Here is a 144,179-nt window from a genome sequence, read left to right as displayed (position 1 = left end):
TGCCACAATAAGGGTCACCCAAGTTCTGGCTGCCTCCACATTAAAAGATAGAAGGGCCTGGAACCTGATATTCCGTAAGGCAAAAGATCAAGGACTGCAACCACGAATGAAATACCCAGCTAAGTTTAGCATCTTTTTCCATGGAAGAAGATGGTCATTCAATGAAATAGAGGAATTCTATATGTTTCTAAGAAAAAAACCAGACTTAAACAAAAAATTTGATCTACATCCACAAGACTGAAGAGAAACAGAAAAAGGTACACAGAACCCTTGAGAACTGTAACTCTGTTGTGGGTATATAAAAAGTACTCAAGGATAATTTGATTTTACTGATATAAAAGAAAAAAAGGGGGGTGTAGTAAAGGGAAGGAGGTCGGTTCAGAAAAAGGGGAAGGAATGATAAAAAGAGGGAAACTACATCCCAGGAAGAGGCATAGAAAATACACCATATCTGAGGGAACTTAGTGAGGGGGAGAATCATTGTGTGAATCTTACTCTCATCAGGAGAGGCTCAAAGAGTAAATAATTAACATATTTGTTTTTTAGAGAATTTTCTCTCACCTCATTAAAAGGGGGGAGAGGAAAAGGGAAAAGGAAAAGGAGAATAAGTGAAGGGACTTGGAGGGAGGGGGGAGGGATCCTAAAAAAAAAAAAAAAGAGGGAGGGTTGCGCGTCACAAGGGGGGTCTGTAAATTAAATATAGGGGAGGGGGATCAGGGGGGTCAAGGGAAAAAGCATAATCTGGGGAATAATACGATGGCAGGAAATAGAGAATTAGTAATTTTAACTGTAAATGTAAATGGGATGAACGATCCCATCAAACAGAGACGGATAGCAGATTGGATCAAAAAGCAAAACCCTACAATATGTTGTCTACAGGAAACACACTTAAAGCAGGGAGATACATACAGAGTAAAGGTAAAAGGTTGGAACAGAGCCTATTATGCTTCAGGTAAAGCCAAAAAAGCAGGGGTAGCTATCCTTATCTCAGATCAAGCAAAAGCAGAAGTAGATCTCCTTAAAAAAGATAAGGAAGGCAACTATATCCTGCTGAAAGGTAGCATAAATAATGAAGCCATATCAATACTAAACATATATGCACCAAGTGGTATAGCATCTAACTTTCTAAAGGAAAAGTTAAGAGAACTGCAAGAAGAAATAGACAGTAAAACTATAATAGTGGGAGATCTCAACCTTGCACTCTCAGATTTAGACAAATCAAACCACAAAACAAACAAGAAAGAAATTAAAAAAGTAAATAGAACATTAGAAAAACTAGGTATGATAGACCTTTGGAGAAAACTGAATGGCAATAGAAAGGAATATACTTTCTTCTCAGCAGTTCATGGATCCTATACAAAAATAGACCATATATTAGGACATAAAGATCTCAAAATTAAATGTAGGAAGGCAGAAATAATAAATGCCTTCTTCTCAGATCACAATGCAATAAAAGCTACATTCAGTAAAAAGTTAGGGGTAAATAGACCAAAAAGTAATTGGAAACTGAATAATCTCATCTTAAAGAATGACTGGGTGAAAGAGCAAATTATAGAAACAATTAACAATTTCACCCAAGATAATGACAATGATGAGACATCATATCAAAATCTTTGGGATACAGCTAAAGCAGTAATAAGGGGAAATTTTATATCTTTAGAGGCTTATCTGAAGAAAATAGAGAAAGAGAAGATTAACGAATTGGGCTTACAACTTAAAAGGCTAGAAAAAGACCAAATTATAAACCCCCAACCAAAAATTAAACTTGAAATACAAAAATTAAAAGGAGAAATCAATAATATTGAAAGTAAAAAAAAAAACAATTGAATTAATAAATAAAACCAAGAGTTGGTTTTATGAAAAAGCCAATAAAAGAGATAAACCTTTGGTAAATTTGATCAAAAAAAAGAAAGAGGAAAATCAAATTGATAGTCTTACAAATGAAAAGGGGGATCTTTCCACCAATGAAGAGGAAATTAGAGAAATAATAAGGAGTTACTTTGCCCAACTTTATGCCAATAAATTTGATAACTTAAGTGAAATGGATGACTTCCTCCAAAAATATAGGCTCCCTAGATTAACAGAGAAGGAGATAAATTGCTTAAATAGTCCCATTTCAGAAAAAGAAATAGAACAAGCTATTAATCAACTCCCCAGGAAAAAATCCCCAGGGCCAGATGGATTCACATGTGAATTCTACCAAACATTTAAAGAACAATTAGTCCCAATGTTATATAAATTATTTGAAAAAATAGGGGATGAAGGAGTCCTACCAAACTCCTTTTATGACACAGACATGGTACTGATACCTAAACCAGGTAGATCGAAAACTGAGAAAGAAAATTATAGACCAATCTCCTTAATGAATATTTCTGCTAAAATCTTAAATAAGATATTAGCAAAAAGACTTCAGAAAATCATCTCCAGGATAATACACTATGATCAAGTAGGATTTATTCCAGGAATGCAGGGCTGGTTTAATATTAGGAAAACTATTAATATAATTGACCATATTAATAATCAAATTAATAAGAACCATATGATCATCTCAATAGATGCAGAAAAAGCATTTGACAAAATCCAACATCCATTCCTACTAAAAACTCTTGAGAGTATAGGAATAAATGGACTATTCCTTAGAATAATCAGGAGCATATATTTAAGACCTTCAGTAAGCATAATATGCAATAGAAATAAACTGCAACCTTTCCCAGTAAGATCAGAAGTGAAACAAGGTTGCCCACTATCACCTTTACTGTTCAATACAGTACTAGAAATGCTAGCCTCGGCAATAAGAGCCGAGAAAGAGATTCAAGGAATTAGAGTAGGAAATGAGGAAATTAAACTGTCACTTTTTGCAGATGACATGATGGTATACTTAGAGAACCCCAAAGACTCTGCTAAAAAGCTACTAGAAATAATTCAAAATTTCAGCAAAGTGGCAGGATACAAAATAAATCCACATAAATCCTTGGCATTTTTATATATCACTAACAAAATGCAACAGCAAGAGATACAAAGAGAAATTCCATTCCAAACAAATGTTGAGAGTATAAAGTATTTGGGAATCCATCTACCAAAGAAAAGTCAGGAATTATATGAGAAAAATTACAAAACACTTGCCACAAAAATAAAATCAGATTTAAATAATTGGAAAGACATTCAGTGCTCTTGGATAGGCCGAGTGAATATAATAAAGATGACAATACTACCCAAACTAATCTATTTATTTAGTGCTATACCAATCAGACTCCCAAGAAACTATTACAATGACCTAGAAAAAATAACAACAAAATTCATATGGAAGAATAAAAGGTCGAGAATTGGAAGGGAACTAATGAAAAAAAACTCAGAGGAAGGTGGTCTAAGTGTACCTGATCTAAAGCTATATTATATAGCAGCAGTCACCAAAACCATTTGGTATTGTCTAAGAAATAGACCGGTAGATCAGTGGAACAGATTAGATACAAAGGACAAAAAAGGATACATATATAGCAACCTAATCTTTGACAAACCCAAAGATACCAACATTAGGGATAAAAATTCATTATTTGGAAAAAACTGTTGGGAAAACTGGAAATTAGTATGGCAGAAATTAGATATGGATCCACACTTAACACCATATACCAAGATAAGATCAAAATGGGTCCATGATTTAGGCATAAAGAGGGAGATAATAAATAGATTAGAGGAACAGAGGATAATCTACCTCTCAGACTTGTGGAGAAGGAAGGAATTTATGACCAGAGGAGAACTAGAGATCATTATTGATCACAAAATAGAAGATTTTGATTACATCAAACTAAAAAGTTTCTGTACAAACAATACTAATGCAAACAAGATTAGAAGGGAAGTAACAAATTGGGAAAATATTTTTAAAAACAAAGGTTCTGACAAAGGTCTCATTTCCAAAATATATAGAGAACTGACCCTAATTTATAAGATACCGAACCATTCTCCAATTGATAAATGGTCAAAGCATATGAACAGACAATTCTCAGATGAAGAAATTGAAACTATATTCATTCACATGAAAGAGTGTTCCAAATCACTACTGATCAGAGAAATGCAAATTAAGACCACTCTGAGATACCACTACACACCTGTCAGATTGGCTAAGATGACAGGAACAAATAATGATGAATGTTGGAGGGGATGTGGGGAAACTGGGACACTAATACATTGCTGGTGGAGTTGCGAAAGAATCCAGCCATTCTGGAGAGCAATCTGGAATTATGCCCAAAAAGTTATCAAACTGTGCATACCCTTTGACCCAGCAGCGCTACTACTGGGATTATATCCCAAAGAAATACTAAAGAGCGGAAAGAGACATATATGTGCCAAAATGTTTGTGGCAGCTCTTTTTGTTGTGGCTAGAAACTGGAAGATGAATGGATGTCCATCGGTTGGAGAATGGTTGGGTAAATTGTGGTATATGAAGGTTATGGAATATTATTGCTCTGTAAGAAATGACCAGCAGGAGGAATACAGAGAGGCTTGGAGAGACTTAAATCAACTGATGCTGAGTGAAATGAGCAGAACCAGAAGATCACTGTACACTTCAACAACAATACTGTATGAGGATGTATTCTGATGGAAGTGGAAATCTTCAACATAAAGAAGATCCAACTAACTTCCAGTTGATCAATGATGGACAGAGGTAGCTACACCCAGAGAAGAAACACTGGGAAGTGAATGTAAATTGTTAGCACTAATATCTGTCTGCCCAGGTTACATGTACCTTCGGATTCTAATGTTTATTGTGCAACAAGAAAATGATATTCACACACATGTATTGTACCTAGACTATATTGTAACACATGTAAAATGTATGGGATTGCCTGTCATCGGGGGGAGGGAATAGAGGGAGGGGGGGATAATTTGGAAAAATGAATACAAGGGATAATATTATAAAAATATATATATAATAAACTTTTGATTAAGGAAGAAATAGCTATCATTCATTGCAGTAATGACAATAATTTGCTTCAAAATAGAAATATGTAATTTCTACATAGAAATTTTAACCAGCTATGGCAAAATAGATTGAAGCTATCATACTTTAATTTCTAAAAAAAAATTCTTTCTTTTTTAGTTTTTTAAAATTATATGTTATTTTATTTTTCCTAACTACTTGTCAAGATAATTGTTGGCAATCGTTTTTGCAAGATTTTGAGTTCCCAATTTTTCATCACTCTCTCCCTCTTATGAAAATGGCAGACAATTTCATACAGATCATATATGTCCTATCATGTAAAATATATTTTCAAATTAGTAACAATTATGAAGGAAGAAGTAGATAAAAATGGAAAAACTATGAAAAAGAATAATGTGAAAAAATATACTTTCATCTTCATTCAGAGTCCTCAATTCTTTATCTAGATGTGGATAATTTTCCATCATGATTCTTCTGTCCTTATCCTCTATTAGTATATTGCTGAGAAAAAAGAATCACTCAAGATGATCATCACACAATATTGCTGATATTGTGTACGATGTTTTTTTTTTCTGATTCTGTTCATTTCATTTTGCATCAGATTGTGCAAATCTTTCCAGGTTTTTATGAAATCTGCCTATTCATTATTTCCTATTGCATGATAATATTCCATTACATTCATACACCACAGCTTGTTCAGTCATTCCCTAATTGATGAGCATTCCCTCAATTTCCAATTTATTTTACCACCACAAAAAAGACTGTTATAACTGTTTTTGCAAATGTACTTTTAAGCATTTGCTTTTCCAAGCTATTCATTCTTTTTTCATAATTCTCTGGCATCACTCTCATATAGAAAGCTTTAATACTATATGTATATGTATAAACATATACATGTACATATAGTATTAAAGCTTCTTATTTTCAAAATATATACATAGATAATTTTCACCCTTGCAAAACCTTGTGTTTCAAAAATTTTCCCCTCCTTTTCCTCCACCTCTTCCTCTAGACAAAGCGCAATTCTTCTATACATATTTCCACAATTATCATGCTGCACGAGAAAAATCAAATCAAAAAGGAAAAAAAATGAGAAAACAAACAAAATGCAAGCAAAGAACAAAAAAGTGAAAATACTATGTTGTGATCTGTAATATTCACTCTAAAATGTAATGTTCTTTGTTGAGGTTTTCTTAGGTCTCTGAGGCAGCCTTCTTTTCAGTTCAGTAATCACCAAAAGTGCAGCCAGGTGTTAAAGTCCAAATCTTTTATTATATCTTTCAAAGACCTATGTCCTTCACTTGGGGCTGGGTTAGTTTTCTGGAGGCTTTCTGGAGTCTTGGTTTCAGTGGAGAAGCAAAGGAGGAGAGCCTGTTACCAAGGCGGTGCAAGATGGGATGAATCTGTTTGAGTCCAAGGATTTGTGCTCCAGTCTTCTGTCTGCTTGTCTCTCTGAATCTCCTTGGCTGAGGCTTCTAGCTTATAAGTTCCACACTTAGTACAAACTAATCATTATATCACTAGGAAACCATTATTTGTTGTAGGATTAAATCAATTCTAAACTAGATTTAACCATTGTTTCCTCAATTCTACTTAGTGCCTTGTTTCAAAAGCTCTGGCCCATAACATCTCCTTTATAGGATTAAATCAGTCATACTGAACCATGCTAAATTAGATAACTATTGCCTCTATCAATTCCACTGACTTAGTACCTTGTATGAATCCTTTGTTTCAAATTCAGAGTTCTGGCCCATAACAATGATTCACATTCACTCCCTACCAGTTCTCTCTCTGAATACAGATGGGTCTCTTCATCACAAGACCATTGCAACTGGCCTGAATCACCCACAGTTGAAAAGAGCCACAACCATCAGAATAATGGTATAATCCTATAATCTCACTGTTGCTGTGTACAGTGTTCTCCTGGTTCTAATCACTTTGCTTAGCATCAGTTCATGTAAGTCTCTCCAGGCCTTTCTAAAATCATCCAGCTGATCATTTCTTATGGAACAATAATATTCCATAATATCCACATACCAAAATTTATTCAGCCATTCTCCAACTGATAGGCATCAACTCAGCTTCCACCTCCTTGTTATTACAGAAAGGACTATTATAAACAATTTTTGCATACATAAGTAATTTCCCCTTTTTTATGATCTCTTTGGGATACAGTCCAGCAGAGGCACTGCTGGATCAAAGACTATGCTCAGTTTGATAGCCCTTTGAGCATAATTCAAAATTACTCTCCAAAATGACTGGGGTCAGTTTATAACTTCATTAATAATGGATTAGTGTTCCAATTTTCCCACATCTCTTCCAACATTCATCACTATTTTTTTCCTGTCATTTTAGCAGATCTGAGAGGTATACAGTAGTACCTCAGAGTTGTCTTAATTTGCATTCCTCTAATCAATGGTAATTTAGGGCTTTTTATCATGTGACTATAAAAGGTTTTAATTTCATCATCTGAAAATTGTTTATATCCTTTGACCAGTTATCAATTGGAGAATGTTTTCAATTTTTATAAATATGTGTCAATTCTCTATATAGGTAAGAAATGAGGCCTTTCTCTGAACCGTTGGGTATAAATTTTTTCCCCAGTTTATTGCTTCCCTTCTAATCTTGTCTGCATTTGTTTGTACAAAAACTTTTTAACTTAATACAATCAAAATTATACATTTTGCATTCCATAATGTACTCTAGTTTTTGTTTTTGTTTTTTTTAATGGCCACAAAATCTTTCCTTCTTCACAGATATGAAACATAAACTATCCTTTGTTTTTCTTATTTGCTTATAGTATTACTCTTTATGTTTAAATCATGAATCCATTTCAACCTTTCTTTGATATATAGTGTTAAGTATGGATCAGTGCCTAGTTAATGCCATATTAATTTCCAATTTTCTCAATAATTTTTTGTCAAATAGTGAGTTCTTATCCCTGAAGCTGGGGTCTTCAAGTTTATCATACACTAGATTACTATAGTCATTGACTATTGTATTTTGTGAACCTAACCTACTGCACTGATCTACTACTCTATTTCTTAGCCTCAAATGGTTTTGATGACCACTACTTTATAATATAGTTTAGGTCTGATATAGATAGGTCACATTCATTTTCATTTTTTTCATTTATTACTTTGAAATTCTTGAGTTTTGGACTTATAAATGAACATTGTTAGTATTTTTTCTAGTTCTGTAAAATAATTTTTTGAGAGTTTGATTGGTATGGCACTGAATAAGTAAATTAATTTATGTAGTATTATCTTTTTTATTATATTAGTTCTACCTATATATATTTTTCCAAATGATCAGATCTGATTTTGTTTGTGTGAAAAGTGTTTTGTCATTGTGTTCATATAGTTCCTGACATTGCCTTGGCAGATAGACTTCCAATTATTTTATATTATCTACAGTTATTTTAAATGGAATTTCTCTTTGTGTCAGTTCTTGCTGGACTTTGTTGGTAACATATAAAGATGCAGATGATTTGTAAGGATTTATTTTGTATCGTGCAACTTTGCAAAAGTTTTAAACTATTTCTAGTTTTTTTTTTTTTTTTTTTTTTAGTTAATTCTCTAGGATTCTCTAAGTATACCATAATATCTGCAAAGAGTAATAATTTGCTTTCCTCATTACCTACTTGAAATCCTTTAATTTCTTTTTCTTATCATTTTGCTAAAGCTAACATATCTAATAGTATATTGATTAGTAATGATGATAGTGGGCAACCTTGTTTCAACCCTGATCTTATTGGGAATGGTTCTAGTTTATTCCTATTACATATGATGCTTGCTTATGGTTTTAAAAAGATGCCATTGATCATTTTAAAGATACTCCCTAGTGTTTTTAATAGGAAGGGATGTTGGATTTTGTCAAATGTGTTTTCTATACCTATTGAGATAATCACATGATTTTTGTTAATTTATTTATTGATATAATCAATTATGTTAATACCTTTCCTGATATTGAACCATCCCTGCATTCCTGATACAAATCCTACTTTGTCATGGTGTATTATCCTGGGGATAACTTGCTGTAATCTCTGCTAATATTTTATTTAAGATTTTTGCATCAATATTCATTAAGGAAAGTGGTATATGATGTTCTTTCTCTGTTTTGACCCTACCTGGTTTAGGTATCAGCAGCATATCTGTGTCATAATAGAAATTTGGTAGGACTCCAAATTTCCCTATTTCTCCAAATTGTTCGAATAGTATTGGAATCAATTGTTCTTTAAATGATTGGTAGAATTCACTTGTAAATCCATCTGGCTCTGGAAATTTTTTCTTAAGGAGTTGATTAATAACTTTTTCATTTTCCCCCTAAAATTGAACATTTAAGTAATTTATTTGCTCCTTTGTTAATCTGAGCAATCTATATTGTTGTAAGAATTCCTCCATTTTGCTTAGATTATCAGATTTATGAGCATATAATTAGGCAAAATAGCTCCTAATTATTACTCTAATTTTCACTTCATTGGTGGAAAGTTCACCCTTTTCATTTTCTATATTAACAATTTTATTTTCTTGTTTCCTTTTTCTAATCAAGTTAATTAAGTGTTTAACTATTTTGTTGTGGTTTTTACCCCCATAAAATGAACTCAGTTTTATTTATTAGTTTAATTTCTTTTAATTTCTTTGTTTCAATTTTAGTTATTTTCCTTTGAATTTTCACAATTTCAAATTTTGTATTTAATTGGGGTTTTTTCATTTGTTCTTTTTTCTGGCATTTTTAGTTGCACACTCAACTCATTTATTTTCTCTTTCTTTATTTTATGGAAGTAAACATCTAGACATATAAATCTTCCCCTAAGAATTGCTTTAGCTGCAACCCATACATTTTGAAATGTTGTTTCATTATTGCCATTCTCTTGGATGAAATTATTGATTGTGTCTATGATTTCTTATTTCACTCATTCATTCTTTAGGATTAGATTGTTTAGTTTCCAAATAGCTTTTGGTTTATTTTTCCTAACCCTTTATTACATGCAATTTTAATTGAATCATGATCTAGAAAGGATGTGTTTTCTATTTCTGTCTTTCTGCATTTGATTTTGAGGTCTTTATGTCCTAATACATGGTCAATTTTTATATAGGTTCCATATACCACTGAGAAAAAAATATATTCCTTTCTGTCTCCATTCAATTTTCTCCAAATATCTATCATGCCAAACTTCTCTAAAATTATATTTATCTTCTTAATTTCTTTCTTATCTGTTTTGCAGTTTGACTTATCTAGTTCTGTGAGAGCAAGGTTAAGATTTCCCATTAGTATAGTTTTGTTGTTCATTCTCCTTGCACCTCTTTTAAATTCTCCTTTAGGAATTTGGATGCTATACCTATATCTATATCTATTTTTGCTTCTGCTTGATCTGAGATCAGGATTGCTACTTCTTTTTTTTTTTTTTACTTCAACTGAAGCATAATAGATTCTTCTCTAGCATTTTATCTTTCATCTGTTTGTATCATTCCATTTTAAATGTATTTGTTGTAAACAACATAGTCAACATAAGAAACTACAAATGTATTTGTTGTAAACAAAATAGTCAACATAAGAAACTACAAATGTATTTGTTGTAAACAACATAAAGAAACATAAGAAACTATGTTGTAAACAACATAACCAATATGTAAAGTGCTGTTGTCTCCAGAAGCTGGGAGGATCTCTGGGAGGAGATCTGCTGTGTAAACTCAAATCTCTCGGACAGATTCTTCTTCCTGTAGAGAGCTGACCTCCCTTCCTACAGAGAGCAGCCTCAAGTCTCATCCAGACAAAACTTAGGGCTTTGGGCTTTGAATCCAGTCTGCTATGTGATTCTGTTTAATAGGAAAGTTCATCAAATTCACATTCACAGTTAAAATGACTAATTCTGTATTTCCTGCCATCTTATTTTCTCCAAGTTATACTTCTCCCCCTTCCACTTTTCCCCAGTTTTTAGCTTTTCACTATTCTCAAAAAGCCCTCTCCTTTTACAGTCCCTCCTCCTTTTTTGTTCTTTCCCTTTATACTTCTGTTCTTCCTTCTATTAGCTCACCCTTTCCTCTCCTTCTTCCTGATAGAATGAGACAATTTTCTCTGTGTGCTAAATATGTCTAATGTTCTCTCTTTGAGTCAAATCCAATAAGAGTAAGGTTCATACTGTGCTCATCCTCCTCCTTTCTTTATCTCAATTTTAATTTAATGCCTCTTAATGCTGTATGTTTTATCTTGTTTTACCTCCTCTTTCCTCTTCTTTCATACAATCATACTCCTCCTCTAGTTTCTTTTTTATATCATCACAATAAAATAAAATTATACCTGTACCATCTAAATATACCCATATCAGAGATATAGTTCTCAGGAGTAAAACAATTATCTTCCTATATAGGGATATAAATGTTTTAACTTTTTTTAAAAAAAGTTATTTTTTCCTTTCCTTTTTATTTTTTTATGCTTTTTGAGTATTGTATTTGAAGATTAATTTTCTGTTCAGCTCTGGTCTTTGCATCAGAAATAAATAAAATTCACTTATTTCATTAAATGTGCATCTTTTTCCCTGAAAGATAATGCATACTTTGGCTAGATAGTTGATTCTTGTCTGCAATCCAAGTTCTTTTGCCCTTTGGAATATCATTCTAGTTTCTTTGATCCTTTAAAGTAGAAACTGCTAGGTCCTGGTTAATGGTTTCTTTCTTTCTTTCTTTCCTTCTTTCTTTTTTTCTTTTTTTCTTCTTCTTTTTTTTTTTTTTTTTTGTTGAGACTGGGGTTAAGTGACTTGCCCAGGGTCACACAGCTAGGAAGTGTTAAGTGTCTGAGACCAGATTTGAACTCGGGTTCTCCTGAATTCAGGGCTGGTGCTCTATTCACTGTGCCACCTTGCTGCCCCAGTCCTGGTTAATGTTGATTGTGCATCCTTGATATTGGAATTGTTCCTTTCTGGCTCCTTTCAATATTTTCTCTGTAGTCATAATCATGAAATTTAACTATGTTATTCCTTGGAGTTTTCATTTTGGTTTCTCTTTCAGGAGGTGATAGGTGAATTATTTCAATGGCTATTTTACCCTCTAAAACTAGGACATGAGGACAGTTTTCCTTGATGATTTCCTGAAAAATATTTTTTTAGTTTCTTTTTCATTGTAATTTTCATGTAGTCCAATAATTCTTAGATTGTCTCTCCAAGATCTATTTTCCAGGTCAGTTGTTTTTCTAATGAGATAATTTTTTTCTATTTTTTTTTTTTCAGTTTTGGGCTTTTTTTTGAATCATTCTTGTTGTCTTATGGAGTCATTCATTTCAATTTGTTCACTTCTAATTTTTAGTGAAGTATTTTCTTCAGCTAGCTTTTTAATCTCCTTTTGCATTTGTCCAACTGAACTTTTAAATGACTTGTTTTGTTTCTTTTTTTTTTTCCATTTCACAAATTCTGTTTTTCAGTGAGTTGGTTTCTTTTTCCATTTTGTCATGTCTATTATGTAAGAAGTTATATGCTTTTTCCATGTCACTAAATCTCTTTTAAAAGGAGTTTTCTTCAGATAATTTCCAAACACTCCTGCACAGTTCTCATTTCCTTTCCTTTCCCCATTTATCTTCTAACTCTCTTTTAAGATCTCTCTTTTTTTTTTTTCTTTTTTTCCCTGAGGCTGGGGTTAAGTGACTTGCCCAGGGTCACACAGCTAGGAAGTGTTAAGTGTCTGAGATCAGATTTGAACTCAGGTCCTCCTGAATTCAAGGCTGGTGCTCTATCCACTGTGTCACCTCACTGCCCCCAAGATCTCTTTTGAATTCTTCCAACAGAGCCTTGTAAGAATGGAAACCAACTCATATCACTCTTTGGAGCTTCATCTGAAAATGATTTGGCTTTAGTATCCTCAGGATTTGAGATCTATTCTTCTGTCTCCAAAAAAAGTTTGAGATCTGCTCTTAGGGCAAAGTGGAGATTGTCCCAAGCTTCCTCTACAGGTAACAGGGGCTTTAAACTTCCTTGGGACCAGTGCTGTTGTCTTCCTTCTTGTGCTGGGTGGGTATAGTCAAGTCCTGTGTTATCTTGGGATTCAGGGTCTCATTATTTGTCTTTTATAGTTACATTGGATATCTTACAGTTAGTCTCATGATCCACTGGTGTCTGAACCAGGACAGAGGAGCCAACACTGCTGAATTTTGTCTAAGATCCTCCTGGTAGATTCCCCCAGTGCTTGCCCTGGATCCCTGTGCGGCCTTCACTCAGCCACCTCTTTCACCCCCAATCTCATCCCCCTCCTCCAATGCCTGATTGAAAGAGACATTTTCTGAAGTTCTTCCAAAATATCCAAAATTTGTTACACTCCAAATACTTGTGTGTTTTTTTCCACTCTAAAACCAATTCAGAAATTTGATCTGGTGTTCATCTGAGGGAAACTAGGAAGAGCTCAAACAAAAACCTGTCTAATCTGCACCATCTTGCTCCCACCTCTAATCCTCACTCTCATTTCTTTTCTCAATTTTACCTGGTGCTGCACTGACGTTGCCCTGAGGCCCATAGGGGGCTGAGGGAGTGAGCTGGGGGATGGCTGGTACTGCTGGAGGCTGTAGAGGTTTGGAAATTTCCCTGGTGCTGAAAGGATATCCTAGTGGTAGTGTCTTTCCTGTGCTAAGGCTATTAGGTGTTTCTGTGTTTCCCCAGGATTATACTGGCGGTCTGGCTTCTGGATGACGTGTGCTTGCCTGAAATTTCTGGTACACATGAAGTTCTGGCCACTGGCAGATATCTGTTTGTTTGGGGCTATGCTGGAGCATTTGGCGATTGGTAACCATGGAGTCTATAAGCCACCCTCGGTTTTCCAAGGCACATGGAGGGTCCTGGTATTATGTGACTATTCCACCATAATGGGGTTCAAGATCTCCTGCTGATTTGCTGAGGTGAAGCTTGCTACCAGCTCGTGGAGAGCTTCCTGTTTTGGACTGTAATCCCCCATTACCTAAGTGAGACAGATTCTTCTTGCTGATCCTCCAAGTCTCCTGGGTGAAAAGACTGTTTCACCTTGTCTTTTTGCTAGTTCCTCTGCTTCAGGGTCTGTCATGCTATTTTATAGTTGTGTGGAGGTTACAGTGTTTCACTACTTAGTGTGCCATCTTGGCTCCCAATTCCTCCTCCATTCCTCTTTTGCTTGAGTGAGAGACTTTTCTTGCTGATTTTCCAGGTTTCTTGGACTAAAAGATTGTTTTATCTAATACTTTTTGCTAGATTTATTGTTCCAGGATTGAATTATTTTATGATTATTTGGAGGTGAATAAGGGAGGGTTATGGTGATTTACTGCTTACTCTGCTAACTTAACTCCCTGTAAAGGGAAGTTATGTCTTTCAATGCAGGACAAAATCACTTTAATGTTTTTGGGGTATTTGCCAGATTAGAATGTGGCAGTTTTTGCTTTGCTTTGTTTTGTTTTGTAACAAGCTATCTAACCATGGATTATCCCTCATAAGGTGGGTTCTTTTCTTTTCTTTTTTTAAACTTTTGTGAAAGGTGTTATCTAGGTTCCCCCTGAATTTGATCTGCTTGGATTCAGCTCAGTATTGTATGTTGTCAAAAATCTTTCTGGATCATTACTATTATCCAGTGTATTAGCTATTACTCCTTGTTTTGAGCAATCTTTAAATTTGACAAGTGTACCTGCCATCTGGGGAGGGGTTGGGGGGAAGGAGGGAAAAGTTGGAACAGAAGGTTTGGCAAGGGTCAATGTTGAAAAATTACCCATGCATATGTTTTTTAAATAAAAAGTTAAAATAAAAAATAATAAATAAATAAATTTGATGAGTAAGTCATCACATTTTCTGATGATAATAAAACAACTTATAAAGAAAGTTGATATATATGATGACAAAGTCAGGGTTCAAAAAGATCTCAAAACACTAGAATATTACATTGCATCTAAGAAAATAAAATTCAAAACAAATTAGAAAATAAATAAAAGTATTTTAAAAAAGTCAGATGTTGTGTTCTACCTGCTTATTTTATGGAAAACTTGAACTTATATTCAGAACTTTCCACCACTTTTTATGAAACAAAATTCTAAGAAGTATGTATTTAGGGTTCTAACATGAATAGAATTTTTTCTAGAGGTATATGTTTTTTAACTCTTTACCTGCATGATCCTTTGCACCAGAGATGATAATCAATGTTCCTGAAGGCTCCTTGTTGACTATAAGCTATCTTGGAAAACTCAGATAGTCTGTCACCACACCTATCATAATCACTTCTGGTATCCCACTGCTTCAGGATACTTACTCTTGTTTTGTAACTTCACCATGAGATTGTATACTGGTTCACTGCTAGGGGAGTATGACTCTCATATCCTATCCAATGGCTCATTACCCTTCATTTTTCTCCAGTATTTTTAGATCTAGTCTATGAATTATCCAAAAAGAGTAACAGTAAAGGAGATGCTCAATGTATAACCATAAAATCTAGTATAAGGAAAGTGATTTATTCCTTTCCAAATAAAACATCAAAAGTAAAAGAGCTTCATAGCTCACATTACAATATGATTTCAACAGAAATGTCATTTAGTTCACATTTCAATGTTGAATTGATAAATTAGTGGCTTAGTAAGAATAGTTGACAAACTCTAACAATAAGTGAGTTAGTATTAATGAGTGAGCTACTGAATTCTGTTGAAATCATATTGTAATGTGAACTATGAAGTTCTTTTGCTTTTGATTGTTCAAAAGAGGTTAGAAGGGAAAGAAGAAGAATATTATGAAAAAATAGAGGACATTTGTTTTCATTCTGTATATCATTATCTGGACTTTTAATACTCCAATTAGCTTCAGTATACATGTATTCCAATGATTCAATAAAATCTTAATATTCATAACTTCTTATAGCACAATTTGATTATCCATTCCTCTTCAAAGGACTTTTATTTTTTTTCAGTCCTTTGTATCTCAAACTTATATAACAAATAAAGAAGTTTTAAAATTTTTATTAATATCTTTTGTTTTTATAGCACATTGATTACTAAATCTGTCCTTCTTAAGAGACATTTCCCAAATAACAAAAATAAAATGAAATAAAATAAAAGGATATGAATAAACAGTTTTCAGAGAAATCCAAGGAACTTGAAATGGAGGAATAAGGTATAATATATAAATATAATGAGAAACAATGAAGGCGATGGTATTTTACCATATAACTTGGGAAGACTTATCTGACAAGTAAAGTGGAATGGGCAAAAGAAGAATAATGTATGCAATAACAATAGTGATATAAATACAAACAACTTTGTATTTATTTATGTATAGTGTCAGAAACTATAATCAATACAATGATCAACTATAATTCCAGAGAACTAAAAGTAAAACATTCTATCTACATCCTAAAAGAAAAGTCATAAACTCAAAATGTATATTGACACTTTTTAAAGATATGACCCAATATAAGACTTTGTTTTGCCTGAATATATATATATATATATATATATATATATATATATATATATATATATATATACATATACATATATATATATTTGTAATAGGTATTGTTTCTATTGGCTTCTGAATGTGGATGGAAAAGGAGAGATAAGGAATGAAAACCCAAAAGTAATATAAAATTTAATCTAATTTAAAAAAAAAAACTTACTTATTTTCTTTCCCAGTAAGCTTTATTTTGTAACAAAGATTTTAAGATAAATCAAAAAATTAATTAAAAATCAACCAATATTTTAAATATATCTGACTGTATATACAAAAATGCACATCTATAATTTCCTCTTCCCCATACTCTCCCCAATATAAGGTGGTAAATTTTGTCTTCTCTTATAATTTATAATTAGAGAACTTATTTTTTAAAACTTTACTTTGTATTCTGCATATTATTATTTATATTTTGGTTTAGTTCAATTTGCTTTAATTTATATGTCTTCCAGTGCTTCAATATCATGTTCATAGTTGTCCTTTCTTATACACAGTGATAGCCCATTATATTCATCTATTTATACAGTCTTCAATCAATGGACTTCTACTTTATTTCTAGTTCTTCTGTTAGTAGAAAAAATTATGATATTAAATATTTTTGTGTGTATCACACCTTTCTATATTTTATTTACTTGGGAGCATATGAAAATCAATGTATGATATCTTGGTCACATTTTAGACATTTTAGTCACCTATAATTACATGTTTCTTATATAATAATTGAACCAGATATAGAACTTTATCAACACTATATTATTGTGTCTTTTGATAACCCCTCCAATATTAATTATTTCTATCTTTTATCCTGTTTGTCTATTGGCTGGGTAAAAGGGAAAATCCTAGTTACTTTCACTTGGTATTCTCTTATCAATGACTTAGAGTAAACATTCATGTAATTCTTAATATTTTTAAATTCTATATTTATAGACTATTTTTACTTCCCAATTAAGAAATAGTTCTTGGTTTAATTAATCTATTTTTGTTAATTTTATAATTATAATTTTTTGACAGTGCATATGTATGAGTAGTTTTTTTTTTTTTACAACATTATCCCTTGTATTCACTTTTACAAATTTTTCCCTCCCTCCCTCTACTCCCTCCCCTAGATGACAGGCTATCCCATACATATTAAATGTATTACAGTATATCCTTAGTACAATATATGTGTGTAAAATCAAATTTCTTGTTGCCTGGTAGAATTGGATTCCAAAGGTATAAGTAACCTGTGTAGAAATACAATAGTGCAAACATTTTACACTCAATTCCCAGTGTTCCTTCTCTGGGGGTAGTTATTTCTGTCCATCATTGATCAACTGTAACTTAACTGGATCTTCTTTATGTTGAAGATATCCACTTCAATCAGAATATGTCTTCATACAGTATCGTTGTTGAGGTGTATAGTGATCTCCTGGTTCTGCTCATTTCACTTAGCATCAGTTCATGTAAGTCTCTCCAAACCTCTCTGTATTCATCCCGCTGGTCATTTCTTACAGAGCAATAATATTCCATAACTTTCATATACCATAATTTACCCAACCATTCTCCAATTGATGGGCATCCATTCATTTTCCAATTTCTAGCCACTACAAAAAGAGCTGCCACAAACATTTTGGCACATTCAGGTCCCTTTCCCTTCTTTAGTATTTCTTTGGGATATAAGCCCAGTAGTAGCACTGCTGGATCAAGGGGCATGCACAGTTTGATAACTTTTTGGGCATAATTCCAAATTGCTCTCCAGAATGGCTGGATCCTTTCACAACTCCACTAACAATGCATCAGTGTCCCAGTTTTCCCACATCCTCCCCAACATTCATCATTATAATTAATCTATTTTTAGAACAAATCTGTAATATCATAGGTATAGGAAACTCTCATCAACACTGAGCCTGGAATCAGGAAGACTTGAGTTCAAATTTGTTCTTAGACAATTAGTAGCTATGGGAACTTGGACTTAATCCTGTTTGCCAAAATATCCTTATTTGTAAAATAAAGATAGTAATACCATCTACTTTGCATGTATATTGCAACAATCAAAAGAGATAAAAATAGTAAAGTGTTTATCACAATACCTAGTTCACATTGCTATTATCATGTATAATTATGTTATTTATATAATTAAATATTATGTATAAATTGTATGTTATATATATGTTAATTTTTATTATTTTGTTACAATCAAAGCAGATTAGCATCTTTTCTACAATTATAGTCTTACTTCAGTACTCAGGGGCAAATAAAAGTGTTTATTGATTCTCCCAGGATTATGACTAGCATATGTCAAAGGCAATGTTTGAGCAGAGATTTACCTAACTCTGGGGTCAACTATCTATATACTTTGCCACATTCTCTAACATGTTTATGCAAATTCCCTATATACCCTAGATATCAGACATTATTGAAGACATTCAAAGCAAAAAAAAAAAAAAAAAAAAGACAATTTTCTTAAATGGCAATTAATTTCCCTTGTTATTCCCTAGAATTTAATGTAGCTGAAATTGTCTGTTTTCTCTATTACAATCTTTTTTTTATCTCTTGCCTGGGTATGAATAGTTTAAAAAGATACTTTGAAAAAAAATTCTTCCCTCTCCATTTTTTTTAATGTTACATGTGATCTTTTATAAAAGTTTGAATGTCCATTTGGGCCATTTTGTGGTATATGGTAAAAAATATTGTTTTAAATATATTTTTGGTCACATTGGTTTCCAATTTCTTTAGCAGTTCTTGTCAAATAGTAAGTTCACCCATAAATAATTTATTTGGGGAAGTTATTGAAATCCATGTTATTGAGTTGGTTTATTCATGATTCTTTTTTATCTAGTCTCATCTACTGATCTGTCTCTCTTTTAAATTTTTTTATGATTATTGTTTTATACTGTAAATTGAAGTCTAAAAGTGTTCTTCCTTATTCATTGTTACTTCTCCCCTCCAACACTCCCATAATTGACCCCGATATTTTAGATCTTTATTATTTTTTTATTGTTTTTCCTTCCAAATAAATTATATTTTTCTCTAATTTTATGAAGTAGCCCCTTGGTATTTTGATTGACACAGAACTACTTTAATTTGAAACTGTTAGCATTTTCTTATTTCATTATTAATCTCTATATGTCCCTGTGGAAATCATGAGAGTAGCTTTTCATTCACTTCCTTTGTGGAAAGTATGGGAGTGAAAATTCTAGCTAACCTTTTCAATATCCACATAGAAGATTAGCTTGGGGTAGGACTTTCTTATTTAGTTTCCCTTCCCCTCCTTCTTGGATCAGGGAGAAAGAGAGAACAACCTATAGTGTCATGTGGAGATTTTTGCTTTTGGCTACACCCAGAGTCAAGAAATAATGTGAATAGAGGTATTTTAGTTATCAGGGAAGAAAACTGTTGAGATTCAAATGGGATCCTCTCTCTTGGCAAATTAGAGAACCTGAAGGGTAATAAAGTTACAATAAAATTAGTTCACGATACCACTAGGTGGCCTCTTTGACCATTACACCAAGATGTAGAGTCCTAGCTAGTAAATTACCTGAAATATAATATCCTTTTAAAAAACTGCATTCTCACTTCTCACATTCTGATAATGGGCATGATACATTTGTGCAATAATAGGGAACAGCTTTATTTAAAGAAATCATTTTTTCCACACTGAGGAAGTAGCACAAACAGGGAAATTGGATTCTGTTGGTATAAAAACTTCATCTGAAGGAATTTGGGGATTGAGGTGGAGAAAGCAGAAAAAGTAAACCCGAAAGAGATCATTCAATCTCTACACTATTTCACAACTGGAGTTTATTTCTTGGTCCAAAACACTGCTACTAAGTGTGGTGAGGATTAATGATGGTTCCGGCCATATCATCATGTTGTCCTTGCCTCAGCTCCATCTCAGTCACTTGTGTGCCTCTCTCGGTGGGTATTGTTTTGTTTGTTTGTTTTCCCAATTTAACTCAGAGACCTTCAGAAAATTACACAGTCTGTAAGATTGCCTACCAACAAGTTCCAAACCCTGCCCAATGGCAGGGCTTATGGAATCCGTGGAAGTTTACCTAAGAAAATTGGTGTGGCACAAATATGTTGAATGAATATCATTTTTAATTATTTAATTCATTCTTTATTTCTCTTAACTGCTTGGTAATTGTATTTATGTCATAAAATATATTTTTGTATATTGAGCCCCAGATATTTTTATGTGTTTCATAGCTTTTTTGAATTTGATTTCCCTTTATTATTTCTCTTCTAGATTTCATTATTGTTATATAGAAATACTGATTGCAACACTTCAAGTTTATAAAGGACTTTACATTCATTATCTTATTTACTCTGAGCAACAACCTTTTGAGGTAGATAATGAAAACATTATTCTTCATTTTACAGATAAGGAAAGGTTTAGAGAATTTAAGTGACTTGTCCAAAGCCTCATAGCTAGGATGTTCCTCACCTAGAAAACATCTAGATCTGATTTTAAGGGTTTTAATGTATTTGACTCCATTGCTCTTTCTAGTTGTCTTTTGATAAACATTTTTTCGTAGTATAGTCACACAAAATAATTCTGGATCTTTGCCACTTTTTAGCCAGTAGCCTCAAGTCAGAATTTAGCACAGTGGTTGGCATGCAGTAGGTTTATACTAAGTTCTTGCTGACTTACATTTAGATAGATTTGAGAGCATTGACAGGAGAACATTATTTTGGTTTGTTTGATGTCAAGGCTGATCATTATAAGGGAAAATGATCGGGAGTCAGAAGGAAAGACTAGATAAGTAAGACAACTTAACTGTAACTGTATTGGCTATCTATAATTACTACTCACATTGTGGCATTGTTTGAAGGAGAGTTAAAAGGAAGTAGAACAGTTTAATAAATTATAGTTCACATTCATAATTTTTCTTCTTAGTATCATGAAATATGAAAAAATTTAATCTGTAATTTGTGATTTCTATAGTGCATATTTGCTTACTGAGAAATCCAGCACCAGAGAGTTAGGGAATAAAACAAAAATTTATAGTTTCTAAGCATATACTTTGAGCAAGAAGCTATGTTAGAAATGAGAGTAAAAAAATTAGAAAATTATAGTCACATAAAATTTCAGAGTTGGAAGGGACACCTAGTATAACTTATACATAACAAGAATACCCACTATAACTTACTTGAAAAAGAAGAGTTTATTAACTCCTAAGATAGTGCCTTATATTTTCAATTTGTTTTTTTTTTTTTTTTTTTTTTTTTTTTTTGCAACTACTGCAACTGTTTTGTTACTTCTGCTTTATCCATCTGAGGGAAAACAAAAGAAATGAAATCCTTCTATCATGTCACAGCTCTAGTATTCAAATACTCAAACATAGAACATTTTCTTTTGAGCTTTCTATTCTCCAAGCTAAAACATCTTGTAGATTCAGTTAATCTATATAGGGTGAAAACTTATACTGGATGTCCTTTTCTAAACATTTGACAGCTTATCAATTATAACTCCATTTGTAGTATTGAACTAAAAATAATTCTTCTGATGTGATCTGGGCATAATGAACAGGAATAGCGGGCATAATACATAGAGTTTATTGCTTCTTTTTTCTGGAGTTTATGCTTCTTACAATTAAGATCAAGGTTGCAATACCTTTTTTTTTTTCCTGCTAGCAATATTATTCCATCAACCTAAGTTTAACATGTCAGACAACAAAATACAGAACCATTAAGTCATCCAAGACAAGGGAAACCCAACAAAGGGATAGCCCACTCTCTTCATTGTCTGTAAGACAATGTCAAAAATTTGAAGAAAGAATCTAATCTAGAATCAGAATGGAAGCAGCTTCTAGATTAGACACATGGTTATTTAATCTGAAAAGATTTCCAGTCGTTTCTGAGGGAAATATTAAACAAATCTGGTGTCTAAGCAAGAGATCTGATTTCTCAGTCATGTAAGACTAGGTTCAACAATTAAATAAAGTTTTTAAAAACCTGTATCTCCAACATGAAAGAAAAAAGAAAAAGAAACAACTTTGTGGTAAAATTCTGCCTTTCCCAAACTGACTAGGACCATTTTTCAATCTACATGTAAGACTTATTAACCCTTATTAAATTTCAGCTTATTAAATCTGGCCCAATATTCTAAGCAACTGATACTACTTCTAAGTGTGTACTCGAAAATATCATCTCTATGTGACCTTCCATTTTAGTAAGGCTGGCACTTTGTGGGACTTCTTCCTAAGATAGGTAACTGTCTTAATACAAATCAAACCACTCATCTTGCATATATCTTCTCCTGGGGTGAACAACACATTAGATTTGTGTGTCAAGAATATCTAAGTTCCAATCTAGCCCAAGATCATTATTACCTTAATGTAACCTTAAGTAAGTCCCTTAATCTTGATCAGTTCTTTTCTCTATAAAATAAGGATGATAATATTTTCTTTTTTTTCAAATGTTAAAAAATGCTTTAATATGTAATTGGGGGAAGAACATATTATATTAAAAAAAAACCTTTTGGCGAAACAACATCTTAAGGGTCAATTCCATGGCAAGCAGTGTTATAAATAGTAGCTATAATACTAGACAGCAAAAATTAGAACTAAAAAGCATAAACTTGGTTTGTACAAAGACTGCAGACCATCATAGGACTGACATTGGGTGGGATTCAATGGCTATACTAATGGAAACAAGAAATTCCAAGTTATCAGTAGCACCTCTAAGATTTGGAGTTGGTAGGCAATAGAATGGAGAGAACCACAGATTAGAAAGCAAAGAAATAGAGAAATCACACTACCCAGAGAGGAAGCATGAGAATAGGGTCTAATTCTTTTATGTTTTCATCAAGAATTCTCTAATTTCTAGTTTATGATATTGCTAGATATAATAATTATCTCTTTTTTTACATTTTTAATTAATTTTATAATTATAACTTTTTTTGACACTACATATGCATGGGTAATTTTTTACAACATTATCCCTTGCACTTACTTCTATTCTGAATTTTCCCTCCTTCCCTCCACCCCCTCCCCTAGATGGCAGGCAGTCTTATACATGTTAAATGTGTTATAGTATATCCTAGATACAATATATGTGTGCAGAACCAAATTTCTTGTTACACAGGAAGAATTGGATTCAAAAGGTAAAAATAACCTGGGAAGAAAAACAGAAGTGCAAACAGTTTACACTCATTTCCTAGTGTTCCTTCTCTGGGTGTAGCTGATTCTGTCCATCAATTGGAACTGAATTAGATCTTCTCTTTGTTGAAGATATCCACTTCCATCAGAATATATCCTCATACAGTATCATTGTTGAAGTGTATAATGATCTCCTGGTTCTGCTCATTTCACTCATCATCAGTTCATATAAGTCTCTACAGTCCTCTCTGTATTCATCCTGCTGGTCATTTCTTACAGAACAATAATATTCCATAACATTCATATACCATAATTTACCCAGCCATTCTCCAATTGATGGGCATCCATTCATTTTTCAGTTTCTAGTCACTACAAAAAAGGGCTGCCACAAACATTTTGGCACATACAGGCCCCTTTCCCATCTTTAGTATTTCTTTGGGATATAAGCCCAGTAGTAGCACTGCTGGATCAAAGGGAATGCACAGTTTGATAACTTTGGGGGCATAATTCCAGATTGCTCTCCACAATGGTTAGATTCTTTCACAACTCCACCAACAATGTATCAGTGTCCCAATTTTCCCACAGCCCCTCCAACATTCATAATTATTTTTTCCTGTAATCTTAGCCAACCTGATATGTGTGTAGTGGTATCTCAGAGTTGTCTTAATTTGTATTTCTCTGATCAATAGTGAACACACTTTCACATTACTGGAAATAGTTTCAATTTCATCATCTGAAAATTGTCTGTTCATATCCTCTGATCATTTATCAGTGGCTTGATTTTTTATAAATTAGAGTCAGTTCTCTATATATTTTGGAAACAAGGCCTTTATCAGAACCTTTAATTGTAAAAATGTTTTCCAGATTTGTTACTTCCCTTCTAATCTTGTTTGCATTAGTTTTGTTTGTACAAAAGTTTTTAATTTGATGTAATCAAAATCTTCTATTTTGTGATCAGTAATGATCTTTGTTCTCCTTTGGGCACAAATTCCTTCCTCCTCCACAAGTCTAAAAAGTAAACTATCCTATGTTCCTCTAATTTATTTATGATCTCATTCTTTATGCCTAAATCATGGACCCATTTTGATCTTATCTTGGTATGTGGTGTTAAGTGTGGGTCCATGCCTAGTTTCTGCCATACTAATTTCCAGTTTTCCCAGCAGTTTTTGTCAAATAATGAATTCTTATCCCAAAAGTTGGTATCTTTGGGTTTGTCAAACACTAGATTGCTATTTTTGTTCACTATCTTGCCCTGTGAACCTAACCTATTCCACTGATCAGCCAGTCTATTGTTAAGCCAATACTAAATGGCTTTGGTGACTGCTGCTTTATAATATAGTTCTAGATCAGGTACAGCTAGGCCACCTTCATTTGATTTTTTTTTTTCATTAATTCCTTTGAAATTCTTGACCTTTTGTTCTTTCATATGAATTTTGTTATTTTTTCTAGGTTATTAAAATAGTTTCTTGGGAGTCTGATTGGTATAGCACTAAATAAATAGATGAGTTTAGGGATTATTGTCATTATTTATTATATTCGCTCGGCCTATCCAAGAGCACTTAATGTCTTTCCAATTATTTGAATCTGACTTTATTTTTGTGACAAGTTTTTTATAATTTTGCTCATATAATTCCTGACTTTCCTTCGGTAGATAGATTCTCAAATATTTTATACTATCGACAGTTATTTTGAATGGAATTTCTCTCTATATCTCTTGTTGTTGGATTTTGTTGGTGATATATAAAAATGCTGAGGATTTATGTGGACTTATTTTGTATCCTACAACTTTACAATCATACCATCTGCAAAGAGTGATAGTTTGGTTTCCTCATTACGTACTCTTAATTCCTTTAATCTCTTTCTTGACTCTTATTGCTGAGGCTAGCATTTCTAATACAATATTGAATAGTAATGATGATAGTGAGCAACATTGTTTCACTCCTGATCTTATTGGGAAAGGTTCCAGTTTATCCCCACTACATATGATACTTACTGACAGTTTTAAATATATGCTCCTGACTATTTACAGAATAGTCCATTTATTCCTATACTCTCAAGTGTTTTTAGTAGTAATGGATGTTGGATTTTATCAAATGCTTTTTCTGCATCTATTGAGATGGTCATATATATTTTTTTAATTTGATTATTCATATGGTCAATTATGCTAATAGTTTTCCTAATATTAAACCAGCCCTGCATTGCTGGTATAAATCCTACTTGATCATGGTGTTTTATCCTGGGGATGATTTTCTGTAGTTGTTTTGCTTATATCTTATTTAAGATTTTAGCATCAATATTCATTAAGGAAATTGGTCTATAGTTTTCTTTCTCAGTTTTCGATCTACCTGGTTTAGGTATCAGTACCATGTCTGTTTCATAAAAGGAATTTGGTAGGATTCCTTCATTTCCTATTTTTTCAAATAGTTTATATAACATTGGGGCTAATTGTCCTTTAAATGTTTGGTAGAATTCACATGTAAATCCATCTGGCCCTGGGGATTTTTCTTAGGGAGTTGATTAATAGTTTGTTCTATTTCTTCTTCTGAAATGGGACTATTTAAGCAATTTACTCCCTCCTCTGTTAATCTGAGAAGCCTATATTTTTGGAGGTAGTCATTCATTTCACTTAGGTTATGAAATTTATTGGCATAAAATTAGGCAAAGTAACTCATCATTGCTCTGATTTCCTCTTCATTGTTGGAAAGTTCTCTCTTTTCATTTTTAAGACTAACAATTTGATTTTCCTCTCTCCTTTTTTAAATGAGACTTACCAAAGGTTTATCTATTTTACTGGCTTTTTAATAGAACCAGTTTTATTTATTAATTCAATAGTTTTTTTTTTTTTACTTTCAATATTATTAATTTCTCCTTTTAAATTTTAGAATTTCAAGTTTAGTATTTGATTAGGGGTTTTTAATTTGGTCTTTTCCAGCTTTTTAAGTTGCAAGCCCAATTCATTGATCTTCTCTTTCTCTATTTTCTATCACCATTCAGTTTTCTCCAAAGATCTATCATACCTAATTTTTTAAATATTCTATTTACCTCTTTAATTTCTTTCTTATTTGTTCTGTGGTTTGATTCATCTAATTCTGAGAGTGCAAGGTTGAGATCTCCCACTATTATAGTTTTGCTGTCTATTTCTTCTTGCAACTCTCTTAACTTCTCCTTTAGGAAGTTAGATGCTAAACCACTTAGTGCATATATGTTTAGTATTGATATTGCTTCATTGTTTGTGCTACCCTTTAGCAGGATATAATTTCCTTCCTTATCTCTTTTAATTAGATCAATTTTTGCTTTTGCTTGATCTGAGATAAGGATGGCTACCCCTGCTTTTTTTACTTCACCTGGAGCATTCTGCTCCAGCCTTTTGACTTTAATCTGTATGTATCTCCCTGCTTTAAATGTGTTTCCTGTAAACAATATATTGTAAGGTTCTGACTTTTGATCCAGTCTGCTATCCCCCTCTGCTTAATGGGAGAGTCCATCCCATTTATATTTACAGTTAAAATGATTCATTCTGTATTTCCTGCCATCATAATATCCCCGGATTATGCTTTTTTTTCCCTTGCCCCCCTGAACCCCTTCCACAGTATTAAACTTATGAGCCCCACTTGCGTCACACAGCCCTCCCTCTTTAGTATCCCTCTCTCCTCCCTTTAAATCCCTTCCCCTTTTTTGTACCCTTCCCTTATTCCTCTTTTCCTTTTCCCTTTTTCTCTCCAACTTTTTAATGAGGTGAGAGAGAATTATCTGTAAAACAAATATGTCAATTATTCTTTTTGAGCCAACTCTGATGGGAGTAAGATTCACACAATGTTCCTTCCCCTCTCTAACTTCCCTCAGATATGATAGGTTTTCTTTGTCTCTTTGTAGAATGTAGTTTCCTTCTTTTTATCTCCCCTTTTCCCTTTTTCTGATACTATCCCCTTTCCATTTCTATTTCCCTTTTTTATATCAGTAAAATCAAATTATACGTGTGGACTTTATATATATATCCGCAACAGAAATATAGTTCTCAAGGTTTCCTTTTACCTTTTTCTGCGTCTCATGGTTGGAGATCAAAATTTTTGTTTAGATCTGGTTTTTTCCTTAGAAACAAATTAATTCATCTGTTTCATTAAATGTCCATCTTCTTCCATGGAAGAAAATGTCCAGCTTAGCTGGTAGTTTATTTTTGGTTGCATTACAAGTTCTTTTGCCTTTTGGAATATCAGATTCCAGGCCCTTTGATCCTTTAATGTGGATGCAGCCAGATCTTGAGTGATCCATATTGTGGCACATTGATATTTGAATTGTTTTTTCCTGGCTGCTTGTAATATTTTTTTCCTTAGTCTGATAGTTTTGAAATTTGGCCACAATATTCCGTGGAGCTTTTTTTTTTTTTTTAATGAATTCTTTCAATGCCTATTTTCCGTTCTGGTTCCATTACATCTGTGCAGTTCTCTTTGATAATTTCCTGTAAAATAGTATCTAGGCTCTTTTTTTCATCATAATTTTCTGGAAGTCCAATAATCCTTAGATTATCTCTCCTAGATCTATTTTCCAAGTCTGTTGTTTTTCAAAGTAGATATGTAATATTTCTTTCTATTTTTTCATTTTTTTGGTTTTGCTTGACTGATTCTATTTGTTCAGTTCTGATTTTTAATGTGTTATTTTCTTCATTAGCTTTTTTTTTTTTTTTTACTTCTTTTTGTATATCTCCAATTGGATTTTTAAATGAGTTGTTTTGCTCTATGGAATTTTTATCCATTTCACTAATTTTTTTTTTTTTTTTTTTTTTTTTTTTTTAGTGAGTTATTTTCTTTTCCTAATTGGGGACCAACAATTGTCTGGAGACTGTCTGCTATTAGTCTCCTTGGGGTTGAAAACCTGCTCTCTTTCTGTATAGAAGCTATCAATTGCCCTTTTAATTTTTTTTTCCACTTATTTTTTAAAGCCTTTAGGGTCTGCCTTCAGGGCCTGGAGGTTACCAGTTTCCTCTGCAGAACAGGGATAAGTGTATGGATGGCCTGTCAACCGGCTACAAAGAGTGGCCAGGTACAGGAGTGCTCTGGGAAATAGTTCCCCAATGGAAGTGACTCAGGTCTGCATGGCCTGGCTGTGGGGGATGTTCTGGTAAGAACCCCACTGTGCAGATTAATGACTGCCCTGAGGCAAGAGTCTGAGCAATGAAAGTGTCACTACTCCAATCCAAAACTGTTATGGGGATGTGGGTATTAGCAGCTGACCAGCTGAATAGTCCTGCTTGGGACCAGAAGTGTCTCTGCCCTGAAGCACAGTCACGTTGGGTAAATTCTGTTGCCCCAGGCTGAGCCTCCCACTGTGCAGATTAGAGTCTGCCCCGGGCTGCATTCCTTTGCCAGGTAGATTTGCAGCTGCCCAGGTTGTGTTTCAGTGTGCAGCTGCACAGTTGCACTGGTCTATGCTGAGTCACTTCCGGTTTGGGGGGAGGTACAGTTCTGGCATTTTTAGAGTACACCCTGTACCTTTGGCTCTAATCTCTGTGCTGGTCCCCAGCTTTACAATCAAGGCAACACAGTTAGCCTATGGCAGTATCGTTTCCACTGCTCTTCTAGCCACAGAGGCTACTCCCGTCCCTGGTCTGCTCAGAATTCCAGTCCTTCCTATCTCCTGGCCTGCTGCTGGTCTGTTCCCGCCCCTCAGGAGAAACCTGCTCTGGCGGTCTTCCAGATTATCTTTGGCTAGTAAGTCATTGCACCTTTAATCTTCATGAATTTCACTAGTCAAGCACTATTTTTAAGGCTAAATTCAAAGATCGGTAGTGTGGGCATGAGAGGAGTTTAAAGAGTGTGTGCCTTCTCAGCCATCTTGGCTCCACCCCTGCAAGATATCAGGTTGATAATATTTTCTATCTGACCGAGATATTAGGAGGATGAAATTAACTATCTGTAAAAGCTCTTTGTGAACTGCATAGTATTCTGGGTTTAGTCAGTTGACCTATATTCAGATCCCAGCTCTGTGACCCTCAGCATGTATCAACATCTCTGTCTCAGATTCTTTATTTGTAAAATGTGATTAGACTGAATGATCTCTAAGTTTCCTTCCAAATCAATGTCTATCTTATGGTGGTTTTTGTTTTGTTTTGTTTTTTGTCTCCAGATTCTTTCCCTGGCTTTAAACTTCACACCCGCTGTCAGATTAATTTTCCAAAGACCTGATCAATTTACCTTGTAAAAGCATGTTATTCTTCCACTCAAAAACTTTTAGTGGCTCTACTTTATCAACAAAATAAGTCCAAATTCCTCAGTATTGTGTTTAAGTTTTCACAATTTGTCCTTAACCTCTCTTTCCAACATTTTTCCCCCACAACTCCCCTATGTTCACCATAGTATCCAATAAAAATGAACTTTTCACTGAACATACTCATAAATTTTCTTGAGTTTGTGCCTTTATGCTTTCTTTATCTGAAAAGATTTAAAAGAAAAGGACTTATGAAAAGGATGTTAAAGCATAGACATTATTGATGGAAATATGAATTGGTACCAAATTCTGAAAAGTAATTTGTTTCTATACCCCAAAAGTTACTAAATTATGCATTTGACTCAATACCATTACAAGGCATATTCTTTGAACACAGAAATATTCATATTAGCTTTGTATTTTTCAAATTTGAGATAAGAAAAATTAGAATTTTAAAAATCTCAGATAATTATTAGTTATATAATCCTTCCCCAAAGAAATCACTCACCCTCTCTACATTTCAGTCACCCTGTCTATTAAATTAGGATAGTTATGTATATACCACTGACTTAAATCAATAGTTAAGAGAAAAGCATTTTAATCTGTTCTCTAAATGTGAATGCCCACCCTTCCCCAAGGCAATATAATTGTTGTTTTTGGTCTTTCATAATAGTCTAATTGTGATTGAACTATCATCTTCCATGCCTAATTGACCCCAAGGAGATTGAAAAGTCCTTAAGAACTAACTTTGTATCACTATTAGTGTCCAGGATAATATATTGCAGAATAGTGCTTCAACAAATGTTTATTGCTATAGAAAAACCAGAAAGGTTGCTGACAAAGTTGCACAATAAAAGGACTATGGAACAGTATTAGCTAAGGCTCTGAAAGCTGCAGGATTTACTTATTCCTTTTGTTCTACTTTGTTTAAAGAATGCCAATTAGTAAATATAATAGAAGTTGAGGGTAGCTTTATTGCCACAATCACTGAGATTTTTTTTTTTTTTTGGTGGGTTCAGGAATGCAAAAGGTGGAGAGGAATGGGAAAATTTTGAAATGGCTTTTGACATGATAAGGGACTTAGTTAAATGTAATTTTTCAGCCCCAATTCAAACAGCTGTTTAGGACCATGTACTATGAGTCAGAACCAGCAGTCAATGGATTGAACTAAGTGTTAAAGTGACAGACAATGATCTGTATATTTGTTATATTATCTCCCCAAAATGCATTAATGAGTGTGTAAAAAATCCTCACAGATCACTTTTATTTTCATCTACTGAGCCAGCAGGATTTTTTTCTTATATCCCTCCCCTCCCTTCTTTACCTTTACTTCCTTCCCCTTCTTGGTTAGAATAGAAAAAAAGCCTTTTTACCCTAAGGTACCTACTGGTGGTTTCATGTCATTGCTAATATTTATGTAGCACTTACTATGTGCCAGACATTATACTAAGTGTTTTATAGTTATTATTTTGTTTGATTCTTTAAATAACCATAGGTGTTATTATTATTATTATTATTTTTATTATTATTATTATTATTACTTCCATTTTACAGATGAAAACCAAACAAATAAAGTGACTTGCCTATGGTCGCACAACTACTAAGTATCTGAGGTTGGATTTTAACCAGATCTTTCTGACCTTAGATCCAGCATTGTGGTACAGCATAGTAAGTATCCGATAATTCTTGGGTGCTTCTTATCTCTATCACATCACATTAGACTTGAAAGACTGTTTCAGAGTGCAATTGTGTAAGAGTACTTTTTAATTTTGTTTATCTATTAAGATATTTATTGTACTATAGGTAAAATAGAATAAAATAATTTTTGACTAGATCATTTCCCCCAATCTCCAATGTTACAATAGTTAGTACTAGAATAGGAGAATTCCACCTGTTTATATCCTATGAAGTTAAACCCTTTCTCTATACTTTTATGTACTCTCCATGCTTTTAAATTATAAACCATAAAATACACATCTTTGATCAAACACATGTGTTTTATGTGAAGAGAAATAGTCTCTTAAAAATACTGGTAGAATATAATAAAAAATCATAAAGAATATGCTACATATATGTATATATATATATATATATATATATATATATATATATATATATATATATATATATATATATATATATATCAAAGCAAAAAGGAGAAGTAGAAGAAGAGGAGTTGGTGAAATAGTCTTGGTGAAGTCATGGAGCTTCTTCATTGAACTAGCAAACATTCATCATTCCTTTTCAGAGATAGCAGGAAGATGAAGCCATCAGCTGCCATTCTCAACCCTTAGATTGCCATTTCAATCACATTAGCTTTTTAACCATCACTCTGTTCTCTACCTCTGTATCTCAGGTGCTTCTATTGTCACTTTCTTGCTGTTTTTGACTATGCATATTCTGTAGCTAGCTAGAGTTCCAACAATTAACCCTATGAGATCTTCAGGATTTCACTCTAGCAGGCCATGAAATGATATGTTATATCAGCCCAAGGACTCCCACTGGCATTTTTTTTTTTGGTTGCCTGAATAACAGCAGTGATACACAGCTCTAGTCCATACAATCAAAAAACTTTAACTTATAAAGAAGAGATTTAGTGGCCATTGCATCCCAGCAAATGGTAGCAGAGGACAACTCAGTTATGCAAATGGTGGAGATGCCCATCAAAGATGATTCACTAAAGAATAAAAAGGTAATCTAGCACAGAGCAGAGTGACGAAGGACAGAGGGCATTATCAAAACATGTATGATAGGCTACATGTGTATCAAATTTGTGATTTGAACATTATATAAAAGCCACACAGATTTCTATATATGTGCATGTAGAACATGCATGTTCCTTGTGCATTTTCTCTGCGTGTGCCATCTTTCGCTTTTGAAATTCTAATTTTTGGAAATGATAATCCATGTATTTAAGAGGGGAAATTTTTTCATGTCACTCAACTTATTATACTATCCTTTAAACTAATGTGTCCTTTAGTTATCTAGTTAAAAGTAAATGCATTGAAAGGAGTTATTTAGATGTAGTTTGGAGTAAGTGCCAAAACATGTGAGAACATTCTGGGTGTCTCTATGTGTAAGAGGGGGTGCAGGTAAAGGGCAAAAAGGGACTATTTCTTTTAACTGAATTACAAAATCTCATATCTGATAGCTCCAAAAATTCTTGTTAGAAATTCTAGTGTCCCCATTCTCCATTATAGATAATATATTCCAGAGGCTTATGAATGCTTATATTGTAATCCTTCATGAATGCAAATGATTCTGGTAATTACAATAGCTCTGGGTGGGTGCATATGCATATATGTGTGTGTGTAAGTGACAGGTATGCATAGAACTAGAAGGAAAAGGACAGATGATCATTTGTTCCTTACAAGGTCAAATAACAGAGGGTTTTTATAAGATTTCTGGATCATTTGAGATTATATTCACTACTACCTATTATATGGAGTTATATCTCAGTCTTGTGGTTTGGCTCATGAAGAGTGCCCTATTCTTGAATACAGTGTGTCAAACCATTCCAAGTCCTTAAAATTCATGTGTCTGTTTCAAAGTATCAGCTGCATATACAGGGAAGTTCACTTTTTATACTGTCATTGCTCCAGCTCTAATAAGACATGGCATGACCCACCTGCATGAAGTAAAAGCCATGATTGATTTCTGTGCTTTGGTGGTAACTTCAATTATTTTCTGAAAGCTTATCATGTCATAGTTAGGCATAATTACATTCACTGGGTATTTGAAAAAGAAGAGTCTCAATACATCAGTCATCTGCTCTTCAGCACAGTAGCACAAAAGAGTTCAGATAAATAGATATAATTTCCATTCACTCTTCTATTTTTCCCATTGGCTGACTCATAGCCAACTCACAGGTAAATCTTTCCTACCTTCTTTACATATTGCAAATATGTTTCAATGTACCCTTGACTGATTAATATCTTGTGAGAAAAAAGATCAAATACTGGAATAAAAATGATAGATATGGTCTTAACAAGACATATGATGCACAAACACACCTGCTTTGTAAAGCAAGGATTTGTTGGGTCCCCAGAGCTGAATAAATTGAGAACAACAAAGAATAATTGAGGATAAAACCTTCATAACCAAGATGCTAGTGTTCCCAATTCCAAGAGAATTCTGGTTAAACCAGAAAAAAATTTCCCCATGTGCTAATGTAGACTAAAAAGCTCTAGGGAGAATTGAGGACAATTTCCTCCCAGCTCCTTATGGACTATTCCTTATCAAAGAAGACAAGACCCTTTACCAAGTGAGTTAGAGGAAGGTGAACACAATTTAATGAACATGGAGTCCTGAGGAATTCAAACAAACAACACCAAAAATTCTTAGAGAATCATAGGTAGAATGGAAAGGAACTCTAGTGATTACTTAGTCCAACAATGTTGTTTTAGTAGATGTGATCTGAGGGAAACTTGTTTCTTTTAAACATATAGTGGAAAATAGAAAACAAAACAAATTCTTAAAAATAAAGATGTGGAAATTAGGGGACCTAGCCTGCCAGAAGGCAGGAATAAAGGGAAGAAACATATTGGCTTTGTGTCTGCCTGTGCCAGGATTACTAAAAAAACAAAATCTTTTGGAATATTTCTACTGATTGAGGAAGATGGGTAAAGGCCTTATCTCTGCAATTCCGCTGCAGCTTCCATGGCAACTATTCTCTTTAGTTGCTTCTGGTCTGGATCTTTCGATTAGTTTGGTCACTAGTGAGACTATTGCTAGCTCCACGCCTGTTTTCTAATTTGACTCACCCTCTCCTTAATGTCTCTGCCTTTGCTTGCTGGGAAAGTATTTCTGGGCACAGTGCTATGATTATTGTCATAGGCAGTGCTGAGGGACAGGTGCAGTAACTTAATCCCTTTACCTCTTTAACTTATCTCTCATCTTTTCATGAATTTTCTGGTGTATATCCTTTTCTAGCACTTTCTACTCCTCTGAGAATAAAGTGAGGTCAGTCCTCTGGATGACCAATAGAAGAATATTGGGAATTTTCCACAGATCTGCAAATATAAGAGAGCTAGGTAGAGTGCAGCACTTGTAGTTTGGAACAACTGAGTTGAATCTTACCTCAGACACTTACCAGATATTGTGGACCTGAACATATCACTTGCCTCTGCATCTATAAAATGGGGATAATGATGATAGAGCTACTGTGAGCATTAAGTTACTTAAAACATGCATTGCAAACTGTAAAACATTATATAAATGCTAGCTGTTACTTTTATTATTATTCACTAATCTTACAGGTAAAGAAACAAAGTCCAGAGATCTGTCCAACATCCCAATTAAAACTAATGATAGAGAAGGGATAAACACACAGGTTTCCAGACTTCTTGTTTAATATCTTTCCATGACAATATGCTGTTTCAGCTTTCCAAAATGTAAAAAAAGTATTTTCTGACTAATTGAACCAGGATCTAGTGTCTTAGAGCCTGACCTATTTTCTTTCCCTGCCCTTGAGCCCTGTTTTCTGTTCTTTGAATACTTTGATACCAATCATGTCTTCTGTTTAATCTCAGCTGACTCTTAAGGCAGCTGTCTATCCACATATCTGCATCTGGCCTGTCCTTGAATAACCTCAGTGCCAATTGTCTGTCTAAGCCTATATATTATTGACAGTTTTCACTTATACAGTTTAAAACAGATGTTGCCTTACTGAATTGTACAATATGCCTTGGTTGTGGCCTAGACAGTGCTTCTATCTCCCAGGTAATTAGAGCTTGCTTTGACCAACTCATACAAAGGAAGAACTCGTAGAAGATGCGCCAGTATTTCTAGCCCAATTCACCCCAATGTATACAATAGAAATTGCCCTTCCCATTATAAAAAAAAAATAAATAATTTTGAAAGATTTAAAGATTTCTGATCAATGCATGATGCATGATGATGAAAAATGCTACCTATTTCCTGACAGAGAGATAATAAACTAAGTATGGAGAATTTCATATATATATTTATATATGTACATAAATATGAATAAGACCAATATGTGAAGTAGTTTTGTTTAACTATATCAATTTGAGACAAGGCTTTTCTTTTGCTTTTCTCTTTTTTTTTTTTTTTTTCCAGTGGGGGAGTGGAAGTGGGGAGGAAAGAGAAAAATAATGTTTGACTGCTGAAAAAAGAAAGAGTAAAAGTCAAATGAATGGACAGAAAAAAAAATGTAAAAGATAATGCCTTACTGTGGTGATTTTTCTCAACTAGTGAAAAGTTACTACAGTAAGGCCATAAAGTAGCCCTGCTGCCAGTAACACATAGTGGAGCATTATCTTTTCTTGCACATTGGGTCTGCCTGTCCTAATTACATAAAGTTTAAGAAAAAATAGATCTCTCTCCCTCTCTTTCTCTTTCGTCTCTGTCTCTCTCTTTCCCTCCTTCTCTTCTTCTCTCTCCTCCCCATTTCTTTGTGTGTGTGTGTGTGTGTGTGTGTGTGTGTGTGTGTGTGTGTATTGAAAGGCTGATTCATATTTTTACAAGCTTATTGTCTGTGAAAAGGAAAGAGCTAGATAAGAATTATTCATAGCAAAATAGTGTATTTTACCTAGTGTTCCTGGGTCCCTTTCCTTAAAATGTTTGCCTATGTATTCTCTTATAATCTGCATCATGTTTTCTTGAGAAATACTTTGAGCCAGTATTTGCTGAACATTGTGAGGTATTTGACAGAGAATAAGTAAAAGACTAGAAGTGTTGACTTTGTTTCATAAAGTCACTGATAGCTGCATTCTAGATGGCATATTTTGGACTCTTTCTTATTGGTGGAGCCTGGATGGAAAAGGAAGTAGAACATCAGGTCAGAGGTTGTAAGACATCCAAATTATGTAAAGAGAATAGAAAACATAAATAGTTCTCAGTTTTTTAAAAATTTTGCTTTGAGGGTAAACATGGGGGACATCTACTAGGTGCATTGGATAGAGCACCAGCCCTGCAATCAAGAGGACCTGAGTTCAAATCTGATCTGAGACACTTAACACTTCCTGGCTGTGTGATTCTGGGCAAGTCACTTAACCCCAATTGCCTCAGCAAAAAAAAAAAAAAAAAAAAAAAAAATTAAACATAGGCCTGGAGAAGAGGGACTGAAGAAGAAAGGAATCTCCATCTTCATGATAACTTAGCCCATGGGGGGAAAAAAAAAGTGGGAATAGGAAGTATGATGGTAAAGTAGTCTCCAATGAGTCCTGGTGACAATAAGCTCCTATATGTTTCCACTTCATAAGGGTCTGAGCCCCTTTAATACATTTGGGCACCAGAAAGACAGGGCTGGATACAGAGAAAAACAATGCAATGCTTTCTCTATAATTTGCCCATGTAATGCAAGGTTGAGAGCATTTAGACACAACTCAGTGGGGTCTATATCCCATAACTGAGTAAACCTACTTCCACCATCTTCACTCCTCAGAGAAGAATGCTGGGACTACCATCCTTTGTCTGGGACTGGGCCTCACCCATTATTACCACAATAAAGGAGACATAAGTGTACTAGGTCACAGTTACTTGTGGACAAGAATGGTGTTAATTAAGCCAAGATAAAGATAGATCTCCTCCCTTCAGCACACATATATAATGTCATGTGATCTAATTAGAAAAACAGGGATAGGGGCAGCTAAGTGGCACAGTGGATAGAGCACCAGCCTTGAATTCAGGTGGACCCAAGTTCAAATTTGGTCTCAGACACTTAACACTTCCTGGGCAAGTCCCTTAACCCCAGCCTCAAAAAACAAAACAAACAAACAAACAAACAAACAAACAAAACAGGGATAGGAACTGAATCTGTGGTTTTGATATATGGGAAACTGCTGAGTGTATGTCCACTATGCATGCAATTTGATAATTTTAATTAAATTATAGAACTGGAGTTCTATAATTTTATATTATATTAATTATAATTATATAATGGAGTTATTAAAGAACTGAGATGTTCTCAGATCTATGGAAAGATTTATGACCAAAGAAGAACTAAGGTCATTATTGATCACAAAAATAGAGAAATTTGATTACATCAAATTAAAAAAGTTTTTGTACAAACAAAACTAATGCAGACAAGATTAGAAGGGAAGCAATAAACTGGGAATACAGTTTTAAAGTCAAAGGTTCTGATAAAGGCCTCCTTTCCAAAATATATAGAGAATTGACTCTTATTTATAAGAAATCAAGCCATTCTCTAATTGATAAATGGTCAAAGGAAATGAACAGACAATTCTTAGACAAAGAAATTGAAACTATTTCTAGCCATATGAAAAAATGTTCCAAGTCACTATTAATCAGAGAAATGCAAATTAAGACAACTCTGAGATACCACTACACACTTGTCATATTGGCTAGAATGACAGGGAAAGATAATGCAGAATGTTGGAGGAGATGTAGGAAAATTGGGACACTGATACACTGTTGGTGGACTTGTGAATATATCTAGCCATTCTGGAGAGCAATTTGGAACTATGCTCAAAGAGTTATCAAACTATGCATAACCTTTGATCCATCAGCATTACTAATGGGCTTATATCCCAAAGAGATTTTAAAGAAGGGAAAGGGACCTGTATGGGCAAGAATGTTTGTGGCAGCCCTCTTTGTAGTGGCCAGAAACTGGAAACTGAGTGAATGCTCATAAATTGGAGAATGGCTGAATAAATTGTAGTATATGAATAGTACAGAATATTATTGTTCTGTAAGAAATGACCAACAGGATGATTTTAGAAAGGCCTAGAGAGACTTACATGAACTGATGCTGAGTGAAATGAGCAGGACCAGGAGATCATTATATACTTCAACAACAATACTATATGATGATTAATTCTGATGGATGTGGCCCTCTTTAACAATGAGATGAACCAAATCAGTTCCAATAGAACAGTAATGAACTGAACTAGCTACACCCAGTGAAAGAACCCTGGGAGTTGACTATGAACCACTACATAGAATTCCCAGTCCCTATATTTTTGTCTGCCTACATTTTTTATTTCCTTCACAGGCTAATTGTATACTGTTTCAAAGTCTGATTCTGTTTGGACATGTATACATATATTGTATTTAACTTACACTTTAACATATTTAACATGTATTGGTCAACCTGCCATCTGGGGGAGGGGGTGGGGGAAAGAGGGGAAAAATTGAAACAAAAGGTTTTGCAATTGTCAATGCTGAAAAATTACCTATGCATAAATTTTTTGTAAAAATTAATTTAATTAATTAATTAAAAAACCCAAAAAACCGAGAGGTTAACTAACTTGCCCTGAGTCACATAACTAGTAAATATGTTGAGTGACTCTTGAACTGAGGTATTCCTGGCTTGAAAGCAAGCATTCTTTATTTCACATCTGCCTCTTACAGTAATTAATTAAAATATTATCAGCTCTCTTCTTCCTTTCACAAATTCCTAGGGGAAAAGAAAACAACATTCCTAACTTCTATTTTCTCTTTTTCCATTGACTTCTCAATCTATCATAGTCAGGTTCCTAATCTGACAGTCAAACTGAAATAACTCCAAGGTTACCAAAGATGCTTTAGAGGCCAATGAAGGGATCTTTTCCTCAATTCACATCACTCTTGACCTTTCTATACTGTGAACCAACCCCTTGCATTCTACCCTTTCTTATATCAACTTTTCTGGCAGCACTCTTTCCTTAAAGCATTGGTAGAATGAATACAATGCTAGATTTGAAGTCATATAATCTAGGTTAAAACCCTTACTATGTCATGTGATACTGGGAAAATCAATCTCTTAGTTTCTTGGGGTCCATTTTCTCTATCAGAAAAATAATAGAGTTGATATTAAATTGATCAAACATTTTATGTAAGTTACTGATATCCCGAAGGGTTTGACCTAACAATGAAATTCTTTCTGGATGTTAGGCAGCCCAGTTGAGGGACTCAAGAGGGAAACTGATGGAATAATCTTTCTTCTCTTCCTTTGAAAGCTGGTCATGTGGGGGCAGAGCCAAGATGGTGAAGAGGACACACGCTTCTTTCTGAGCTTTTCTGTTACCCTCAATCTATTTATGAAATTCAGCCTCTGAATTAGTGCTAGATTGTCAGAACCCAAGAATACTGGAAGTGTAATACAATACCAACAGAAGATAATGTTGAAGACCACGAGAAAAGGTCTGCTTTGGTTGAGCACAGGTATGGGAGGAGGCCAGGTCAGGTGCATGCACAGGCAGGCAGGCAAGCAGAGCACAGAGGTCAGCAGATGCTGAGCAGACCAGGGCAGGGTGTGGTCTCCACAGGCAGAGAATCTTTGGGGAGGACTCTACCACAGTATTGGATATTCCGCCCTGTTGCAAGCTAGTAGATCAGCAGAGAACTTATAAAACTTCCAACATAAACACAAAAGGTAAAGAGTGTACCCCAAAGCACCAGAATCTTATGGGACTTGGCCACACCCACCCAGCACCAGAAGTGACTCAGCACAATCCCTGCGCAGCCACTGCTGCTTGGCTGCCACTTCCTGGTTCCAGTTGAGAAGGTTTGGAAAGCCCTCATTGCCCCCAAAGCAGACCTAAACTTAAAAAAAAAAAAAAAAAAAAAGAGTAAAAAGGTAAAGCGAGCTCTAGTTATAGATAGCTTCTATAGTGAAAGAGAACAAATTTCAAACCCTGAGGAAACTAAAAGCAGATTGTCTCTAGATGAAGCCCCAAAGGGTGATATAACCTGATCCCCATCATACGAGGCTCTACTAGAAGAAATTTAAAAGGATCTTATAAGAGAGCTAGAAGAAAAATGGGTAAAGGAAAGGAACACTCTGCAAAAGTGTTTGGAAAAGGAATATAACTCATTAAAAGAAAGATTTATTAAAGTGGAAAAAGAAAACAACTCCCTGAAATGTGAAATATACAAGGTAAAGAACTTGAAGGAAAACTGAATTTATGAATTAGAAAAGGTAAAGAATTCACAGGAAAACAGAATTTGTGAATTAGAAGAAGAAAATAATTCCTTAAAAAAATCTGGTGAAATGGAAAATAATTCCATAGAAAAAAACAACTCATTTAAAAACTCAATTGGACAAATACAAAAAGAAATTAAAAAAAAAAGTAAATGAAGAAAATGATTTATTAAAAATCAGAACTGAGCAAATGGAAATGAATGACTTGAGAAGACATCAAGTATCAGTCAAGCAAAACCAAAAAAAAAAAAAAAATAGAAAAAATGTTAAATACCAACTTGGGAAAACAATGGACCTAGAAAATTGATCTAGAAGAGATAATCTAAGGATTATTAGACTCCCTGAAAATCATGATAAAAAAAAAATCAGGAAATCATCATAAAGAACTGCCCAGATGTCATAGAATCAGATATAAAAAAGACATTGAAAGAATTCATTGAACACGTTCCTGAAAGACCCCAAAATTAAAACTACAAGGAATATTGTGGCTAAATTCCAGAACTAGCAAATCAAAGAAAAATATTACAAATAGCCAGACAAAACAATACAAATACTGAGGAACCACGATAAGGATTACTCAGGATTTACAGTGTCCATATTAAAGGATCAAAGTGCCTGGAATCTGATATTCCAAAAGGCAAAGGAACTTGGAATGCAGCCAAGAATAAATTACCCAGCTAAACTGAAAATTTTCTTTCAGGGAAGAAAATGAACATTCAATGAAACAGATGAATTCCATTTATTTCTGACGGAAAAAAAAACAGAGCTAAACAAAAAATTTGACTTCCAAATATAGGCTCAATAGAAGCACAAAAAGGTAAAAAGAACTCTTGAGAACTGTATTTCTATTATGGGTATCATAGAGTGTACATGTATAATTTGATTTTACTGTTATGATATAAAAAAGGAACTAGAGGTGGAAAGGAGATTGTACCAGGAAAAAGTGCAGGTAAAAAGAGAGAAACTACATCTCACAAAGAGGCAAAGGAAACCTATTATATATGAGGGAAATAAGGGAGGGGGATGAACATTGTGTGAATTTAATTCTCATCATATTTGCCTCAAGAGAAAATATTAGACATATTTGGTTTAAGGAGAATCTTCTCCCACCTCATTGAAAAGTGGGAGGGGGAAAAGCAAAAAGAGAAGGGGTAGGCTAAATAGAAGGTAATACAGATATAGTAGGGGAAAGGTTCGGGAAAGGTTCAAGAAAGGGGGAGGGACTCTAACGAGGAGGGAGGGATTCTAAAGAGGGAAGGCTGTGTGAGGCAAGTGGTGCCCATAAGTTTAATACTGGAAAAGGGGGTTAAGGGGCAATGGAAAGAGAAAAGCATAATCTGGGGATAATAATATGGCAGGAAATACAGAATTAGTAGTTTTAACCATAAATGTGGATGGGGTGAACTCTCCCATAAAGTGGAGGCAGATAGCAGACTGGATTAAAAGCCAGAATCCTACAGTATGTTCTTTGCAAGAAACACATTTAAAGCAAGGGTGATACATACAGAGTAAAGGTAAAGGGCTGGAGCAGAATCTACCTTTCCTTCAGATGAAGTCAAAAAAGCAGGGGTAGCCATCTTGATCTCAGATCAAGCAAAAACAAAAATTGACCTAATTAAAAGAGATAAACAAGAAAACTATATCTCGCTAAAGGGTACCATAGATAATGAAGCAATATAAATGCTAAGCATATATACACCAAGTGGTATAATATCTAAATTCCTAAAGAAGTTAAGAGACCTGCAAGAAGAAATAAACAACAAAACTATAATAATAGAAGATCTCAACCTTGTACTCTCAGAACTAGATAAAAAAAATCAAATCACAAAATTGTAACATCCAGGCTAGCTTTCTGGAAGATGTCTGTATGGGCCTTGGTCTTTAGGTGGAAAAGTGATGAAGGCAGGAGGCTACCATGAGGCTGGTCAAAGATGAAGTCTGGAGTCTGGAATCTTAAATCTTGACTCTTCTCTGTGTCTGTGGCTGAAAGAGCTTACTGTGTCTGTGGCTGTGATTCTTCTTCTGTGTCCATGTCTAAGAGACACTCTCTATTAAATACTTTAGTATGATTATATCACTACAACAATTGAGCATGTGCCAACTGCCCATTACATCACCATCACATTAAATATATGTTAGGGAACTATTGTCTCACACTGAGTGGGTACTTAACTGTAAGCACCCTGATGTCCTTGATTCAAGTATACCTTTTCAGAGTCTCAATCCTCTATACAAAATAAATAAGAAAGAAGTTAAAGAGGGAAATAGAATACTAGAAAAGTTAGTTATGATAGATCTTTGGAGAAAATTGAATAGAGAAAGAAAGAAGTACACTTTCTTCTCGGCAGTTCATTGAACCTATACAAAAATTGATCATATATTAGTCATAAAGACCTCAAATTCAAATGCAGAAAGGCAGAAATACCAAATGCATCCTTTTCAGATCATGATGCAATAAAAACTACACTCAATAAAAAGTCAGGAAAAAATAGACCAAAAAGTAAATAGAAACTAAATAATCTCATCTTAAAGAATGAATGGGTAAAACAGCAAATCAAATACAATTAATAATTTCACCCAAGAGAATGACAATAATGAGACAACATACCAAAATTTGCGGGATGCAACCAAAGTAGTAATAAAGGGTAATTTTATATCTCTAGGCAGGGATTCTCAAACTATGGCCCACAGGCCAGATGCGGGCCCCTGAGGATATTTATGCGGCCAGCTGGGTTATGGCAAATGGACTGAGGGGTGGAGACAGAATATGAGTTTTTGTTTTTACTATAGTCTGGCCCTCCAACAGTCTGAGGGAGAGTGAACTGGCCCCCTATTTAAAAAGTTTGAGGACCACTGCTATAGAGGCTTACTTGTATAAAATAGAGAAAGATAAGATCAATTAATTAGTTTTGCAACTAAAAAAGCTAGAAAAATAGCAAATTAAAAACCCTATCAAACAATAAAATTGAAATTCTAAAAAATAAAAGGAGAGATTAATAAAATTGAAAGTAAAAAAAAAAACTATTGAATTAATAAAACTAAGAGTTGGTTTTATGAAAAAAAAAACCAACAAAACAGATAAACCTTTGGTAAATTTAATTAGAAAATGGAAAGAGGAAAATCAAATTATTAGTCTTAAAAATGCAAAGGAAGAACTTTCCACTAATGAATAGAAAATTAGAGCAATAATTAGGAGTTACTTTGCCCAACTTTATGCCAATAAATTTGATAATCTAAGTGAAATGGATGAATACCTTTAAAAATAAAAGCCTCCCAGATTAACAGAGGAGGAAGTAAATTGCTTAAACAGTCCCATTTTAGAAAAAGAAATAAAACAAGCTATTAACCAGCTCCCTAAGAAAAACATCCCCAGACCAGATGGATTTACATGTGAATTCTACCAAACATTTAAATAACTACAGTGAACTCCAGTGATATATAAACTATTTTTAAAAATAGGGAATGAAGGACTCCTACCAAATACCTTTTATGAAACAGACATGGTACTGATACCTAAATGAGGTATGATGAAAATAGAGAAAGTAAATTATAGACCAATCTCCCTAATGAACATTGATGCAAAAATCTTAAATATTAGCATAAAGATTACAGAAAATCACCCCCAGGATAATACACCATGACCAACCAGGATTGCAGGGCTGGTTCAATATTAGGAAAACTATTAGCATAACTGACTATATTAATAATCAAATTAAGAAAAACTATATGATCATCTCAATAGATGCAGCAAAAGCATTTGATAAAATCCAATACCCATTCCTATTAAAAACACTAGACAGCACAGGAATAAATGGACTTTTCCTTAAAATAATCAGTAGCATCTATTTAAAACTATCAGTAAGCATCATATGTAATGGTGATAAACTGGAACCATTCATAGTAAAATCAGGAGTGAACCAAGGTTGCCCACTACCACCATTACTATTCATTATTGTATTAGAAATGCTAGCTTTAGCAATGGGAGATGAAAAAGAGATTAAAGGAATTAGAGTAGGTAATGAGGAAACCAAATTATACTTTTTGCAAATGATATGACTGTATACTTAGAGAACCCTAGAGAAACAACTAAAAAACTATTAGAAATAATGCACAATTTTAGCAAAGTAGCAGGATATAAAATAACTACATATAAATCATCAGCATTTTTATATTTCACTAACCTAATCCAACAGCAAGAGATATAAAGAAAAATCCCACTTAAAATAACTATTGATAGTATAAAATATTTGGGAATCTATCTGCCAAGGGAAAGTCAGGAACTATGTGAGTAAAACCACAAAACACTTTCCACACAAATAAAGTCAGATCTTTGCAATTGGAAAAATATCAAGTGCTCTTGGACAGGTCAAGCGAATATAATAAAGTTGACAATACTCCCTAAACTAAGTCTATTTATTTAGTGCTATACCAAACTCCCAAGAAACTACTTATACTGACCTAGAAAAAATAACAATCTGGAATAACAAAAGATAAAAAAACTTCAAGTGAATTAATGGGAAAAAAAAGCAAATGAAGGTGGCCTAGCTCTACCAGATCTACAACTATGTTATAAAACATCAATTATCAAAACCATTTGGTATTGGATAAAAAATAAACTAGTTGATCAGTGAAATAGATTAGATTCACAGGACAAAATAGTCAATAACTATAGCAATCCAGTGTTTGACAATCCCAAAGACTCCAGTGTTTGGGATAAGAATTCACTATATGACAAAAACTGCTAGGAAAATTGGAAATTAGCATGTCAGAAACTAGGCATTGACCCACCACCTAACACTGAACACCAAAATAAGGTTAAAATGGGTTCATGATGTGGGCATAAAGAATGAGATTATAAATAAATTAGAAGAACATAAAATAGTTTACCTCTCAGACCTGTGGAAGAAGAGGAGGGAATTTGTGACCAAAGAAGTAGAGGTTATTTTTTATCACAAGATAGAACATTTTGATTATATTGAGTTAAAAAGTTTTGTACAAACAAAACTAATGTAGACAAGTTTGGAAGGGAAGCAGTAAACTGGGAAAACATTTTTTATAATCAAAGGTTCTGATAAAGACTTCATTTCCAAAATATATAGATAATTGACTCATATTTATAAGAAATCAAGCCATTCTCCAATTGATAAATGGTCGAAGGATATGAACAGACAATTTTCAGATGAAGAAATTGAAACTATTTCTAGTCATATGAAAAGGTGCTTCAAATCATTATTGATTAGAGAAATACAAATCAAAACAACTCTGAGATACTACTACATACCTCTCAGATTGGCTAAGGTGAGAGGAAAGATAATGATGAATGTTGGAGGGGATATGGGAAAACTGGGACACATAAGTTGGTGGAATTGAGAACGGATCCAACCATTCTGGAGAGCAGTTTGGAACTATGCCCCAAAATGTAACAAACTGTGCATACCCTTTGATCCACCAGTGTTACTACTGGTCTTATATCCCAAAGAGATCTTAAATAAGGAAAAGGGATCTGTATGTGCAAAAATGTTTGTGGTACCCCTTTTCATAGTGGCTAGAAACTCAAAATTGAATGGATGCCCATCAATTGAAGAATGGCTGAATAAATAGTGGTATATGAATGTTATGGAATATTATTGTTCTGTAAGAAATGACAAGCATGATGATTTCAGAGGCTTGAAGAGACTTATATGAACTGATGCTAAGTGAAATGAGCAGAACCAGGATATCATTACATACTTCAATAAGAATATTATATAATGATCAATTCTGATGGACATGGTTCTCTTCAACAGATAGATGATTCAAACCAGTTCCAAACCAGTTCTGTAACGAAGAGAATCAGCTACACCCAGAGAGAGAACTATGGAAAATGAGTGTGGACTATAACATAACATTTCCATTCTTTCTGTTATTGTTTCCTTGCATTTTTGTTTTCCTTCACAGGTTCTTTTTAACCTTCTTTTTAGATCTGATTTCTCTTGTGTAGCAAGATAACTATATAAATATGTATACATATATTGTATTTAACATATACTTTAACACATTTAGCATGTATTGAACTACCTGCCATCTAGGGGAGGAGGTGGGGAGAAGGAAGGGAAAAGTGGGAACAGAAGATTTTGCAAGGGTGAGTGTTGAAAAATTACCCAAGCATATGTTTTATATATAAAAAGGTATAATAATTAATAAAAAATGAAAGCTAGTCATTATGAGGCCAGGAGATTTGTGAATGATAGAAACACATCTCTTCCCCTCCTCATCAGAGAGGTCAAGGAGGAGACAAGTAGAATTCTATTCAATTATCATCTCTATTCAAATAATTCTTAGACTAATATAGCTCTTATCTATCTCCTCATATCTAGTCTCACATCTCTAGCTAAGTAGATATCTTGATGTCCAAAACTGGACTCATTATCCCCAATCTTCCTCTCTGTCCTACTACTGTTTAAAATGAAATCATCTTTCCAATCACCTGGTTTCATAACCTCAAATCATCATCCTTGACTACTTATTCTCCTTATCCTTCACTTCTAACCTATTGCCAAATTTCATCATTCCTACCTTCAAATTTACATAAGGTCCTTTCCTTTCCTCTGACATAACTCCCACCCTGGCAAAGGCTTTCATATCCTCATGCTATCACTATTTCAAGAGCTTTCTTGTTGACCTCTCTACCTTAAGTTTCTCCCCACTCCAGTCCATCCATTCAGCAGCGAAATGAATCTTACTTAAGCAAAAATACAACCATGTCACATACCCTCCCCGTGGCTTCAGAATTAAATATAAATTTTTTTGATTTTTAAAACCTATTGTGAATCTTCCTCCTTCCCATATTTCCAGTTTTCCTACACTTTGCCTCTCTTTTTGAACCAGTAACACTTGCCTTCTTGCTGGTTCATGTACTCAATAGACTATTTCCAGCACTGGGACATTTCACTGACTATCTCCCAGGTGTGGAATATTGTTCCTCTTGAACTCAACCTTTTTACTTTCTTCAAGACTCAACTTAGATCTCACTTTCTAAAAGAGCCCTCTCCCCACACATATTGTTGATATATTTTTTCTTTTTTTTTTTAATTAATAGTTTTTATTTACCAGATATTTGCATGGGTAATTTTACAACATTGACAGTTGCCAAACCTTTTGTTCCAATCTCTCCCCTCCCCCCCAGATGGCAGGTCGACCAATACATGTTAAATATGTTAGAGTATAAATTAAATACCATATATGTATACATGACCAAACAGTTGTTTTGCTGAACAAAAAGAATTGGACTTTGAAATAGTGTACATTTAGCCTGTGAAGGAAATCTGAAATGCTGGTGGACAAAATTAGAGGGATTGGAAATTCTTTGTTCATAGTCATCTCCCAGAGTTGTTTTGCTGGGTGTAGCTGGTTCAGTTCATTACTGCTCTATTGGAACTGATTTGATTCATCTCATTGCTGGAGAGGGCCACGTCCATCAGAATTGATCATACAGTATTGTTGTTGAAATATATAATCTCCTGGTCCTGCTCATTTCACTCAGCATTACATTAGTTCATGTAAGTCGCTCCAGACCTTTCTGATATCTTTTTTCTTAAGATTACCTCATATGTATATATATATATATATATATATATATATATATATATATATATATATACATAGATATATACACATACATATGTGTGTGTGTTTGTGTGTATACAGCTAAATACATACATATATCTTGTATACATAACTATTATTTTATTTATTTATATTTATTTATTTATAATCTGTCTTCTTGTACATATACCTATCTTGTATGTGTGTATATAATTATACATCTATCTCTATATATTTTGTACATATATGATTGCATATTTAAAAAATTCAACCTAACACACTGATTATAAATATTTGTTTTGAATTCATGATTATCAAAGGTAATAATACTTTTTTATTAAAGTTTATTATTTTCAAAACATATGCATGGACAATTTTTCAACATTGACCCTTGCAAAACCTTGCATTCTATTTCCCCCCATTTGCCCCACCCCTTTTCCCAGATGGCAAGTAATCTGATACGTGTTAAACATGATATAAATATGTTAAATCCAATATATGCATATATATTCAAACAATTATCTTGCTTCACAAGAAAAATCAGATCAAAAAGGAAAAAATGAGAAAGAAAATAAAATGCAAGCAAACAACAACAAAAAGAGTGAAAATAATGTGTTGTGAGGCACACTCAGTTCTCACAGTCTTCTCTCTGGGTACAGATGGCTCTCTTCATCACAAGATTATTGGAACTGGCTTGAATCATGTCATTGTTGAAAAAAGCCACATCCATCAGAATTTCTCATCATACAATGTTGTTGGTGCTGTTTACAATGATCTCCTGGTTCTGCTCAGTTCACTTAGGTCTCTTCAGATCTCTCTGAAATGATATTACTGATTGTTTCTTATAGAACAATAATATTCATAACATTCATATACCATAACTTACTCAGCCATTCTCCAACAGATGGGCATCCACTCAGTCTCAAGTTTCTTACCACTACAAAAAAGGGCTGCTATAAACATTTTTGCAATGTGGATCAAAGGTAATGATTCTTAAGTCCATTTTGCTTCAACTTTTCCAAAAGTAACATTTTTTTCTTCTCAGTTCATTTGCCACTTTTTACTCAAAGCCTCATTTGCTAGTGATCTCTTGCCTATGTCACAAAGGTTTGCCTTTCTACAAATTGAATTATACATCCTCATTGGTCCTCAAATTTTCTCTTCTGTGAAGTGACAGAGTGGATATGTTAACTTCCTAAGTCCTTTTCAGGTTTAAATCTATGATTTTGTCACAATAGACTATTTTTATGGTTTGTTTTTTTATTCTCAAATCTGTTTGAAATATGTTCAAAGAGTACTGATGCTCATCCTTTGTTTTTGAAGAGGACCAATAATATCATGGAGTGATGTCTGTATTTTTTCATGAATTGGATTTAAGTGACCCAGAGCTGCACAAAGTCATTAACTACTCTTTTTCAGTGTCATTGAAATTTAGTGGCAAGGAAAAAGTTAGGATGAGTCACAATGTCCCCGGATGCAGTAGATGACCTTCTTGTTTTTTTATTTTTAACCAAGTTCTACACATTCTACAATGCCTGTTTCAGCTGCTTTCATAGTTATTGGAACAAATTATTCTCATGTACCCATTCTGCCAGGAAAATCTTTACATGCTTGGGGTAGATATTACTCTTCTTTGATTGATAGGTTTGAAATCTATTCATTATCCTCAATCTTGGTTTAACTTGTCTGCTGAAACTGTTTTGTTAGAGTGTGACCATTGTACATGCTTTCTGAAACTATATGTGAGAATAGGGCTAACCAGAGGTAAATGAGCTACTCCAAAAATGGTTTGGCAAGTTCTCATGCCAGTCCTTCATTAATACTGAAAGCAACTAACAATCTGTAGCACTGCAACATCCAATGTTAGTCCCAGAGAACCAATGATGAAATGTACATTCTTCTTTGAAGAAGTATGGGGTGATTATGGGTTCAAAATAGTGCATGCACTCAGACATAATTGCTGTGTTGGCTGCTTTTCCTTTCTTTCCTTTGTTATAATGAAGGATCCAATTGTGTATATGTTGGCATGTTTGGGAGAAAAGGTGGGAAACATACAGAACTAGTATATACTGAAGTCTGATATTAAAGTAAAAGGTAGCAAAAAAACTTTTTTTTTTTTATTTATTAAAAAGGTGCAGTAACAACATAAGGCATTGTTTTGACAGGTTTTTCATTTTAACTAGATACCTTGCTGTGCAACAAACATCTGAGTTCAGCAACATATTGGTTATTGCTTTACCAAGGTGCCATTTCCATGCCAAATAGTGTACTCCATAGGTCGTTGATTTCTTATTAAAGGATGCATCATTGAAGAGAGGAGGTATGCAGCCTTACTCTTACAGAAATAGCACTGATTAGGTGCTGCTGTTTGGCTTAATGATCTTTCCAAATTAAGTGTTGTAATGTCTAGTACACTAGAGTGTAATGCATTGCTCTTTAAATACCAAGGGAACCCACAAGCTGGAGTCCAATGATTGACTATAGTAATAATGTGCAGTTTTCTAATCTTCTGCCAATTGTAACATGTAGGGTTTTGTATTTAACAGCTCTCCTTATGATCTTGCAGAGGAAAGTTTTTAGCTTAAGCACTTCAGAAGAGTACATTTCAATTTTACACTGTAATAGCTTTGGGATTTAAGTTTTCTTGCTTTCCCATAAGAATGGAATACACTTGTGAAGTATACTATATTAATTAAGACACTTCCTTCATCAACTCATGTTTATCAAAATGACATTATAGCTAGGGCACCATTCTACTTCCCTTTATTTTCTATCTTAACCAAACTTCATCATATTCTGATGAAGAGTACAATAATGTTTACAAATGGGGAAGCAGTGCTTGGAAAACAGAACTGAATCAGATGACTTCCCCAGAGGCGGTTTTCAAGATGTGAGGCCATTTGGCAGGACTTCCAAGAGCAGACATTTCAATTGACTTATTCTGTTCTAGCTTGTTCCAGGGTAGTGCTGACATTTACCAATCAGAAATAAGGCAAATCCTTAGAGCAGTGAGGTAGAAAAAGAGGACTATTCTCACCTGATTTTAGGTAGTTTTGAAGAACAAGCAAATATTAGAAATCCAGTTTGGATTCAAAACAAAGTATCAATGATTCCATGGGTAAAGGTTAGATTATAAGCATCTTCTTTAGCTTCTGAAAAGAAGGAGCTGTTCTATTCTTTGTAGGTATATCCTCAGTGTCTAAAAAGTCTTTTCATATATTAGGTTTATACTATTTAATAATTTACTGATTGAGGAAAGAATAGTTACTGGGAAAAAAATTTAGCATGGAGAGAATTGAATTTAGAAAGGTAACATCTGATGAATTTCAGAAGGATGGTCACTTGTATACCTCCAAGTTTTGGATTTTTTTTCCCATTAAATTGCTATAGCTTACTTTCTCTGGTACCAATGTTTGGAGGTAGTGTCTGTCAAACTGATTTCTGTTCAGTTACCTCCACTGGGCTACAAGTACATATACAATTCTTTCCTCAAGGATTGTTCTCTGGTTCTTGAGGCTATAATTTGGCAGGATATAGTAAATCAAGTCTCCTAATAATTCTGAGATATGAACAATTTATACTCATTACCATGTCCTCTTCTTGGATCATCCAAATATTACTTGAGTCCAATATGTGTAAAATGATAATATATCAAAGAACACACACTCCATTTCTATCTATAGTTTAAGGTGGGCAGTGAGGACTCAAAAGTTAAAGTTTGAGGATAAGATAATTGTTTCAAAGATTTATGGAACATGGAAATCATTAGAAGTGAAAAAGGTGGTCCAAGACAGTATAAATGATCATGACATTCCTTCTTGTCTAGTAATAGTATCATCCCTGAAATGTAGTTTTAACAAATGTGACTCTGAAATCTCCTTCCAGGATGTATATTTTCTTCACTAATCAAATTGAATGAAAGCTATATAAGGGGCAAAAGAAAATATGGAAGATAGCAGTTCTATCAAAGGACAGCCCTCATCTTACTGTTTTAGGCATTAGTCTGCACAATAAAATTGAATATATAAAGAGATAAATATATCAAAATGGGTCAAAGAAGAACCAGTTCTTCAATTCCCTGTTGTATTCAAATAAGGAAGGAATAATTATTGTAATAATCATTAGGGTGGTAATGGGAGAGAAAGAGAGAGAAACAGGGACAGAGAAAGAGAGAGACAGAGACAGAGTGAGACAGAGAAAGCATGTCAGCAGCCTATTTTCCCACCTACATTTACTGGAGCATAAATGCATGATCCTGCTATTGCTTCTGTTATTGAATTTATAAAGGTTCTTCTATAAGTTATACTGCATTCAATATTAAACTTGTTGGAACAAATGTTTGTAACAATTGCTTTAAGCTTGAGCTAGCCTCTCAAGAAATCAAGGTGGATATGAGGGAAAGGAGGTGAAAAAGGAGAGTCTTCTTCAGTTTTGTATAAGAAGACTCTACATTTCTTTCTATGTTTTTACAAAAAAAAATCTTTGTAAAAGCTAATTGATGCTAATTGGTTAAATGAAATAGAGCAATAATCACTGGTTATTCAGCTAAATGAAAAAGATACTAACTGTAATTGACAATTATTCTTGGAGAGAAAACAGAAGAAGTTAAGATCACACTAATGGCTTAAGGGAAATAAATCTTATGTGCTTAATGGGTACTCTGGAAACATGATGGGGAGAATATAGTTTCACTGTGGAAATTCAGTTTGTATGAGTGAGAGTAAATGTAAGGACTCTTAGGACTTATAAAGTGTTAGGATTACTAGGTGAGAACTCAGGTTGTCTGGATAGTGACAAGGTGAGAATTCAGGTTGGACAATTACAAGGTGAGAACTCAGGTTGACTTGATAGAAGGAGCAAGCTCATTGGCTGAAGTGGTTCTTCCCAGAAGCCCTTGCATTATCCCACGCCCATTCTCTGGGAGAATAAAAGAGAGGACACCCAGAGATAGAAGAAGACTCTGCATTGCATCAGGCTTGACGGGGCTCTCTGCAGGAAGGGAAGTCACTTCTCTGGACAAGAGTTAACAGCAACTGCCTGGAGACAACGGTTCGTTACAGGAAGAAGAATCTGTCGGAGAGATTTGAGTAGAAGACACAGCAGATCTCTTCCCAGAGAGTGATCCGGCAGCTTCTAGAGACGACAGCTCGCTACAATAAAGGACTTTATATGCAACAATCTTTATCAATAGCCTTCTGTTCTATAGTATTATTGCAGCCATTGTATGTATTCTTTCCTATGTCTAATTACTTGAATGTATATGTTCATATTTGTGTTATATATAGATGATTGTTCTTCTTGGGTTAGACATATAGTAGGGGTTCTTTGAAGTAATTTCTAATGTCTTTATCGGCATTTGTGAAGCATACTATCTTGAATAGGCCACATTTTCATCAAAGCATGTTTTTCCAAGTGACTTTTTCCAAGTGTTACTATTTTCATATAATTCCAAATTTTTTTTAGAATGGTTACAACAGTTTGAAGCCCAACTCATTTTCATACTACACTTAAATTATTGAATATTTCGGTTTTGTTATTTTTCTCATTTTATTTGTGAGGTAAAATCTTAAAATTGTTTAAATTTCCATTTCTCTTGCTATTCATGAATTCTAGAAATGTTGTATATGGTTGTTAGTGATGTGCAATCCTACTTTTGAGAGCTGTATCATTTCTGAGTATAAAAAATAAAAAGAACATTGATAAACTGGTTAAGTTTCAGAGGAGGTAAGTCTTTGCATAGTAAAAGACTTTTGCCTTCATGTCATAGAAATCAGTTGAGGAGCTAGAGACATTAGTGTAGAAAAAAGAAGATCTAGCAAAAAAAATGATAACTGAATCAAGACAACCTTTAGCTATCATTTTGAAAAGGGATTTGCTTCTATTTGGCCTCACAGAGAAAACTAAAGAAGAAACAATGAATAGAAGTTGGTTTTTTATTGACTATAGACTATGTGCAGAAAAAATTTTCTATCAATTAAAAATCTACAAAAGTGAAACATTAGGGTTGAGTTTTCTCTTATCAGAGTCACACAGTCTAGATGACTGCTTTGGAGTTAAATCATTTGTTTATTTCTTCATACTTTCATTGAGTTTGTTTTTATATTAATTTTATCCAAATTTCTTTCCTATGTTCAGGTCATTTCTACCCATTAAGAAGGCAAGCAATTTGATATCAATTATAAATATGAAATTATTTAAAACATATTTCCATTTAGCCATTTTGAAAGAAAAAGCAAAAAAAAAAAAATGAAAAAAGTATGCTTCTTTTCTATATCCCCTTCAACACTTGCCATTTGTGTTTTGCTGTCATATTAACCAATCTGATAGATGTGAAGTGGTTCCACAGAATTGTTTTAATTTGCATTTCTCTAATTATTAATTATTTAGAGCATTTTTTGTTTAGCTTTGATTTCTTCTTCTGAAAACAGTAGTTATATATCCTTTAACCATTTATCAATTGGGAAATTTCTCATGTTTTTATAAAATTGGCTTAGTTCCCTATATATATATATATTTATCGATTCACTTGCTATAAACATTTTCCCATTTCCTGGCTTTCCTTCTATTTTTTTTCCCCCTGAGGCAATTGGGATTAAGTGACTTGCTCAGGGTCACACAGACAGGAGGTGCTAAGTGTCTAAGGTCAGATTTGAACTCAGGTCCTCTAGACTTCAGGGCTTCAGATAGACATCTACTACACCAACTAACTGTCCCTTTCCTTCTAATTTAATTGCATTAGTTTTGTTTGTGAAAAACCTTTTTAATTTAAGTAATCAGAATTATTCATTTTACTTCCTATAATCTGTTCTATCTCTTATATGGTTATAAATTCATTCCTTGGATTCAGCTCTGACAGTAAAATTTCCCATGCTTCCCTAATATTCTTATGATATGATCCTTTATATCTGAATCATGACCCCATTTTGACATTATCATGGTAAACAGTGTGAGATGTTTGCCTATGCCTATTTTTTGCCAAATTGCTCTCCTTTTTTCCGGGTAATTTTTGTTTAATATTGAGTTATTGATTCCAAAGCTTGAATCTTTGGGTTATCAAAGACTAGATTATTTTGGTCATTTAATACTGTAAACCTGCCTGTAACAAAAATTTTGAAAAACATCTTTCTATGTTTTATACAGGTTTAAAATGGTAGGACCTTTTTATCACTAATCACATTGATTCAAAATATTGCATTACAAGAATATAACGGTATAATATCACCAATTAATATTTAACTAACATTTATTGGTTCATTTTCTAAATTCATCCCTCATAAGACCTTTTCTTAATGAATTCTCACCTAGAGTAAATCCTGAATGCAGTTGTGCATGGTAGCTTCTAATGTGTTTTTTCATCAAGATTTTGCCTTGTTCATTTAACATTAAAAAAAATTTCTGCCCTTCTCTCTCTCTCTTTCTCACTCTCTTTCACTCTTTCTCTCTCTCTCTCTCTTACTCTCTCTCACACACATACACTATTTCTATCTTTCTCTCTAATCTGTTAAGTTTCTCAAATTTGTTATCAATCTTTATTTATTACTTTCTTCCACATAATTTTTCATTGCTGCTATAATTTGTTCTTTGACCCACTTATTCCTTAAAATTCCTTTTATTATCTCCATTTGGGTCTTTAGTTGTTACACTTCCTAAGCTAATTACTATTTTTATTGTTTTATGATCTAGAAAGAATGTGTTTAATATTTCTAGCTTTTCAATATATATTTGCAAACATCATTGTGTCCCAACACATGATCAATTTTTAACATATTCTTTGAGGATATCATTTAGATAATGTCATAAGTCTCGGGATACTAGGTTTCACCTGTCTCCCAGAAATTCACTTGATTCTATATTTTCTTTATTTGTTTATATTCATATCTGACCAAAACTGAGAAAGGACAATTAAGTCTCCTATAATTATTATATTACTCTTTAAGTATTTTTGAATTTAATTAATCTTTCTGGTATGAATTTAAATGTGAAGGAATTTGGTATTCTTTTTAACATAATATAATATTCTTTTTTATCTCCTTTTATGTTATTGTTGTTGTTTTTGTTATGCTTTGTCCAATGGTGTAATTGTAATTCCTGCTTTTTTATTGATATGGTGCAGAATGATTTTTTCCAGGCCTTATTTTTATTCTTTGTATGCCTTTTCTTTTTAAGCATGTCTCTTTTAAGTAACAGGAGGAATTTGGTTTTTTATTCAATGTCACTCTTTTTGTATTGGATTGCTTAAGACATTAGCATTTAAAATTATGAGGGGTAGGTTTATACTTTCCTCCATATATCTATATTGTTTTGTTTTGCTTTGCTTCTGAATTCTTCTACCACTTTGTAAAGATGATACTTTTGTCTTTCCTTTTATTTTAGCTTAATGTTACAATCCCCAGCTTTCTTCCTCTTTCACTTGAGTCCTACTGTACTGTTTTGTTACCCCTTTTCCTAGTTTTGCTTAAATGATCAAATTCTTTTAATTTCTTTGTCTTCTCTAGTTGTTTAACTCCTCTTTCCCTCTCTCAGTTAAGTAATTAAATAAAATCTCTTTCTTTTTCACTTGAACTTGTTTTGTTTGTTATATTTTTACTTCATTTTCTATTCTTTCCCTTGTTCTTTATTTCATTTTACATGTTTATATTATGAACTTTTATTCTTTGAAGCATATTCTTGGCATTTATTTATTCCGTTTTCAATGTTTAAACTCATTAAACTAAAACTAATTATTTGAATCCCATCCCTTACATACTTTATGTTGTAGGTCTTTCCTCTGTGAACTCTCTTTTTTTCTTTCCTGCCTCACTCTTAAAATTGTGAGTTCTATATTATATAATGGTGAGAATTTTCACATGTTCTAACAGCACAGTTCAATAATTTCCCTTGCCTTCTGATAACTGGTTTTCTGCTTATTTGGCACAAAAATCTCCTCTCTGATCTCATACTCCACTACTTCCCAAACTTTCTTGTGAATCTTAATTGTCCCTTGGAGCTCCTCTCCCCCTTCTCCTGAGGAAAATTGCTATTCATCAAGGCATAGAACTCTCTCAGAGGTTAACTTCTCCCTTAGCATTAAAGTCTTTTAGATTATACCCTGATAAGATTTCAGTCTCCCATTTTAAAATTTCTCTCCATTCTCAAAAGGAAGCACTTTTCAGTAAGTTCACTTCCCACCATTGAATTGAGGTTTCTCCTTTTGCTACCTATCTCAATCTCTTGTCAGCCTACTTCTTATTTGAAATTCTATAGAAGTTACTTTATTTTCAATGTTAGCTTTTAACTTACTATATTATATATTCTCCACCATTTTCAACAATTCAAAGAATTTTTAAATTTAAAAAAAACTTTCCTCAATTACATTTTTAATGTAATATTCATTTTAAAGAAATTTTTGAATTCCAAATTCTCTCCCTCCCAATTCTTACCCATCCTTTGAGAAAGTAAGCAATATGATATCAATTATACATGTGAAGTTACACAAAAATAGTTCTATATTTCTGTTCTATATTCTATTTGTTCTTTTATGTAACCTCCCACTCTGTAGTCTGGCACTTTTAAAAATAGGATTATGTGAGATTTTTGTTTATAATATTTATATAACACATACATACGTATAAAAATGTATCATATCGTATGTCCCTCCATTTCTTCTATTTGATTTCAGCTTTTACCTTGTCTTTTGTAATTTTATTTCATTACTTGTACCATCTTTAACAATTAATTATATTTGTTTATCTTTTTTGTACTTTAATTGTCTGTGATATTTGTAAAGCAAACACTTCATTTAGATCTTCTTTTCTTTGTAGAAATGTTTTAAATATCTCTTTTCATTGAACATTCATCTTTTTTCATTGATCATTAGACACAGATTTGTAGAGCACATAATTTTGGGTTACAACTTGAGTTCTTTTGTTCTTCAGAATATATTATGTAAGGGGCTAGCACTGAGCAAATGCACTTGGATAATGAAGCACATGAGACTACTTGCCAATTGGAAAGTTCCCTATTAACTTGTTTGAAGGTTTACCCTCCCCAGCTATTCTATGCTGACTTGATTGGTGGGACAAAGAGGGGGAAGTGTGGGAGGAGTAGGAGGAAGAAGAGGAAATTGAGATGCTCACGCTCAGTCTCTTGTGGAGTTTGAGGGAGGAAGGTATGTGTGAGATTGCTAGACCTAACACCCTGACCTTGACCATAAAAGATCAAGAATAAAGATGTTTAGTGATTCTGACTCCAGCTGATTTCTGGGAAGACAGAGTTCCAGCACCCTACTTCCACAGAAGACCTCCAGTGACCAATAGATTAGGTGGATATTCTAATAGAAATAAGGAACTTACCTTGTTAAGGACTAAACCAGCAATCTCTAATAACTGAGATGGGGCAGGTGTTAGTACAGACATTCCCTCGGCCTCAGCCGACCCTGCTCCAATCCCAGCCCCTGCTTCAGCCTCATCTAGAAATGCTATAGAGAATATAATTAAGATAATTTACAAGAAGAGTTTACTTGTAACCAGCCCACAAATGGATAATCTTTTAGACTCATTGAAACTCACGTCCCCGGGCGGAGCCAAGATGGCGGAGAAGATACACCCGAATTTGTAAGCTCCCTTCTTCCCTCATTACCAATTAGTTAAATCAGCCTCAAAAATAACACTGGACTGATAAAAACCACAAGGATTAGAAGCACAACTTACCAGTTTAAGAGAATCTTGAAATTTCAACAGAAAACGTGGGTTCCAAGGGGAGTAAAAAAAAAAAAAAAGGCCAGCACAGACAAGGTTAGGTGCAAAGACGCTGTGCCGATAGGGCTGGGGAGAACTCTGGGATCAGAGAAGCCACTGAAATAGAGGAATCTGACACAGGCTGATAGCTCTTCTCTGCTTATAAAACAGCAGTTCAGAAGAGAAATTAAGCCACTTTAAAATATAAAGCCAGATCCTTAATCCATCCCAATCTGGAAGTAACCTAATAGATCTCAGCACTGCTGTGAAGCCGCCTTCTGCTGCAGGAGGCTTCTCCTTGGGATAGTTAAAAGCCTGAACAGTGGGACACAGCCTGAGGCAATGGAACTCTAGCAGTCACTGAACTCCTAGAGAAGCCGAACCTTTGAAATAGGGACTGCAGTTTCCGGGCAGACACTTCCAATTTGAGCGCAGGGGCTTTTCACATCAGCTGCTGATATCCACACCCCACAGGACTCATTGGTTGGGGTTAGTGACTTCACTGTTCAGCCTTAAACCTCAGGGCAGTAGCTAGGCCACATAGCGGGGTCCTTCACTGGGTACTTCTCACAGCGCAGCCATGCTAAATACCTCTGAGGCATTTCTGGGGAGGTGAAATCTCTCCCAGAGTTCTCTCTTAGCTCAGGCACCTGACCCACTGCATCCATCCAGTCTGGGAGGAAGCTAGTAAATAAATAAATAAATAAATAAATAAATAAGCTTCTTACCACAAGGGCAGACCCCAACAGATTTTTAACAATGAGTAAGAAGCTGAAGAGAATGATTGATACCTTCTACACAGAGAAAGAGTGGGTATCCAACCCCAAGGAAGTTAACAGCAGAGAGTCAGCAGATAATACCCTAAAGGGGAATGATACCTGTCCCCCATCACATAACGCTCTCCTAGAAGAGACTATTAAAAATTTAAGAGAGTTTGAAGAAAAATGGGGAAAGGAAAGAGAAGCTATGACAGAGAATAACAACATCCTGAAATTTGAGTTGGAAAAAATAAAGAATTCACAGGAGGTGCAGGGAAACAAAACTTGTGAATTAGAAAAGGTTAAAAAAAATCACAGGAAAGTAGGATTTGTGAATTGGAAAAGATAAAAAAAAAGTCCCAAGAAAGTAGGATTTCCAAATTGGAAAAAGAAAATAACTCTCTAAAAAAAAAAAAAAAATTAGGGAAATGGAAAAAAAAAATCAATAGAACAAAATAATTCATTTAAAAACTAAATTGGGCATATATTAAAAGAACTAAAAAATGTGAATGAAGAAAATAACTCATTAAAAATCAGGACGGAACAAATAGAAATGAATGATTCATTGAGAACCCAAGAATATGGATCGTTGGCACCCATCTGATTCCTTCTCCATCTGTGGAGATACAAGCAAACCCTCTCCCCCAAGCAGTTAACCTATCTGATCCCTTCCATTCACCACTTTCTGGGTCTCTCCACATCACCTGGCGATTATCTAAAGACAGTGGAGCTGCTTGCACTGGACAGTGCCCTTCTGGTGGGTTATTAAACCTGTCTGCTGGAGCCAGTGCATCTTTGTCAAAAATTAAAAAATTAATGGTATAGAGAACTAAATTTAGAAGTTCTCTAGGGTTACTTGTGGCTCCCTCTTTCTTTTGTTTTTGGAGGAGTGTCGTAATATCTCTGTTTCTTTTCTCTACTATTGCCTGCCCTTGAGGATTAAAGGGTATGCCCTTGGTATGTAAAATCTTATACTGTGCACAAAAGTGTGCAAAATGTTTAGACGTATATGCAGGTCCATTGTCGTTTTTATTGCTTGTCGCATACCCATAATTGCAAATGCTTGTATAAGGAATTCAGTGACCACTCGGGCTGTCTCTTTTGCTGCTGGCATTGCAAATGTGAATCCTGAAAAGGTCTACCATGACGTGGATAAAAGATAGACGACCAAAAGATTTATAATGGATCACATCCATTTGCCAAATTTCATTAGGTCTCAAACCACAAGGGTTCTTCCCTGGAAGGAGTGTAGGAGCATGGAAAGGAAGGCAAGCTGTACAGGGTTTTACTATGTTCCTAGTTTCTTCTCTTGTTATTCCAAATTGTAAACGCAAAGCTCGGGTAGCCTGATGATATTTAGAATGAGATTCTTGTGCTTCTTGAAATAAAGGAGTATTGGCCAACATGCTTAGAAGGCTATCTGCCTTTGAATTACCATCAAAAAATAGGACCTGGAAGTCCACTATGGGAGTGGACATGCAAAATATAAATCTTATCTGGATGCTTTCTCACTCGCTCTTGAAGTTCCTTAAAGAGCTGATATGTATTGGAGGCTACAAATTTTACTTGGGCTGTGGCAATTCTTTGTACCACACCTACTGAATAGGTCAAATCAGATATTATATTTATGTCTCCTGGATAATAAGCAAGAGCTAGAATGATTGCATACAATTCATTCTGCTGAGTGGATTGAAAAGGAGTTCTGACTACTGTCTTTATAGTTAAGTCACAAGAGTATAGAGCACAAATATTATGTTTGGATGCATCTGTAAAGATAGTTGGTTCTTTAAGAGGAACTTTAGAAACCTTTTCTTCAAGAATCCATCACCAATTATGTAACAGTCTGGTTATCTTTAATGGAGACCCATGTGTAAAATTTGGAGCCATGGCTAATAAAATTTGCCACTCTGGGATGGTTTCACAACACACATTAACTTGTGCATTAGTATAAAAGGTGTATATCTTGTCAGGTCTTATCCCAGATAATTGTACTGCTTGTTTAATGGCCTTTAATAAAATTCTAGCCACAAGCACTGGGTAAGGAATAAGGCTTTGTTCTGGTTGTTCTGGGCAGTTCACCCACTCTATCACACTATCTCCTTGATGAAGGACTACTGTGGGTGCCTCTTGTCTAGCAAAAACTGATATTTCCAAGGGTTTTTGAGTGACTCTTTCAACCACATTGGATAAAGCCAGTTCAACTTGTCTCAAAGCCTCTTGAACTTCTTCTGTAAGCTGGTGTGGTGAAAGCACTGTCTCCCCTTAAAATGCCATATAATGGTTGCAATTGACAGGTAGTCAAGCCTAGCATGGGACGCATCCATTGGATATCTCCTATCAATTGCTGGAAGTCATTTAAGGTATTTAGCTTCTCTGTTCTTAAGGAGAGTTTTTGTACTGTAAGCACCTTAGGATATATTTCATATCCTAAATATTGAAAAGGATCATGTCTTTGAAGCTTTTCTGAAGCTATGTGCAATTTATAATTCCTTAGTGTTTCTGTGTTTTTTTGTAGACATGCTTCTAACATTTGTTCATCAGGTGCACATCCCAATATATCATCCATGTAATGTAATATCATTACTTTTGGAAATGTTTTTCTTACTGGAGTAAGAGCAGCAGCAACATACATTTGACACATAGCAGGGCTGGTTTTCATTCCCTGTAGCAAAACTGTCTATTCATATCTTTTATAAGGTTCAGGTAAGTTAACGCTGGGCACTGAAAAGGCAAACCTTTTCATATCCTCCTTATCTAGAGGGATAGAATAGAAACAATCCTTAATGTCTATAACCCACAGAGGCCATTCTCTAGGCAACTGAGTAGGAGATGGAAGTCCAGGTTGAAGAGTTCCCATAATTTCCATCTGTTCATTTACTTTTCTTAAATGAGGCAACATCCTCCATTTTCCAGATTTCTTTTTTACAACAAATACTGGGGAATTCCAAGGACTTAGAGAAGGTTGTAAGTGTCCTTGGTAAAGTTGTTTCTGTACTATGTCTAGTAAGGCCTGAATTTTATCGCTACCTAAGGGCCAGTGTTCTATCCACACTGGTGTATCAGTTTTCTATTAGATAGGAACAGGTGAAAGTGTTGGCAGGCCTTTAACAGCAACCCTGCCTAAAAAACTGAAGTACTCATTTTTAATCCTAATTGTTGTAAAATGTCTCTTCCCCACAGATTGATGGGGATTTTTTCAACTATCAAAGGAGTAAAAACTCCTGTTTCACCTTCAAATATCCATCTTAAAGGGGTAGCACTAACTTCAGCTGCTATTGATCCTCCTACCCCAGACATGTAGGTGTCTGTCTTAGTCTTTGGCCAGTGACTGGGCCAGTTGGCACCTTTAATGACTGTGCAATCTAATGGTATGTCATTTATATAGATGGTGAGCATAGGTCGGTCAGCTGTCATAGCTACTGTCCAGTATATTCCTGGGTTTTGCTGCTTGGAGTTAGAATGTGGGTGACTATCACCAGAATGCTTATTAGGGGTCTGTATCAATGAACCTGATGCTACTACTTCCTCTGGTTGATGTCACACATTGCCTACCTGTGTTAGTGACTGGGATATTATCTACACATTTCCCAGTTTCCCACATCAGTGTATGAATGAACATTTTTTAAGTACCCTCAGGAGGTGAAATGGTCAAGCCTACTGTCCCTGGAGGCAAGGAATCTATAGGCTGAGGAAGAGGAACAGATTTTACCTCTCCAGGGGTTATCTCAGTTGTCCCAGCTGCATACAACTCTATCCTCCGTAATTTTAGTCCCTTTCTCCCATTATGTTGCTTCCTGGCTGACTGTGTAATCCCTTTCTCCCATCAGATGGCTTCCTGGCTGATTGGTCATGTTTGGGAATTGGACTTGGAGGCACTCTCTGGGTGTGGCATCGGCTGACATCATGCCCCAAGTGTTTTTTGCCTGGGGCCCTGGAGCTGGGCCCCTCATCCCGTTTCCTTGAATCAGTCTACACTCTGATGCCCAATGGAGTCCTCTGTTGCATTTTGGACATAAGGTTTTGGGTCTTGTTCTCCCAGCCTGTTTTCTCACTGTTTCTATGCCAACATTGAGCTTTCAGATGGCCTACTTTACCACAATGAAAGCATTGACGAGTCTCTCTGGAAGTCCCTTGCCAAAAGTGACCCTGTCTTCCTATGTTGGGATCTTGGGAAATCTGCACTATAACCTGGCTATAAAAGGTATTTGTGCCCACTGTGGCACAGTGTCTTATGATCTCCTCTAAAGGAGCATCCCTATGTAATCCTATTATAATCCTTCTACAAACCACATTGGCATTTTCTCTAGCAAGTTGGCTTACCAAAGTGTCTGTTACTTCATTTTAACCATTAGTCCATATGATAGCTGTCTGCAAATGTGCCACAAAATCAGCAAAGAGTTCATTGGTCCTTGTACAAATTTTTGTGTAGGTCTCACCCTTGTAGTTTTTACTGGGGAGAGAAGCCCATGCTTTGATAGCAGCAGCAGCAATTTGCTCAAATGCTGTTATGGAGTAATTAATCTGTTCTGAAGCGTCTGCATAAGAACCTACACCTGTTAGCAGGTCACAGGTGATTGAAGTATTAACTCCAGTTTGACTATTTTGTTGGGCTTGTAACCTACAGAGCTCACTATATTCAGAAAACCACAACAAGTTTTGTTCAGGTTCTAAGCACACCTTTGCAATGACTTTTCAGTCACTAGGGCTTCATAAACCAAACTGTGTAGTAACATATTAACATAATCTGATGTAGCCCCAAAGAGAATGCAAGCTTTTTTCAGGTCTTTAAAGACATCCATATTAAAAGGAGCATATCTCCTACTTTCTTGACCTGCAGAATTATGCTGTTGAATCATGGGAAAAATTTGAAGTTTGAAATCATTATTTTTTTCTTTTCCATTTTTAATCTCTTCAATGAGCCTTTTCTGTAATCTAGTTATGAGGGTTGGTGATTGCTGGGGGGGGAGGTGCTGATGATATCACCTCCCCTCCCACTATTCCTCCTCCCTCAGTCCCTGAAGGTGGAGTTGATGTGGGCTGATCAATAATCTGCTCTGTAGGAGGGGTTGAAATTTCTTCAGGATAATAAGAGTCAGCACACCCTAATTCCTCATTCAAATCCCCTTGCCCTATGGCAAGGTCTTGAGTTTGCTTATCTTTTGTTCCTCACACTTTCTCCTCTGTCCATTTTTAGAACTTTTCCTTTTCCTATAACTTGCTAGATAGCTTAAGTCTAATTGAATCAGGTTGTATATATAAAATACCTCTGCTGAAATAGAATGAGACCCATTTTTTGAGTAAAATTCTTTCATTTCAAGTTCCACTAGCTTCCAGTTATATACAGTTAGATTTTCTTCCTTTAAGAACCAAGGGAACTTGAGTTTCTTTCTTTTTTTTTTTTTAATTTTATAATTATAAAATTTTTTGACAGTATATATATATGCATGAGTAATTTTTTTAAATAACATTATCCCTTGTATTCATTTTTCCAAATTTTCCCCTCCCTCCCTCTACTCCCTCCCCTAGATGACAGGCAATCCCATACATTTTACATGTGTTACAGTATAACCTAGATACAATATATGTGTGTGAATCCAATTTTCTTGTTGCACTTGAAGTATTAGATTCTGAAAGTATAAATAACCTGGGTAGATAGACAGTAGTGCAAACAATTTACATTCAATTCCCAGTGTTCCTTTTCTGGGTGTAGTTGTTTCTGTCCATCATTGATCAACTGGAAGTGAGTTGGATCTCTTTTATGTTGAAGATATCCACTTCCATTAGAATACATCTTCATACAGCATTGTGTTGAAGTCCACAGCGATCTTCTAGTTCTGTTCATTTCACTCAGCATCAGTTCATGTAAGTCTCATGTAAGTTTCTCCAAACCTTTCTGAATTCATCCTGCTGGTCATTTCTTACAGAGCAATAATATTCCATAACCTTCATATACCATAATTTACCCAACTATTCTCCAATTGATGGACATCCATTCATCTTCCAGTTTCTAGCCACTACAAAAAGGGCTGCCACAAACATTTGGCACATACAGGTCCCTTTCTCCTCTTTAGTATTTCTTTGGGATATAAGCCCAATAGCAGCACTGCTAGATCAAAGGGTATGCACAATTTGATAACTTTTGGGGCATAGTTCCAAATTGCTCTCCAGAATGGCCAGATTCTTTCACAGCTCCACCAACAATATATTAGTGTCCCAGTTTTCCCACATCCCCTCCAACATTCATTATTATTTGTTCCTGTCATCTTAGCCAATCTGACAGGTGTGCAGTAGTATCTCAGAGTTGTCTTAATTTGCATTTCTCTGATCAGTAGTGATTTGGAACACTCTTTCATATGAATGGATATAATTTCAATTTCATCATCTGAGAATTGTCTGTTCATATCCATTGGCCATTTATCATTTGGAGAATGGTTTGATTTCTTATAAATTAGGGTCAGTTCTCTACATATATTTGGCAATGAGACTTTTATCAGAACCTTTAACTGTAAAAATATTTTCCCAATTTGTTACTTCCCTTCTAATCTTGTTTGCATTAGTATTGTTTGTACAGAAACTTTATAGTTTGATGTAATCAAAATCTTCTATTTTGTGATCAATAATAATCTCTAGTTCTCCTCTGGTCATAAATTCCTTCCTCCTCCACAGGTCTGGGAGGTAGACTATTCTCTGTTCCTCTAATCTATGATCTCATTCTTTATGCCTAAATCATGGACCCATTTTGATCTTATCTTGGTATATGGTATTAAGTATGGAACCATATCTAATTTCTGCCATACTAATTTCCAGTTTTCCCAACAGTTTTTTTTTTAAATAATGAATTTTTATCCCTAATGTTGATATGTTTGGGTTTGTCAAAGACTAGATTGCTATAGTTGTACCTTTTTTTGTCCTTTGTACCTAATCTGTTCCACTGATCGACTGGTCTATTTCTTAGCCAAAACCAAATGATTTTGGACTGCTGCTATATAATAGAGCTTTAGATCAGGTACACCTAGACTTGATCTGACTTTTTTTTTTCATTAGTTCCTTTGCAATTCTCGACCTTTTAATCTTCATATGAATTCTGTTGTTATTTTTTCTAGGTCATTAAAATAGTTTCTTGGGAGTCTGATTGGTATAGCACTAAATAAATAGATTAGTTTGGGGAGTATTGTCATCTTTATTATATTCATTCGGCCTATCCAAGAGCACTGAATGTCTTTCCAATTATTTAAATCTGACTTTATTTTTTTGGCAAGTGTTTTGTAATTTTGCTCATATAATTCTTGACTTTTCTTTGGTAAATGGATTCCTAAATATTTTATGCTCTCAACATTTGTTTGGAATGGAATTTCTCTTTGTATCTCTTGCTGTTGCATTTTGTTGGTGATGTATAAAAATGCTGAGGATTTATGTGGATTTATTTTGTATCCAGCAACTTTACTAAAGTTGTGAATTCTTTCTAATAACTTTTCATTAGAATCTCTGGGGTTGGACTTCCAGCTAAGATGGCGGCGTGGAGGCAGACAGCTGCTTGAGCTCCTCGTTTTCTCTCAGAACTTACTTCATGACAAGCCTCAGACTTAATGCTTGACCCAGAAAGAAATCCACAAATAATCACCAAGAGAAGACATCCTTGAAAGTCGCCAGAAAAGGTCTGTGTTTGCTTGGGGAAGGGTCAATCAGACTAGGCGCAGACTGACGGCAGGCAGCCAGAGCAAGACAGGCAGCTCACACACCTCAGACCAGAGGGGAAGGGGTGCGATCTTTGCCATTTCTGTGAAAGGGCTTTTGTCCCAGTGTGGATGCTCCGTCTTGGTAGCAAGCCAGGAGCAGCGGAGAGAGTGTAAACACCGGAGGTGAAGATTAAAACTCCCGAAAGCCAGTGTCTCTCAGAACCCGGCCACCCCCAACCCCCACCTGGACTGACTCAGTGCGTTCTTGGAGCCTCAGAGCTCAGACTCAGTACAGTCATTGCTGTTCTGTTAGTGGCTCTTTGCTGCCCTAACCCCAGTCTGTAGAGGAAGCCCATTAATACCATCCAGCCCCATCCCCCGCAAAACAGACCAATTGTTTCTCTTGTCAGTTTGTTTTCTTTGATTCCTACTCTGACAAAATGAACAAAAAATTCAAAAGGGCTCTAACCATTGATAGCTTTTGTATGGAGAGAGAGCAGACTTCAAACACTGAGGAGACAAAAAATAGACTGTCCCCAGATGAATCCCCTAAGAGGGATATGAGCTGCTCCTCAATACAAAAGAATCTCATAGAGGAAATCAAAAAGGCTCTCACAAGAGAGCTGGAAGAGAAATGGGAAAAGGAAAGGGAAGCTTGGCAAGAGAGTCTGGAGAAGTCATTCCATGCATTTAAAGACAGAGTGGATAAAGAAAACAAATCATTGAGAAATAAAATTAGTGAGCTGGAAAAAGAAAACAGCTCTGTAAAAAATAAAATGGATGAAATGGAAAAAAATTCCATAGAAGAAAAAACTCACTTAAAAACTCAATTGGACAATTACAAAAAGATATAAAAAAAGTGAGTGAAGAAAATACATCATTGAAAATTAGACTCGAACAAGTAGAAATGAATGACTCAAGGAGAAACCAAGAAGTAGTCAAGCAAAACCAGAAAAACAAAACAATTGAAAAGAATGTCAAGTACCTTAGTGGAAAGACAACAGGCTTGGAAAACAGATCCAGGAGAGACAATTTGAGATAATTAGAATCCCTGAAAAATGTGAGGAAAAAAAGAGCCTGGACACTATTTTCCAGGAAATTATCAAAGAGAACTGCCCAGATGTTTTGGAAATAGAGGGTAAAATAGACATTGAAAAAAATTCATCGATCACCTACTGAAAGGGACCCTAAAATCAAAATGCCAAGAAATATAGTGGCCAAGTTCAAGAACCATCAGAGAAAGGAAAAGATATTGGAAGCTGCTAGAAAAAAGCAATTCAGATATGGAGGATCCACAATAAGGATAACCCAGCATCTAGCAGCGTCCACATTAAAAGAATACAGGGCCTGGAACATGATATTCCGAAAGGCTAAGGAACTTGGTATGCAGCCAAGAATAACTTACCCAGCAAGAATGAGCATCGTTTTCCAGGGAAGAAGATGGACATTTAATGAAATAAATGAATTCCATCTATTTTTGATGAAAAAACCAGACCTACATAAAAGGTTTGATCTTCAAATACAGAACTCAAGAGATTTCTAAAAAGGTAAAAAGAAATCTTGAGAACTATACTTCTGTCAAAAAAATATGTAAAGAACATATGTACAATTTGTCTTAGAAACTAGAGGTGGAAAGGAAATTATATCATAAAAAAGTGTAAAGTGGTGGTACTCCATCTCATAAAGAGGCAAAGGTAACCTATTATATCTGAGAGAAAGAAAGGAGGGAGATGAACATAGTGTGTATCAATAGACATATTCGATTTATGGTGAAACTTCTTCCACTTCATTGAAAAGTGAAAGGGAAAGAGTAAGCTAAGGGGAAGGGAATACAGAAATTTCAAGGAAAAGGGGTAAAATAAGGGGAGGATCTTTAAGGTGGGGGAGGGATCCTAAAAAGGGAGGGCTGTGAAAAGCAAGTGGTGTTCACCAGTTTAATACTGGGTAGGGAGGTAAGAGGGAAGGAAAGGGGAAAACCATAAGCAGGGGTTAATAGGATGGCAAACAATATAGACTTAGTCCTTCTAACCATAAATGTGAATGGGGCAAACTGCCTCATAAAGAGGAAGCAGTTGCAGACTGGATTAAAAGTCAGAATCCTACTATATGTTGTTTACAGGAAACACACCTGAAACAGGGTGAGACATTCAAACTAAAAGTAAAAGGGTGGAGCAGAATCTATTATGCTTCAGGCAAAACCCAAAAAGCAGGAGTAGCCATCCTCATCTCAGATCAAGCAAAAACAAAAATTGATCTAATTAAAAGAGATAAGGAAGGGCATTATATCCTGCTAAAGGGCAGCATCAATAATGAAGCAGTATCAATATTAAACATATATGCACCAAGTGGTGCAGCATCTAAATAGCAAAACTATAATAGCGGGAGATCTCAACCTTGCACTCTCAGAATTAGATAAATCAAACCACAAAATAAATAAGAAAGAAGTCAAAGAGGTAAATAGAATACTAGAAAAGTTTGATATGATAGATCTTTGGCAAAAGCTAAATGGAGACAGAAAGGAATATACTTTCTTCTCAGCAGTTCATGGAACCTATACAAAAATTGATCATATACTAGGGCATAAAAACCTCAAAATCAAATGCAGTAAGGCAGAAAATAGTAAATGCAATCCTTTTCAGACCATAATGCAATCAAAATTACATTTAATAAAAAGCCAGGGGAAAATAGACCAAAATAATTGGAAACTAAATAATCTTATACTAAAGAATGATTGGGTAAAACAGCAAATCATAGACATAATTAATAACTTCACCCAAGAAAATGACAATAATGAGACATCATACCAAAATGTGTGGGATACAGCCAAAGCAGTAATAAGGGGAAGTTTTATATCACTACAGGCCTACTTGCATAAAATAGAGAAAGAGAGGGCCAACGAATTGGGCTTACAACTAAAATTGCTAGAAAAGTAACAAATTAAAAACCCCCAGACAAACACAAAACTTGAAATTCAAAAAATTAAAGGTGAGATTAATAATAAAACTAAGAGTTGGTTTTATGAAAAAACCAACAAAATACACAAACCCTTAGTAAACCTGATTAAAAAAAGGAAAGAGGAAAAAGCAAATTGTTAGTCTTGAAAATGAAAAGGGTGAACTCACCACTAATGAAGAGGAAATTAGAACAATAGTTAGGAGCTACTTTGCTCAACGTTATGCCGATAAATTCAATAACTTAAATGAAATGGAAGAATACCTTCAAAAATATAGCTTGCCCAGATTAACAGAGGAAGAAGTAAGTAGTCTAAATAGTCCCATCTCAGAAAAAGAAATAGACCAAGCTATTAACCAACTTCCTAAGAAAAAGTCCCCAGGACCAGATGGATTTACAGGTGAATTCTACCAAACATTTAAAGAACAACTAACTCCAATGCTATGTAAACTATTTGAAAAAATAGGGATTGAAGGAGTCCTACCAAATTCCTTCTATGACACAGACATGGTACTGATACCTAAACCAGGTAGATCGAAAACTGAGAAAGAAAACTATAGACCAATTTCCTTAATGAATATTGATGCTAAAATCTTAAATAAGATATTAGCAAATAGACTTCAGAAAATCATCCCCAGGATAATACACTATGACCAAGTGGGATTTATACCAGGAATGCAGGGCTGGTTTAATATTAGGAAAACTATTAGTATAATTGACCATATTAATAATCAAATTAATAAAAACCATATGATCATCTCAATAGATGCAGAAAAAGCATTTGATAAAATCCAACATCCATTCCTACTAAAAAACACTTGAGAGTATAGGAATAAATGGACTATTCCTTAAAATAATAAGGAGCATATATTTAAAAACTTCAGTAAACATCATATATAATGGTGATAAACTAGAACTTTCCCTGTAAGATCAGGAGTGAAACAAGGCTGCCCACTATCACCATTACTTTTCAATATAGTACTAGAAACTCTAGCCTCGGAAATAAGAGCCGAGAAAGAGATTCAAGGAATTAGAGTAGGAAATGAAGAAATCAAATTATCACTTTTTGCAGATGACATGATGGTATACTTAGAGAACCCCAAAGACTCTGCTAAAAAGCTATTACAAATAATTCAGAATTTTAGCAAAGTTGCAGGATACAAAATAAATCCACATAAATCCTCAGCATTTTTATACATTACCAACACAATCCAACAGCAAGAGATACAAAGAGAAATTCCATTCAAAATAACAGTTGATAGTATAAAATATTTGGGAATATATCTACCAAAGGAGAGTCAGGAATTATATGAGCAAAATTACAAAACACTTGCCACAAAAATAAAGTCAGATTTAAATAATTGGAAAGACATTCAGTGTTCTGGATAGGCCGAGCGAATATAATAAAGATGACAATACTCCCCAAACTAATCTATTTATTTAGTGCTATACCAATCAGACTCCCAAGAAACTATTTTAATGACCTAGAAAAAATAACAAAAAAATTCATATGGAATAATAAAAGTTCGAGAATTGCAAGGCAACTAATGAAAAAAAAGTCAGAGGAAGGTGGTCTAAGTGTACCTGATTTAAAGCTATATTATAAAGCAACAATCACCAAAACCATTTGGTATTGGCTAAGAAATAGACTAGTTGATCAGTGGCATAGGTTAGGCTCACAGGGCAAGATAGTGAATAAAAATAGCAATCTAATCTTTGACAAACCCAAAGATCCCAAATTTTGGGATAAGAATTCATTATTTGACAAAAACTGCTTGGAAAACTGGAAATTAGTATGGAAAAACTAGGCATGGACCCACATTTAACACCACATACTAAGATTAGATCAAAATTGGTCCAAGATTTAGGCATAAATAACAAAATCATAAAAAAATTGGAGGAACATGGGATGGTTTACCTCTCAGACTTGTGGAGGAGGAAGGAGTTTGTGTCCAAGGGAGAACTAGAGACCATTATTGATCACAAAATAGAAAATTTTGATTACACCAAATTAAAAAGTTTCTGCACAAACAAAACTAATGCAAACAAGATTAGAAGGGAAGTAACAAATTGGGAAAACATTTTTACAGTTACAGGTTCTGATAAAGGCCTCATCTCCAAAATATACAGAGAATTGACTTTAATTTATAAGAAATCAAGCCATTCTCCAAATGATAAATGGTCAAAGGATATGAACAGACAATTTTCAGATGATGAAATTAAAACTATTTCCACTCATATGAAAGAGTGTTCCAAATCACTATTGATCAGAGAAATGCAAATTAAGACAACTCTGTGGTATCATTACACACCTGTCAGATTGTCTAAGATGACAGGAACAAATAATGATGAATGTTGGAGGGGCTATGGGAAAACTGGGACACTGATGCATTGTTGGTGGAGTTGTGAAAGAATCCAACCATTCTGGAGAGTAATCTGGAATTATGCCCAAAAAGTTATCAATATGTGCATACCCTTTGACCCAGCCATACTACTACTGGGCTTATATCCCAAGGAAATACTAAAGAAGGGAAATGGACCTGTATGTGCCAAAATGTTTGTGGCAGCCCTTTTCATAGTGGCTAGAAGCTGGAAGATGAATGGATGTCCATCAATTGGAGAATGGTTGGGTAAATTATGGTATATGAATCTTATGGAATATTATTGTTCTATAAGAAATGACCAACCGGAGAAATACAGAGAGGCTTGGAGAGACTTACATCAACTGATGCTAAGTGAAACGAGCAGAACCAGAAGATCATTATACACTTCAACAATGATACTGTACGAGGATGTATGCTGATTGAAGTGGATATCTTCAACATAGAGAAGAGCTAATCCAATTCCAATTGATTAATGATGGACAGAATCAGCTACATCCAGAAAATGAACACTGGGAAATGAGTGTAAACTGTTATTTTTACCTTCTGAATCCAATACTTCCTGTGCAACAAAAAATTCGGTTCTACACACATATAATGTATCTAGAACATACTGTAATATATTTAACATATATAAGACTGCCTGCCATCTGGGGGAGGGTGTTTGGGGGAGGAAGGGAAAAAATCTGAATAGAAGTAAGTGCAAGGGATAATGTTGTAAAAAATTACCCATGCATATGTACTGTCAAAAAAAAAAGTTATAACTATAAAATAAAATAAAAATTAAATTATAAAAAAAAAAGAATCTCTGGGGTTTTCTAAGTATACCATCATATCCTCTACAAAGAATGACAGTTTGATTTCCTCATTATCTACTCTTATTCCTTTATTATCTTTCTTGACACCTATTGCAGAGGCTAGCATTTCTAATACAACATTGAATAGTAATGGTGATAGTGGGCAACCTTGTTTCACTCATGATCTTACTGGGAAAGGTTTATCTCCATTATATATTATGCTTACTGAAAGTCGTAAATATATGTTCCTGATTATTCTAAGGAATAGTCCATTTATTCCTATAATCTCAAGTGTTTTTAGTAGGAATAGATGTTGGATTTTATCAAATGCTTTTTCTGCATCTATTGAGATGATCATATGGTTTTTATTAATTTGATTATTAATATGGTCAATTATACTAATAGTTTTCCTAATACAAAACTAGCCCTGCATTCCTCAAATAAATCCTACTTGATCATATTGTATTATCCTGGGGATGATTTTCTGAAGTCTTTTTGCTAATATCTTATTTAAGATTTTAGCATCAATATTCATTAAGGAAATTGGTCTATAATTTTCTTTCTTAGTTTTCGATCTACCTGGTTTAGTTATCAGTACCTTGTCTGTGTCATAAAAGGAGTTTGGTAGGACTCTTTCATCCTCTATTTTTTCAAGTAGTTTATATAGCATTGGGGCTAATTGTTCTTTAAGTGTTTGGTAGAATTCACATGTAAATCCATCTGGTCCTGGGGATTTTTTCCTGGGGAGTTGATTAATAGCTTGTTCTATTTCTTTTTCTGAAATGGAACTATTTAAGCAATTTATCTCCTCCTCTGTTAATCTAGGAAGTCTATATTTTTGGAGGAAGTCATCCATTTCACTTAAGTTATCAAAATTATTGGCATAAAGTTGGGTAAAATAATTCCTTATTATTTCTCTAATTTCCTCTTCATTGGTGGAAAGATCCCCCTTTTCATTTGTAAGACTAACAATTTGATTTTCCTCTTTCCTTTTTCTGATCAGATTTACCAAAGTTTTATCTATTTTATTGGCTTTTTTATAAAACCAATTCTTATTTATTTATTTATTTTTTAATTCAATAGTTTTTTTTTTTACTTTCAATATTATTGATTTCTCCTTTTAATTTTAGTATTTCAAGTTTGATTTTTGGTTGGGGATTTTTAATTTGGTCTTTTTCTAGCTTTTTAAGTTGCATGCCCAATTCATTAATCTTCTCTTTCTCTATTTTGTTCAAATAAGCCTCTAAAGATATAAAATTTCCCCTTTAGCTGCATCTCACAGATTTTGGTATGATGTCTCATCATTGTCATTATCTTGGGTGAAATTATTAATTGTTTCTATAATTTGCTGTTTTACCCAGTCATTCTTTAAGATGATATTATTCAGTTTCCAATTACATTTTGGTCTATTTACCCATAACTTCTTATTGAATGTAATTTTTATTGCATTGATCTGAGAAAAAGGCATTTATTATTTCTGCCTTCCTGCCTTTAATTTTGAGATCTTTATGTCCTAATATATGATCAATTTTTTTATAGGTTCCGTGAACTGCTGAGAAGAAAGCATATTCCTTTCTATCACCATTCAGTTTTCTCCAAAGATGTATCATACCTAGTTTTTCTTATGTTCTATTTACCTTTTTAATTTCTTTCTTATTTGTTTTTTGGTTTGATTTGTCCTCTCAGCACTTTGTTGTGTTTAGTATATAGTAAGTATTCAATGAATGCTCCATGTCTCTGTGTATCTATCTATCCATCTATCAATTTGTCTGTTCATATCTGAAGGAAAATCAACTATGAAATAAAAACTCTTTGAGTAAATCATTTAGATAATTTGTACCTAGATTTTCCCAGTTATATAAATTAGAATGCTATTTCTCACATTGTTTTGCTCTTTTGATGTGCTTGTGTTATGCTCTATTCTATTTCACCAATCTGAACCTAACTTATCTTTTAAGAACCAGCTTAAAACTCTGCCTTCCATAATATGTAACACAGTCAACATTGACCTCTCTTTTATTTTGCACTGTTCTGCAATTAGGCAGGCAGCAATCATTCTGACTTCATTTTCCCAAGTCTCACTTCATCTACTTTGGGGTTCCCAGAGAAATAACTAAAACCTCAGGTTCCAAGGAAAAATAGGACTAAAAGTGTGGTTTAATGTTTTCTTCCTTCTCTTAATACTTAAATGGCAGGCTGCCACCTTGTAAAGCAAGGCATCTCACATCTTTCTCCTAGCATAGTGCATGCTATGTCTTGAGAGACCATTTTGATCCACTAGTGATCTGGGCCATGTAGGTCTTGGCTGCTAAGCTGGTTCCTAGATTTTACTCAACAAATTAATTGATTCATAAGAGTAGTTAGGTTAGTAACTAAGCAAGCAACTCAGTTGCTTGGCTGATGCTGAGTAGGTCATGTTTCCAGGTTTGGCCAGGAGAATAACTCAACCACTGGGCTAAACTTATTGGGCTAGGACAGCTATATTGATTGGTAATTTGAATTTTCATAGGATAATCCATCTTTGCTGGATGAACTGAGCTACACATTTTTTGATAGGCAGCTGAAATATGCACCACTTTCAACTCATGGCTCAGCTGAGTGTAACTATACTTCTCAAAGGTGGAGTGCTACATGGACTCTTTAAGCAGAAGCTTTTTTTTTTTTTTTAATTTTCTTAGGGTTTAAGCTCTGGGGTTTTGTCATCTCTGGAAAGAAGATAGATCTAATCTCTATTATTCCATGTTTCTTCTTGGTTTAGCAAAGTTCTTTCATAAGCAGAGCCAAGATGAAGGGGCAACCAGGAAGCTGCTCAAGCTTTCCCAGTTTTCCTCAAAATGAAACCTCCTACATGAAACCTAGCATGGAAACACTGTTTGAAATGATAGAGCCTGAAAAGAGATGGAATGAAACTATTCTCTAGCTCCAGATAGATTGGAAGGATATCAGGAAAGGTCAATCTTACTGAGGTGAAAGGAGTGCTCAGTGCAGCTCAGATAGAGACTGGAAAAGCCAGTTAGAGGGTCTTAATCACAACAAATGAGCAATCCTGGCTCAGTAGCAGAGTTGACCAGTGGGGCAGCCTCTAGTTGCAGCACAGAAGGTAAATTGCTAGTCTGAGAAATCATATAACAGTAGACAGGACTAGGATGGGATACCTCCTGCTGTTAGGAAGAAATATAAACACAAGGGGCCCCTTTCATCAGAGTCAAGACTCAAAGCTGCACAAGAACATTGAGATAGAAGGAGAGGAGAGGAGAGGAGAGGAGAGAAGTGGAAAGGAGAAGAGAGGAAAGGAGAGGAGAGGAGAAGAAAGGAAGAAGGAAGAAAGAGGAAAAAGAGAGTGAGATACAAAAGCTAACTGAAGAAAATATATATTTAAAAAAATAGAACTGGGCAAATGCAACCATGAGTCAACAAAGATCAGTCAAAATAAAAGGAATGAAAAAAAAAAAAACAGAAGAAAATGTAAAATACCTCATTGGAAAAACAGCAAACCTGGAAAATAAATGCAAGAGAGATAATTATAAAATTACTGCTCTATTTGAAGGCCACAACCAAAAATAAAATAAAATGATTCAGATACAAAATATTACTAAACAGGGACAGGGTGGAAAGAGAGAACAAAAATATTTACAGGGTAAAACATAGATTGGAGGGAAATACACAACTGGTAATTATAATTGTGAATGTGAATGGGATGAACTCTCCCATAAAATGGAAACAAATAGCACAGTGGATTAAAAACCAGAATTCTACAATATGTTGTTTACAAGAAACACATCTGAAACAGAGACATACAGACAGAATAATGATAAAAGGTTGGAGCAGAATTTATTATGCTTCCGCTGAATCCGAAGCAAAAAAGGCAGGAGTAGTAATTCTGATTTCAGACCAAAAACAAATAAATAAATAAATAAATAAAGCAAATGTAGATCTAATTTTTAAAAGATAAGGAAAGATACAGCATCTTGTTAAAGGATACTATAGACAATGAAGTGGTATTGATAGTAAAAATAAGCACCGAGTGGTACAGCATCCAAATTCTTGGAGAAGTTAAGTTAAACAGCAAAATTATACTAGCTGGGGATCTCAACCTTCCCCTCTCATAATTACACAAATATAACCACAAAATAAGCCAGAAAGAAATTATGAAATGTAATAGAATCTTAGAAAACTTAGATATTATAGACTTTTGGAGAAAATTGAATAAATATATTCAATATTCTCAGAAATACACAGCAGCTACACAAAAATTGACCATGTATTATGGCATAAAACCTCACAATCAAATGCAGAAATATAGAAATAGTAAATACATCCCTTTCAGATCACAATGCAATAAAAATTACATTCAATAAAGGGCCAGGGAAAGATAGACTAAAAACCAAATGAAAATTAAATGATCTAATACTAAAGATTGAGTGGGTAAAACTACAAATCATAGAAACAAAAAATTCATCCTAGATAATGATAATAATGAGACAACATACCAAAACCAGGAGCTTTAGCAAAGTAACAGGATATAAAATAAACCCTTATAAACCATTATCATTTCTATATATTACCAACAAAGTCTAGCAGGAAGAGATAAAAAGAGAAAATTCATATAACAACACTTAATAAAAAATACTTGGAGGTCTACCTACCAAGACAAAGCCAAGAATTACATGAATACATTTCACACAATTAAGGACAGATGTAAATAATTGGAAAACTATCAAATGTTCATGGAAAGGTCAAACAAATATAATGAAAATTTCAATTTTATCTAAATTGCTTTTTTATTCAGTGTCAATAAAATTCTGATAACCAATTAAACTATTAAAATATTTTGCAAAACTAAAAACAAATAATAATAACATTTACCTGGAAAAGCAAAGAACAATAATACCAGGGGAATCAATGGGAAAAAATGTGAATGAATGTGATTTAACAGTAGTACCTGATCACAAAGTGTTATGAAAATTATCTGTATACAGACTAAGAAATAGAGTGGTAGATTAGTGGAATAGATTAGATATACAATACACAGTAGTAAATAACTATAGTAATCTAGTGTTTGATAAACCTAAAGATCCAATCTTTTGAGAAAAGAATTCACTATTTGACAAAAACTGTTCAGAATACTGGAAAATAATATAGCACATATAGATCAACATCTTGGATTGTCTGATAAGATAATGCCAAAATTGATAGATGATTTAAACATAAAAGGTGAAGTCATAAGCAAATTAAGAGAGCAAGGAAAATTTTAACTGTCAGATCAATGGATAAGTGAAAAGTTTATAACCAAACAAGAGATAGAGTGCATTACAAGATGTAAAATAGAAAATTTTGATTAGACTAAACTTAAAAAGTTTTTGCACAAGTAAAATCAATGCAACCAAGATTATAAAGAAAATTGAAAAAAAACATTTATAACAAGTTTCTTTGATTAAGGATTCATTTCTCAAATATATAAAGAACTGTGTTAATTGTATAAAATTACACATAATTCCCCAATTGAAAAATGGTTAAAAGATGCAAACTGACAGTTTTCAGATGAAGAAATCAATGTTAAAAAAAATGCTCTAAATCATTAATGATTTGAGAATTGCAAGTTATATATATATATATATATATATATATATATATATATATACACAAATAAAGTTATATATATACATGCATTTATATATGTGCATATGCATATATAAACATATGTGTATACAAATATAGGTATATGTGTGTATATATTACATATATCTATGTGTATATATGTATATATAAATACATGTATACATATATATGTATGTATTCATATAGATATGTTTATGTGTGTATGTATGTGTGTGTGTGTATTGGCACTCTTTGTGATGGCAGAAAACTTTGAAATTGCAGGGATGTTTGTAAATTGGGGAATGACTGGACAAGTTGAAGCACATGAATATGACTGAAGACTTGTGCTATAAGAAATGATGAATAAGAAAGTTTCAGAAAAATCTGGATAGATATATATATAGATATGAACTGATATAAAGTGAAATAAGCACAACCAGGAAAACATTGTTCACAGAAACAATATTGTAAACTGTCCAATAGTGAATGATTTAGATATTCTGATAATTCAATGTTCCAACATGATTATGATCCAAAATGCTATTTTCTTCCAAAGAAAGAACAACTGATAGAGTTTGAATATACGATGAAGCATAATTTTTTCACTTTTTTTCTCTTTCTTTTTTTTTTTTTTTACAACATGACTAATATGGAAATGTTTTCATTATTTTGCATTTATAATTGCTACTACATTTCTTAAATTTTCAATGGGTGTAGTCAGGAAGCGGAGAGGGAGAGAAAAAAAAATCCAAAACTCAAATATTTTTCAAATCAATGTTAGAGATAAGCAAATTATTTTAGTAAAGGAAAGAAAAGTTCTTCAAAGTTCATAGTTGTTTATCTTAATTAGGCATTTCACTTTTATTTATGGTGATTAGCTAATTACATTAGCATGAGTTCCTATGCCAACAAGTAACTGGGGACATAGTTACAAATACAGTTTTTTTCTCTTTTCCAAGTCTCAGATCCTTTCTATATTTTGGAATGTTTCTTTTATATGTAAAACAGCCAATAAGAAATTTCAATATGCTCTCTCATTATTATCATTGTCTTGAACAGTTCTGTGATTTCTTTTTTTTTTGACCAATCTATTATTTATGACTTCATTATTTTAAAATAAACATATTAGTATTTCTTTTTTTTTAATTTTTGAGTTTTAAATTCTTTTTCTCTATCCCACCTTTCTCTGACCCAAAAAGAAGGCAAGAAATGTGATATCATTTTATATGTCTTTATTTTCACTAACCTTTGATTTCCTTTGTAACCAATGTGTTTTATTTTAATGCATTTTAAAACATGATTCTGAGAAGAGGTCCACAGACCCAGGAGGTGCCCAAAAATGTCCATCACACACACACACACACACACACACACACACACACACACACACACACACACACACAATGTTAGGAATCTCTAGTAATTTTAATTTTCCCCCTGTTCTCTTTTAAATCAATTCACTGTCCCTAGAAACTAATTTGATGCAACCCTATTATTATAGGATTTCTTCCCAGTTGTTACTTACCAACTCCCATTTGTCAACTCTTTCTTTACTTTTGTAGCTTTTCCTTCAACTATAACACCTTTATCTTTTTCTTTTTTCTACTCTTTGTTTCCTTTTTTTCTTTCTTAATTAAGTAGTTAGTTTATAGTACCCCCTCTAACTTCTCTTATTTTTCCACTCTTTCTTCTAAGATTATTTTTCTTTGTTTTATTTATTAAGTTCCATTTTTGTCTATTCTGACATTGTATTATCTGATTCATGATCTATATTTCTTTTTTATTCTTTTTTGTTTCTCATGGAATTAGAGATTCTGAACTACTAGATTAGTTCTGACTCTTTTAATCAATTTCTATGTTATTTATATTATCTTTTTCCTATCAAATAAACCTTAGAAGTATCTATTTATGAAGGAAATGGTGTTGATAGAAGCAGGGGCCCCTTGCAGAAATTCTTTGGTGAATCAAGATTGTGTGGTCAGTTTTCACTACTGTGCTCCCCATAATCATTCTCTTTCTTGCTGGCTATGCTATTTTATTTCTGGGTACACATCACTCCCATACTTTTCTGAAAGCCAAATGACCTAGGAGTGTTCATATCACTTTTTCTGGGATTAGGTGTTGTCCATAGAGACCCAGCACCATCTCAGAAAAGACAGTCTTTTTAAAAATTCACTCTTTCCATATTAAATCCATCAAGAAATTCTCATCTCTCATGGCACGGAAGCTATGTCTTAGTTAGAATACTTTTCTGTGGAAGTCTTTCCCCCATTATATTGAGACTTCCTTTTCATTTCCCATTTTCTATGTCTCATTCTACTATACTTCCCACTTTCTTATAATTTCTCTTCTTGATGGAAGGATTTAGGAATTATGCTTACTTAGGGATTTATTAAGCCACTTCCCTCTGTCTTTCATCACATTCTTTCTTTTTCTTACTATGAGTCTCTCTACTTTCCCATCCCCTGGCACACACAAAGCAGTTCTGTTCAACAAAATATCTTGAATCACCTAAAGTGGTGTTGTGAGGTTTAGTTCATGCTATTTCATTACCCCATCTCTCCCTTCATCATTTTTTGTTCTTTTTAAAAGTCTGCTTACCATGGCTTTGTCCCCTTGTGTAATTTTTTTAAAATCTCTGTTCTCTTTGATTTTTTAAACTCTCTAATTTTGTTTTTTCCTTAATTAACTTTAAACATTTTCTATTGTTTAGGGAGTTTCAATAATCTATTTGTGTTTTTCCCCATAGGAATGACTCAAATGACTTGTTGAATGTCTATCTTTTTTTCTTCAATTAAAGATTAATTTATGAAGTCTGTCATTTTGGGGAGAATAAGAGGCAAAAGGGGAGGCTCTGGATTAAGTAATTTTTGGTTTGGTTATATACTAGTTCATTTCTTTCTAGAGTTTCTAGTTAGCATGAAACAATCCTTTGCTATTGAAATCACATGTGCTTCATAGGAAGACCTTTTTCTAGCCAAAGACAAAATTTATTGCTCATTACTGGACATATGTCTTGGAATTTGAAGGGAAGTTTTTGTTTGATTGGTGGCTTATTTTCTGGAAGTGGTTTGTTTATTCTTTTGGCTAGTTCTGTGTTTTATGTATTCAGAAAAATCTGGGGAAAAACAACTAGGTCCCAATCAGAAGGTATCAAACTCTGTCCCTCCTCACATTGTCTGGGAAGAATCATCAATATCTGCAATTTTTCTTAGTGTCAGAGGTTAGCAAGGAGTGAGGAATGTTAGTAAAATCTTTGCAGTAGATGTCTTTCATCCATTTTCAGTTATGTCTAACTCTTCATGACTTCATTTGGGGTTTATGTGGCAGATAATGGAGTGGTTTGCTATTTCCTTCTCCAATTCATTTTACAGATAATGAAGCTGAGAAAAAACAGAATTAAATGATTTGCCCAGGTCCAAAGCTAGTAAGTGAATGAAGCCTGATTTAAACTCATGAAGATGGGTCTTCTTGATTTTAATACCAATACTATATCCATTGTGCCATTTAGCTTTCTTCTGTACCAAAAAGAGATCGTAATATGGGTTCTAGGAATAAATCCATATGTAAATTAGGGATCCCCAAATAAAATTTAAAGAGTTTCTATGACATTAACTACATCATTGAAAGAGTCAGTCACAACTAAATCGTCTTCAGGCAAATAGCACCTTGAATAGCCATTCAAGACTGCTACATTTGACTTCTGTGGTGATTATGGATACTGGAACCCATTTAAATAGTACTTTTCTCTTTGAAGAGTCACCCTAAATTGTAGCCAAATTAGGCTAGAATTGGAAAGGTAATAATGAATGGAACATAAATATATTATTGCTGATAACTATGGGAAGATTTCATATCTTAGCCAAGAACAATTAAGATGAAATAAATTATTTTAGGTACATGCATAAGATGGGATAGATTAAGGAGAGGGGAAGTCAAGATGTGGAGAACTAACAAAACTTGGACATGTGATGTATCTACAGTGAAACAACAGACCTCAAATTCTGAAATTCAGATTTCTTTAGCATTCATCAAGACTAACAAGTTTTGATATTGTGAATCCTTTTAAAAATACATTTTGGTTGTTTTTTTGTTTTTGTTTTTGTTTTTGTTTTTGTTTTTTAATAGTTGCTGTCAAGGTGGTTAGATCAAAACTGAGGCACCAGGGATTTTTTTTCAGTGTTACAAACTGGGGCTTAGCTGTTGCCATGGTTTCAATGAATTAGAGGGCTTTGAAGCCTACAGAGCAGTGTGAGGATACAATTATGCAGCACCACTGCTTTCTTATCATTTGTCTTTTGAGGACAAACTTATACACATACAAATATAGATCATTATAACATTGCTTCTTTAACTTGTAAAACTAAGGCTGTAGAGAACATAGAATTGATGGCTAGGAGGTATCTTAGAGATCATTCAGTTCAAACCTCTCTTTTTATAGAAGGGGAAAATGAGGTCCAGAGAAATATGGTGACTTAACAAGATTTCACATAGGTACTAAGTGGCAGAGAAAGGATAGGAACTCAGAAGTGACTACTACTGCAGTCTCTCCCCACAATTAAACACTTAGATAAAAATTCATATTCTGTTAATCTTTTTTGGTGATTTCATATTGAACAACTTTGCTTTATTGATGAAATTTAAGTATTTGGCCACTTTGGGGCTTAAAAGCATATTTATACAAATGGTAATGATAACAATAGCAATTCTTTACTATAGTCACACTGTGATGCTTCATTGTGAAATAGAATTGAGTCTGAATTAGTGAAGTGGCAATAGAGAGCAACATCTGAAACATTTTCAGTATAGGTCCCACAGAGAACTAATTTCATACTCTAAAGACCAGCTTCTTGGTCATGATCCTATCATGGGGTCATTAAATGTGGGTGGGGTGTCACAAAATCATAATTTATTATTAGTAAATGTTTGGTTTGTACATACTAATGTACTTGGGTTCATATAAAAATCCCTTAAGGGAAAAGGGGTCATAAATGAAAAAAGTTTAAGATGCCCTGGTCTAAGAAGTAGCCTGCCTAAGTTCTAAGCAGGTCATTGTCTGTAACCATTGGTAAATAGTTTTGGCAACAAAAAATCATGGAATGATTTTTGGAAGAATTGTGATATATTTTGGTGGAAGGTGCTCCCTCATCATTACAGCCATGAATTCTTGAAGTATTGATGTAATGACAATATTATCTAGTATTTGTAAAGCACTTCATGGATAATAAGGAGATTTTTGTGTCCTTGAGTTCCTTAGCTCCTCTTAACAACCTTGTGAGGAAACCATTATCTCAATTTTGCAAAGTGGAAGGAAGACTAAAATAAATCTACTTATTTACCCAAGGTTAAAAAACTAGTAGTTAACAGAGTCCAGATTTGAACTTGATTTGAATGGATTTGAACATCTTTTGATTCTAAATCCAATTCTTTTCCTGCTTTATTTGACTAGCTTTCCATTTAAATAGCAAGAATTTTAATCCTTTGTTTTCTTAGAGAGTCTTTCTAAATTTGTGTTTTCATTATGACAGGCCATATGGTAATTTATACTAACTGTACTAAAAATAGTAATGTGGTAAATTGAAATTATATATATTATATATATATAATGTTTATATATATGCATGCATATATATATACATACTAGTTGTATTAGTCTACATTAAGACAACATTATGATAATTAAATATTTAAAAGTGAGAGCATTGGATTTCTCTCAGTGCCTAATGAATATTTCATTTATATTATATGTCAATGCCATATTTATTATGATGATCCTTGTGAGAAAAGATTAGCAGTATACAGACTGGGAAAGCAAGAATACAGCAAATCACAATTTGCTCTTACAAATGACCACATGGAGAAATAGTCTTGGAACAAAAAAATACTTTATGAATTTTAGAAAGGTCAGTTGAGAGCATAGCAGGCCAGTGAAAATCCCTGGAGGTTACAGATGTCTTGTTCAAAAAAAATAGCAAGGGAATCACTCACTGAATCAGAAAGTATGGTGGTGAGGAAGGGAAAGTATAATATGTGATACATAAGAAGACTAGAAAAGAAAGGGGTAGATTATTAGAGGCATTGAATGCAAAAAAAAAAAAGTTTATATTTTAACCTGGAAGTGATAATGAGCTACAAAATTTATTGAACAGTTGGATGACATGCTCAGAACTAAAATATTATGTCATAATGAAATACAGTTTCTATATTCACTCTGGAAAAACATAGTGAGTGACCCTAATGAAAAGCCATAACTTATATGGTAAGGCTAAAATAATTAATAAGCACAAAAATGATTTCTACTGTTTAAAAAAAAGTTTACTCTAGGTTATCTAAGAAACAAACTGGGAAGATTAGAATTACACTGGTAATATCTTCAATTTAAAAAATTTAACATAAAAAAAATTAAGTTCCAAGTCTTCTCCTTCCCACCCCTCCTTCACCCTTTGAAAAGACAAATAAAATAAAATTGATTATGCATGTGAAGTCATAAAAAGCATTTTCTTATTAGCCATGCTGCAAAAGAAAATATCCTTCCCCCACAAAAAAATAAAGTAAAAATCTGTACTCAAAGTTCATCAGTTATTATTTTCCCCAGAATAGATAGCATTTTTCATTATAGCTCCTTTGAAATTAATTTGGATCATTGTCTTAATCATAGTAGCTAAATCTTTTAGTTGATCTTTCTCACAATAATGCTGTTACCATATATAATGTTCTCTTGGTTTTGTTCAGTTTACTTTGTATCAATTCATATAAGTCTTCTCAACTTTTTCTGAAACCATTTCATACAGAATTTTTTGAATAGTTTAAATGTATTTCTTATTTGAGAGCAGAATTTTGGCCTATAAAACAAAAAACATTGATAAAATAGAAAAAAAATCTGATACTTTGATAAAAAAATTTCACTAAAGAATAAAGAAGAAAACTAATTGTGACTGCAAACACAAGAAAATAAAAGACGATAAGGTAGAAGTTAATCAAAAGCAATTACTTTTAAAGAAAATGTGATTTTTATGCAAGCAAAATACCTAAAACTTAAATATAAGATTAATAAATACAAGGATAATTGATTATTCAGAAAATATTACAAGTGAAAAAACCGAAACATTATCATGCAAGATTATATGCAACAACTTCCCAAAATGTTTGTACACAAAACACAAAAGTATCAATCCAAAAATCCACGGATCACCTCCTAAAAAAGAAGCAACATTATATTGAAAATTCCAAACAATACTTCCACTGATAAATAACAAATTCTGAAAATGAGTAGGAGAAAAACTTTCAAATAGAAAGGAAATTTTAATTACATAAGCCTATTGTGTACCTACCAAAAATCACAAGGAAAAATTTAATAAGATGTTTTGAAAAATACAAGAGCTCAAAATTCAGTCCAATTTCATCTATCCTGCAATTCTAAATTTAACCATAAATGAAAAAGATGAATGTTTTACAGTAAAAGAGACTTTTGAAACATTTCTAGAAAGTAAATTAGATCTGAAGCTAAATCCAAGAAGGGCAAACAACTAATGCAAACAAAAGCAAGAATACAATAATAATGTTAACAAGAAATTTAAGAAATTTATTTTCCCCCAACAACATTTACTCCAAATTTAAATCAATTTTAATCTACAGTATTTTCACAGCACAGGAAACATACCTGACTATAGTTGTTGGATTTTTGTTAGACATAATTATATAAATCTCATTTTAGAGATTAATTAGTTATTCCTTGCATGAAGTATTTCTGATAACCTTTCTCTAATTAAGAGACTCATTTTTGAAGGACCTATTGACCATGAAAAAGAACAATTCCCTTGTACCTTATATTGTTTATATTGTATAATATACCTTATATTGTACCTATTATGTCTACACTATGATATAAATAAACAGAATAATTATTTAACTGTCAGCTATTGGTCTGAATTTTCTTCAATGCAAAAGTACTGATGTTCTCTTAAATGGTTATCTTTCCTTTTAACACCTTATTTGCTTTAAAAGAAAATAGTTTCTCAAGTAGAAATATTGTTTTCTCCCACTGAGATAAAGAGAATGGCAATTATTTTTTTTTGTTTGTTTGTTTTTTTGCTTTCCTATTTTTTTAATAATTTTTATAATTATAACATTTTATTTGGAAGTACATATGCATAGGTAAATTTTTTTTTTTACAACATTATCCTTTATACTCCCTTCTGTTCCGAATTTTTCCCCTCCTTCCCTCCACCCCCTCCCCTAGATGGCAGGCATTACCATACATATTAAATATCTTATAGTATATCCTAGGTACAATAGATATGTGCAGAACCGAGTTTTGTTGTTGTTGTTGCAAAGGAAGGATTGTATTCAGAATGTAAAAATAATATGGGAAGAAAAACAAAACAAAACAAAACAAAACAAAAACAATGCTCACAGTTTACACTCATTTCCCAGTGTTCCTTTTCTGGATGTAGCTGATTCTGGAGAATGGCAATTCTTGAAAAAGATATCAAAATAGCTAGCAATTGCTGAATACATGTACAGTTTTGTGATTTTTTTCAGGGTGAAATTTGAAGAAAATTCAAGATAAGCTACACATGTAGTATGCCATAGTGTAGAGGGAAGGAACTCTGAAAAGGTGTACTTGAATCAAGGATAGCAGGGTGCTTATAGTTAAGCACCTAATCAGTGTGAGATAATGATTCTTTAAACATATACTTAATGTGATATGGTGATGTAATGGTTGCACATGCTCAGTTGCTGTAGTGATGTAATCATATTGAAGTATTTAAGGGCTGGGAGGACTAGAAATGAGTCTCTCAGCCACAGACACAGAGGACTTTCTCAGCCATAGACACAAAGACTTCAGGCTCCAGACTCCAGATTTCAGACTCAATCTTTGACCAGCCTCGTAAAAGGCAGGCTCTCCTGCCTTCATCACTTCTTCCTCTAAAGACTAAGGCCCGTCCAGAGATCCTCCAGAAAGATTGCCTGAATATTACACTATAGAATTCTGAAATAATCATCTTTGGGTCCAAAATGACCATGATAGTTCCTGAAATAATTGCTTTCTTCATGCAAGATACGTTGAACTCATTTATATTATCTCTGAAATGTATCTTATCTGCCTGCTGGTCTGGATCTTCCATTAATGCTAGGTGGATCATGCAAATGGAAGGATAGATTAATTCTCCCTTTACCAAATATTTGTCCTAATCCAGCATAGATTATAGTGGAAAGAATAACCCATCTAACTTCAATGAACCTCTTTGAATTAGCTTTAGCAGCAGATAATTCAAGTTCAACAGCTAATATCCAGAATTACCTTGTACTTAAAAATATATAAGTTTTTGGTAATAAAATCTTGTATTTTATCCTTGAGCATCTCTTCATGTAGCTCATTTGGCCAATAAAAGCTGAAAGAAATACTATTCTCATCCTGGCTAAAGTCCACAATGGTAATACAAATGATTACTTGATTTTCAACATACATGTTGTCACTATGCCTGTGTCTATGAGCCTATATTAAAATTTTCTACATTAAACTGAAATAAATGACCAAATTTGTTTAAAATATGCCTTTCTACCATGGCACTAGTTTACATAAAAATTCAAATATTCTGTGAATGGATTCTTAACTCTAATGAAATTTATTGGCTTAATGTATCTTAAGCCACTATTGGTTTGAGAAGCCCATTGGTTTGAGAAGCTTTCTTCAAGGGTAGAGATAAATGCTCTGGCCCAGGTGAAGGGTGAAGTGGAACTGGCAAGAAATCCTAAGTGTCAGTCCCCTTTTGTAACTTCTCAAACTTAAAGCTTCAAGAATCAATTAACAATGAATTACTTTAGGCACTTCTAACTTTGATAAGTAAGATGAAAAAAGTCAATGTTACTTCAATCTATTGAATGGAAAAAACTCTGAAAACATGGAAAAATTACCCATTCTCCGTTATGTCTCTTCCCCAGGTTTGCTACACTAAACTATGGAGACTTTTCCTTTGGGTGAGATCCACCATACCCCTCACTCTGTCTCTCTCTCTCTCTCATATATTTTTTTTTCCTGAGGCAATTAGGATTAAGTGACTTGTCCAGTGTCAAACAACTAGGAATATTAAATGTCTGAGGCCAGATTTGGACTCAGATCCTCCTGATTTCAGAGCTGGTGCTCTATCCACTGCCTCACCTACCTGCCCCCACAATCTTCTCTTAATTAAACCGAGTAACTTTGCTTTCAGTGGAAGAACTTCATTCTGTATTGTTTGGCATATATTCTCCTATGTATACTTTCTCTGATTTTTATTTTGCTATGATTTGTATGAATGGGTTTCTCAGCTATTCATTAGCTATATTTCTAACAAAAAATGATATTAGATTGGAAGAAGTCAAATTTTGGATAGCAAGCTTGAGGTCCCTTCTTTCTTCTAAAATAATAAAGCAATCAGAATTTATATGGAACCAGATAATATCTCCTTAACTAACAATCTTAAATGGAGCATATAGATATAATTTGCTTAGTAACACTTCTTTCTGAAGAGAGGAGAAAGACTCTGGTATCAATTTATGTATTATGTATGACTGTTTTTTAATCTGTTTCAACTTTGTGGATGTGTTCATCCTTTTCAGAATATTTATAGTTTTGATAACTACGTGTTTCCTTCCGTCCTATTTTTTGGCTTGTTTATCCCCCCTCTCTGTTACAATCCACTCTTTCCCTCTTCATAAGTGTTTTACTCCTAATCACTTCTTCCTTAATATATTCTTCCTTCTATTAGTCTCCTCTCCCTCTTCAATTTTCCTTGTTCTTTTTTTTTAATATTTTTAGATTGCAATATAGATTTTTGTATCTAGCTGAGTGTGTATGTTATTCCTTCTTTGAGCCAGTTTTGATGACAGTAAGATTTAAGCTTTGCCTACTACCACCATCATCCCTATCTTTCCCTTCATTGTAATAGCTCTTTTTATGCCTCTTTTATATAGGATAGTTTATCCAATTCATTCTCCCCCCCCCCCTTCTTCCAGTACCTTTTTTTCTTCTTTAATCATTTAATTTGTTTTGGGGGAGGAAACCATCCTATCAAAATCACCTTGTATTCACACCCTTTGTCGATATACACTCCTAATTTGTCTTATAACAAAAGTTGTTAAAAGGTACAAATACTATCTAGCCACATAGAAATATAAACAGTTTAACCTTATTGAATTTCTCATGTTTTCTTTTTCTCATTTCTTTTGTACTTTTTTTATGTTTCCTTTCAGCCTTGTGTTTGACATTCAAGTATTTTATTCAGCTCTAGTTTTTCTTATTATTATTCTTAGAAATGTTTGAACATTCTCTATTTCATTAAATATCCATTTTCTCCATGAGAATTATATTCAGTTTTGCTGGGTGAGTAATTTTTGGTTATAATCCTAACTCCTTTGCCTTCTGGTATATCATATTCCAAGTTTTCCAGGTCTATAATGTGGATGGTATTGGATCCTATGTAAACTTGACTACAGTTTCATAATATTTGAATTGTTGGAGTTTTTGTTTGTTTGGCTGCTTGAAACTTTTTCCTTGATCTGTGAGCTCTGGACTTTGGCTATGATGTTCTTGGGAGTTTTCATTTGGGGATCTCTTTCAGAAAGTGATCAGTGGGTTCTTTCAAATTTTTATTTTGCTCTTTGGTTCTAATATATCAATAAAGTTTTCTTTGATAATTTCTTGAAAGATATTTTCCAAATATTTTTTATTATGGCTTTCAGGTAAAGCAATAATTCTTACATTATCTTTGCTGGATCTATTTTCTAGGTCAGTTGCTTTTCCAATAAAAAATTTCAAATTTTCTCCTGATTTTTAAACTTTTTGATTTTGTTTTATTGTGCCTTGATGTCTCTTAGAATCATTAGTTTCCATTTCTTCAATTCTAACTTAAGGTATTATTTTCTTCATTGAGTTTTTATACTTTTATATTTGATCAATTCTAGTTTTTAGGGCTTTATTTTCCTTGGTCATTTTTTTTTGCATATTTCCCCAATATATTGGCTATTTTCATGATTATCTTTCATTACTTTTAGCAGTTTTTTCTTCTACTTCTCTAATTTGCTTGTTAAAATCCTTTTTAGCCTCTTCTAAGAATTCTTTTGGAACCTGAAATCGAATTATATTTTTCTTTTTTTCTTTTGACTGAAAACCAATATATTTATATTTATTCACTTTGCATTTATTCAATAAACATTTTATGCACTTCTCTCCCTCATTACAATATGAATTCTGCTTCATTCTTTATTTTTGAATGCCAAGTGCCTAATATGTAATAGATTTTATACATATATATACATATTTATATATACATATATATATACATGTATATATGAAAATTTGTTTTATTTTTTACAATTATATGCAATAATAATTTTTAAAATTAATTTTTAAAAAATTTGAGTTCCAAGTTTTCTTTGTTCCTTCCTTTCCTCCCTCATTGAGAAGACAAGCAAGTTGAAATAGATTATACATGTGCATTCTTGCAAAATATATTTTTATATTGGCCAAATTGTGAAAGAAAATACCCACACACCAAAAAAAAAAAAAAAGGAAATAAAATTTTAAAAATAATTATGCTTTGATCTGCATTTAGACCCCATTAGTTTTTTCTTCCTGTGGAGATAGAAGTCATTTTTTAAAAATCATAATTCCTTTGGAATTGTCTTGGATCATTATCTTGCTGAGATAGCTTAGTCATTCATAGTTGATCATCATATAGTATTTTGGAGGATTTTTTATTTAATGTTTTTCCCCATTTAAATTCATTTTTTTTCATTTGTTTTTAATATTTTTGACTTCTAGTTTCTCTCCCTTATCCCCACTCACCATTAAGAAACCACATGTGAAGTTATGCAGGACATATCCATAAAAGTCAAGTTGTGAAAGAAAACATAGATCTCCCATCCTAATGAAAATAAAAACCTTCAAGAAAAATTAAATTAAAAATATAGGGAGAGAGAGAGAAATAGATAATGCTTCAATCTGTATTCAGACTCAATCAGTTCCTTTTCTGGGTATGGACAGGATTTTTCCTCTTAACTCCTTCAGAGTAGTTGTGGATAATTACTACTAATAATAACAAAGTAATTTGCAGTTGATCATCTTAGAACATTGCTATTACTTTGTACACATTATATATTTCACTTTGTTCATGGAGGACTTTGCAGGGAAAAGAGAGAATACAATTAGCAATAGTAAATTGTAAAATTTTTCAAAGCAACTTTTTCTGATGGAATATTTTCTGGGAAATGATGAGGAGGAAGCTCTTGGACTGAGCTTCACTAGTAGTCAGAACTGGGGGTCAAGGCTTTACTGATGGTTTGTGCTGGGAGGAACCTTACACGATGGCTCACTTGCATAGGAGAGTGCTGCTTTGCAGGAGGGCAGGGATTCCCTAGTAGACTGCCCCAAACTCTGAGCCCTGTTGCAGGTCCGTACTGTGAGGTTGGCTGTTTCTGCTGTTCTTGTACATTCCTCCCCTACCACCTCAGAAAATAGACCTTTCTTGCCATGCTGACGAGCTCCTTCCATGCTATTGTATCAATTCTGTGGTTGTTTTCTAATTGTTTGGAGGGTTTAGAGGGTTCCTTCTTCACTTTACCATGTCAGCACCAGAAATCCCCTGGGTCGTTACTTTCCAGAGGAAAGAGCAGCAGAATAGTGAAGAGGAAAGGAGGAATCTATTTCCTCCTCATTCTTATCCTCACAGGTTACTTCATATCTGCTGCTTACTGGAGTGATTGTCACCATTTTTCTACACATGTCAGGAGTATTCATGAGGGAAGGGAAACAATCACCATGAAAGATGGAGGGGAGGAGGTCACAAGCATGTGAGGTCCATCTGGGTGTGGGCCTAGGTGCAGCCAAATAAGAGATTTCTTTCTCCATGTGCACAATTGAGATGAAAGTGAAACTAACATTTAAATAGAAGTGGTAGTAGAAAAATGTGCCTAAAAAAAAAAAAAATCACCTACAGGTGATTCAATGTTCTCTATGACAGTAAACTAACAGAAAAGGACACATGAAAGTAAGAAGAGAAGGAGGAAAAGAGATGTGACTGTGATATAACCTAATCAAGTCAAAAGCTAACAATGAAGGGGGAATAATGCCTATAGTTGCAAAAAGAAGATAACCTACAGGGCATCTAGTACTGAAATAATGCCACAAATTGAAGAATAAAGCATCTTAAATTGAAATAAAATAATAGTGTAACAAATTTGTCATACCAGTGGATGTCCCTTGAGTGCAAAGAACAATGGATTTTCTAACTAAAGAGATCCATGAAAAAGTTTTTGTTTTTTTTTTTTTTTCTTCTTTTCCCCCCCTCCCTCTATTCCCTCCCCCCGACGACAGGCAATACCATACATTTTACATGTGTTACAATATAGTCTAAGTACAATACATGTGTGTGAATATCATTTTCTTGTTGCACAATAAACATTAGAATCCGAAGGTACATGCAACCTGGACAGACAGATTGTAGTGCTAACAATTTACATTCACTTCCCAGTGTTTCTTCTCTGGGTGTAGCTGCCTCTGTCCATCATTGATCAACTGGAAGTGAGTTGGATCTTTATGTTGAAGATTTCCACTTCCATCAGAGTACATCCTCATACAGTATTGTTGTTGAAGTGTACAGTGATCTTCTGGTTCTGCTCATTTCACTCAGCATCAGTTGATTTAAGTCTCTCCAAGCCTCTCTGTATTCCTCCTGCTGGTCATTTCTTACCGAGCAATAATATTCCATAACTTTCATATACCACAATTTACCCAACCATTCTCCAACTGATGGACATCCATTCATCTTCCAGTTTCTAGCTACAACAAAAAGAGCTGCCACAAACATTTTGGCACATATATGTCTCTTTCCGCTCTTTAGTATTTCTTTGGGATATAATCCCAGTAGTAGTGCTGCTGGGTCAAAGGGTATGCACAGTTTGATAACTATTTGGGCATAATTCCAGATTGCTCTCCAGAATGGCTGGATTCTTTCACAACTCCACCAGCAATGTATTAGTGTCCCAATTTCCCCACATCCCCTCCAACATTTGTCATTATTTGTTCCTGTCATCTTAGCCAATCTGACAGGTGTGTAGTGGTATCTCAGAGTGGTCTTAATTTGCATTTCTCTGATCAGTAGTGATTTGGAACACTCTTTCATGTGAGTGGATATAGTTTCAATTTCTTCCTCTGAGAATTGTCTGTTCATATCCCTTGACCATTTATCAATTGGAGAATGGTTCGGTTTCTTATAAATTATGGTCAGTTCTCTATATATTTTGGAAATGAGACCTTTATCAGAACCTTTGTTTTTAAAAATATTTTCCCAATTTGTTACTTCCCTTCTAATCTTGTTTGCATTAGTATTATTTGTACAGAAACTTTTTAGTTTGATGTAATCAAAATCTTCTATTTTGTGATCAATAATGATCTCTAGTTCTCCTCTGGTCATAAATTCCTTCCTCCTCCACAAGTCTGAGAGGTAGATTATCCTCTGTTCCTCTAATCTATTTATTATCTCCCTCTTTATGCCTAAATCATGGACCCATTTTGATCTTATCTTGGTATATGGTGTTAAGTGTGGATCCATATCTAATTTCTGCCATACTAATTTCCAGTTTTCCCAACAGTTTTTTCCGAATAATGAATTTTTATCCCTAATGTTGGAATCTTTGGGTTTGTCAAAGATTAGATTGCTATATATGTACCCTTTTTTGTCCTTTGTATCTAATCTGTTCCACTGATCTACCGGCCTATTTCTTAGCCAATACCAAATGGTTTTGGTGACTGCTGCTATATAATATAGCTTTAGATCAGGTACACTTAGACCACCTTCCTCTGAGTTTTTTTTCATTAGTTCCCTTGCAATTCTTGACCTTTTATTCTTCCATATGAATTTTGTTGTTATTTTTTCTAGGTCATTAAAATAGTTTCTTGGGAGTCTGATTGGTATAGCACTAAATAAATAGATTAGTTTGGGGAGTATTGTCATCTTTATTATATTCGCTCGGCCTATCCAAGAGCACTGAATGTCTTTCCAATTATTTAAATCTGATTTTATTTTTGTGGCAAGTGTTTTGTAATTTTTCTCATATAATTCCTGACTTTTCTTTGGTAGATGGATTCCCAAATATTTTATACTCTCAACATTTGTTTGGAATGGAATTTCTCTTTGTATCTCTTGCTGTTGCATTTTGTTAGTGATATATAAAAATGCCGAGGATTTATGTGGATTTATTTTGTATCCTGCCACTTTGCTGAAATTTTGAATTATTTCTAGTAGCTTTTTAGCAGAGTCTTTGGGGTTCTCTAAGTATACCATCATGTCATCTGCAAAAAGTGATAGTTTAATTTCCTCATTTCCTACTCTAATTCCTTGAATCTCTTTCTCGGCTCTTATTGCCGAGGCTAGCGTTTCTAGTACTATATTGAATAGTAATGGTGATAGTGGGCAACCTTGTTTCACTCCTGATCTTACTGGGAAAGGTTGCAGTTTATTTCTATTGCATATTATGCTTACTGACGGTCTTAAATATATACTCCTGATTATTCTAAGGAATAATCCATTTATTCCTATACTCTCAAGAGTTTTTAGTAGGAATGGATGTTGGATTTTGTCAAATGCTTTTTCTGCATCTATTGAGATGATCATATGGTTCTTATTAATTTGATTATTAATATGGTCAATTATATTAATAGTTTTCCTAATATTAAACCAGCCCTGCATTCCTGGAATAAATCCTACTTGATCATAGTGTATTATCTTGGAGATGATTTTCTGAAGTCTTTTTGCTAATATCTTATTTAAGATTTTAGCATCAATATTCATTAAGGAGATTGGTCTATAATTTTCTTTCTCAGTTTTCGATCTACCAGGTTTAGGTATCAGTACCATGTCTGTGTCATAAAAGGAATTTGGTAGGACTCCTTCATCCCCTATTTTTTCAAATAATTTATATAACATTGGGGCTAATTGTTCTTTAAATGTTTGGTAGAATTCACATGTGAATCCATCTGGCCCTGGGGATTTTTTCCTGGGGAGTTGATTAATAGCTTGTTCTATTTCTTTTTCTGAAATGGGACTATTTAAGCAATTTATCTCCTCCTCTGTTAATCTAGGGAGCCTATATTTTTGGAGGAAGTCATCCATTTCACTTAAGTTATCAAATTTATTGGCATAAAGTTGGGCAAAGTAACTCCTTATTATTTCTCTAATTTCCTCTTCATTGGTGGAAAGATCCCCCTTTTCATTTGTAAGACTATCAATTTGATTTTCCTCTTTCTTTTTTTTGATCAAATTTACCAAAGGTTTATCTATTTTATTGGCTTTTTCATAAAACCAACTCTTGGTTTTATTTATTAATTCAATGGTTTTTTTACTTTCAATTTTATTGATTTCTCCTTTTAATTTTTGTATTTCGAGTTTAATTTTTGGTTGGGGGTTTATAATTTGGTCTTTTTCTAGCCTTTTAAGTTGTAAGCCCAATTCGTTAATCTTCTCTTTCTCAATTTTCTTCAAATAAGCCTCTAAAGATATAAAATTTCCCCTTATTACCGCTTTAGCTGCATCCCAAAGATTTTGATATGATGTCTCATCATTATCATTATCTTGGGTGAAATTGTTAATTGTTTCTATAATTTGCTCTTTCACCCAGTCATTCTTTAAGATGAGATTATTCAGTTTCCAATTACTTTTTGGTCTATTTACCCCTAACTTTTTACTGAATGTAGCTTTTATTGCATTGTGATCTGAGAAGAAGGCATTTATTATTTCTGCCTTCCTACATTTAATTTTGAGATCTTTATGTCCTAGTATATGGTCAATTTTTGTATAGGATCCATGGACTGCTGAGAAGAAAGTATATTCCTTCCTATTGCCATTCAGTTTTCTCCAAAGGTCTATCATACCTAGTTTTTCTAATGTTCTATTTACTTTTTTAATTTCTTTCTTGTTTGTTTTGTGGTTTGATTTGTCTAAATCTGAGAGTGCAAGGTTGAGATCTCCCACTATTATAGTTTTACTGTCTATTTCTTCTTGCAGTTCTCTTAACTTTTCCTTTAGAAAGTTAGATGCTATACCACTTGGTGCATATATGTTTAGTATTGATATGGCTTCATTATTTATGCTACCTTTCAGCAGGATATAGTTTCCTTCCTTATCTTTTTTAACGAGATCTACTTCTGCTTTTGCTTGATCTGAGATAAGGATAGCTACCCCTGCTTTTTTGGCTTTACCTGAAGCATAATAGGCTCTGTTCCAACCTTTTACCTTTACTCTGTATGTATCTCCCTGCTTTAAGTGTGTTTCCTGTAGGCAACATATTGTAGGGTTCTGCTTTTTGATCCAATCTACTATCCGTCTCCGTTTGATGGGATCGTTCATCCCATTTACATTTACAGTTAAAATTACTAATTCTGTATTTCCTGCCATCGTATTATCCCCAGATTATGCTTTTTTCCCTTGACCCCCCTGATCCCCCTCCCCGATATTTAATTTACAGACCCCCCTTGTGACGCGCAACCCTCCCTCTTTTTTTTTTTTTTTTTTTTTTAGGATCCCTCCCCCCTCCCTCCAAGTCCCTTCACTTATTCTCCTTTTCCTTTTCCCTTTTCCTCTCCCCCCTTTTAATGAGGTGAGAGAAAATTCTCTGAAAAACAAATATGTTAATTATTTACTCTTTGAGCCTCTTCTGATGAGAGTAAGATTCACACAATGATTCTCCCCCTCACTAAGTTCCCTCAGATATGGTGTATTTTCTATGTCTCTTCCTGGGATGTAGTTTCCCTCTTTTTATCACTCCTTCCCCTTTTTCTGAACCGACCTCCTTCCCTTTACTACACCCCCCTTTTTTTCTTTTATAACAGTAAAATCAAATTATCCTTGAGTATTTTTTATATACCCACAACAGAGTTACAGTTCTCAAGGGTTCTGTGTACCTTTTTCTGTTTCTCTTCAGTCTTGTGGATGTAGATCAAATTTTTTGTTTAAGTCTGGTTTTTTTCTTAGAAACATATAGAATTCCTCTGTTTCATTGAATGACCATCTTCTTCCATGGAAAAAGATGCTAAACTTAGCTGGGTAGTTCATTCTTGGTTGCAGTCCTTGATCTTTTGCCTTACGGAATATCAGGTTCCAGGCCCTTCTATCTTTTAATGTGGAGGCAGCCAGATCTTGGGTGACCCTTATTGTGGCACCTTGGTATTTAAATTGTTTTTTTCTAGCTGCTTGCAGGATTTTCTCCTTTGTGTGATAATTCTGCAGCTTAGCCACAATATTCCGTGGTGTTCTTTTTTTAGGGTCTATTTCAGAAGGAGTTCGATGAATTCTTTCCACATCTACTTTCCCTTCTGTTTCTATTATCTCTGGACAGTTCTCTTTGATAATTTCCTGTAAAATAGAATCTAGGCTCTTTTTTTGGTCATAGTTTTCTGGAAGTCCAATAATCCGCAGATTATCTCTCCTAGATCTATTTTCCAGGTCTATAGATTTTCCCAGTAAGTATTTGACGTTGTTCTCCAGCTTCTCATTTTTTTTTTGTTTTGTTTGACTGATTCTTGGGTTCTCTGTGAATCATTCATTTCTATTTGTTCCATCCTGACTTTTAAGGAGTTATTTTCTTCTTTCACAGTTTTTAGTTCTTTTTGTAAACTGCCCAATTTCGTTTTTAAATGAATTATTTTGTTCTATTGAATTTTTTTCCATTTCCCTAATTTTTTTTTTTTGAGAATTATTTTCTTTTTCCAATTCAGAAATTCTATTTTCTTGAGACTTTTTTATCTTTTCCAATTCAGAAATCCTACTTTCCTGTGTTTTTTTTAACCTTTTCTAATTCACTAATTTTGTTTCCTTGCATCTCCTGTGAATTCTTTATTTTTTCCAACTCCAATTTCAGGACGTTGTTACTCTATATCATAACTTCCCTTTCTTTTCCCCATTTTTCTTCGATCTCCCTCAATTTTTTAAGAGCTTCTTCTAGGAGAGAGTTATGTGATGGGGGGCAGGAATCGTTCCCCTTTAGGTTGTTATCTTCTGAATCTTTGCTGTTAACTTCCTCGGGGTTGGATACCCGCTCTTTCTCTGTATAGAAGGAATCTATAGTTTTTCTAGCTTTTTTGCTCATACTTAAAAAATGTTTTGGGGTCTGTCCCTGGGGTAGGAAATTATTTACTTCTTTACCAGCTTCCTCCCAGACCGGATGGATGCAGCGGCCCCTGCGCCGGAGCTAAGATAGAGCTCTGGGAGAGAGTTCCCCACCCCCTCCCTGGAAGTGCCTCAGAGGTGATTAGCACTACTGTGCTTCGAGGGCGTAGAATAGTGAAGACTGTAGGAAGCCCAGCGTATGTGTCCGGGTGGGGAGTGGATGTCTGCAGCAGGTGACGTGAGAAGCCCCTGTGCTCAAACTGGAAGTGTCTGCCAGAAACCGCGGTCCCTAGTTCAAAGGTTCCGCTTCTCTGGGACTTCCTGGAGCTGAGTTCCACTCCCTCCAGCTAAGCTAGGCAGTGTGTGTTGCCTTGGGCCGTATCCACCCACTTGTCAGTCTCTTAACTATTCTTAGGAGGTAGCTGTGGCCACACCCCCTGGTGCTGAGTCAGCTGAGTCACCCCCCAGGATCGGGGAAAATCTAATCTGAGTTTTAAAATATTTTGGCTTTCTCTTCTGAACTGCTAAATAATTAGCAGAGAAGAGCTAACAGCCTGTGCCAGATTCCTTTACCTCAGTGGCCTCTCTGATCCCAGAGCCCTTCCCAGCGCAATGGGCGCAGTGTGCCCCTACCCCACCGTCTGTGCTGGTCTTTCTTATTCCTCCCCTGAGAACTGACCTTTCCTGTTGAAACTCCAGATTCTCTTCAGCTGGTAAGTCGTGCTTCCAGTCCTTGTGGTATCTATCAGTCCTGAGCTAATTTTGAGACTTAATTTATCTAATTGGTTGTGAGGGAGTGAGGACGTTCACTGAGTCGTGTGTTTCTTCTCCGCCATCTTGGCTCCGCCCCCCCATGAAAAAGTTTTTGTCATTTTAGATGGAGAGAAGGAAAAGGTAATGTGAGGTAACAAGGCCTGATCAGGAGATCTTAGCTGTCATCAGCAATCTGAGCAAGGAAATCACTTTGTTTTGGCTGTTTTGTTCTCCATGCTATGAATCCCAGTGGAAAGAGATAAGGATATTAGAGGCCTATATCCAGCTTGAGTCAGGTTCCCCCACAAAATAAAATCTCAGGATGGGAATAAAGTCTGAGACAGCTCAACCTAATCTTACTACGTTAAAGGTAGTATTATAAGGATATTACTGGAATTTTAACAATATTGAGATGACCAAGAAGAAGTGGCAGTTCCTAATTGAGGGCCTTACAATAACTATAAACTTCCAGGGGTCTTCTACTTAGCTCATTAATCCTGTCTCAGGAGAAAAGGAGAAGGTCTGGGGGCCACTGATACAGAAGAATGGGAGGGCATAACCTTAATGAGGATATTTCTTGGAAAATGGGGAAAGTTTCCACTTGTAAACTGTAATGTTATAAGCTCCTTGATGGTAGGGAATCTTTTATTATTTTTTTTTTGCATCATTCAGCATTCTGCTTGGCATATAATAGGTGCTGAATAAATAATTATTCAATTTAAGAATTAAGAATGAACATAAGAAAAGCAAAGGTCAATATTGAATTACTAAATCATAAATATGAGAAAATTCCTACCAAGGATAATATTCTATTTTTTGTCTTCATAAATTAGTGTTTTTAAGGGTAAGGCATGGCTAAAAACCAAGGCAGGATGCAAGATCTATAAGGCAATAATATAGAATGTGCTTTAAAGAAGAAACCCAAAAGAAGTACTTAGAAGCTTTAAGTTCATGAGGAATATAGAGACTAAAAAAATTAGTAAATAAATAGATTGACATGAATAAAAGAAAAAAGTCTAGGCCCCTAAGACATTTGGTGGTTTATGGACCTAAGGATACACTCTTATGTCCAGAGATTCTCCTAACTTTGATTATAGGCTTTCACAGAATTACATATTTTAGGAGACATTGCCTTATCAAGCATTGTATTATGGACAGCTTATCTGATCCCCTGGAGATGGATATTATTGACTCATTTCTTTCCATGCCCATGTTTCCCTCCAAATTCCTTAACTTCTTTTGTTCAAAAGATATATAAACTCTCCATTCACAGCATATTACTTGGTGAGATGTCAGCATAGACAAGTAATCCCCATGTGCATGTTTTACTTCTATGCTTAATAAAAACTTATTTCACAGCACCATTTTGCTCTGGTTTTCTTCCCTTTTGGAAAAGGGGGATTGAAGTCTCAAGAACTGGCCTTTGTGATCTATGGTCATCTTCCCCTTTGGAGGAAAGAATGATCTAAATTCCCTTTAGAGAGCATTTACCTTGATTTTATAGAGTAAAAGCACAACTATTAAGGAAGACTTCTTGAAGAAAGTGAAACTTTACCAAAGAGTCTTTTTTGTTTTGTTTTTTCTTTTAGTAAATAGTAATTTATTTTTTCCAATTACATATGAAGACAGTTTTCAGCATACTTTTTAAAATAAGATTTTCAATTCCAATTTTTTTTCTACTTTCCATTTCCCTTCCTCAAGATAACAAGCAATCTGATATAGGCTATACAATGTGATATGCAATGATATTAAAATATTTCAATATTAGTCATGTTGTGGGAAAAAAAAAAAGCAGAACAAAAAGAAAAAGCCCCTTGCCGAAACATACACACAAAAGTGAAAATCATTTGCTTTGATCTATATTCAGGCTCTTTACTTCTTTTTCTGGATGTGGATAATATTTTCCTTTTGGATTCATTATGGATCATTGTATTGCAGAGTTTATCATAGTTGATCAATAGTGTTGTTCTTACTGAGTACAATGTTCTGGTTCTGCTCACTTCACTCAATATCATTTTATGTAAGTCCAGGTTTCTCTGATATTTTTCTGCTCATCACTTCTTTTAGCACAATAGTATTCCATCAAATTCTGATACCACAACATTTTTAGGTATTTCCCAATTGAAAGACATTCTCTCAATTTCCAATTCTTTGCTACCAAAAAAGAGCTACTTAGCTAAAATTTGAAGGAAAACACAGGAAGTAGAAATGAAAAGGGAGACCATTTCAGACATGAAGGACAACCAGAGATAATGTCTTGATTTGGATAGTAGTTTTGTGTAAGGACTAATATGAATGCAGATAATATTTGGTAGCTTTGAAGTAGAAGTTAAACTGCAGTGGAAAGACACTTGTGTCAGGCAGACCCACTGGTGGACTATATCAATCACTTAGCCTTGAGTTGAAGAGGGCTTATGCAGAGACTACATATGCAGTGAGAGAGAAGAGAAAGGGACAAATATGAAAATTGTCAAAAAAGGTAGAAATAACAAATTAAAAACTGATTGGATAATGCAGATGAGAGAAAATGATGATACAAGAAAGAAATTTAGGTTCAAACCTGGGGAACTTGGAGAGTGGTAGTACTCACTACATTAATGGGGAAGTTAAGAAGAGGGGAGGATTTGGAAGGAAAGATAATGAGTCCAGTATTTGATATGTTTAGTTTAAAATATCCACAAGATATCCTCTCTTTCTCTCTCTCAGATTTAATAGGCAGTTGGAGATATGAGAAAGATTAGAAATTAGGGAAGGGGGCTGAGCCAAGATGGCGGAGAAGATACACGTGAATATGTAAGCTCCCTTCTTCCCTCATTACCAATTAGTTAAATCAGCCTCAAAAATAACACTGGACTGATAGAAACCACAAGGATTAGAAGCACAACCTATGAGCTGAAGAGAATCTGGAGTTTCAACAGAAAAGGTCAGTTCCAAGGGGAGGAAGATAAAAGGGCAGCACAGACGGTTAGGTGCCGATCGGGCTGGGGAGAATTCTGGGATCAGAGAAGCCACTGAGATAGAGGAATCTGACACAAGCTATTAGCTCTTCTCTGCTTATAAAACAGCAGTTCAGAAGAGAAATCAAGCCACTTTAAAATATAAAGCCAGATCCTAGAACCACCCCAATCTGGAAGTGACCTAACAGATCTCAGCACTGCTGTGCAGCTGCTTTCTGCTGTCTGGGGCTTCACCTTGGGAAACAGCAGGAGACACAGCCTGAGGCAACATCTAATCCACATAGTGCTGGGCTTAGCCTGAGGCTGTGTAACTCTAGCAGCTGTAGAATTCTGAGAGAAGTGGAACCTTTTAAATAGGGACCGTGGTTTCCAGGCAGACACTTCCAGTCTGAGCGCATGGGCTTTTCACGGTCAGCTATTGATATCCATGCCCCATTGGTTGGTCTTTGTGTTGCTTTTACTGTTCAGTCTCAAACCAATTTCCTTAATGAATATTGATGCTAAAATCTTAAATAAGATATTAGCAAAAAGACTTCAGAAAATTATCCCCAGGATAATACACTATGATCAAGTAGGATTTATACCAGGAATGCAGGGCTGTTTTAATATTAGGAAAACTATTAGTATAATTGACCATATTAATAATCAAATTAATAAAAACCATATGATCATCTCAATAGATGCAGAAAAAGCATTTGATAAAATCCAACATCCATTCCTACTAAAAACGCTTGAGAGTATAGGAATAAATGGACTATTCCTTAGAATAATCAGGAACATATATTTATAACCATCAGTAAGCATAATATGTAATGGAGATAAACTGGAACCTTTCCCAATAAGATCAGGAGTGAAACAAGGTTGCCCAATATCACCATTACTATTAAGTATTGTATTAGAAATGTTAGCCTTGGCAATAAGAGTCAAGAAAGAGATTAAAGGAATAAGAGTAGGTAATGAGGAAATCAAACTGTCACTCTTTGCAGATGATATGATGGTATACTTAGAAAACCCCAGAGATTCTAATAAAAAGTTATTAGAAATAATTCAGAATTTTAGCAAAGTTGCAGGATACAAAATAAATCCATATAAATCTTCAGCATTTTTATACATCACCAACAAAATGCAACAGCAAGAGATACAAAGAGAAATTCCATTCCAAACAAATGTTGAGAGTATAAAATATTTGGGAATCCATCTACCAATGAAAAGTCAGGAATTATATGAGCAAAATTATGAAACACTAGGCACAAAAATAAAGTCAGATTTAAATAATTGGAAAGACATTCAGTGCTCTTGGATAGGCCGAATGAATATAATAAAGATGACAATACTCCCCAAACTAATCTATTTATTTAGTGCTATACCAATCAGACTCCCAAGAAACTATTTTAATGACCTAGAAAAAATAACAACAAAATTCATATGGAAGAATAAAAGGTCGAGAATTTCAAGGGAACTAATGAAAAAAAAAATCAGATGAAGGTGGTCTAGGTGTACTTGATCTAAAGCTACATTATATAGCAGCAGTCACCAAAACCATTTGTTATTGGCTAAGAAATAGACCAGTCAATCAGTGGAACAGATTAGGTACAAAGGACAAAAAAGGGTACAACTATATAGCAATCTAGTGTTTGATAAACCCAAAGATACCAACATTTGGGATAAAAATTCATTATTTGAAAAAAACTGTTGGGAAAACTGGAAATTAGTATGGCAGAAATTGGATATGGATCCACACTTAACACCATATACCAAGATAAGATCAAAACGAGTCCATCATTTAGGCATAAAGAATGAGATCATAAATAGATTAGAGGAACAGAGAATATTCTACCTATCAGACCAGTGGAGGAGGAAGGAATTTATGATCAGAGGAGAACTAGAGATCATTATCGATCACAAAATAGAAGATTTTGATTACATCAAACTAAAAAGTTTCTGTACAAATAATTCTGATAAAGGCCTCATTTCCAAAATATATAGAGAATTGACTCTAATTCATAAGAAATCAAGCCATTCTCTAATTTATAAGTGGTCAAAGGGTATGAACAATTTGCAGATGAAGAAATTGAAACTATTTCTACCTATATGAAAAGATGCTCCAAGTCATTATTAATTGGAGAAATGCAAATTAAGACACCTCTGAGATACCACTACATACCTCTCAGATTGGCTAAGATAAAAGGAAAAGATAATGCTGAATGTTGGAGGGGATGTGGGAAAACTGGAACACTGATACATTGTTGATGGAATTGTAATTAGATTCAGCCATTCTGGAGAGCAATTTGGAACTATTCTAACAAGTTATCAAACTATGCATACCTTTTGATCCAGCATTGTTACTATTGGTCATATATCCCAAAGAAATCTTTAAAAAGGGAAAGGGACGTGTATGTGCAAAAATGTTTGTGGCAGCCTTTTTTTTTTAGTGGTTAGAAACTGGAAATGGAATGGATGCCCATCAATTAGAGAATGGCTGAATAAATTGTGGTATATGAATATTACAGAATATTATTGTTCTGTAAGAAATGAACAGCAGGAAGATTTCAGAAAGTCCTGGAGAGACTTACATGAACTGATGCTGAGTGAAATGTGCAGGAACAGGAGATAATTATATAATTCAATAACAATACTATATTTTGATCAATTCTGTTGGACATTGCCCTTTTTAACAATGAGATGAACCAAATAAGTTCCATTTGTTTAATAATGAATAGAACCAGCTACACCCAGAGAAAGAATTCTGGAAAATAAGTGTGAACCACTAAATAGCATTTCCAATCTCTTTGTTTTTGTCCACTTACATTTTTTATTTCCTTCTTAGGTTAATTTAACATTATTTCAAAGTCCGATTATACAGCAAAATAATTGTATGGTATGTATACATATATTTCATTTAACATATTTTAACATATTTGATACGTGTTGGTCTATATACCATCTGGTGAAGGGGGTAAGAGGGAAATACGGGAAAAACTGGAACAGAAGGTTTTGCAAGGGTCAATGCCAAAAAATTACCCATGCATATATGTTGTAACTAAAAAGCTATAATAAAAAAAATGTATGTTGAAAACTAGTTCGTTAAAATAAAATATTATTGAGGAAAAATACTAATAGCTAATAGCTAACACGTATATAGTACATAGTATGTGTCAGGCACTATGCTAAGTGCTTCAGAATTATCTTGTTCAATCCTCACAACTCTGGGAAGCAGGTGCTACTGATGAGGTACTGAATAGTGTTTTGGACCAAACTAAAGAACTGATCCCTGAGGGAAGCAAGCAGAAGGTTCTGATAGAGATCAGCTTAACTCCACAGTTCCACCCTGTAGGGGGGTGGTCTAGTCTGAAATCCAAGTTATGTCAATATCCTGAGACCCACCTTCTATATTGCCCAGAATCACACAGCTAATAAGTGTCTGAATCTAAATTTGAACTAGAGTCTTTCTGATTCTGGGCCAGCATTCTATCTACTGTGCCACCAAGTTACTCCTGTGCTGATAAGTGCTTAAGAGGCAGCTCTCCAAAGAAAACTTTCAAATTTAACCTGTATTATTTTCATTTTCCCCCCTTCATTTTCTGATTTATAAATCAATTTTGTTTATTTCAATGGTGTAAATACTCACACTGAAAAATTAACAGCTCTCTTTCATAAAATGGTTTAAGCTGACTCCAGCATACTCCTGACACTAGCTCTTTATAATCCTATTATTTTCCTTTTGGAAGACTCTCAGAGAATTTATAGAGTAGGAGTTATTGAGAAATTAATATTAAATTATTATGTTTATAACTAAATATTAAATTTTAACCTAGTTCTTTCTTCTATTTCTATTGAATTCCTACTCCACAAAAATTCAGTCCCTGAAGGGAATGAAAGAGTAATAAGATAGTCTCCAAGGCATAATCTTCTGTGTTAGTTGGGTCCCCACCACAAGTTGCAAATATGATTTCTGTTTAGAATATAAAAAAGTATCTATTCTGGGTGAGCCCTTTGCCTGGGGAAAAGAACTATTGTCTTTTTTTCCCTCTCAATTATATTTTAGGACATCTCAGATCTAAAAGAGAAAGCTAGCCAAAGAGGTCAGGTTGGGAATGGTTTCCATTTCCCAGATTGCTAGAGGTTGCTTATTCTCATAATCAAGTCACTTTTCAGGCAGGAGAAACAGAAGAGTTTTAGCCCAATTCCTCTCTAAATGTTTATCAATCAGAATTAAGATATACTTATTAGGGGAATTCCCTGTCAGTAGACACACATCAGATTTAAGGTATTTCAGGGTCAACTTTAGTTAGTCTCTCCAAAGTACATTTCCCCACAATGTTAAGCCACCTAACTATGTGATTACAAATCAAGGAACCTATCACTTCCTAATTTTGTAGATCCTGTTTATTACTGGAATGCTTTAACTTTGATAATGTTGTGTCAATAGTTTAGAGAAGATTAAATTTAAAAGGTTTTGCACAAAGAAAACCAATAAAAACAAGATTAAATGGGAAGTACAAAGCTGGGGGAAAAGTCTTTAAAACTAGTATTTCTGATAAAGGTCTCCTTTTAAAAATATATAAAGAACTGTGTCAAATTTATAAGAATACAAGTCATTACCTAGTTTATAAATGGTCAAAGAATGTGAACAATTTTCAAATGATGAAATTAAAATTCTCTTTAAGTATATGAAAAATGCTCTAAATCACTATTGATTAGAAAAATGTAAATTAAAACAACTCTGAGGTACCACTTCACACTTTTCAGATTGGCTAAAATGACAGGAAAAGATAATGATAAATGTTGGAAGGGATGTGGGAAAACTGGGACACTATGCATTGTTGGTAGAGTTGTGAAATGATCCAATTCTGGAGAGGAATCTGTTAGTAATACCCAAAGGGCTATAAAAGTGTGCATATCCTTTGATCTAGCAGTGCCATTGCTGGGTCTTTATTCCAAGGAAATCATAAAAATAGGGAAAAGGATCTATAAGTGAAAAACTGTTTGTGGCAGCTCTTTTTGTGGTAGCAAAGAATTGCAAAATGAGTAGATGTCCATCAAGATGGGGAATGGCTGAACAAGTTGTGGTATACGAAAGTAGCAGAATGTTATTTAAATGACGAACAAGCTGATTTTAGAAAGGTCTGGAAAGATTTACATGAACTGATGCTGAGTGAAACAAACAGAACCAGGAATACATTGTACACAAGGACAGCAAAAATGTGCAATGATCTACTATGAAAGGCTTGGTTCTTTTCCATGGTTCAGTGATCCAAAGTGATCCAAAGAGACTTTGGACAGAAAATGCCATCTGCATACAGAAGAAGATCAAAGGTGACTGAATCTAAATGAACACATGTTATGTTCATTTTTTTTTCCATTTTTTCTCTCCCATTGTTATGGGCCAGAACTCTGAACTTGAAACAAAGATTCTTACAAGATATTAAGTCAGCGGAATTGATGAGACTCAGATTCATTCATCCCATCTCACACCATCTTGGTGGCAGGCTCTCCTCAGTTTCTCCACTGAAATCAAGACTCCAAAAGTCCTCTAAAAAAGTCAGTTGGAACCCTAAGGAAGGAGACAAGATTTTGAAGGAGACAATAAAGGATTTGGACTTTTAACACCTGGCTATTCTTGTGGTGACTACTCTACTGAAAAGAAGGCTGCTCCCCAGACCTCCAGAAAACCAACAAGAACATTACATCCCATGTTTTTTTTTTCCCTTTTGCTCTAATTTTCTCTCCCAAGATGATTCAGAAAGCAATATGTGTTAAAAATAAATTTTAAATTAAATTTTTAAAAAATAGTGTAGAGAAAAGAGAGATATTGTGACAAAGGAATAAAGAATTGAATGGGATAAACCAAGTGAAGCCTTCTCATAAGAATGTGGCTTCAACCTATTTCCTAATTGTGACTTGAGACTTTGCAGTGCCATAGGTGCACTGTCCCTAGAAGTGATCTGGGACTTTCCACATATGAAATGCTGCTTGGTTTATTTTATTTGGGAGGAGAAAGGGAGAGACTCTCTTTTGAAACAAAGGATAAGTTTTTAAGAAATTATATACTGGCACTGTCCTCAGCCCTTTCAGCCCTTGAGAAGCAAGAATTGCTGGCCCAGACAAGACCTTCGGAGTTTTCAATTCCAGGAGAGTGTGTGCTTTCTAAATCTTGGAAGAAGGAAAATGGGAAGGATTTTACCAGATGTAACAGATAGCTGAGCTGCAGACTGGCAGCTCAGAATACTAGGTTTAAAAGATCTGTGAAAGAACATTAAGAATGACCTGCCTATGGCAATTTATAACCTCAAAAGTTGACTTTGCACCAGGGCAATTAGCAATATTTTGATGGGAGGAGAGATTAATTGTGTTTAGAGGAATTTTAACAATATTGGTGTTATACCTACTATTTATATTTCTAGAAAAGTTTATAGGGAATCTTTGATTGGAGGAAATTAAATTAACAATTTTTAGGATGAAGAAATTGTTAATGTTAATTTTAATAGAGTTCTTCAATGTGGAATTAGGACAGAATATTCTATATTCTATGTGAGCTTTAATTGGCTGTATTGAGTCATTTTAAAGTTGTCCCAATTATTTAGGGGGTTTCTGAGATTGGGGTCTATATCTCTGTCACTTTGAACATGGTTAATACCTGAACATGTTTGGATATGTTGGTTATTTAGCATCTTAAATAAAATGATATATATAATGTTGAATTTTTTTTATAAAGCTTATTATTTTCAAGACATATACATGGATAATTTTACAACATTGACTCTTGCATAGCTTTGTGTTTCAGATTTTCTCCTCCTTCAATATGTGTTAAACATGTTAAAATATATGTTAAATCATATATATATGTATGTATACATATATATGTATATATATATGTATATATATACATTTATGCAATTCTCTTGCTGCACAAGAGAAATCAGATTAAAAAAATAAAGTAAATGAGTAAGAAAACAAAATGCAAGCAAACAACAATAAAAAGAGTGAGAATGTTATGTTGTGATCAGTTCATGTAAATCTCTCCAGGCCTCTCTAAAATTACGTGATGTTGAATTTAAAACCATCTACTTAGGAAGATAAACTATGAATTTTCTAAGATGAATCTCTTACTGTTATCAATGTAAGATTGTAGTCAATTCTTATTTGGGATATGTGATCCTTGAGAGCTAAATTCACTTTTTGAGATACAATCTCTTGGGATTATAGTTGACATTATTTGAAGTTTTGAATTTGGATATGATTATATGATAGATCATCAAACAAGTAATCCACCGTCTTAAAGGGATATGCAATAAGCTACCCAGAGGAATATGATCATGAATTGTTATAGGTGGAGGTTAGGTGAGCAATCTTGGCCTCCACTTAAGATAAGATCCTTCTGACTCAGTTTCTCAGTGGTGTTCCTTTGAATAACAACCCTCCTAAATATTCCTGAGTCTAGCTATAAGGTGGAATTGTAATTGCATATAATTATCTAAAGTTAATTGATCTAAGAATGTTTTATCTTGTCATGTATGTTCTCTCAAACTGAGGCCTAAAGGATTAGTTTTTAATTGCAATCATTTCCCTCCTTTTTCCTCTTGTAGCAAATTTCTATAATCAGGGCAAGTTATTAGTAGAAGTTATAAGTACCATTCAAATATGTCAAATCTTGCAGTTTTCTCTCTGAAAATATGTAGTCATTATTTCCTAAATAAGTAGGTGAATATTTGGCTTAGTTATCTACCTATTGCAAGATGCATATGTCTGTGTCATTTAGCATTTTTGTTGTTGCTGACTTTTGTGATAGGTATCTTTATTTGTGAAAGGTTACCTACTCTAATTACTAGGGACACAAATGGCCCCAGATGGGAATTGGAGGTACAGGTCCCCAATTTACATGCTGAATAGATTCATTAGACTCCATGTCATTATCAAAATAATTAAGGCACTGGATTTTTTGGCAGACTAGGCCATTCAGACTAGAGAAGCAATATTCCAACACAGACTAGTATTAGAATAGTTGATGGCTGAAAAAGTGAAGTTTGTGAAAAATTAAATCTATGTACTTACTGTGTGAAAATTGATTATAATGGACAGTTAATGAAGGAAATTGCCAAACCAGAAAATTGGCCCATGTCCCATTCCAGACCTGGTCCTCACCATTTAATACCTTTTGGTGGTCTTGGTCTGGAGGAAGCTTCTGGTTCCTGCTGATAGCTTTTAAGTGGAGTTACACTACTCCCTGGCTGCCTCCTCTGTGTGATATAGCTTATTACAAGGATAGTATAGACATCACTGGTCAGTATGGTAAAGATTGAACAACCTGGAGGGGAAGACTCAGTTAGACTTGGAGTATTAAAAGGACCAGGATGGACCCCAATAGAGAAAAAAGACAAATCAAGTTCAGAGGAATTAGAAACTGAGGATGGGATGGTTGAGGAAATGTATCAAAAATGGTGTAAGAGGTCTTCTCTGAGCATGTCATTTATCCAGTTTTAACTTCAATTGCTTCATCTGTAAATGAATAATAGTTAAAGTAGAATAGGTCTTTCAAGACTGTTGCAAAGATTAAGTGAAATATTAATCATTTGCAAAGCTTTAAAATACTATATAAATTCTAGGTATTATTATTACCATTGCTTTTTCATCATACAAGTCTCTCAAGATTTTTCTGATTTTCTATATTCAGCTTTCTTTACAGAACATTAAGTAATATTATATTCATATGTTGTGAGTTTTATTTATTGGACTTTAAGTTTCACTGATGCTTCTAAATACACATAAAAAAGTTGGTTGGTGTAGTGGAAAAATGCTACATTTGTATTAATTAAGGTGGGCCTGGATTCAAATTCTACCTCTAATAATATTAGCTAATATTATTAGATCACTTAACCTTCTGTACTAATTTATAGATACATTAGGGTATGTTTTTGGTGTACAGAGTTCCCTGACAAAAATCACATATATGTCTTCTAATATGATATCACTTATGTCATCTTCATTTCTCAAAATATTGTTATCTCTAAGTCCCACTGTGCTCAACTTTATAATAAAGCAAATCAGTTACAAAAATAGGTAGATCAATAACTACATCAGGCCATATATGTTACCATCCTCACTCGTATTATTAGTACTGAGTACTCTGTACTAAAGGATATATAGTAGATGACATCTTTTAGCAGGGACCAGTGTTAGTCATTGCAATTAACCAATGCTTTCACCTGTTGTTGGATTCTTCAGTTCCAGATGTAGTTTGTGCTGATATTGATTCTGTTAGCCCTTCATTTCTTTCTAACCTACGTATACACTGAAATTTATTAAAGATCTTAATTTAATGATGAGGTTCTTTTAATCTCTGAGGGCAGTATCGTCCAATCTTAAGAATCGTCAAACTTGGACTCCTGGATTCTGAATTCCAGCTTTGAGATTTACTAGCTAGATGAGGGTGAATGAAACTTTCTGCTTCAGCTTTTTCATCTATAAAATGAGGACCACACACTGATTACTTAAGATTATTGTGAGGAAAACATTTTACTAACCTTGGTTTACTATAGAAAGATGAGTGGTTATTTACTTCTCTTCCCCATCATTAGCATTGTGCTTTACCCAAATTGGCATTTCATGTTTATTGTTGGTTCAGAAGGAGCCAATGTAAGAAAAGGTGGGATTTGGGGGTCCAGATTCTTATTATTATTAATATTTTATATTATCAATCATATTATTTTATATATAATATACTAATTATATTAATGTATAAAATAGGTTAATTATAATATAATTATTGTTGATATTATTAATAAGCATTAACTAATTACCATTAAAGTAATAAGAAACTTAAAAAAAAAAAAAAAGATCTTAATTTAAAAAGTCAAGTTTTCCTGCTATATTGAGAGCCATCTCCAGTCATCCTGATCTACAATAGACCCAGATGCCTCTTGAGGAGAAAGTGAGGCAGTTAACCTTGCAAAGTCCTCCCTCCCTCAAATCCAATTCATTTGCATGTCATGGTATCATCTCCCTGATGTCATGGTTATTCATTTAAGAATGAAGGCCAAACAACAAGAAGTAGCTATTCATTCTAAATTGTTTTTGGCCCTGAAAGTTTCTGTCATTGTTTCTGCTATTGGCTTTACTACTTTTGCCAAAGCCCATTGTCTGCTCCCACCTTATGGCAAAGACCTCTCTTATTGTTAATTTATCTTAGGCTAGAAAAGCTTTTCACACTGTTCTTTGGGTGGTTCTACCACCCCAGAATTGGATTTGAAGGAATATTTTCAACTTGTTTTAGAGGGGAATGCTGAGAGATGTTAGCTGGTTTGCTATCCCTATTCTGCCATCTTATCAAGTATCACCAAAAGCTGTCTCTGAAGTGAACATTTTTTGTCTCTCTCCTGATATATCAGTATTTGAAAAGGTAAATATAGGCACCATGTATTATATCTGTTTCCTCTTCTCTATATATTTTTTGAGTTTTGTAACTATACTTATTAACTTTCTGTTATTTATAGAAAAAGTGAATCTGTGATAATCAGACTTTCTCAAGACTACCCAGGCCACAAGTCTGATGTAGCAACTCTCTGAAAATCTATTCCATGAAATTTTGGTATAATTAAAAACTCTAATTATAAGAGTTATAAGTAAATCACTTTTTAAATTTTACCATTGAAATATGAAACAATTGTATGATGTATTCAGATATATTTCAAGTATTTCAGATAAGGAAATAAAATAAAGAAATGTATTTTTTGGGGGACAGATTTACAAGACAGTTAAATAATCTTGTATTCTGTATACTGTATACAAGTATTCTTGTAATTCTTTTGTTTCCATAGTTTAGCCTTGTAAAACAACAAAATACACCCATTTATTTTTTAAAAGATTTCCTGGCACAAATATTTGCAAAAGAACAACAATAAATGGACAACAATAAATCAAGTAGGTGGAATTAAGTAAGACCAGATTTAACAGAAAAGCTATTTTCATTTAACCAGTGAAACCTAGAGCAAAAATATCATCTACCTGTGTATCAACCTGACTTGAAATCCTTAGATACATTTCTCTATTACAAGATACTTCTATCAAGATTACATTGATCCAAAACTATCATAGATAATTAATGTAGGGGTTAAATGCTTTGAACTTAGTAAAACCTGAAACTTGATGAGTCATGTCTCTGTTCCATGGAGGAGCATGCTTCATTACAGTTTTTGATTCATGATCCCATTTCTTACTTCCACAAGTGAAAATAACCCAAAGCCTAACAGAATTTAATTTAGTTTCACACTTTAAAAATAGGGTCAACGAATGCTTTGGGAAATGCTTAAAGATGTGCTTTTCCTTAGTCAGAAAAACAACACCAATATAGGACAAAGGGATATGATATGAACATGAAATCTAAAATAGCCTTATTAAAAATTCTTTAGGAATCTTCAAAAAAATCTATAGAGGAACTATTGATTTCTTATTATGAAAGAAGTTATTTGCTCACTCCTAAATTTTTCATTATTTTTCCATAAAAATAAATCTTTGTCCTCCATTTAGAAATGGAAATTGAGAAAACACTGGGCTTGGAGCGTTGCATTGTAGTAAAAAGTGTGCTTATTTGGAGTGAGAAAACCTTGGTTCAATCCTTGGTCATACTACTTATTACTTATGTGACCTTGGGCAAATCAATTATTTTCTCTGGTTTTCTATTTTGTATTTACTATTTCTATTTTCAATCTACTCATAAGTAAAGTGTTAAGCTTAATCTAAATGATTTCCAAAGTCTCTTCCACTTGTAAATCTCTCATCTTGTTCTTAAAGAGAATTGTGCTAGGTCTGTCATTATTGGACAAATAACATTTCTTTTCTGTGTCTCAGTTTTCTACTCTGTAAAATAAAATTGTTGAACTCAATAACATCTGAGATTCCATTCCAGATAAATTCTATACCTCTGTGAAAAAAAAATTCCAAGAAGAATATCAGCAATCAGCAATTAAACCCATGAACTCAGATTCCTATGTACAAAACCTTTTTTTTTTCCTCCCATTTTCCACCTAACTGCACTTCTTTGGATTATCCTTCATTTCCTTTTTGACAAATTAGATGATGGAAGGAAGCAAGTTTGATCCCCAAGATATCACTGAGACTTAATGGGACTCACAACTGGAATATAACTCTACAAAGAATCATCTTATTCAAGAGTAATAGTAGAGAAAAATGGGCATACTGTATATTAAGAAAATATAGAGCTGGAATGAAATACAGGAAACTAAACAAGGAAGAATGATGAAAATTAGATGAGGATTAATAGAGGGAAAAAATTTAAATATTGCTTTTTTTCTAAGTGAGGATCAATAGAGAAAAAAAAAGAATATTGCCGTTAGAAATATTAGAGCACCTAGACTGAAGGATAAAATAAATAATGAATTCAGTAAACAAATCATAAACTTATTGTAGAAGTATGACTTTCTTGCAAGAAACAACTTCACCTGTCCAAACTTCTTTTTCTTTTTTTTTTTTTTTTTATTCATTTTTCCAAATTATCCCCTCCCTCCCTCCACTCCCTCCCCCCGATGGCAGGTAATCCCATACATTTTACATGTGTTACAATATAACCTAGATACAATATATGTGTGTAAATACCATTTTCTTATTGCACATTAATTATTAGCTTCCAAAGGTATAAGTAACCTGGGTAGATAGACAGTAGTGCTAACAATTTACATTCGCTTCCCAGTGTTTCTTCTCTGGGTGTAGCTACCTCTGTCCATCATTGATCAACTGGAAGTGAGTTAGATCTTCTTTATGTTGAAGATATCCACTTCCATCAGAATACATCCTCATACAGTATTGTTGTTGAAGTGTATAGTGATCTTCTGGTTCTGCTCATTTCACTCACCAACAGTTGATTTAAGTCTCTCCAAGCCTCTCTGTATTCCTCCTGCTGGTCATTTCTTACAGAGCAATAATATTCCATAACCTTCATATACCACATTTTACCCAACCATTCTCCAATTGATGGACATCCATTCAACTTCCAGTTTCTAGCTACAACAAAAAGAGCTGCCACAAACATCTTGGCACATACAGGTCCCTTTCCACTCCTTAGTATTTCTTTGGGATATAATCCCAATAACAGCAATGCTGGGTCAAAGGGTATGCACAGTTTGATAACTTTTTGGGCATAGTTCCAAATTGCTCTCCAGAATGGCTGGATTCTTTCACAACTCCACCAACAATGTATCAGTGTCCCAGTTTTCCCACATCCCCTCCAACATTCATCATTATTTGTTCCTGTCATCTTAGCCAATCTGACAGGTGTGTAGTGGTATCTCAGAGTTGTCTTAATTTGCATTTCTCTGATTAGTAGTGATTTGGAACACTCTTTCATATGAGTGGAAATAGTTTCAATTTCATCATCTGAGAATTGTCTGTTCATATCCCTTGACCATTTATTAATTGGAGAATGGTTTGGTTTCCTATAAATCAGGGTCAGTTCTCTATATATTTTGGAAATGAGATCTTTGTCAGAACCTTTACTTTTAAAAATATTTTCCCAATTTGTTACTTCCCTTCTAATCTTGTTTGCATTAGTATTGTTTGTATAGAAACTTCTTAGTTTGATGTAATCAAAATCTTCTATTTTGTGATCAATAATGATCTCTAGTTCTCCTCTGGTCATAAATTCCTTCCTCCTCCACAGGTCTGATAGGTAGACTATTCTCTGTTCCTCTAATCTATTTATGATCTCATTCTTTATGCCTAAATCATGGACCCATTTTGATCTTATCTTGGTATATGGTGTTAAGTGTGGATCCATATCTAATTTCTGCCATACTAATTTCCAGTTTTCCCAACAGTTTCTTCCGAATAATGAATTTTTGTCCCTAATGTTGGTATCTTTGGGTTTGTCAAAGATTAGATTGCTATAGATGTACCCTTTTTTGTCCTTTGTATCTAATCTGTTCCACTGATCTACCATTCTATTTCTTAGCCAATACCAAATGGTTTTGGTGACTGCTGCTATATAATATAGCTTTAGATCAGGTACACTTAGACCACCTTCCTCTGACTTTTTTTTCATTAGTTCCCTTGCAACAAACTTCTTTTTCTTTTCAAAGTAAAGTGACTGATGGAATCTTGCTTTGCCTTAATGATAAGTTCACTTATTCTTTAGAAAAAAAGTAACAAAAGAAATAGCTATTTTAGACTTTATTTGAACCAATGAAGGAAAATTGATTGATGAAATAGAAATGATGGTAACTTTGAGGGCTATTTGTGGTTCCATTAGAAAATTACTGATTGAAAAAGAAAGAAACTCCAAATATGCACCCTATATTTTGGCAACTCAAGGTTTAAAGGAAAAAATGAGTAAAAGACAATAATGGGGTAATTAGTCCAATATGAATAAAAATTTTCCCCAATTTATTTAATATTTTATTTATCCCAGTTGCATGTAAACCAATTTTTAACATTCATTTTTAAAACTTTGAGTTCCAGATTTTCTCCCTTCCTCACTCACCACATTGAGAAGGCACATGTGAAGTTAATGAATGAAATTCTTAAGAAAAAAATAAATACAATTTATTCAAATAAGAAGGAATGAAAAATCTAATGAGATAACTATAACTTCAGGAGGAATTCATCAACCAACTCAGATTTTTAAAAGATAACTATAGAAGACGCAAGTAAAAGCAAGTAATTGAGGATGAATACAAAGCAGTAGCAAATTTTTCTTTTAAGTATTTAGATGCTACACATTTATCTCAAATATTCTTCAAGTTCTTTGTTCATTAACTTTTCCCTGAGTATTCTCTTAATTCTTGTAGATACTATAAGGAATTTATTCATGCTAACTCAGATATGTGATAGAAAACCAAATCTGATTGGGGCTACTCATCATAGCTCATCTACTGAAACTGGTTCCTGAGAAAGATCTAGTAGCCAAGCTTCATAACTTTTCACTTTGATTAGTTTATTGATAAGTAAGTTGAAATCTAGATTAATTCATACTTGTCAAAATTATGAAAAGCTTAAATTCTAGAACCAGAAGTTGAACACACTTTCTCTCTCTGAAAACTCACTCAAAACCAGTTGTCCTTTCTATATTAAAAAGTTCATGAGAATGAACATTTCCTTTGGGAAACCTTCCTTCCTAACTACACCCATCAAGTATTCTTTACCCTCTTCACATCCACAATAAATAATTCTTACTTTCTATTTCTCTTTATTGTTCTTTCACTTTATCACTGATTATCCTTGGTGTGAACACAGACTGATCTTATCCACCATACAGAATGTTATACATTACTTGTAAGATGACATAAATGCTAATCCGTTAAAAGCCAGTGTCTACAACAAGATAGATAACAGTTCTACTCTATTGTCCCCTAAGCATATCATACTAGTAGTGCTGTGTTGGGGTCAGGGTGCCAATGTTTAGGAAGGATATTAATAAGATTGATTCTTTAAGAAGAGAATAGCTAAGAGTGAGGGAATAAGTTCACCAATGAACTTTTATGAAGCACCTACTATGTTCTTGGTACTGAATTAAGTGTTTCAAATATAAATATGTAGAAGAGAAATAACCATTTTCCTGAATAAAAGGGAAGAAAACATTCATAAAGAAGCTGAAAGGAGATTGGAGAGGTAAAAGGAAATGATGGAGAAGTCCAAAGGAGTACAACTAGGTTCAAAATAAAAAAATGAAGAGCCTGGGGTACCTTCTTATAAGCAAGCTTAGGAAGAGTTGTCCATCCTTGAGGAAAGGTTTCCAGGAGCAGAGGGTGCTGATGAGATGTTAGCTCAAGGGCTGAAGTAATCTTCCAGGAGCCGGAAGTCCTTGGGGCATGATGGAGAAGTCAAGAGAAGAGTAACTGAGGAGATGGGCATAGAGTAGAATGAAGAAATAAATGGAAGCCATGATAAAAGAAGATTATTTGAAGAACTGCAGATATTTATGTAACACTGCTTTACTTGATCCCTACTATCTGAGGACCAAAGACATTACATTTCATTTTGTTTCCCTTATTTTCCAGTATCCTTAAGAAAGATTGTAGGAGGGATTTCTAGGCTCTCTGACACTGGCTTCACCCCTCACCCAGGATATTCCCTCAAGAATAGAAAATGGTCTCCTATACCCTAATTACATTTACCACTAGTAGATGGATTAGCTTTTACAAAATACTATGTACTTCAAAGGGTTAATAATAAATATTCAAACTTATTCTCCAGTATATGAGAATTAATTCCCTCTCTCTTTGTGCCATCTAAGTCTTTAAAGAAGAGATAAGGTTCATAACTGAGCTCACTTCTTACACAGCACAAAGTTCTAGTTCTAACTTTAAAGATTACCTTAGGCTAGTCCCAAACACCTTGTCTTCTCTAGGCTACTGTGTTGAGCTGGCAAACTGTACCATCCTAACTATAATCCTGATTTCAAGGTTTTAGTCACTCAAATTCTTGTAATCAGAAGAGGAATCATCACTGGCATCTGAAATTGAGAAAAACAAAGAATATATAATAGAGACAACAGACCCATTTCTTTTGATATAGCAAAAGTAAGGAAGTTCATAGTGAACATACTATAGGTGAACTGTGATCTTCATGCTCTGGAAGCAGATGAAAAAAGGACAGAAGAAAATGAAATACCATCTCTACCTGGTCAGTTTAAAAAACATAGCCTATTCTGACTACACAACCAATACAACACTCCAAACCATGTGATAGGAAAAGCAAGGATTCAGGATGCCTCCATACTGAGAGATTTGGACTCATATATGAATTTAGACATAAAAGCTTTTTACAAAGAGATAAAAAACTGTCATATGCTCATGTTTGTGATTAGACAATGAAAAATATTTGCTATTTGCTATTTAAATCATATTTACATAAATTATATATTTATATAACATAAAAATATCTATGTAATAAAGATAACTAATATTTGCTATATAAAAAAGAATATTTGGTAGATGCTACTGTAACACATATAAAGAAGATATATAGGGGCCTTAGAAGTTCATATCTAATGATAGGATGCCATATCTATTGCCAGAGAAAATATCAGACGATCATGTTCACTCCTGCCCATTTTCCAGATGAGGAAATAGAAACTCAAAGAGTTTAAAGAGACTTTTCCATTCTCACACAGGTAGTATCAAAGACAGCACTTAATCCATGGCCTCTAACTCTAGAGGTAGTGTTCTTTTAACTGTACCATGACTGGTAACATGTTATTTTAAATTATTACTTAGAATTATTTTGATTTCTAGGCAACATGCTAGTAGATTTGAAAGTAAAGAATCTGAGTATCATCCCTCTTTACCTTTCAATAAGCATTATTGAAAAGCTAAAAAAAAATGGCAGAAATTAGATATGGATCCACACTTAACACCATATACCAAGATAAGATCAAAATGGGTCCATGATTTAGGCATAAAGAATGAGATCATAAATAGATTAGAGGAACAGAGGATAGTCTACCTCTCAGACCTGTGGAGGAGGAAGGAATTTATGACCAGAGGAGAACTAGAGATCATTATTGATCACAAAATAGAAGATTTTGATTACATCAAACTAAGAAGTTTCTATACAAACAATACTAATGCAAACAAGATTAGAAGGGAAGTAACAAATTGGGAAAATATTTTTACAGTTAAAGGTTCTGATAAAGGTCTCATTGCCAAAATATATAGAGAACTGACCCTAATTTATAAGAAATCAAACCATTCTCCAATTGATAAATGGTCAAAGGATATGAACAGACACTTCTCAGATGATGTAATTGAAACTATTTCCACTCACATGAAAGAGTGTTCCAAATCACTACTGATCAGAGAAATGCAAATTAAGACAACTCTGAGATACCACTATACACCTTTCAGAATGGCTAAGATGACAGAAAAAAAATAATGATGAATGTTGGAGGGGATGTGGGAAAACTGGGACACTAATACATTGTTGGTGGAGTTGTGAAAGAATCCAGCCATTCTGGAGAGCAATTTGGAACTATGACCAAAAAGTTATCAAACTGTGCATACCCTTTCATCCAACAGTGCTACTATTGGGTTTATATCCCAAAGAAATACTAAAGAGGGGAAAGGGACCTGTATGTGGCAAAATGTTTGTGGCAGCTCTTTTCATAGTGGCTAGAAAGTGGAAGATGAATGGATGTCCATCAATTGGAGAATGGTTGGATAAATTATGGTATATGAAGGTTATGGAATATTATTGCTCTGTAAAAAATGACCGGCAGGATGAATTCAGAGAGGTTTGGAGAGACTTACATGAACTGATGCTGAGTGAAATGAGCAGAACCAGAAGATCACTATACACTTCAACAACAATACTGCATGAAGATATATTCTGATGGAAGTGGATATCTTCAACATAAAGAAGATCCAACTCACTTCCAGTTGATCAATGATGGACAGAAACAACTACACACAGAGAAGGAACACTGGGAAGTGAATGTAAATTGTTAGCACTACTGTCTATCTACCCAGGTTACTTATACCTTCAGAATCTAATACTTAATGTGCAATAAGAAAATGGTATTTACACACATATATTGTATCTAGGTTATATTGTAACACAGGTAAAATGTATGGGATTGCCTGTCATCTAGGGGAGGGAGTGGAGGGAGGGAGAGGAAATTTGGAAAAATGAATACAAGGGATAATGTTATTAAAAATTACTCATGCATATATACTGTCAATAAAATTTATAATTATAAAATTAATTAAAAAAAAGAAATCAAGCCATTCTCCAATTGATAAATGGTCAAAGGATATGACAATTTTCAGATGATGAAATTGAAACTATTTCCACTCATCTGAAAGTGTTCCAAATCATTATTGATCAGAGAAATGCAAATTAAGACAACTCTGAGATACCACTACACACCTGTCAGATTGGCTAAGATGACAGGAACAAATAATGATGAATGTTGGAGGGGATGTGGAAAAACTGGGACACTGATGCATTGTTGGTGGAGTTGTGAACAAATCCAACCATTCTGGAGAGCAATTTGGAATTATGCCCAAAAAGTTTACATTCACTTCCCAGTGTTCCTTCTCTGGGTGTAGTTGTTTCTGTCCATCATTGATCCAGCAGTGCTACTACTGGGCTTATATCCCAAAGAAATACTAAAGAAGGGAAAGAGACCTGTATGTGCAAGAATGTTTGTGGCAGCCCTTTTTGTAGTGGCTAGGAACTGGAAAATGAACGGATGCTCATCAATTGGAGAATGGTTGGGTAAATTGTGGTATATGAATGTTACAGAATATTATGTTTCTGTAAGAAATGACCAGCAGGATGAATACAGAGAGACTTGGAGAGACTTACATCAACTGATGCTGAGTGAAATGAGCAGAACTAGGAGATCATTATACACTTCAACAACAGTACTGTATGAGGATGTATTCTGATGGAAGTGGATATCTTCAACAAAGAGAATATCTAATTCAGTTCCAATTGACCAATGATGGACAAAATCAGCTACACCCAGAGAAGAAACACTGGGAAATGAGTGTAAACTGTTTGCATTTTTGTTTTTTTCTTCCTAGGTTATTTTTAACTTCTGAATCCAATTCTTCCTGTGCAACAAGAAATTATAATTCTGTACACATATATTGTATCTAGGATATATTATAACATATTTAACATGTATAAGACTGTCTGCCATCTAGGGGAAGAGGTGGAGGGAAGAAAGGGAAAAATCAGAACAGAAATTAGTGCAAGGGATAATTTTGTAAAAAATTACCCATGCATATGTACTGTCAAAAAAAGTTATAATTATAAAATAAAAAAAAAAAACCATAATATCCTTGAAGGCAAGTTAATACCTTTGGTTTTGTTTGTATTTGCATCTCAGTTCTTATTAAAGACCTAATCAATTTTTGTTGTCTTATTAAAAAAAATTCTCTTTATTTATAGAGAAAATGTAATTCTCATTCTTTAGAGAGAAAAATAATTTATAAAGAAAATCTCCTCTTAACTACTTTTATTCAAATTTATTTTCCCAAGAAAGACAGTTGAATAGAATGATTAGACGGGATTTGCTGAGCTAAAACTAGAAAAGTGATTACGAATGATTAGGACAGCACAAAGGTGCTGGTGCAACCAGTCATGAAACAGTAAAAATTATAGTGAAGTGTGTATATTATCTATTGAATCTTTAAATCACATCCCTAAAAGAGGACTGAAATAAATCATTATGTACCTAAGAGTAAGAAAAGAAAAAAAAAAGTACAAGGGGGGTTAATTTCTCTGGCTCACTGTTCTAAATGAAAAATAATTGCTAGACTAAATGAAACTCTCTTTTCTTTCAACTGTAGCAAAATACAAAGGAAATCAAAATGTTGGTAAAAAAAAAAAAAGTATTTCTTGATCAGGTGTTTTCCTTTTCCAAAACTAGTCTCAGCAAAATAATAGGCCCATGTTGGAAGAAATAAGAGTTCCATCATCTGGATGGAGGAGAAAAGATCAAAGCATTGGCTAATATTTTCTATTTTCCAACATTTTCAGAAAATGACGTAGAAACAATCATGCATTCCTACAGTGAACCAAATATGACAAATTTTCTAGAACATTTATTTATCCTTGTAAGTTTGCAAGTTACATTACATCTGGTGATGGGAAAGGGTAGAAAGGGGAAAAGATAGATAAAAAGGGGGCAAAAAGAAAAATTGATTTAAAAAAAGATGATCCCAAACATCATTTTCTTTGGAACCATGGTATTGGAAAAACCTTTGCGATATCTTAGGGTACAATGAGAATAGTATTAATTTGACTTTCAAATCCCAGATCTTCTTGAATCTCTTATAACCCCAGTTTCTATACTTGCAAAATTATAGTTGGACTAGAACATGAGTTCCAAACCTGGGAAAAATAATTTTATTTAAATATTACTGTTTTTTTTATAATCCAATATATTTTATATTATGCATTTAAAACTATTATTCTAAGGATTGCATGGGCTTCACTAGACAGCCAAAGGGGTCAAGGATATAAAACAGTTTTAAGAATGTCCGGGTTAATTGATCTTTAAGGTTCTTTGCAGCTGTAAATATAATTGTTGCTTGTCCTTCCTTTTCAAAGAATAACATCATGGGGGTGATGCCTTAATTTGCACATGAATTGAATTTAAAAGAGACAAAGTTGAACAAAGTTGTCAGAATCATCGAAGCCCAATAGCAAGACCAAAGTCAGAACAACTGGCAATGTTTTACAATGCAATAGGTGATCTTGACCTTTTTGATGTCTGACCAAACTAAATGTTCCAGTGTCTTTATTGTCCAATATTCCACCATCTTTATGGCTGTTTGGAATAAATTCATATGAAATACAAAATAAGTCTTCACATGCTTGGGGTAGACATATCCTTAAATCGCCAATGTATCTGATGCCTATCTGTTTTTCTCATATTGGGTTAGCCTGACTGCCAAGATGCTTTAGTTACTAGAATGTGGCTATTGTTTATACTACAGCTTCTTGGAGCCACAGGTGAAAGTGGGATGAAAGTAATGAAATTGTCTAATTTTGTAGTTGGGAAAATTTAGGCTTCATTCTATATCCATACCTATGGAAGTCTATCTTACAGTGTTTCTCCATTCTCAAACCTACTTAAATTTTCATGTTTATATCCTGAAAAATACAATAACCCTCCTGTTTATCAATGTCCTCAATTCCCATAATGCCCATTTATGATCCTTGGTCAAAACTTATATTTTTGCTCTCTTCATCACTTCCAAGTGCTCCACCTTCACTATAACTGGAATTCTGCTATCTAAAGATGTGATCCATGGGGCAAAATAACCATTACTTTGTCCTTTCATCACTCTCTGTGACTTTTCCTCTCAGCCTAATATTTGGCATAAGGGTATAATTATGGTAAAGAATTTCATTTATCTAGATATTTGCTGGGCTCATTTTCTTTCTCCCTGCTCTCCCCCCAAAAAAGCTGTTAAAACTTTCTCAGCTCACCTTAATAATATGTTCATCTATCAATGAGGAAATTCAATTCTGAATCTGATTCTCATCAACAGAACTGATAAGTGGGGAGGAAATGATGGAACACTTAGGGCAAGGCAATTAATCCATCCCAGAGTTTCTGATAGGACAGAAAGGAAATCTGGTCATAATCTTAAATGCATCTTAGATTTTGGGAAAAGAATATTTCAAATGGATCAAAATTAAGATAAGATAAAAATTAATAAAATAATTCCGGGGAAGTCATCACAGCAAAGATAAGAAATGCTTGAAAAAAATCCAGGGAATTTGCTATTAAACTGATATTTAAATAAGGAAAAGTTCAGAAAATAAAAATGGGGAGTTTTTTTTTTAATCTATGTGGTAATAAAAAAGAGAAACACAGAAAAAATGATTAATGAAAACAGAGTGAAAGCAGAGCAGCTTATTTTTTTCCTGCAAAGGAGAGAAACACTTTCATGAGAAAGAACAGAATAAAAATAAAAAACAGGTGAGTTGATAGCAAGATAGGCTGGATAGCCACTTATGTAGTGGGAAAATCGAGTTGTGCTAGCATCAAAACATACCAGCTCATAAAAGCTGATTTTTATTATGAACTAGTTCAGTTCAAAATCATTAAGCATTACAAGTTAGTATTTGATTATTGTTTTGTCTATTAATTAGATTTAAGAAAATGATGAAGAAAATGTTAACAATAAAGATTAAAGTATATCTTAAGACATTTTTGACAAACAATTGTTAAATATTCACTAGCATACTTTTTTGGGGATATCAACCATATGTAGATTGGACTAGATGAAATTAAACTAGATAGCCACTGATATAACCTCCAAGCTTCTTTCTTATTCTGTGATTTTGCGATTCTTGCCACAACCTTCAGGCACTCCATCATTCTCTATCATTTCATTTCATCATTCCATCATTTGTTATCACTCTTGCTTTGGACTTAATTCTTTCCCTTCAAAATCTAGAGCCAACCATTAACTAATTCAACTTTTTACAGTTTTCTGTGTTACATTCCTTTTTTCCTTTGTCATATTTACTCCTTTCTATTCTGCACCCCTCCCCCAATTATTCCCATTATTCACCTTACCCTTTTCTACTTTCATGTTGCCAAATCAAGAAGTAAAGTAATCATACACTTACCTTATTAGGGTACATTATAAATTTACATTATGTGATCTCAACTGTAATGTCAACATTGTATTTCAATAATTTTCTCCTTTCCTAATTGTTTCCTTCCTTCAGCAGTTGTTCCAAACTTTATTATCTTTCATGAAACCATCTAGCCTATGCCCTCTGACTCATGCCTCCAAAACAAACATCACCATCTCCCTAAACAACAAAAATAGATTATTTATTGTAAGTCACCTTCTTATTAATCCTACATTCCAAATCACCTCAAAGTCATCACTCATTTCCTCATTTTTTACTCTCAGAAGATAACTCTCCTCCTAATTACTTTTCCAGATTTTCCCTTAAGCCATCCTCTCTCTCTTACTAATTTTTAGTCTTTCATTATCCATCACCTCTTTTACTATTCCTTATGAAACAACCATCACACATACACATATCTATTTCTTTTCATGTCTTTAAGTCTAATTGAAGACCATATGACAATGAAGAAAGAAACATTATTCAGACCTATAAGCTTAAGTGGGATAATAATATGCACAGTGCTTTGTGAACCTTTATGTTTTTAGTGATAATGATAATGAGAGTGATGATAATATTTAAGGTTATCTAGAGAATAAGAAAATTTTAACTTTAATCTTCACTATTAATATTTTTACATTATCTTCTTCCCCTCCCGCCCTGAGGCTGGGGTTAAGTGACTTGCAAAGCTAGGTCACACAGCTAGGAAGTGTTAAGTGTTTGAGACCAGATTTGAACTACAATTCTACTGAATTCAAGGCTGGTGCTCTATCCACTGAGCCACCTAGATGCCCCTACATTATCTTCTTAAATTTAGAAATCCACAAAACAATGAATTTCTAGCCTCTCAGTATCTAAGGTGTAAATGTTCACACTAAAATTTTTACAATCAGCTTTCATGATCCAGTTCATGTTGAAAGGTTCTCTATCTCCTGTTTTGTCTTGAACTCTTCCCTTCCCCACAGATCTGGCAGCTAGACTATTCTTTGATCTTCTAATTTGCTTATGGTGTCACCATGTATATCTAAATCATGCACACATTATAACCTTAAATTGGTTTAGAATGTGAAACATTGATCTATACTTAATTTGTATCATTCTTTTCTAGTTTTCCCAAGTGTTTGTTTGTTTGTTTGTTTAATACAAGTCTTTATTTCACAAGCTGGAGTGTTGGTTTTATGAAAAACTATTCTTTTGGTCATTGACTACTGTGTTGTGTGCTCCTAACTAATTTATCACCACTCTATGGGTAGGCTAAGATAATATAATAAAAATGCGATTTTGCTTAAACTCTTTTATGTATTTAGTGTCATATAAATTAATCTACCAGAAAGTTATTTCATAGAACTAGAAAAAAATAGCAACAAAATTCATTTGGGAGAAGAAAAGATTAAGAATATTGAGAGAATTAATGAGGAAAATATAAGACAAAGTACCTTAGCATCAATAGATCTTAAGCTATATTATAAAGCAATAATTATCAAAACTATCTGATACTAAGAAATAGAATGTTACAAAATATAAAATAGACAATTTTGATTATATTCAATTAAAAAGGCTTTATACAAATAAAACCAATGCAACCAAGATTAGAGGGAAAGCAGAAATCTGGAAAACAATATTTCCAGTTAGTGTTCTGATTATGGTCTCATTTTTCAAATATAGGGGTAGAGCCAAGATGGTGGAGTGAAACCAGGAAATTGTTCAAGTTCTCCCAGTTTTCCTTGAAAACCACATGAAAGCAAGCCTCTGAACAGAGACTGACAGAATGAAACCACTCTCCAGCTCAAGATAGACTGAAAAAACTTCAAGAAAGATTAGTCTCACTAGGGTGAAAAGGGGTGTTCAGCCCTGCTCAGACAGAATTTGTGAAAGTCAATGATCACAGCAGATCAGCAACAGAGACCCTCGATCCTGATTCAGTGGTGGAGTAGACCAGTGGGGCAGCCTCCAGTACTAACTAGCTCTGAAGGGAAATTCTTGGAAACCAGCCTATTTTTCTGAAAAGAACAGGCAAAGTTACCCCCTGAAAATACAAGTTGTTGTTGTTGTTGTTTTAAAGCCAAGACTAAGAGCTGCATGGAAAACTTGTAATAGCACCCTCTTTACCCCAGGAAGAGAGCTCTAAAATTAAAAAAAAAAAAAAAAAAAAAAAAAGGAAATACAAACAGAAAATGAAAGAACGTGAACAGGATACAGAAAAGAATCTTGAACATAGAAAGAAGCTACTATGGTGATAGGGAAGGCAAAAATACAAACTCAGACAAGGACAAAGTGTCCACAGAAGAAATGTCAAAGAGTAATATAAATTGGTCTTAAGCCCATAGAGGCTTCTTGGAAGTTCTCATAAAAGACTTTAAAAAGCAAATGGGAAAGGTAGAAGAAAAAATGAGAAAAGAAATCAGAGGTATGCAAGAGGGAGTCAACAGCTAAAAAAAGAAAGAAGGAAAATACGTCTGGCCAAATACAAAAAAAAAAATCTACTGAAAAAAACATCTTGAAAAATAGAATTACTCAAATGAAAAAAAAGAGGTACAAAAGGTAACTGAAAAAAATCATACATTAAAACTAGAATGGGACAAATGGAAACTAATACACTATGAAACATCAAGAATCAATCAAACAAAGTAAAAAGAATGAAAAAAAATGGAAGAAAATGTAAAATATGTCATTGTAAAAACAACTGACCTAGAAAATAGAACTAAAGGAGAAACAATTTCAAAATCATTGGTCTACTTGAAGGCCATGACCAAAAAGAAAAAGAATTAAATTAGCATTCTTCAAGAGATCATCAAAGAAAACTGCCCTGATATTCTAGAAACAGAGGGGGAAATAATCATAAAAATTCCATCAATCACCTCTGAAAAGAGATCCACAAGGAAAAGTGTTGTAAAACTCCAGAGCTATAATCTCTTTTTTTTATTAAAGCATTTTAATTTTCACAAGATATGCCTGGATAATTTTTCAACATTAGCCCTTGCAAAATCTGTGTTCCAATTTTCTCCTTCCTTCTCCCTACCCTCTCCCCTAGATAGCAAGTAATCCAAAATATGTTAAACATGATAAAAATATATGTTGAGTCCAATATATGCATACATATTTATACAATTATCTTGCTGCACAAGAAAAATCAAATCAAAAAGGAAAAAAATGAGAAAGGAAAAAATGCAAGCGAGCAACAACAAAAAGAATGAGAATGCTGTTTTGATCCACACTCAGTTCCCACAGAAGTCTCTGGTACAGATGGCTCTCTTCATCACAAGGTCATTGGAAATGGTTTAAATCATCTCATTATTGAGAAGTGCCACCTCCATAAGAATTGATCATCATATGATCTTGCTGTTGCTGTGTATAAGTTCAATAATATTTCATAGCATTCATATATCATAAATTATTCAGCCATTCTCCAACTGATGAAAAACCACTCAATTTCCAGTTTCTTACTACTACAAAAAGGGCTACCACAAACATTTTTGCACATGTGGGTCTCTTTCCCTCCTTAAAAGTCTCTTTGAGATATAAGCCTAGTAGAGACACTGCTGGATCAAAGAGTATACACAGTTGATATCTCTTTAGGTTATAGTTCCAAAGTGCTCTCCAGAAAGTTTGGATCAGTTCACAACTCCACTAACAATGTATTAGTGTCCCAGTTTTCCCACATCCTCTACACAATTCATCATTGTTCTTTCCTGTCATTTTAGCCAATCAAAGCTGTCTTAACTTGCATTTCTCCAGAGCTAAAATCTTGAAGAAAAAATACTTCAATAGTATTGCTCTGTAAGAAATGACTAGCAGGATGATTTCACAAAGGCCTGGAGAGACTTACATGAATTGATGCTGAGTGAAATGAGCAGGACTAGGAGATCATTATATACTTCAACAATAATACTATATGATGATCAATTCTGATGGACGTGGCCTTCTGCAACATTGAGATGAATCAAATCAGTTCCAACAAAGCAGTAATGAACTAAACCAGTTAAAGCCAGCAAAGGAACTCTGGGAGATAACTATGAACCACTATACAGAATTCCCAATCCCTCTATTTTTGTCTGCCTGTATTTTTTTTATTTCCTTCACTGGTTAATTGTACAATATTTCAAAGTCTGATTCTTTTTGTACAGCAAAATAACTATATGGACATGTATACATATATTGTATTTAACATATACTTTAATATAGTTAACATGTATTGGTCTACCTGCCATCTGGGGGAGGGGTGGGGGAAAGGAAGGGAAAAGTGGGAACAGAAGATTTTGCAAGGGTGAGTGTTGAAAAATTACCAATGCATATATCTTGTAAATAAAAAGCTATAATAATTAAAAGAGAAAGAGAGAGAGAGAGAGAGAGAGAGAGAGAGAGAGAGAGAGAGAGAGAGAGAGAGAGAGAGAGAGAGAGAGAGATAATGGAACATAGAAGGGCCTGATGAGCTATGTTCCAGATCATGAAAGTTCAGATATGGCTGAACAGTAAAAGTATGAGATGTGAAAAAAGAAAAAAAAAGAAAAAGAAAAAAAATACTTCAAACTGCCAGAAAAAAAAAAAAAAAACTCAAGCATCAAGGAGCAACAGTTAAGATTACCAGGATCTGGCACCATCTCTAATAAAAGATTGGAGGACCTGGAACACCATATTCCTGAAGGCAAAGTACCTAGGGTTACAATCAAGAATTAACTACCTGGCTAGACAGAGCATCAATTTTCAGGAGAAGTGATGCATCTTCAATGAAATAAGAGACTTTCAATCATTTATATTTAAAAAAACAGAACTAAACAAAAACTTTGATTTTCAGACACAGAACTCAAGAGAAGTATAGAAAGGTGAACAAAGGAAATAGATATAGATATAGAAATATATGTGTGTATATATATATATATATATATATATATAATTTAAAGGATAAGTTGTTGTATCCCTAAATGAGAGAAGGTTATCTGTAACTCTTGAGAAATGTATCTGTTATTGGGGTAGTTAGAGGGGGGGCTCAAATGTAAAGAGGGTGTGCTTATGAATGGTTTCTGATGTGATGATATCAAAGAAAAAGAAATTAAGGGATGGAAAAAGGACTATACTGGGAGAAGAGGAAAGGGTATATAGTCAGACAAATCAAATCAAATGAAGAGCACAAAAATCCTATTACAATCAAGAGAAAGAAGTGGGTGAGTCAAAGACAGAATAATTAGATCATTTGGTTGGGTATAAAAAAGTATGAGAGATACTGGAAATGCTAGCTTCAGCAATAAGAGTTGAGAAAGAGATTAATGGAATTAGAGTAGGTAATGAGGAAACCAAAATATCACTCTTTGCAGATAATATGATGGTATACTTAAAATAGAGACTAAGAAAACTATTGAATTAATAAATAACAGTGAATTGGTTTTATGAAAAAAAAAAACAACAAAATAAAACTTTGGTTAATTTGATTAGAAAAAGGAAAGAAAAAATTAATTTACCAGCATCACAGTTGAAAAGAGTGAACTTACCAATGTATGCCAGTAAGTCTGACAATCTAATTGAAATAGATGAATAATTACAAAACTATATGTAGCTCAGATGAACAGAAGAGGAAATAAATTACTTAAATATTCCCATTCTAGAAAAAGAAATTCAGCAGGACCAAATGGATTTATCAGTGAATTCTACCAAACCTTTAATGAACAATTAATTCCAATACTATATAAACTATTTGGAAAAATAGGAAAAGAATGAGTCCTGCCAAATTCCTTTTATGATACAAATATGTCACTAATACCTAAAACAAAAAGAGCCGAAACAGAGAAAAAAAAATAACAGAGTAATCTTCCTAATGAATATTGATGGAAAAAATGTTAAATGAAAGCGATTACAGCAATGTATCAACAGGATAATTTATCAATTATGACTAAGTGGGAATGGAAGGCTGATTCAATATCAGGGAAACCATTGCCATATATAGTTGATTATATATCATAATCATAAAAGGCCAACATAAATAATATAATCTTAACAGATGCAGAAAAAGCTTTTGACAAAATATAGCACCCATTCCTATTTTTAAAATACTAGAGAGAATAGGGATAAAGGCAGTTTTCCTTAAAATAATAAACAGTATCTATCTACAACTAACAGCAAGCAATATTTGTAATAGAAGCTGGACACATTCCCAATAAGATCTGGGCTGAAACAAGAATGCCCAATTATTCATTATTACACTAGATTTGTTGGCTTTAGCAATAAGAAAAGAAAAAAAAAATTAAAGGAATTAGAATAGACAATAAAGAGATAAAACCATAACTCTCTGCAGATGACATGATGATATATTTAGAGAATTCTAGAAAAACATCCAAAAACTTATTTGAAACAATCAACAGCGTTAGCAAAGATGCAATATAAAAATAAACCCACACAAATCATCAGCTTTTCTATATATTACTGACAAAATTCAGCAGCAGGATTTAGAAAGAGAAATTCTATTTAAAAAACTGTAGACAAAATGAAATATTTAGGTAGCTACCTGCCAAGACAAATCTAGGAACTATATGAACACAATTTACAAAACACTTCTCACACAAATAAAGTCAGATCTAAGGAATTGAGAAATTATCAATTGCTCATAAGTAGGTGAAGCTAATATAATAAAAATAACAATTATACTAACAATGTTCTACTTGCTTAGTGTCATGCCAATAAAATTGCCAAAAATTATTTTGTAGAATTAGAAAAAAATAATGAAAAAAGTCATCTGGAAGAGTATCAATAGAATTAATGAAAAAGAAACAAAAAGAATGGTGTCAGTGTTTCCAATAAAGGTCTCATGTCTCAAATATGTAAAGAAGTGTGTCAAATTTGTAATACAAGTCACTTCTCAATTGATAAATGACCAAAGGACATGAACAATTTTCAGATAAAGAAATTAAAGCCATCTATAGTCACATGAAAAAATGCTCTAAATCACTAATGATTAGAGAAATGGAAATTAAAATAACTTTGAGATGCCACCTCATGACTGTCAGGTTGCATAAGATGACAGGAAAAGATAATGATATATGTTGAAGGGATTGAGGGAAAACTGGAACACTAATACATTGTTGATGGAGTTGTGAAATGATCCAACCATTTTGGAGAACAAGTTACTCAAAGGGCTATCAAATTCTGCATACCCTAGACTGTGCAGTGGCAGAATACTGAGGGATTTTGTTGATTTACAATCATGAAGACAGAACTTGAAGGGACAATAATTGTTTTTTTGTAAGGAGAAGCACACAGAAAGGTCACTTTTAGTTGTATATATACAAAAGAGATTAAAAATGGATGATCCTGGAAATCAAAGAGAATAGAACAAGAGAAACTCTAGGAAGTGATCACAGGAACAAATTTCATATTTTTATGTTTTGACATTCACACACACACACACACACACACACACACATACACCTCATACATAGTAAAAAATCAAATCATAGAACACAAATAAATTTTGCAAAAGGAAAAAAAATTCCTACCTCTCAATATTATAATAATACCTGTTTTTTATATAATGCCATATGTTTTGCAAATGTATTTCCTCTGAGTGTTAAAGCAACCCTTGAAGTAGGTGCTATTATCTCTATTTTACAGCTAAGTAAACTGAGGTAGACAGTTAAGCAATTTACTCAGGTCAGATTTCAACCTAAATCTTTCCAACACTAGGTCCAGTGGTCTATCCTTTGCACCACCTATCAATAACTTTACCCATATCTCTTCCTTTACCTTTTTCCTTCTCAGTACCATTATAATCAATGTTCTAGATGGAAGTTTGCTCAAAACATGAATGAAAAGCATGAATAATTATTAAAACCAACATCATGACTTACTCTGTATATCATATCCTCATATTGCTTTCACATAATAGCCTATTTAATGGTGAATAGACTGTGCACAGCAATATTTATTTATTTTACTAGCTGCTTCTCCTCCCAATAGAGTCTGGAGTTGCATAGGCAATAAGGAAAAATAAGGTATTTGAATATCTTTTAAAACTGCAACAGTAAGGACTACTTTAGATTCCTGTAAATGGTCTTCTCTTTCTAGTCCTTAGTTCTCAAATCTTCAAGAAAATTCAAACTTTTAGTTAGTATGAATCAAACACAATTCACATATGTTATGCTTAGCCAACATAAGACTGATGAATTTTTTTATTGACCAGATAAACACGTACTTATTATCATCTGTTTGGACAATGGTCTAAAGGAATTTTGTCATTTGCAAACACAATTTCCAAGACTTGGAATCATAAATCAAATTCTTATTAATATCAAGATCACACTGATTGTCCTGTATGCATGCCTGCTCAGAAATATTTTTTTTGGTTCTGCAAAGTTGATTCTGAAACAAATGCCATTAAAGTCTCAGAATCTGAGAATTTAAAAGCTCAAGAAGTGGTGTTGTTAGGATATGCTATCTCAAAATATATCATAGCAGAAATGCCAAGCTGCATTGCAGTGTGCATTAACATGATAGATCTAACCTGAATTGAATATGTCTGTTGGGTCCTATGCTTCCATACTTTAAGGAGCTATGATTTCCTTACTAATGTAATGCATCTATTGAAAGATCATGTGGATTAATATGTCTTAGTTTCTAACATAATTATGTTGATCTTTTTTCTAATGTTGAACCATCCTTCAGTCCTGAATATTAATTCTACTTGACTATAATGAATAACTTCTTGGATGAATTGCTATATTATGTTTGCTAGAATTTTGTTTAAATTTTTTGAATCAATGTTCATTAATGATGTCAGCATATATTTTTCTTTTTGTATTTATCTTTTCCCAGTTTAGGCATTAGAACTTTATTTGTCCACAAAAGAAGTCTGGTCCAAATCTCCTTCAAGGTTTTTTTTTTTTTTTTTTTTTTTTTTTAATGATTTACAAAGTATGGTACTAATTGTTCTTTCAAAATTTGATAGAATTCTCTGCGTATCCCCATAAGATCCTGGACTTTCATTTTCTTGCTTAGATTTTTTTACAGGTACATCTATTAGATCAGGATATTTAAGATCTCTCTCTGGTCTTCTGGTAATCTGGTTATTATACATTTTTGAAAGTATTCCTCTTTTTTTTTCCTTTAGTGCTTACAGTTTTGTCAATATATAACTTACCAAATGTAATTCTGATTGCTTTTATTTCTTCTGATATTGCTTTGTTTTTTACTTTGTTCATTTGATGTTTATTAATTTGTTTTTCTATTTTCTTCTTTTTAATCATATCACTTCAATGCTTATCAGTTTCATCAGTCTTTTCAAAGAACCCATTTTGGATTTTATTTATCATATCCATGCAATTTTTTGTTTCTTGATTTTCTATTTCCCTTTAAATTTTAATATTTTCTTTTTAATGCAAAATTTTATATTTATTTCTTTGTTAATTTTCTGATTTTTATATGCATATTCAGTTTATTAACATTTTTTCTGTTTTGTTAATGCATGATTACATGGATGTGATTTTCTCTCTGAAGATTGCTCTGACTTCCATAAATTTTGGTATATTATTTAATTACCATTTTATTTTATATACTTATTGATTCTACAATTTGCATTGAGTCATTCATAATTTATCATTTAATTATTGTCTCTGTTTGGATCTATATCTGTTGTTTATAGTCCCTGCATCAATTTGAGTTAATTTCTCTTTTTTATTAAATCATTATCAGTTGAGAATCATTTTATATGTACTTTGTCACTATACCCTAGTAGAGCATCATTTTGTGTTCAATAGTTCCAGGTTTGCAGATAAGTACTGTTTTCCTATCTAATTTAAAAGATGTCATGTTTTTCAATTCTTATTATCCCAGAAATTTATCCATTCCATATTTTTTCTTTTTACCTTCCCTCTCTTTTAAACTTATCCAAAACCAATGAAGTTTCTTGTTACTTTAAATCATCATTTATGTCTTCTTGAAGCTCTTGTGATGTTTTCTTTATGAATTTGAATGATCAGTCATTTTGAGTATATAAGTTTATTACTAATGCTTGCTTGTTATCTATGGTTAACCTCCAGAATAATATATTTATCCTATTTGTCTCTTTTTGAATGTTTACTTTTGTTTGAGCCATGATGGCGATTCAATTTTTTTTTTTTTTTTTTTTTTTTTTTTTTTTTGTGGGGGGATTTACCAGATCCATAGCTTTCTATGCCCTCATTTTTTTTTTACTCTGCTTGGTAGGTGGTTGTTGGTTGGGTTGTAATTCTTGCTCCTTTAGAGCCCTCTAGAATATCATATTTCAAGCCCTCTAATTTTTTAAAGTAGAAGCTAAATCATATGTTATTCTGACTGTAGCTCCTCCATGAAACTTGAATTCTTTCTAGTTTCTTATAATATTTTTTCCTTGGATTGTGAGCTCTGAAATTTGACTATTATATGCCTGAAAGTTTTCATTTGGGACCTCTTTCAAGAGGTGATTGATGGATTCTTCCAATTTCTATTTTACTCTCTAGTTCTGGAATATGAGGGCAGTTTTCCTTAACAATTTCTTGAAATATGTTGGCTAAACTCAATCATTAATTCAGGCACATAGTTTGATAATTTATAAATTATCTCTGTTGGATCTATTTTTCAGGTCAGTTGTTTTTTTCAATGAAATATTGTCCATTGTCTTCTATTTTTTCATGCTTTTGTTGTTGTTTTTTTGTTGTTGTTTATTGATTTCTCACAAAGTCATTAACTTTCATTTGATCAATTTTCAAAGAGCTTTTTAAGTTTTCACATGGCCTGAGACCAATTCATATTTTTTGGAGGCTTTGGAGATATAAGCTTTGACTTTGCTATATTTTGAGCATATATTTTGATCTTTGTCACTCTAGTAATTTTTTATGCTAAGAATTTATTTTCTGTTACATGCTCAATTTCCTGGCTTATTATTTGATTTTTAACTCTTTCAGAGATAATTCTAAGGACTTGTAAGTTTTCAGTTCTTTAAAGTGGTATGATCTAAGGAGAGGTGTGTTTACTACTCCCCTGGACTATGCTTTGGTGTGTGGGCAGCTATAGGCACACATTTCAGCATGCACAGGAATTGTGAGTAGGGACTTTGCTCCACTATGACTGCAAGGTCTTATGTGCTAATATGGTTCCTCACCCTGTGACTGCCCCCTAGAACTATGACCCAAATCCACAAATGGACAAAGCAACAAAATTCTGCCTCAGTGCTAGCAAAGGGACCCTTGTTATAACCCAAATAACGCTCTTGTAGAAGAGACTATTAAAAATCTCAAAAGAGAGTTAGAAGAAAAATGGGGAAAGGAAAGAGAAGCTATGTAAGAGAGTAACAACTTCCTGAAAGGTGAATTGGAAAAGGTAAACAATTCCCAGGAAGTGCAGGGAAACAGAATTTGTGAATTGGAAAAGGTAAAGAAATCACAAGAAAGTAGGATTTGTGAATTGGAAAAAGAAAATAACTCACTAAAAAAATAGTGAAATGGAAAAAAATTCCCTAGAGCAAAACAACTCATTTAAAAACTCAATTGGACATATACAAAAAGAAGTAAAAAAAGCTAATGAAGAAAATAATTCATTAAAAATCAGAACTGAACAAATTCTGAATGATTCATTAAGACATCAAGAATCAATCAAGCAAAACCAAGAAAATGAACAATTAGAGAAAAATATTAAATATCTTCTTGGAAAAATGACAAACCTGGAAAATAGATCTAGAAGAGATAATCTGAGGATTATTGGACTTCCTGAAAATTATGATGAAAAAAAGAGCTTAGATACTATTTTACAGGAAATCATCAAAGAGAACTGGCCAGATATAATAGAATCAGAAGGTAAAATGGGCATTGAAAGAACTGATTGAATACCTTCTAAAAATACCATAAAATAAAAACTCCAAGGAATATTGTGGCCAAATTTCAGAACTATCAGACTAAGTAAAAAATATTACAAGCAGCCAGAAAAAAAAAAAAAAAAAAAAAAAAACAATTCAAATACCAAGGTGCCACAATAAGGATCACTCAAGATCTGGCTGCCTCCACATTAAAAGATCCAAGGGCCTGGAATCTGATATTTTGAAAGGCAAAAGAACTGGGAATGTTGCCAAGAATAAACTACCTAGCTAAGCTGAGCATTTTCTTCCATGGAAGAAGATGGACATTTAATAAAACAGATGATTTCCAATTGTTTCTAAGGAAAACAACAGATCTAAACAAAAATTTTGATCTCCAATGATAGGACTCAAGAGAAGCAGAAAAAGTTAAAAAGAATTCTTGAGAACTATATCTCTGTTATGGATATACAAAAAGACTACATGTTGATTTTATGTATATAACATAAAAAAGGGAAATAGAAATGGAAAGGGGATAGTGTCAGATAAAGAAGAAAGGAGGGAAAAAAAGAGGGAAAATACATCCCACAAGGAGACAAAGGAAACCTATCATATCTGAGGAAATTTAGAGAGGGGAAGGAACACTGTGTGAATCTTACTCTCATCAGAGTTGTCTCAAAGAGAAAATAATTAACATTTTTGTTTTACAGAGAATGTTCTCTCACCTCATTAAAAAGGGGGAGAGGAAAAGGGAAAAGGAAAAGAGTAATAAGGGAAGGGTACAAGAAAGGGGAAGAGATTCAAAGGGGGGATACTAAAGAGGGTGAGCGGTGTGACACAAGCGGGGCCCATAAGTTTAATACTGGGGAAGAAGGTTAGAGAGGGCAAGAAAAAGAAAAGCATAATCTAAGCATAATAAGATGGCAGAAAATACAGAATTAGTATTTTTAACCATAAATGTGAATGAGATGGACTCTCCCATTAAGCAGAGGTGGATAGCAGACTGGATCAAAAGTCAGAACCCTACAATATATTGTTTACAGGGAGATAGATACAGAGTAAAGGTAAAAGGCTAGAGCAGAATCTACTATGCTTCCAAGTGAAGTCAAAAAAGCAGGGGTGGCCATCCTTATATCAGACCAAACAAAAGCAAAAATTGATCTAATTAAAAGATATAAGGAAGGAAACTATACCTTGCTAAAGGGTAGCATAGACAATGAAGCAATATCAATACTAAACATATATGCACCAAGTGGTATAACATCTAACTTTCTAAAGGAGAAGTTAAGAGAGTGGCAAGAAGAAATAGACAGCAAAACTATAATAGTGGGATATCTCAACCTTGCACTCTCAGAATTAGATAAATCAAACCACAAAACAAATAAGAAAGAAATTAAAGAGGTAAATAGAATATTAGAAAAATTAGGTATGATAGATCTTTGGAGAAAACTGAATGGTAACAGAAAGGAGTATACTTTCTTCTCAGCAGTTCATAGAACCTATACAAAAATTGACCATATATTAGGACATAAAGACCTCAAAATTAAATGGAGGAAAGCAGAAATAGTAAATGTCTTCTTTACAGATCATGATGCAATAAAAACTACATTATACAAAAAGTTAGGGATAAATAGACCAAAGAGTAATTGGAAACTAAATAATCTCATCTTAAAGAATGATTGGGTAAAACACGGCACAAAAATTAATGAATTGTAGACACAATTATTAAAATTCACTGAAGAGAATGACAATGATAAGATATCATACAAAAATTTGTGGGATGCAGCCAAAGCAGTAATAAGGGGAAATTTTATATTTTTAGAGGCTTACTTGAATAAAGTACAGAAAGAAAAGATAAATGAATTGGGCTTGCAAATTAAAAGGCTAGAAAAAGACCACATTAAAAACCCCCAATCAAATACTAAACTTGAAATTCTAAAATTAAAAAGAGAAATTAATTATATTAAAAGTAAAGAATCTATTGAACTCATAAATAAAGCTAATAGTTGGTTTTATGAAAAAACAATAAAATAGATAAACCTCTGGTAAATCTGATTAGAAAAAGGAGAGAGGAAAATCAAATTATTAGTCTTAAAAATAAAAAGGGAGAACTTTCCATCAATGAAGAGGAAATTAGAGAAATAATAAGGAGTTACTTTGCCCAATTTTATGCCAATAAATTTGATAACCTAAGTGAAATGGACAACTACCTCCAAAAATATAGGCTTTCCAGGTTAACAGAGAAGGAAGTAAATTGCTTAAATAGTCTCATTTCAGAAAAAAGAAATAGAACAAGCTATTATTAATCAACTCCCTACGAAAAAATCCCCAGGACCAGATGGCTTTACATGTGAATTCTACCAAACATTTAAAGAACAATTAGCTCCAATGCTATACACACTATTTGAAAAAATAGGGAATGAAGGAGTCCTACCAAATTCCTTTTATGACAAGACATGGTACTGATACCTAAACCAGGTATGTTGAAAACAGAGAAAGAAAAGTATAGACCAATCTCCCTAATGAATATTGATGCTAAAATCTTAAACACAATATTAGCAAAAAGACTACAGAAAATCATCCCCAGGAAAATACACCATGATCAAGTAAGATTTATACCAGGAATGCAGGACTGGTTCAATATTAGTAAAACTATCGGTATACTTGGCCATATTAATAACCAAATTAACAAAAAAAAAAAAAAAACACGTAATCTCTCAATAGATGCAGAAAAAGTATTTGATAAAATCCAACATCCATTCCTATTAAAAAAAAAAAAACAAAAACTTGAGAGTATAGGAATAAATGGAATTTTCCTTAAAATAATCATTAGCATCTATTTAAAACCATCAGTAAGCATCATAAGTAATAGGGATAAACTGCAACCATTCCCAATATGATCAGGAGGGAAAAAAGGTTGCCCACTATCACCATTGCTATTCAATATTGTGTTAGAAATGCTAGCTTTGTAGCCTCGGCAATAAGATCTGAGAAAGAGATTCAAGGAATTAGAGTAGGAAATGAGGAAATCAAACTATCACTCTTTGCAGATGACATGATGGTATGCTTAGAGAACCCCAAAGACTCTGCTAAAAAGTTATTAGAAATAATTCAGAATTTTAGCAAAGTTGCAGGAAACAAAATAAATCCACATAAATCCTAAGCATTTTTATATATCACCAACAAAATGCAACAGCAAGAGATACAAAGAGAATTTCCATTCCAAACAAATGTTGAGAGTATAAAATATTTGGAAATCCATCTACCAAAGAATAGTCAGGAATTATATGAGAAAAATTATGAAACACTTGCCACAAAAATAAAGTCATATTTAAATAATTGGAAAGACATTCAGTGCTCTTGGGTAGGCCGAGCAAATATAATGAAGAAGACAATACCCCCCAAACTAATCTATTTATTTAGTGTTATACCAATCAGACTCCAAAGAAACTATTTGAATGGCCTAGAAAAAATAACAACAGAATTCATATGGAAGAATAAAAGGTCGAGAATTGCAAGGGAACTAATGAAAAAAAAGTCAGAGGAAGGTGGTCTTAGGTGTACCTGATCTAAAGCTATATTATATAGCAGCAGTCACCAAAATCATTTGATATTGGCTAAGAAATAGACCAGTCAATCAGTGGAACAGATTAGGTACAAAGGACAAAAAAATGTACATCTATAGAAATCTCGTCTTTGACAAACCCAAAGATACCAACATTAGAGATAAAAATTCATTATTTGAAAAAAAACTGTTGGGAAAACTGGAAATTAGTATGGCAGAAATTAGATATGGATCCACACTTAATACCATATACCAAGATAAGATCAAAATGGATCCATGATTTAGGCATAAAGAATGAGATCATAAATAGATTAGAGGAACAGAGAATAGTCTACCTCTCAGACTTGTGGAGGAGGAAGGAATTTATGACCAGAGGAGAACTAGAGATCATTATTGATCACAAAATAGAAGATTTTGAATACATCAAACTAAAAAGTTTCTGTACAAACAATACTAATGCAAACAAGATTAGAAGGGAAGTAATAAATTGGGAAAATATTTTTACAGTTAAAGGTTCTGATAAAGGTCTTACTTCCAAATATATATAGACAATTGATCCTAATTTATAAGATATCAAACTATTCTCCAACTGATAAATGGTCAAAGGATATGAACAGACAATTCTCAGATGATGAAATTGAAATTATATCCACTTATATGAAAGAGTGTTCCAAATCACTACTGATCAGAGAAATGCAAATTAAGACAACTCTGAGATACCACTACACACCTGTCAGATTGGCTAAGATGATAGGAACAAATAATAATGAATGTTGGAGGGGATGTGGGAAAACTGGGACACTAATACATTGTTGGTGGAGTTGTGAAGAATCCAACCATTCTGGAGAGCAATTTGGAACTATGCCCCAAAAGTTGTCAAACTGTGCATACCCTTTGATCCAGCATTGCTGCTATTGGGCTTATATCCCAAAGAAATACTGAGGAGGGGGAAAGGGACCTGCATGTGCCAAAATGTTTGTGGCAGCTCTTTTCGTAGTGGCTAGAAACTGGAAGATGAATGGATGTCCATCAATTGGAGAATGATTGAGTAAATTATGGTATATGAAGGTTATGGAATATTATTGCTCTGTAAGAAATGACCAGCAGGAGGAATACAGAGAGGCTTGGAGAGACTTGCCTCAACTGATGCTGAGTGGAATTAATAGAACCAGAAGATCGCTTTACACTTCAATGTTGTATGAAGATGTATTCTGATGGAAGTGGATATCTTCAACATAAAGAAGATACAACTCACTTCCAGTTGATCAATGATGGACAGAAACAACTACAACCAGAGAAGGAACACTGGGAAGTGAATGTAAATTGTTAGCACTACTGTCTATCTACCCAGGTTGCTTATACCTTCGGAATCTAATACTTAATGTGCAACAAGAAAATGGGATTTACACACATATATTGTATCTAGGTTATATTGTAACACATGTAAAATGTATGGGATTGCCTGTCATCTAGGGGAGTGAGTAGAGGGAGGGCAGAGATAATTTGGAAAAATGAATACAAGGGATAATGTTATAAAAAATTACTCATGCATATATACTGTCAAAAATTATATTAAATAAAAAAGAAATGCTAGCTTTGGCAATAAGAGTTGAGAAAGAGATGAAAGGAATTAGAGTAGGTAATGAGGAAACCAAATTATCACTCTTTGCTGATGATATGATGGTATGTTTAGAGAACCCCAGAGATTCTACTAAAAAGCTATTAGAAATAAGCCACACCTTTAGCAAAGTTGCAGGATACAAAATAAACCCACAGAAGTCATCAGCATTCTTATATATCACCAACAAAATCCAATAGTTAGAGTTACAAAGAGAAATTCCATTTAACGTAACTGCCAATAGTATAAAATAATTAGGAATCTATCTGCCAAGGGAAAATCAGAAACTATATGAGCAAAACTACAAAACACTTTCCACACAAATTAAGTCTGATCTAACCAATTGGAAAAAACTTAAATGCACTTGGATAGGGCAAGGAAATATAATAAAAATGACAAGTCACACTAATCTATTTACTCAGTGCAATGCCAATCAGACTCCCCAAAACTATTTTAATGGCCTAGAAAAAAATAACAACAAAGTTCATATGGAAAAACAAAAGGTTAAGAATTTCAAGGGAATTAATGAAAAAAAATCAAATGAAGGTGGCCTAGCTGTTCCAGGTCTAAAATTATATTATAAAGCAGCAGTTACCAAAACCATTTGGTATTGGCTAAGAAATAGACTTGTTGATCAGTCAAATAGATTAGGTTCAAAATGCAAAACAGTCAATAATGTTAATAATCTAGTGTTTGACAAACCCAAAGACCCCAGCTTTTGGGATAAGAACTGAATGTTTGACAAAAATTGCTGGGAAAATTGGAAATTACTATGGCAGAAACTAGGCATTGACCCACACTTAACACCATACACCAAAATAAGGTCAAAATGGGTTCATGATCTAAGCATAAAGAATGACATTATAAATAAATTAGAGGAACATAGGATAGTTTACCTCTCAGAGCTGTGGAAGAGGAAGGAATTTATGACCAAAGAAGAACTAGAGATCATTATTGATCACAAAATAGAAAATGTTGATTATATCAAATTGAAAAGTTTTTGTACAAACAAAACTAATGCAGACAAGATTAGAAGGGAAGAACTGGGAAAACATTTTTACAGTCAAAGGTTCTGATAAAGGCCTCATTTCCAAAATATATAGAGAACTGACTCTAATTTATAAGAAATCAAGCCATTCTCCAATTGGTAAATGGTCAAAGGATATGAACAGATGATTCTCAAATGAAGAAATTGAAACTATTTCTAGCTATATGAAAAGATGCTCCCAGTCATTATTAA

This window comes from Sminthopsis crassicaudata, chromosome 2 (genome assembly GCF_048593235.1).
Source record: "Sminthopsis crassicaudata isolate SCR6 chromosome 2, ASM4859323v1, whole genome shotgun sequence".
Taxonomy (NCBI): Eukaryota; Metazoa; Chordata; class Mammalia; order Dasyuromorphia; family Dasyuridae; genus Sminthopsis; species Sminthopsis crassicaudata.
The sequence above is the reverse complement of the archived record's forward strand: the minus strand, read 5'-3'. Positions refer to the sequence as shown.